Source organism: Petromyzon marinus, chromosome 15 (assembly GCF_048934315.1).
Source record: "Petromyzon marinus isolate PM22_M1 ecotype Great Lakes invasive population chromosome 15, UKy_Petmar_22M1.pri1.0, whole genome shotgun sequence".
In the NCBI taxonomy this organism is placed as follows: domain Eukaryota; kingdom Metazoa; phylum Chordata; class Hyperoartia; order Petromyzontiformes; family Petromyzontidae; genus Petromyzon; species Petromyzon marinus.
Genome location: NC_133681.1, coordinates 8,119,465 through 8,263,643, shown reverse-complemented (window position 1 = coordinate 8,263,643; position 144,179 = coordinate 8,119,465). Strand labels below are relative to the sequence as shown.

Below are 144,179 nucleotides of genomic sequence, written 5' to 3'. Positions count from 1 at the left end.
ACTAACCTACTCACGCACCCACTCACTCACCTACTCACTCACCTACTCACGCACCCACTCACTCACCTACTCACGCACCCACTCACTCACCCACTCACTCACCTATTCACGCACCCACTCACTCACTCACCCACTCACCGACTGAGCGGTCCATCAGCCTGTAATTCACTGTCGCTGCACGATGCTCGAGACTCTTTACAGACATTTAACCAGTTCAGTAGAAAATGTAAGACATAACTGTCTAATAGAGCTTTACAATGTGTGAATATTGCGCACCCATGATAACCCAGGTTATGAGATTTGAGCGTTTGTAAATGTACTTATCTCGTGCATACGTAACGAGTGGAGACCACTTGTTTTTTGCTGTAGTACTGCCTTCTCCCGGTGAGCCAGCGTATAGCACTTTGGCACCCACGTGAAGGATGTTTCACAACATTGGTGTAATCCATCAACCCTCGCCTCCCAAATGTTAATGACACAGGGTCGCCTTTTCGAGTAATGACTTTATAGAGCACTCTTTGGACTATGACCTGAGCATCGTGACAAGAGTCAAAGTGAAAATTTTCACGCCAAAAACCTTGCAAGTTAGCTTCACCCACACAGAAAATACAGAATCATCGACAGGCTGTGCAAACGTTGTATAATTGACAATGGCTCAGTGACTCGGAGGTCCAACGCTTGCGTCACACCACTGGGCTGGCAACAATTAGAACATGAATCAGCCACCCACGATTAAATCAAGTGCAACAAGGCCATGGTCTCAGCCCCATAACTAACAACTAACAATTACGGTGTAATCATTGGGTTTGCCTCCTCGTTTGGCTGCCGAGCACCGCTCTGAGTGATACAATTTATGAGCAGTGTATCGGGTTCTTGCAGTGATCGCTGCTGACATTGCATGATGGAGCATCCCCCGTCGTGAGATGTTGTATGTGCAAGGCCTCCTGGTGTAACTTTCAAATGCCTTCCCTGAAATGATACGAACTGAAGGAGTTATGTATATTTTTTTGGTTAAAAACGTGTATTTCAAGAATGTGACTGCATTAGCAGAGTTGAAAATGGCACGTTAAATGGTCAAGTACATTTGGAATTTTTACCATTATTATAGCGCAAAGGCTATCACAAAAGTTATGCTTTGTGAGCTTTTACGGAACATTTCCATTTTGAAACTACTGCAGAACTGGCTGACAGTGACAGATCACAAATGGCTGGTAATAACATTTAAACAAATATATAAACATACAATTACATCCGCTCGTAATAAATCTTTCTGAGTGGCATTGCGGTTAGAGCACTGGATTGCAAGGTTGACAGCGTAAATTCCAGTTGGGGGGTTTACTCATCTCACGCAACAAACATCCTTCTGGGTTCTCATTTTGGGATGTCATCCTTGGCCATCCTGCAGGTAAACATTCCTATACAGGATATCCCTCTATACGAATGTGTAATTTCGTTTGCTGGTTCAAGATCGTCAACAAAGATAATGGGCAACATACTGCTCAAGAATGTTTCAGCAGTGACATGCGTTGACTGCGATGTAGAGTTATGGTCCATGATATATTCTGGTGAAGTTTACCGTTTCTCAAGACCGTGTCTCAAGACTTGTTTTCATCGGATCCTGCAATGGGATATTTGGCCAGAAAAAAATACCCAACATATATGACTGGATCTCACTAAAATTCACAGAAAGGCCGTCCATAAATGACGTTACGCACCTGTGGGCGGGGGGGGTCAGACATTTGTGACGATGTGTGACGAGGGGGGGGGGGTTGAGAAATGTGACGTCCCATCAAAATGCGCAACTTTAAATAAATATAGACAACACGTTCTACTTAATTAAATATACTTTTAGATAAATGTTTTCTCCTACAACATCAGAGTGCAGCGGCGCATTAAATACGCACTACAATGACAATAGTTTAAAGCGATTTGAAGCATGTTTTTTTTTTGGGGGGGGGGGGGGAGTGCAGAGCTTTGTGACGTAATATTTGAGGTGGGGGGTCTGACTTTTTGTGACACCGTGTCAAAAATCGTCCAAAATCGCGTGACGTGATTTTTGGACGGCCTCAGAAATGTCACAAACCCCTGCCTACCACATAGTCCGCTGAATCGGGTGGGCATCTCTAAGTCGACGATGATCTCTGCAATCCACAAATCACCCTTGCAAATCGCAGGAACACAGGTTTTCACCACCACACTTTTGCAACAAAACTGTGAAGTAATACAATGAGGAGAGCGATTTTTGTTCTTATCTAGGAAACACGATCAGCAAAATTGTGGCCACATGGATGTGTATAAGGTGTTGTGACTTATAGCCTTCGTAGGAAACAATGACTTACCAATGTAGACGATGCTCATGCCATCCCTCTCTTGATGATGATGATGCACTGAAAGCAGGATATTTCATGTGGCTAATTTGAGTTAAATACATTCCTTGTGTGCAATATTACCGAGTTCACATTGACATGAGTAGCACTCATTGGGTGTGTCATTCTGTTAAGAGAGTGATGAGTTATTTGGATTTTTGTAGGCCACGAAAGTTCTTTCATTAATCCAACTTTACCGCATGGAGATGTGGACCGATGTGTAGGATAAGCAATCTCCCTGGGTGGCTCAGAGGTAAGATTAGCTGGAACTGGCTTAGATTCTAGGTTTGGCAGTTGCCAATGACTAAACTGAGTTCTCAAGTGTAGCACGTAGATGGTCTAACCCTGGCCAACAATGACTGCACACACAAAACACCACATTAAATTAAAACCACCACGTTAGTTTGGCTGAAAATAAAAAAAAAATATGTTTGACTGTCATGTGATGGACATGACTCACAGCGGCAGGGTGAATGAGAAAATGCTACGCCTCTACACTGTCGCTTGGATGTGACTTGAAGGAATCTCACGAGTGGCTCTGTGATCTCCTCTTCTGTCGTCTATTCTCTAACACTGAGGGTGATGCTGCATCGTCAGAGATCGGAATGGATACTTTCGTTTCATGACACTCCCACAATCGGGATACATTTTGTTTAGCTATGGTTAGCTTTGACTTACACCTAGAAGGTTGTGAATTTAAATAACAATTTGATCGTATGAATAAATGCAATTAAGAGGATTTACAATATAAATTTTACTTGCACAATCTCACCCAAACATCAATCAAGCGTCTCATTCAAGTTCATAAAAATGCATCCAGATCTTAAAAAAGCACAATTACCACGAATATACATGCTGCACGCACATAAGCGTTATATGTTAATAGACTTGCGTTCTTTTGTTTGAATGGCAAGAGATGCATTAAATTCTGGAAATGTGATTTACAGTAAATCTTGGGTTGCGGCTGAAGACCAGAGAGAGATCGTATTATCGTGGATTTTATTTTAAATGTGTTTTTTTTGCAAGTGGGTGGGAAAATTGTGTCAGAGCGGTTGGTGGTGGTGGCTCGTTGAGCTGCAGGATTCACGCACGGCGCCCCCTTGTGGCTCCGGCCTTCGCTGCGGCTGAGAAAGCCTTTTTTTGTTTTTCCAATGAAACGCAAAATTCTGCGTTGTGACCGTTTTGCAATGCAAATAGTGGAACATTCATTGTGCTGAGTGCCATATATCTTCTGTGATTTTCGCAAGTTCATGGCTAGTGGACTGATGTGCAATGTAGTGTGTGTGGCCACTGGAGCCATGCACTTGTCAATCTAGATTGTAAAAACTCATTCCTTCAGAAATGCTTCTTGCGTTTAGTTTGTCGTCCTTTCGCCGTACCTCCGATTAACACGGTTAGCTACGTACGGTGCGAAAGAAGTTCAACGTACATACATTATTGACGAATATATTGTGGGTGTTTTTGTTTGTTAACTGGGCATGTGCACCACTGCCAATGAAGTATCAGCACGAATATACTTTGTGCGACAGGCACCCTGTTGACTCAGCAGCAGAGGCAGGCTTGCTTGAATCAATGCAATTTGCAAGAATGACGGGAAACATTCCTGGTACATGTCAACTGGCTCAACGCGTCCTCCTTGCTGGGCGTGAGATAAAACTCGTCAACAAATGGTGACCTTGAGACGGTGGTGTAAATTCCACATTCTCATTGTGGAGGCCAGAAAATCTATGCAATTGCAACTGCTCACTTCTCATGAAGCGGTGCTAACTTCAGCCGCACTAACTTTACTGGTTCCGCAAACGAATGACAAGCCGAATTAAAACCGCCAACCGGGAATGTAATTTATACCCTTCTGATTGTGGGTCAAGCACTCATAAGTACAGCGCCTTCTGGCCGGATTTTACAGTGTCTATCCAGTGCCAGATTAAGCTCGTGCGGGGCGTGTAGCATATATTATAAAGGGGCCCTAAATTATAAAAAACGTAAACATTAAAACACGTTTTTTTACATGCATAGTAAAGTTATTTTATTTTTCTATTGGCTATACAGCCAGGTAATACGACAACTCGGTAACCTTTAACACCCAGTCGTTCATAAAAGTTGAAGGCAGTATAGTACTATGGTAATAGAGCAAGTTGCAGAATCACTGAACCGGAATTTATAACTTGACGAAAGCATTTAGCGCGGTGCCCTTGAAAATGCGCGGCCCGTAGCATATGCTTATTTTGCTACTAGGATAATCCGGCACTGTGTCTATCCATTCTGACTCAACGTGACAGGTTACCCTTATCGCTTTTCGTCTTGTCTCAATAGGGCTCCATCCATTCCACAAGGGAAAGTGGGACAAAACTGCGATTTAGACTGAACATCTGGCAAACACCGTAGAATCGTGAGAAAAAAATAAACTCGACGCGAATCGGCCCGTAATGTTTGAAGGTCTGGTTCCTGCACATGCGATTCTCTGCACCACCATAAGAGGGCCCGCTTGAGCCAGAGCACTCACGTTTACACGATTCGCTGCGGCAGGGTGGTGCGCAGTGGGTGATGCCTGTGCTTCATAGCAAAACAAATACCTGAGTTCGATTCCCGGATACGACGCATTTCTACATGGAATTAGTATGTGTCCCCCGCAATTCTGCATGGGCGTCATCCGGCTACCCTAGTGTTCTCCTATAGCTAAAAAAATACACACGCAATGTAACTGGTGCTGTATTGGCCAAACATCTCAATGCTGAAAATATACGTAGAAATTACTCAATTTAGATCACACAGCAGCAGCATCGCCTCCTCTTGCAAAAAAAAATGTCAGGAACCTCCTAACAAGGTGTTAATACTTTCCTATGGAAACATGCGATGAAATGTGATGCGAAGCTTGATGTAAAATATTCATTATGAAGACAGTGGCGAGATGTTAACTGCCTCACCTGGTGTACAGGAGGCCGTCACCTTGTGCCGTCAGGTCGAAAACGACCTCTGGCGACATCCACGACCAGACTCTACCATCCACACTCTCGCTGCCTCTCGTAGCTGGGTTAGGGTAAGGCCAGTGGTGGTCTTGATGTCGTCCGTCCACCTCCTCCGAGGCCGACCTCTGCCCCTGCAACTTTCTCCATTCCCAAGAAAGACCGATTCCTCTAGTCCAGAGGTGCTCACAACGTGTCCACAGTATGTCAATTTCTGCTTCAAGAATAAGGCCTCGATTGAAAGAGTGGGACCGATGTCTCTCAGGACGGACGTGTTTGATATTATGGCTGTCCATGGTATACGTAGCATTCTTCTCCAGCACCACATCTCAGATGCACTGATCCTTTTTCGCTCACTCGATCTCGGCATCCACTACTCACATCTACACAGGGCAACAGGGGTTACCAGAGCTTTGACAAGAATCTTGTTGGCGTTTATGGCAATTCCCTTGTGTCTCCATATCTTATTGAGCTGTGCCATGGCTGTTCAACCGAGAACTAGCCGCCTTCCTTCCGATCTCGGGGCAACACTCCCCGTCTTTATAAATCAAGGAGCCCATGAATACAAAGTTTTTCACAACTTCGATTGGTTCATTTTCCAGACTAAATGAGTTTAGTTGTTCTGTCGCCATCACATTAGTCTTTTGGAGATTGAGACAGAGTCCAGCCTTATCGCTAGGTTACTCTAATTCACACGAGGTCACTGCAGCATTATGGTAACCGATCCACGCTTCTCCCACTATAATAATTCCACAATGCCCATTGTTGACTCATTCCAATTTATACTCAAAATCTCTAAATCTCATGCAGTGGAATAACAAGCCTCTACATAGGAACCACAGGCCCTTGGCGGTGGCTTCTAGAGCAATGTGAACCACTTTACCACTGCTCCCCACACACAGACATAATAAGCAACAGCCCTCGCTTAATATGATTAATTCGCTTATTTACCCAGTCAAGCCTTTTCCAAATGTTTTCAGAAGGGTCCTGCCCAGTTTTCACAGTAGGGGGCGATGTTGCTATGTGTATACCTTTGATTAACACAATCCACTCGTCTTCGTGATGCATTCGTTGGTCAAACTATAATTTAAATAGGATGAGAGAGAACTGAACCACGAAGTGGATTATGGTAATGGTTTAATTGACCTCAAAACAACAATTATACCCACAATGCAATGTGCCAAAGACACGTTAAAGCTTTAGTTTGAATAAAAACGAGTTTATTGAGTAATATAGTTTTGGTTATTGAATGATTTATCTGTTGTACTCAATAGGTACTAATATGTAACTATGCATATGCAAAATCAAGGACTGTTCATCAAGAAACATCGTGTAGAAAATACATGCTACACCCATTACCCCCGGAATGCCTCACTTACCAACCACACAAACTTCTGCAAACCAGACGCGGTAGTTAACATCTCGCTATCCCGGCACCTCTTATTATTAGGCCCCATGGTGTAAATTGCAGTCTTCAAATATTATTATCGACTAAATCTATTTAGCTTCTCTATCTTATATATAAAGGTCACTTTTTGTCTGTCCGTCCGTCTGTCTGCGTGTGGCCGACACTTGCGAGTGATTTGGCTAGCCAACCGTACCCAGGTAGCACGCCATCAGCCCCGTGGTGAGCCAGCGCTATTCCGATTTCACGTCCGTCACCTTTAAAGTACTTTAATTAGCGATTTGGTGCAGTTTTTATTCATTATTTGCGCCTCCCAGCGCGCCAATGCACGCATCTGCGCATGTGTAGAGGTGTGACGGGAGGGGGGACACGCGGTTGTGGGGCAATGGTTACAACCACGTCCGCTACGGACCACCGTGGGGGGCTGTGGCGGATGCTGGGATCCCTCCCGAGCCCCACCCCGAGCCCCACCCCTGAGTGAGGGACGGTATAAAAGGTGGTATCCGGGGTGCTGGAGGGCAGTTCGACTCGAGCAAGATGAAGCACCAGTGAAGAAGGAAGGTCAACTAGCTAGACCCTGGAACTCCTTTGGCCCGCTGTCCTTTTGAGGGCCGGGCAAAGCAAGCCGGGGTGTGACCCCAGAGCCGCGAGGCCCGATGTCCTTCTGAGGGCCGGGCTCGTGTGGCTGGTGGTCGTGACCTACGCCGAAGCTGGGCTAGGTCAGATAGCCTCGGGAGATAGGGCCAAGTTGGAGGGAACCAGGGAGCTAACGTAAGGCTTGAGCCCGGGGACCGTTCCCTCTGTAGAGTACGGGTGGAGAGGCCGTTACCTCTTCAAGTATCAGATTCGTTACTGTGATCGAAGTGTTGATGATAAATACGTGTTGCCTCTACGAACAGTCTCCGACGCCATTAAGGCCACTACACATGCACACCTTCTAGCGATGCGCACGCATTCGGCGGCAGGGGGGGGGATTCTCATTCACGTAAAAAATGCAACAAAAAACACACAAGACTGAGGTACAAACTTCAAAGTGTGATTTCCCCTTCTTCCCCCCCACCACCCCAATATGTACAATTACTACTATAGGGTCGGTAGATACTAATATTATAGAGCTTATGTACTATTACTGTAGAGCGGGTGGGGGATGGTGGGGGGGGGGGGGGGGTAGCGGCCCAGCACCAGCCTGCCATGGTGCCACCTCGGCCGGCTGAGAAATCTAGGCGAGGTCGGGGGCTCTGCACGGGACTAGGCCTCGCCACTTTCGCTAAACTCACGTAGATAGAAAACTAATATTAAAAAAATAAGTTAGGAAACATTAAAATAATCATGTGTGTGTAGACAACTAATATTAAAAAAATTGAGGAAGTAAATATTAAAGTAATAATGTGTGTTTAAGTCCATGTGTGTGTGTGAGTATATAGTGAGGGAAAAAAAGTATTTGATCCCCTGCTAATTTTGTACGTTTGCACACTTACAAAGAAATGATCAGTTTATAATTTTAATGGTAGGTTTATTTGAACAGTGAGAGACAGAAAAACAACAAAAATCCAGAAGAACGCATGTCAAAAATTTTATAAATTGATTGGCATTTTAATGAGGGAAATAAGTATTTGGCCCCTCTGCAAAACATGACTTAGTACTTGGTGGCAAAACCCTTGTTGGCAATCACAGAGGTCAGATGTTTCTTGTAGTTGGCCACCAGGTTTGCACACATCTCAGGAGGGATTTTGTCCAACTCCTCTTTGCAGATCTTCTCCAAGTCATTAAGGTTTCGAGGCTGACGTTTGGCAACTCGAACCTTCAGCTCCCTCCACAGATTTTCTATGGGATTAAGGTCTGGAGACTGACTAGGCCACTCCAGGACCTTAATGTGCTTCTTCTTGAGCCACTCCTTTGTTGCCTTGGCCATATGTTTTGGGTCATTGTCATGCTGGAATATCCATCAACGACCCATTTTCAATGCCCTGGCTGAGGGAAGGAGGTTCACACCCAAGATTTGATGGTACATGTCCCCGTCCATCGTCCCTTTGATGCGGTGAAGTTGTCCTGTCCCCTTAGCAGAAAAACACCCCCAAAGCATAATGTTTCCACCTACATGTTTGAAGGTGGGGATGGTGTCCTTGGGGTCATAGGCAGCATTCCTCCTCCTCCAAACACGGCGAGTTGAGTTGATGCCAAAGAGCTCCATTTTGGTCTCATCTGACCACAACACTTTCACCCAGTTGTCCTCTGAATCATTCAGATGTTCATTGGCAAACTTCAGACGGGCATATATATGTGCTTTATTGAGCAGGGGGACCTTGCGGGCGCTGCAGGATTTCAGTCCTTCACGGCGTAGTGTGTTACCAATTGTTTTCTTGGTGACTATGGTCCCAGCTGCCTTGAGATCATTGAAAAGATCCTCCCGTGTAGTTCTGGGCTCACACACACACATCGACTTACACACACATCGATGTACACACATTCAGTGAGGGAAAAAAGTATTTGATCCCCTGCTGATTTTGTACATTTGCCCACTGACAAAGAAATTATCAGTCTATAATTTTAATGGTAGGTTTATTTGAACAGTGAGAGACAGAATAACAACAACAAAAATCCAGAAAAACGCATGTCAAAAATGGTATAAATTGATTTGCATTTTAATTAGGGAAACAAGTATTTGACCCCCTCTCAATCAGAAAGATTTCTGGCTCCCAGGTGTCTTTTATACAAGTAACGAGCTGAGATTAGGAGCAAACTCTTAAAGGGAGTGCTCCTAATCTCAGCTTGTTACCTGTATAAAAGACACCTGTCCACAGAAGCAATCAATCAGATTCCAAACTCTCCACCATGGCCAAGACCGAAGAGCCCTCCAAGGATGTCAGGGACAAGATTGTAGACCTACACAAGGCTGGAATGGGCTACAAGACCATTGCCAAGCAGCTTGGTGAGAAGGAGACAACAGTTGGTGCGATTATTCGCATATGGAAGAAACACAAAAGAACTGTCAATCACCCTCGGCCTGGGGCTCCATGCAAGATCTTACCTCGTGGAGTTGCAATGATCATGAAAACGGTGAGGAATCAGCCCAGAACTACACGGGAGGATCTTGTCAATGATCTCAAGGCAGCTGGGACCATAGTCACCAAGAAAACAATTGGTAACACACTACGCCATGAAGGACTGAAATCCTGCAGCGCCCGCAAGGTCCCCCTGCTCAATTAAGCACATATACATGCCCGTCTGAAGTTTGCCAACGATCATCTGAATGATTCAGAGGACAACTGGGTGAAAGTGTTTTGGTCAGATGAGACCAAAATGGAGATCTTTGGCATCAACTCAACTCGCCGTGTTTGGAGGAGGAGGAATGCTGCCTATGACCCCAAGAACACCATCCCCACCGTCAAATATGGAGGTGGAAACATTATGCTTTGGGGGTGTTTTTCTGCTAAGGGGACAGGACAACTTCACCGCATCAAGGGGACGATGGACGGGGCCATGTAGCGTCAAATCTTGGATGTGAACCTCCTTCCCTCACCCAGGCCATTGAAAATGGGTCGTGGATGGGTATTCCAGCATGACAATGACCCAAAACATACGGCCAAGGCAACAAAGGAGTGGCTCAAGAAGAAGCACATTAAGGTCGTGGAGTGACCTAGCCAGTCTCCAGACCTTAATCCCATTGAAATTCTGTGGAGTGAGCTGAAGGTTCGAGTTGCCAAACGTCCGCCTCGAAACCTTAATGACTTGGAGAAGATCTGCAAAGAGGAGTGGGACAAAATCCCTCCTGAGATGTGTGCAAACCTGGTGGCCAACTTCAAGAAACGTCTGACCTCTGTGATTGCTAACAAGGGTTTTGCCACCAAGTACTAAGTCATGTTTTGCAGAGGGGTCACATACTTATTTCCCTCATTAAAATGCAAATCAATTTATAACATTTTTGACATGCTTTTTTCTGGATTTTGTTGTTGTTATTCTGTCTCTCACTCTTCAAATAAACCTACCATTAAAATTATAGGCTGATCATTTCTTTGTCAGTGGGCAAACGTACAAAATCAGCAGGGGATCAAATACTTTTTTCCCTCGCTTTATGTGATTCTAGATTTGAAGCTTTCGTGACTGCAAGGATTCATATTTGTTTTTTTCGGTAAAGTCACGTAGGTAAAAAATAAATAAAATAAATAAAAACTACATTAAATCACGACGTTTCGGGCACAACACAAACGTCCTTCTTCCGTTGGGGACAATGTAGCGAAAGCACAAACACTTAAGAAGGACGTTTGTGTTGCGCCCGAAACGTCGTGATTTAATTTAGTTTTCATCTTTTTTTACCTACGTGACTTTACCGAAAAAACCAAAGAGTATGGGTATGTGATGTTATCTTTTTGGGCCCTGTGAGTCACAGGAGATTGTCACTCTGGTTGGACAAATTGGATTTCAAAAGCATAAACTTGCAAAGCAATCCAAAGTGCTATCCCATTGATGACGTATCTGGCTGTTGCAGTAATGGAATTAAAGTGCTCCTATTTGTTACCGTCTTAAGACTGTAATGGGGATATACTACACTTAAGGACCATTATATTATATGCCCTCTTCCCATTTTGTTAATGATTTAAATCAATCAATATTGTTATCTATTGGTGGATCTATGTTATACATCACCCAATTAAATGAGTTTTTATTGTTATATTATGCAAGTCCAAATAATTCCCTTCTTATAAATCATCGTGGTGGGCAGTGTCTGTCTCTGTGACCCTGAAACATTGCTGAAACATCAACCTCCTTATTCCAATTACAAGAGTCATTCTCTCCATGGAGGAACCAATGGTAACTTCCCACAACGTTGAACTAACTGTACTGATCTGAACCAACCCCATATTATGGATATAAATATTCAACTTTCTAAATGCGAGGCAAGCACTCCGATTGTAGTGCCACCCTGCCATAGAATTATATAAGTGGAAGTGGGGGAGGAGGAAATGATGTTATGGATATTTTGTGTTGCCAATCCATCTTTGCTTGTGGTAGATTTGATGAAGCAAAGTATTTTAACATTTTTCAATTCTGCTATGTTGACAAACGAATTGGGACTTGCACGTTTGCCAAAGATAGTGATGGATTTCAAAACAAGTACTGACAATTGACAGCACTCTTACACGGGAAAAATAACATTGTTTTTTTATATATACTGTATGCAGTTAAAATTTACGACTTCAGTATTAAACATCAGGAACTCTGTGGTGCATTCTGACCATTTAACTCTTGAATGTCACAGGCGCTACTTTATCGATGCCACATTCAAGGTTCGTGCGTAATATGAGAAAGAACAGGGGCAACTTTTAGCTTGCCCATGGAAGTGTCAAATTAAAAGCGCTTTGATTTAGGATTATGTTGCTTTGAGACTATGACATACAATTATTTTATGCATTCTATATGTCTGTGTGTGGGAGTGGGGGGCAGTGGCGCAGTGATTGGCACACATTACCATATGCTACTAGCAACCTAGGTTTGATTCCTAAATATGCATACCAGCAGTGGCACGTGGTAATGGCACCTGTCCTGGCGCTCTCCCAAGTCAACTTAGCCTTAAAATGAGTAGGCGGTGTGGTGAGGAAACAACAGTTGTGGTTGGACATTGTGTACCGTTCTGGATTTGATAGGTGCTTGCTAACAGGACTCGCCCCTGCAGCCTACAGGGAATGGGGGGCTCTTTGTCTTCAGTTGTATTTGTCTGACAAACGGTAGCTTCGGCGGTAAGCACACGCCACTGTGGGTCACGCTCAGGCCAGGACTGGCCATAGGGCAGCAGTCCATAGGACAAATTCCCGGTGGGCTGGTCCATTCCGAGGGCCGGTGGGCCAGTCTGTGTGGGGAAATTGCAAATGTGACCAGAGTAAAACAATATACAAAGCAGTACTGCTTTGAAATTGGGTCCATCTTTTTAAAACACCCTGTATATGTTGTTGTTATTAGAATATTTTATTACCGCTGTGTACGCTTGATTGCTTATTTACGCTCTTAGTTGGCATTAAGTCCCTACCATATTCGGCAGCCCCAAGGATTCTTCCTCGCCGGCCCCATTTGTTTTTTTAGACCAACCCAATGGGCCAATGAGATGGCACGGCAATTTGGGTCCAATGTGTTTCCAAATGCCTGGGCCGTTTTTGTCCAAGTCCGTCACCGATCATCCCTTGTGATGCACGCCATTGTACTCAGTAATTGGGTTCTGCAACTAACTTCACCCCCCCCCCCCCACGCCTAAGTTGACTCAGCCTTAAATTGGGATTGGAGGCAGTGGTATGATAAGCACAAACAACTGGCTAGATACAATCGAAGGGTGAATGCATAAAAACATGTTCATCACACCCTCGTGTGCCATAATAATAACTATGTAGGCACTCGCTAACAGCACTTGCCCTGACATTCATTGCATGCAGCTAAACGTGGCGGGGAGGGGGTACGGAAGGGGGATATTTGTCTTGTTTGTGTTGTAGCAATTGGCAATTATTGAAGGGCCCTCCCATTTGCAAAGCACGCTGCCCTGTTGGTAGAATCATCGAGGTTTGTTGTGCACGTGGTGTACAGGGTTGTGTGGGTTGTGTACTAGTTTCCTTAGCCGGTCCACAACTGATAAGACCCAAGCGGTATGATGAATGCATTTTGGATTTGCTGTTTCGGGTAATTCAAAAAATGTGACGTGCAGACATGTACAAAACAGCACTCGCTAATTACCATTGCTTGAAATGTCATTGCTAATTATTTCAATTGGATGCAGCGATTGACTGGCCCAGGTCATGGGAATGGGAAATGTCCACAAATAGCTCAACAGAAATGACTGCCACAGCCAGAGCTGTCCAGATAAATGCAGCATCTGGGTACTAAATGTTGGCTGGGTGCTCCCATCCCGTCTTATGTCAAACATAAATATGAGTCGGGGGGGGGGGTGCGGGGAGGTGGTAAGTTTGGGGACCTCCTACTCTCTAGTCAGGCTTGGCCAAAGCAATACTCGTTCAATTCATTGAAGCGATTTGATGTGGAACAATTGCAATTGTCGAACCGGAGTGATATGGTACGCCCATCCCTTTGCTCGCTTGCACTTCGCAAAACTTGCACGTGCAGCCCTTGCCCTTCATAATAGAATCCGTAAATATTTTGCTCATGCCAGTGGACCGCTATTCCACCCCCCCCCCCCCCCCCCGCGATTAGCATAACAGCTAAAGGAGGCTTTATCGACAGGAATGGATCAATGCGGTGGTGCTTGAGCTAAATCAATGGAAAGGAGACCCTGGGAATCGGCAGAGAGGGGACTGCATTGCGAAGATGGCAGTGCGCGCGGCGCGTGGGAAGGGCATTCTTCTCGGATAAGAGGGCCACCGTTACGTTACGGGAGGGAGGGAGGGGGGAGGAATTCAAGAGCCTAACATTCAAAGGCACGTTATCTCACATTTATGCCACGTAAATATAGCAAGCATTTGCATTGATAAGATTTCACCTGGTTTTGCGAGGGGGTGGTTTTTTTTATTCATCGCCACAGCCAAATGCCATTTGGAAGGGGGAAAAAAAGAATTGTCGTGAACTTTTCACATGTCAATCACCGGTTAGAAAGTAAAAAGAAAATACTTTAGTGTCAGCCTACGTTTTGTTTACTTTTTAAGCAACAATTTAAGCACACGTGACATCATTTGTGATGCGTTCAAAACTTTTTAAATGCAAAAAAATCGCAACAAATGCACGTGGTAAATACCATTTTGCAGCCAGATTAACACGATTTTTTGCTCGTACATACAAATACATCCCTCGTAGTGGTTTGTTTTATTACCGTACACTTAGTTTTTTTGTGCATAATATCTTTGGCGAGAATTGCCATGCCTTTATTTAAAGGTGTACACAACAAAACTATAGGGTGCTCCCCCCCCCCCCAGAGACTGTTCTAGGACTGCACGGAATTTCATCTGCACCAACTTCTCGCCTGGGCACGTTCAATACAAAATGGTACAATTGTTGGATCTGTCCGTATAACGATTGCACCAACGTGGTTGCTAATTTTACTCGGCCATGAAAGGATGATGGAATTATCCCGCCCCCCCCCCCCCCCTTCGACTGCGATTTCTTCCAATTGTGAGTCAAGCACTCTGTGACCGTGCCACGAATTACCAATGTAAATTAACTCATTTAATATATTACTTATAATGTACATCCATTTGTCAAACCCCACTGTTGGATGAAGGCCTCCCCATGCTGTGTTGGTCACTGGAGTTGTTTGATGATATTTGTACCGATGACAGACTGGACACCGAATGAGATGGCATTTTTTTCCTCCCATGAAGTATTTACTAAACATCAGAGCAGAACACGGCAAAACACTTCTCTCAACAACATCCCGCGAAATACAGAAGTGCGTGTGTGTGTGTCGCTGTTAGCACCGAAGTGCTGTTACTTGTGTGCCAAGTGTCCAAGTTTGTGTCTCACCCTGTAGACAAGACAATACCCCAACCGCTTGTTTGATCTCTTGTTCAACGCGAGCACGAACAATGACTTGGTATGTTGCGATCCGTCATCAGTCAGGTAGTTCCACCTCGTTGGAAATTGGACGATAGATGAATAACACTTCCCTAATTACAGGCAGGACCCGCTCAGCCACTCAATATGCGTTCCTGGAGAAGTGAGCGCTCATCGAATCAGCGCTAAATGGGGTCATTATACTATTGTATGTATGAGCAATATATGAGGGCTTCATTGGCGTATGGGTAAGTGCTAATAATAGTACAGATGGTAAACTCTTATTTCATGAATAAAAACTAATTTATTATAGCATCAGTATTATGCACTGCACTCACGAGTGCATTCTACTGTACTCCATGGCAGCGGCGGGAGACGAGGGGGGTCGAGGAGCTGCTGCTGCGCTCAAAGAAGAGTTTCCAGGATCTCCGTGATCTTCGTGATGATGCCCCTCTGTTTAAATTTCTGCAGTGATAGTTTCTCTTAGTTGGAGCCTGAGACTCTATCCTGGCCTCGTGAGTTCTCACCTGGCTAACATTTGAACAATTTTCTTTAGATATACTTCTTTTACGTAATCGTGACTACGAATCGCGGTCGATGGGATCTGGTTGGCTCAGCGTAGGTCGCTCACATTGTGGCCGAGCGAATGATGGATTCAGGTACGTTTCGGCGGCCAGCGCTGCCACGTATTCTCACTCAGAAGCGGCTTTAATGTCTGTTTTGTTTTTCTATTAATTTTGTTTGTAAAGAATTTCTCCAGGACAGACAGCGCTAAACCGAAGCGGCAGCATTCTACTGGGTCGCGCTAAACTCGGTCTGCCTGTATGTCCCTGAGTGTGAATATTTACATTAATTTAGGCTATTAAAACTTAGGTAAATAACCATGTCTGCTTTCAATAGACTTATAACTTTACCAGGGCCTTACCTGATAAAATAAAAAAAATAGTTTAGTTTTACAACGTTGTGCCTAAACATCTACATTATCCTAAAACAGTATTAAGGTACAACAAAATAGAGTCATTTACACTTTGTGCCTTGTTAAAATGAGAGGTCTCAGCCGTGCCGATGTCTCCTCCTCTGGCAATGTTGAATGTCTCTTTCTGAGCCTCTGCTTATATAGTTGACAATTATCTTAAACCCACCCCCGCCACAGCGACCCATTCATGGTGCTCGTGTCAACATCAAAGCCGTTAACACCCATACAACAATCCGATACAAAGCAGCCCAATTCCACCTGCGTACATTCAAAGCAACCAACATCAACACAAGCACGAACTATTCATTGTCCCCATAGGTGAGTGAGTGTTAGATAACCATATCATTACATCGTGTTAACATAGATCTCCATCTTGCCCTTCCTCAAATTAAACACTCATCGAACAAATTAAACACTCATTCATGATACATTATATTATCACACGACACAATCTAGTTTGATGCAGCAACTAAAAGCAAAAAGTGGGTTATGTTTCTTTCATCTAAAGCGGAGAGAAGCAGTCAGGTGCAGGTAGTCGACGACACTGGAAGCTGAGGGAAGGAAATTACAAACGATGGGGGGGAGGGTAGCAGGGAAGAATGAGGGACCTCCCAATACCTGGGGGCTTTGACAGAGAATAATGCGTGGAGCAGTGTTGAATTAGCCAGCACTTCATTCCATGTAGTCTATATTACTCTTCGGTTCTTTCAGTAAAGTCACGTAGGTATAAAATAAAATAAATTGTGATTTAATAAAATAAATTGTGATTTAATTTATTCTATTTTATACCCACGTGACTTTACCGAAATACCCAAAGAGTATGGATCCCTGCAGTCACGAAAACTTCAAATCTGGATTATTCTATGTCAGTAAAAAAATATTTCTGGCTGGATAACCTGCGTGGATATCTCTCTGGGCGCCGCGTGCCCAAGTGCGCGTGCGTGGTGTGACGTCACAATGGATATCTGCGCGATGACGTCACCGCATCCCACAACGTTGAAGCCGGGTCCGTAAGTCGCGCCGATGTCAAGCTTCCCCCCCACCCTCAACCCACGCGAATGTGAGGGAGGGCGAAGAGGAGGGAGGGAGATAGATGCGGAAGATGGAGGTGAGGGAGGGAGATAGTGGGAGGTGGGGGAGGGAGATAGACCGAGGGAGGTAGGTAGGGGAGGGAGATGGAGTAGAGGGAGGGAAATAGAGGAAGCAAATAGAGGAGGGAGGTGAAAGGGGGGGATACAGAGGAGAGGTGAGGGATATGCAGGAGGGTGGGAGATAGAGGATGGAGGAAGAGATGGAGAGGGGTGGGGAGAGAGTGAAAGGGCGTGAAAGGGAGGAGCCTTTCAAAACCATCACTTTACCCTACATTGCGGGGATCACAAAAAAGATCTCTAAAATCTTGAATAAACACAAGATCCAGGTCCGTTTCAACACATTACATAAAATCCGTGATCTGGTTCCGTCTGTAAAAGATGTGATTCCGGACATACAGTACCCTGGTGTCTACAAACTAAGTTGCCTCTGTGGTAGTAGTTACATTGGAGAAACCAAACGCCATGTCTCGGACCGCATTCGTGAACACAAAGCAGACCTTAAACACGGTAGGACTAACACCTCGGCCGTGGCAGATCATTGTTATAATTCAGTAGGCTCACATGACATTGACTTTTCCAAGACAGAGGTTCTTTGTAAGCCATCTGGCTACCATGAGAGATTCGTTCATGAGGCTATCCACATATACAAGCACAGAGACAATTTCAACCGAGAAGATGGATTCTGGCCCAGCAATCATTGGAAAGATTTGATAAACCATTTCAGGTCTTAATTGATTGTTCACGCTTACAGTGGCTTTCAGACAGCATACATTAATTTTTCGTCTCCCCCCTCCTCTTTTCAGAACATAGATGGACTCGTCCTTCTAAATAAACTGCCAAATCGCTGCGCGTGGCGCTGACGTTTTTTTATAAGTAAATAAGTACACCGTTTAAAAATAAATTAATGCAAACCGACACACCTGATGACGACCGTTTGTGTTATGGTCGAAACGTCGTGAGAATTTTTAATTGTTTTATATATATTTTATTATTTTATTGTTTCCCTTCAACGTGACTTTACCGAAAGAGCTAAGAATATGAATTACTGCAGTCACGAAAGCTTTACATCAAAATTTAATGCTACCCTGTTTTCCCCGACTTGGTTTCACATAAACATAAAACAAACACATAATACGTGTAAATATAATAAAGTAAAATATATTCAGACATGCAATTAAATAAAACAAGTAACACATAAAATATTTACTTGTGATGAATGATGGTGATGATTATCACCCCATCCCTCCTTTATTAACTTAGATTCTACATGATTCCCCCCCGCCCCTCCTTATTATCACACAACTAGCATACACATAATATACACGGGTAAATCAAATATTGGAATATAAATTTAAATTTAAAATGGTAACACGTGGAGTGAGAGACCGCATGAGTGTTGGGGAAAGAAGATAGCGACGAGAGATATTCATCTGGGTGGGAGAGAATACATTGTTGCTGATCTCATCTAGGACAAGGCAATCAAGTGACGATGTCAAAGTCCATAGCGAGACTTTGCCCAACTGCGTGAGTGAAACGGTGAGTGTGTGTGTCCGTGTGAGGGGAGCGGTGGCACAATGGTTAGCGCGCTGCGCTACGAACCCGGCGACCCGAGTTTGATGTCCGCTCACAGCCACCACCAGTGACGATTATCTGAACCCGTTCTGGGCCTCCGCTAGTTCGACTCAGCCTCAGATGAGGACCTGGTGTGATGTATAAACATCGCCACTGGGGAGACAAAGGCGGCCGGACATGTGCTGACCACCCACCCCCTCTTGCGTCGTGCCGGTCTTCATAAGTCCTCGTGAACAGCACTTGCTCCAACAGTGTACTACACCTGATGATGATTGCTTGTGTTGCAGTCGAAACGTCGTGAGAATTGTATTGTTTTATATTTGTATTATTTTATTGGTTCCCTTCTACGTGACTTTACCGAAAGAACCAAGAACAACAGTGAACTAAGGCTTTACGGAATCTTTGTCTTTGATCGTCGTGGCTCTGTGTCTATGCGTGTCCGTGTATGTACTTCCATCACAAACTTCCACTTATTGGCTTGTGCAGAATCTAACGGTGTAACGTTTAATTGTGGATTTTATTTTAAATAACCGATAAGCTTACTCTCAAGGTGTATCCTTTCAGTTTATATCCTCCTCCATATTATGGTTATTGAAAATAGTCAATGTGTGTAACTTCAGAATGCAAAGTTTAACTTAGTTTTGTGCGTTTCTGAAGCTAGTCAAGGTCAGAAAAAAATAGACTTATTTCTGAATATTGTCAATGCCGGGCTACCGTTATCTTCCCATTGCATCAGGCATGCATTGAATACAAACTCGGGTGTCTGCCCTGGCAGACTACGGATGTCAGGGTGAAGGCTAGAAAGTTGTCCACTTTCAGAGATGGAGCAATAAAATCTATTAATGTGCAGGGGCAAGGGGACTTGATGTATCGCAAGGCTGTGAGGGATGATAACAGCTTGGGTAGGGCGTCTTGCCCCAGTGGATAAATAATGGCTCATGATCACACGAGACCGAGGTGCTAAAAGCACAAATGGTAAGGCATCATTGCGTTGCACTGGTTGCCGACAGTGGTGCTGGCCATCCACCCCTTCGTGTGCCGTTTCGGCCTTCATAGTGCCCGCTAAAAGCACCTGCCCCAACGGTCTGTTAAGGATATACATACGGGCAATCAAGATCAAGATTCATCATGTGGGGAGCAGTAGTGTTAGCCGTTTGTGTGCTGTGCTACAAAACCGGCGACTCGAGTTCGATTTCTCCTCATGACCAACACCAGTGACCATCATCTGAACTGGTCCTGGGCGTCCTCTAGGTCGATTCAGCCTCAAATGAGTACCTGGTGCGGTGTCTAAATATCAGCAATGGACATAGGCGGCCGGGCATGGTGCTGGCCACCCACCTCACTGTGTGCCATGCCGGCCTTCATAGGCGCTACTCGATAATCGCACGTTCCCCCAACAGTCTGTTGAGGCTGCACGGGGGATCGTTATCCTGTCTTTGGACATGGGTAATGGTGGACTTAAGGCTGCTCCCGAATGCAAGCACGTTCTCATGGACCTGGGACCAATCTTGACCGACAAAATGTAGTTCTCGGGCCCCATGGAGTTTCAGAATTTCCCACGAATCTCTATTTGTTCCACGAACAGTGGTTCGCAACCTTCATGGTCCCGCGGACCGCTGCCAACATTCAAAACGTTTCCATGGATCGTAACGTTGCAGAGTGCTGTAAGGTTATCATCACTCGATTCCACTTGAAAAAAAAAGATGACTTTGCTTTCTGTCGACTAATTGAAATATTCGTGGGGTGGACAGTAAAGACAACGATGGTGTTTTGTGATAACGATCGTAGATTCTGCAATAGTTCTTGCTGACCAGGTTGGGAACGACTGCATTAAAGCACTCATTACATTTAAACCCCATGTGATATGATTTAATATGATTTTTTTTTAAAAGATACATTTCACCCTAAAAAAACGTTGAAGTAAAGGAAAACAAAATCAAAGCCGCTGTGTTGTTGTTCTTGTTGCTGTTTGTCTTGTATCGTGCGTTGTACTGCACTGTACTCACTCTTGAGGTTGATGCCCTCCGAGAAGAATAAAAGAGCAAGGAACGCAAGAAACGAAGCGAATAATAAACAACCGCTCGGTCGGACAGCTTCTCGGCCTTCTTCACTTCCTGGGGTGTATACTCGCTCTCGAGCTGGCTACATCTTCATGGCCACAGCGGAGCAAGCACTCCCTGCGTGGCCCGGGTGGGAGGAGATGCGTTGTAGCTCATCTAACCCACCCATCCCTTCGTGTGCGGTGCCAGCCTTCATATTTGCTCGCAAACAGCAATTTCCCTCAAAAGTCTGTTAACGCTATACGGGAGATCTTTCTATAAACACATGCAAAAAAAGCCATGCACGCATACAAAGGCCAAATGTATAGCCGTTTTGGGCTTGGAACATATGACATCAACCTGCCCACGGATAACTTATGCAGGAGGGACTTCATTTATCCACTTCACATCTCAGAATCCATTGAGTGGATCGCCAAATGAGACGTTCCATGATAAACTCTGATTTCAGTCATACGAAAGAAAATAGCCTATTTCAGACTGTAGTGAAAAGTGCGTGAGGGAGCACCTCTTCAGACAGCCATATTGCACAACAGGACGATGTGGCCAGCATCACGGCTTGCCACCTTTGTCTCCCCACTGCCGATGTTTACTTCGCTCGCAAGGTACTTATTTAAGGATGAGTCGATGTAAGGGAGGAGCAGGACTGGATCAGATATTCATCAACGATGTTGGCTGTGAGCAGGAGTCAAACTTGAGTGGGCCAGGTCTGCAGTGCAGTGCATTGACCACTGCGCGACTGCTTTCCACTGCGTTCTACTTACAGTACGCACACATAAAGAAACTAATACACCCTCTTACAAAGGCAAAGATTGCCCATATAGCCATACACACCCGTGGGGCGAATTCTGTTAGTGAGCACCTATTAAGGCTGCATGGTAAACGAGAGGGTGGTGTGGGAAGAACCACGCTCGGCCAAAACTCTCTCTTCCATTTCTGATGTTTACACATTCTACCAGGCATTTATTTAAGAACGAGTAGACCTAGAGGAGGTCTGAGATAAGTTCACATATCACCCGCTACTGATATTAGCCATAGCCGGGAATCATTCAGGTCGCTGGGTTCATTGCACAGCGTGGTAACCACTGTGCTACCACAATCCACACACACATACAACCAAATGCACAGTAACAGAAACCAATAAACCTTCATACATCTACAAACACACAGACACCCACAAAGATACAACTACACACACATACAGAGACATACAGAAACGTATACTCATATACTTACAGAAATAAATACACCAACTTATGCAGTCAGACACACGCCTCTACAGACATAAATACAAGGACTCAAACATATACAGTCAAACAAAATACACTTACATGCACAACAACCGCCGTCTATTACTAAGTGACCGGGAAGTTGCCACAACACTAAGTGCACTTTGAGACGAAACGTCTGAGACTCCCTGGCAGGAGGCCAAGAGACAGGCCCAGGTGTCACTGAGATTACTGGGAAATGCCCCATCTGCGCTCCCCATGGTGCCACCTGGGTGTGTTTGTGTCGCCTGAAATTCTGCTCCGTGATATAAGCATTGCTCATCTCCTTCCAACTATCCGGCAGCAGTGTTTTATTGTTATTGCGTTCTTCACAGAGAATAGGCCCGATACGACGACTGGTACCAGTCAATGGCAAGTTCACACACCTCGAGTTCCGCCTGCACCACATCAACCCATTTCCTCTACAACCCATGCTGTGCTCATTTAGATCGCTCTATCCGCCAAACAAACTGCTTGGGCATGCATTGACTGGACACGTGGCCTTAATTAACCAGCCAATGTAACTTTTCCTGACGAAGGATCACACTGTTGGAAGGATATTGGGATCTTTAGATGATCTACGAGCTTCTCACACAATCAAATCTAGATGTAGCCAGGACGAATCGTACATAAGCTAGCCTGAATGTTTTAAAATCAGGGCAGGTATTATCATACATGTGTCACATAAGCATGAAGAAGAAATTGTATGATCGTGGCTGAGAACTATTCTGACAACCAGAGCACCCAGAGAAAACCCGCGTGTGTGAGGGGGAAATACTTTATCCCATACAGTCAGGGTCAGGATCGAACCCACGAACTGCATAACAGGCGATGGAGTTAACATCTTTTCACCATGGCGCCCATTGGTGGAGTCCACATTTTTGCTGGGCCACCTTCTCCTGGGATGTCGAGCTATGTATGGCACCTCGATTTCCACGGGAAGGCAATTTTTGTGCAATCCACCAACCCTCACCTTCGCAGTGCTCGATTATATTTTACAGGCGTGCGCCGCCACCACTTTCATTGGCACCAAACATGAACGATTGCTGCCAAGTATTGGAAGACTGAGTATGCGTTATATTAATATAACACTTTTAGTGCCGGTCGCATTGACCCGGTTAGATGGCAGGGTGACTCAAGAGGCTCATAATGCCCTTGTCTAATATCTAAGGTAGAAGAGTTGAGATCCTGGCTTCAAATCTGGGCAGCCACTCAAGTTAAATTCCAGTATATAATGTAGTGAGTTGATGGTGTGGTAAGCTCATCAATGGTGGTACTAAAAGAGAAGCAATGGCGTATTTATATTCATGTGCATTGGGATGGCACGTGTCCCTATTGATAGCCCTGAATGAGTGGTGGAAATGCCATTGTTATTTGGTGAAGACCAGTCCTTAAATATGGCAGACATGGCAATGGTATTATCATTATAATCGATGACTAGGATTGCATTTCAATCTCCTGGAATGAGAAAATTGTCCGCTTGGTCTCACGGATTTGCAGTGTTCAGAAAAGTGATGCACGTCATCATGACAGCTTCGAGGGTCTTGAATTTATGACATTTTTACAATCAACATAAAACATATATGAGAATAAAAAATACTCCTATTTGTTCAAATAGGTGCTTATCTAAGTTATTTGTTGGAAAATAAATTGAAAATCTCAGGTCTCTGATAGCTGTCAGCAGAGCAGGATAAGTGACATATAAGTGCATGAATTATCAGAAATATTCAAATTAAACCATTAACATTTTGTATTTCAGCTGATATCACTATCTAATTGTACGAGTGGCTGACATTTTTAAATATTATCTGTCTGGCAATATTGGCACATTATCATAGCGTCATGCAACGAATACCAATTCAGTGTCATCAAACGGTGTATTAATAGGTAAACAGTAAATGCAACCCCAATTTCATTTTTATTAGCGCATACAATCGTGGAAATAGAATGGCAATCGATATTTAATCTGCAAGTTTAGTGAAGGAAAATAGCCTGAGTGGCTTCGGGGCAAATTCTCACTCTGAATCCAGATTCAGATGCGGTGATAACGGAACAGAATGAAAGAATCCACCTTGGTGTGAAAAGGTTCCCGCGTATATGGCCTCTTGGTTTCAACCTCAGCCACCAATGGACTGCACACACACATGCCGTGGTAAATTGGTGTTTGCACTCGTTCACTTGTTCTTGATGATACTCAGTTCAGAGACGTTGAAGTGTTAATGTAAAAAATACTAAAAAAATGCATTGTGTCTCAAGGCGAATGTTTTACAAGTATAGATTGTCTCTATTTCTTTATAAACGTAATTATAAATTAGTTTTCGATTTAAAGCTTTTGTGACTGCAATTATTCATCTTCTTTGGTTCTTTCGGTAAAGTCACGTAGAATGAGAATAAAATAATAAATTGATAAAATAAAATAACACAATAATATTCTCACGACGTTTCGGCCACAACACAAGCGGCCTTCATCAGGTGAAGGGACGAGACTGTCTGGTAGGACAGCGCTGGAGAGAGACAGTCTCGTCCCTTCACCTGATGAAGGCCGCTTGTGTTATGGCCGAAACGTCGTGAGAATATTATTGTGTTATTTTATTTTGATCAATTTATTATTTTATTCTCATTCTACGTGGTGACTTTACCGAAAGAACCAAAGAAGATGAATTAGTTGTTCATCAATTCAAGTTGATGCTGTTCTCCAGTTGGTCACATTACCTCAAACGTATGTTGATGGTCGTGTAACACAAGAGGACCACAATGCACCTCTTCAGGATAGTATGCTAGTTTTTTTTTGTGTTTGCATTGTGTACAATGTCCGTGTGATTTTTACACAGTGTTGCATCTTGTTTGAAACGTATACATAGGACTCATAAGCAAAGCGTCGTCACCAATGCTCATCAGAATAGTCAATTAATGTAATGGTGACCTCAGACAAGAGGACCATAATTGACCTCTTCGGGAACTGTTAATGGAGTATTGCATATGTGGTGTAATAGGACCGGATGCTGGACAGCAGCGGCAACTGTGGTGGACAGACAGTACACACGCCGGTGATCGTGTGCATGGGTGTGTTGGCAGAGCAAAGGAACTAGGGCAGAGGTCATGGAGGACCCCATCTGGAGGCCCCTGGAACCTGCTAGTAGGTTCGAGAAGGGTGGTATGGTCAGGGCGGGGCCAGGCCGTGCTGGTAGGATACAGTGAGGGAAAAAAGTATTTGATCCCCTGCTGATTTTGTACGTTTGCCCACTGACAAAGAAATTATCAGTCTATAATTTTAATGGTAGGCTTATTTGAACAGTGAGAAACTGAATAACAACAAGAAAATCCAGATTCCAAACTCTCCACCATGGCCAAGACCAAAGAGCTCTCCAAGGATGTCAGAGACAAGATTGTAGACCTACACAAGGCTGGACTGGGCTACAAGACCATTGCCAAGCAGCTTGGTGAGAAGGTGACAACAGTTGGTGTGATTATGCACAAATGGAAGAAACACAAAATAACTGTCAATCTCCCTCGGCCTGGGGCTCCATGCAACATCTCACCTCGTGGAGTTGCATTGATCATGAGAATGGTGAGGAATCAGCCCAGAACTACACGGGAGGATCTTGTCAATGATCTAAAGGCAGCTGGGACCATAGTCACCAAAAAAACAAGTGGTAACACACTACGCCGTGAAGGACTGAAATCCTGCAGTGCCCGCAAGGTCCCCTCTGCTCAAGAAAGCACATATACATGCCCGTCTGAAGTTTGGCAATTAACATCTGAATGATTCAGCGGACAGCTGGATGAAAGTGTTGTGGTCAGATGAGACCAAAATGGAGCTCTTTGGCATCAACTCAACTCGCCGTGTTTGGAGGAGGAGGAATGCTGCCTATGACCCCAAGAACACCATCCCCACCGTCAAACATGGAGGTGGAAACATTATGCTTTGGGGGTGTTTTTTCTGCTAAGGGGACAGGAGAACTTCACCACATCAAAGGGACAATGGACGGGGCCATGTACCGTCAAATCTTGGATAAGAACCTCCTTCCCTCAGCCAGGGCATTGAAAATGGGTCGTAGATGGGTATTCCAGCATGAAGATGACCCAAAACACACGGCCAAGGCAACAAAGGAGTGGCTCAAGAAGAAGCACATTAAGGTCCTGGAGTGGCCTAGCCAGTCTCCAGGCCTTAATCCCATAAAAAAAATCTGTGGAGGGAGCTGAAGGTTCGAGTTGCCAAACGTCAGCCTCGAAACCTTTATGACTTGGAGAAGATCTGCACAGAGGAGTGCGACAAAATTCCTCCTGAGATGTGTGCAAACCTGATGGCCAACTACAAGAAACGTCTGACCTCTGTGATGGCCAACAAGGGTTTTGCCACCAAATACTCATGTTTTGCAGAGGGGTGAAATACTTATTTCCCTCATTAAAATGCAAATCAATTTATAACATTTTTGACATGCGTTTTTCTGGATTTTTTTGTTGTTATTCTGTCTCTCACTGCTCAAATAAATTATAGACTGATCATTTCTTTGTCAGTGGGCAAACGTACAAAATCAGCAGGGGATCAAATACTTTTTTTTCTCTCACTGTAAAAGGAGCTGAGAGCGGGAGCTCAAGGCTGCCGGTTCTGGGATTAGACTCATCTCGTCGTTGCTGTTGTCTCGTCGCCGTCATGGCTGCCATTTTCGCTAGATATTGTACCGCAGGATAGTTGTTGGCTGTCTCATTCAGCGCTGTCAGTGTTAGACGGCTGGTGCTGTGTATAGGCTAGGCTAAGCGACTGTGGAGAGTGTGTGGACGAGACCATGAACGTTGTTAATAAAGAGGGTGCCTCGTAAAAACCTCGTCTCCGAATCACTGGCACTACACATGTAAAATGGCTGCGTGCTTTTTACACAGTTGTTGCGTCTTGTGTAAAACTTGTGGTTTTCCGGCCAGTACGATTATTCTGTTGATGGTTTCTTCTCACAATTTTCAGAATCGATGAAAGTTAGAAGTTTCACAGGTATTCGATGGCAATACCCAATACTTGTAGGCCCTGACCCTGTGTTTGATATTCCCACATCGATATGGCGGTTGGAGGTCATTGTCTCTAAATGATAATAAATGTTGAATCTCCAAAACATCTTTATTATTTTATCATCCTAAGCATGATCAATCCCAAACCAGGATTTGAACTCCAAATATGTCACTGTTAGTAAAGCCCTCTAAACATAGCCCTTTCTGGGCAACGTATCAAAGCAGGCAAGATGCCATGACAAAGCTGGGGAAAGTTAAAATACTCTGACATCCATCTCTTACCCCCTGCTCTGGAGAAAGGCAGAATTGTCTATGACAATAATAACGCATACCCAGGCAGTGTCTACACACTATACACCAATGCACTCTCTCAAATTTTCAATAGGTGTACTGTACAGTGCGACTGACCTACTGCATACATATGAAGTTTGGGAAATTAAATAAACATCATCATCATACCGTGCAGTAAATTAGCCAATATAAAGTCTAAATCGGAAAGCGTTCAAAGGCTCGTATTTACAAATCCATAAATGTAAAAAAAACATGTATCCAAGAGCATGAGTTTCCATGGCTGACCCTGCTATATAAATGCAAAGTGTCATCTCCATTCTCAAAATAGCATTGCGTGGCGTTCATTTACATTGGCAGCCCTGGGCCGTTGGTGGAAAATCCACACTCCCGTGATGGCAGCGATTTACGGCTGGAATGGCCGTAATTTCGTAAATGCTTCCGAATCAGCTTTTAAAAATGTAATCGACCTTTACCGTGAAGGTTTTCAGGAGGAATCTTTTTTTTTAACCTGAAGTGAATGCAGAATATTAACCCCAGAGGCATTCTGGGCTGTGTGGATTCTGAACCAGGCCCTGTATTCACAACTGGTTATGGTGCTGCATATGCGGTACATATTTTAAGTGGTGTAATGATCCATTGACTCATCGATATTGATTATTAAAGTTGACAATATACAGTAGATCATCGATTATCCAGGGGAAAGGGGCGCCGGATTTTCAAAAACGCCAGATAAGTCACTAATCATTATTTACAATAGCTTACTTTTGCACGTTATTGCATCTCGTTATGTTTACGTGTTGTATATATGACTTTTTTAGTGTTTTTCATTTTTTTTACAAATGTAAACTGGCATAAATAAACATACAAATAGACGATAATAAATGTCCTACTGTAAAAAGGATCTGTATTAACTGTACCTTACAACCACCATATCGAAGTCTCTGCATGGGGTGATCTACGAACTACATGCTCCTGTTTCAACAACATGTGTTTAACGATCACCGGACTAATGCATCCTTTGGAGCGGTTTGCCGGTTTCACCGGATCGGCCCAGGACCGCCGCATAATTAATCACGCGCCAGATAATCAATGATCAACTGTATATGAATATAATTGCGTGTGTAAAACTCAACGTTATTTGAGTTATGTATATTTAAATTAGTTCATAAGAACACTGGGCACTAGAGGCTGCTGCTACATTCACCACCACGTTAAACAGATTGTTGAAGGCCGGAATTGGAGCACGACCCCGAACTGTTATAGTGAATGCAATAACGAGCGCCGGAGAATCGTGAACCTCTAACTGTTTTATCTCTAAAGTCACGTAGAAGGGAAACAATAAAATAATAAAAATATAAACTAATTAAATATATATAAAACAATAACATTTTATTGCTTTATATTTTTATTATTTTATTGTTTCCCTTCTACGTGACTTTACCGAAAGAAACAAGAATATGAATCCCTGCAGTCACGATAGCTTTAAATCTAAATTTGTTTAATCTCTAGTTAATTTTTGCAAGGTTTCTCATGGAAAGGGTTCAATTTCTCAGCAATGACGTTTATTAAGAGTATTATGCTTATTGATAAACCTCACGGGAGTAGCACCACCAAATAGGCTTTCCCATTACATATGTTTAGGGTTGCTTTCTGGTTAAGTCTTACCCTCATTTTATATGTGTGGATTTCTCATAAACATTCGTGAGCATGTGCCTAACTCACCAAGTACACAATTGCAGACGGCAGCAACTTTGAGCTTGGCGAATGAAATGGTAAGAATACATTGTCAACATGCTAGACAACGACAAAAATCAATAGCTTGCACGTACAGTTAAAATGCATGAGCTCAAACCTGAACTAAGTTGCACTGACAAGCGGGAACATTCCAAAACTATCCGTTAAAAGTTGAATAAAGCTTATCTTCCCAATGACATAAGTAAAACACCACTGCGGTGTTCTGCTTTGTGATACATCCAATTCATGGACCCTGCTTCGGTAGACTGCCAATACCCCCACGGTCCAAAACATTCCCCAACAAACTTGTCAAACGTTATAAATGTGTACTTTATATTAGAACACGGTGGGGAGTGAAAAGAAACTTATTGAGTGAAACTCCAGGAGTTAATGCTGCAGCAGTTTTTACACGTAACGAAAATACGAGTGGACAGGAGCCCGCACTTGACGTTACGACACACAAATGGAAGGAAATAGGAGGGGATGACAAAAAAACCAGGTGGATAGATGCAGCAAATCAAGGATCCAGAGGAAAGAGAATTGAGTTTGAGTGAAGCAGTGACACTGGCTAAAGAAATAACCATGGTGGAAATCTGTTCGGCCCCATCGTCGCTAATGGGCTGATGGACGCGACCGAATGATGATGATGATTACGGTGGTGAGATGACCGCTTGTCATTGTGCAAATATATCAAGCAACTTTGTATCTACATGTTTTCTGGTACACTCGTAGACGCGTATTGTGGTGCTGCATTGAAATAGTCAAAAAACGGTATTTGTGTAAAAATGTATCAATCAGGAATCGTTGCACTCATCATCACTGTTGCATGTTGCTGCAAAGCTATATTAACAAGCAAAAATATAAACAAGGTTAAAATTACTTTAGCTCAACAGCCATTTTTACACAATCTTACAAAGTCAAAACATATACTTTAACATTTATGCAATGGTCTTCATTCAGAAGCCATTTACTTTGGGAGGTAGGTTTTTTTTTGCGAATGATCACGACTCGTTTTAAGTCCCCTTCTACAACACTGTCACTGAGTATATTTTCAAACGAGGAAAAGGGGAAACCCACGTTGCATGCATTTGTGTCGACCATTGTACAAATGGTATGGTTCTTTTCCCCTCCCACAGGCACTCTCAGTGAACTCAAAACGTGGGAGCTAATTGGTTCTATAATTATGAAATCCGGTCCTAAGATGATCATTCCCTATCCTAACGTGCGGATTTGCATCTGCCCTAATACTACGCATCTCTACGCCCGCCAAACAACACAATCCCTCCGCCTCCTACAGGCAGACCCAGCAAGAGCCCAGGAACTCCTGAGCTATTGGTCACAGTTGTCCAATAATAAGACTCCGCGAACATGGGACTGCAGTGCAAGGCAGCGTGAAAGCGGACAAGAAGTATTTCCAAGGCTCGGGGCCGACATTCATCACTTGCCACGCTCCTCGCGTCCAATGTTTTACAGCCACTTCCGAGGCAGCTGTCTCTGTCTGTATAGACGTTCGCATGTTTCATACATCCAAGGCCCCGACTTCATTATGTTTATGCAGCGAGCAGGCACACTTTGAAGATGAAACTCCCTCTGTGAAGATTTGTTTGATTACAGTCTTTTCTTTATTTACCAGATGTGTGATTTATTGACCAAGCATGGTTGATCATTTGTACAATGTTTAATAGAAGAAAACAAAACTGTGCACAATCTTCTATATATAAAAGTAAAAATTTGTCTGTGGGTTTTTGTGTGTTCGCGCGCTTGCGAACGATTCCGCTCTCCAACGGTGGGGTTCACGTAAAATAAAAATAGCCAGGTACCACCCTGAAAGCCCCGCCGTGAGCAAGCACTATCCCTTTTTCACATCCGTCAACTTTAAATGAGTTTAATTAGCGATTTAGTGCGATTTTTGTCCGCTTCCTTTTCATTTATTTGTATGACGCGTGCATCACCATAGCAACTCACGCGCCTTTGGTGGGGGGGGATGGCCCATGCCAAGTCGTAAGCCTTCGGTGGGAGTGAGGGGGACATTTTCTTTCGCGTTAAAAATGCTATTAAAAAATACACTAAACGCTGAGGTTGATTATTAACTGTGTGATGTCCCCCCCACGCCGATTCGTGCAGTTACTACTATACAGTCGTATAGGCCATAGATGTTACTGCAGAGCGGACGGGGAGATTGTGGCTGGGGGGGGGGGGGTCAGGGATAGCAGCCCAGCCTCAGCCGGCCAAGGTGCCACCTCGGCCGGCTGGACAATCTAGGCGAGGCCGGAGGCTCTGCACGGGACTAGGCCTCACCACGCCACTCTGTCAGTTGAGTACATTGTGCTATGGAGTCGATACATACTGCTATAGAGTCGGTATGCACTGCTGTAATCATAGCAGGTACCACCACAGTCAGTACGCACTGCTGTTAGATTTTGAAGAGTACTTTTGAAATATTTTTTTGGCCCGGGCAACACCGGTTATATAAGCTAGTGTTATATATTCATGTTTTGTTTATTTCACAGTGAGTAATAGGATGCCACTTGGTTTCTGATCGAGTCACTAGCCTCTGCCATAGGAAGGTGGAATTTCCACCCTTGGCATAGTGTCAGCAACAAAGATGAGTCCACTCAGGGATACTTTGGCAATCCCAAATGAATACTTTTTTTCATCGTGTGGGAGGAAATTGACATACCTGGATGAAGTCCATTCAAATATATCAGAAAGCTACTTGCGGTATGATCATCTCCCGGCCACTTTTGAGGTGAGCAGGTGTTTATTGCACGAAGTTCGATGCCTGTAGGATTCACCAACCTCACTTTCAAAGTGTTGGATTGCAGGGATGCTCCACCACTTAAGACATTAATGGCATTCTTTCTGTGTGTAGAGAGAGGCCGTGTAGTGGTTAGTGCGCTGTGCTACGAATCCGGTCATTTGAGTTTGATTGCTGCTCAAGACCAACACCAGTGACGATTACAGCAAAACCAGTGTTAGACCTCCCCTAGGTCGATTCAGCTTCAAATTAGTACCTGGTGTGATGTATAAACATTGCCACTGGGGAGACACCTACCCCCTCGTGTACCGTATTGGCCTTCATAGGTGCTTGCTAACAGCACTCTTGTCACAATAGTCTAGGCAGGCTATTTGGGGGATCTTGGTCTTTGTGATTCAGTGTACACATCTGTATGCCAAAGAGAGGATCAAGAGTCGATCAGAAATAAGCGTAAGTGTGGCCAAGGAAGATACAAATCACAATAAGTGCAGAATTCCCATTGCGTAATGGACTTTAAGGGTAGATTAAACAAAGCAGGTGCTTGTCATCAATTGAAAGCTGTCAGGCTTGCACGAGTTGCCTCAGTACCACTCCACACAGACCCTCCAATAAGAATTCATGGCCGCAGGACTCAAAGTGCAGTCAGTGTATGCTGTTTGACCTCAGGTATGATTTAGACCTGACATGTACCACGTGCATGAAATTCCACATTACTGTGGTGGTGACCCATAGCCATAAAATTAATATAACCATAATTAATATAATCGTGTTAATGTATCTAGTTACTGCTGCAGTAAAATGGAGAATGTTTTGTTTAAAACTGACGGATATAGTGAGGTTTACAGAGTCTTAATAGTCTTTGGTAGTGAGGTTTTATGGTCAGCAATGTCAGACGATGAATTCATTGGGGCACAATGAGTGATTAGCATTTGAGTATGTTTTAATGCATGCCAAGAGTTAATATGCAGATTTTCTGACTAAATTAGAATGAGTTTTATCATTGGACAAAATAAATTTCGCGGGTTTAATTTTGGCCCAATGTGACTCTTTAATGAAAAAGACACAGGATGGGTATGTGTACTCCCACATAGGTGATTGGGGATATGTGCATTGCTATGCTTTAAAATTGTATTACGTCCAATATTCAGACATATACCTGGGTCACCAAACCATACATACCCCACTCAGCATGATGATATTAATGCTGCTTAATCAATTATCGTAAACAAAATGTATTCACTTTCATGTACATACAGTAGGTGCACGGTGAATATAGCTGCATTCAGCTGCGTCTGCACCTTCTTTCATGTTTGGCTGCTTTGGAGGTGGTGTCAATGCCCACTGTTATTCACCGCACAGCATTTGTTTAGCAGGGTCACAAGAAATGGTCCATCACCTTCATTCGGGGCTTGGGAATCAGCCACATCTGCTTGGGAAATAATGGAGGTGTGCGCGATAAGGAGGGCGTCATTGTGCGCAGGATTTACAGGGCTATAGTGTCAATGAAGAGGAGCTGGGAAAAATGCACGCAATTATACAGAAGAGACTGCGTGATACGCCGTGCTATTTATTGGCGTAAAATAAAATAAAATGTTTCGCTCCGGATGACGCTGCAAAGTATTATCTGTATTTTGATTTAGCGTGCTGATCTTAAAGATGCATTGAAAAATTGTATACTCCGACTGATGCTTCTGTTGTTGTGGAGTAACTCATGCAGCCAGCTATGGCTCTAGGATTTGGTGTTACATGTTATTTATGTAATTTAGTGTAAAAATTCGGTCACAGTCCCTGTGATCACTGTTATGTTGCAATTATGGCTTTATTATTTTGGTGATTTTTAAAAGTTTTTTGGTTTGGACATGTTTGTTTTGTTGTATTACGGAGTTAAACTGATGGCCTTAATCTAAGTTTTCTTGTGGTTGTTGTTGTTTGACTTGCTCCCACTGGGATTTTTTGCACACAGCGTTGGTGTACGGTGCTTTTTTCAGGAATATTTTACTGTTTTTTTCATGGATTTTCTGTTTGCACAGTCACATATTCACTTGAAGATGTTTTTCTTGTTCGTGTTTTTTTTGTTTGTTGTGGTGTAGCTAGGGTGTACAACTCCTCTAGAGCAGTTTTGAGTGAAGATCTCATAGGTCGTGATTCAAGTTGCAGTTTATTGGCAATAGCATTCCAGACCCTGGAGGCATCAATAGCAAAGGCCCTTCCTCCGGTTTTTGTACGGCAATAGCGAATGTGAAGCTGGTAAATGAGCGAAGACCTGAGGTCAAATTTGTTCTTTGAAACAGAGAGGAGATCCAGCAGGTAGTCTGCGGATTTTTTTGTAAGTACATCGTGAATAAATAAGATCTGGTGCACAAGCCGTCGAACATTAAGAGATATTAAGTTTGACCCAATGTAGAGATCACAGTGGTGAGTCCTATATGGGCAGTTCAATGCAAATCTTAAGGCCGAGTGATAGATGGAATCAAGCTTCTTTAGTACAGTACTTGGGGCTGATTTATACACGATATCACAGTAATCAAGTAGAGGCAGTATGGTAGCTTTTATCAATTCCAAACGGAACATAGGGGGGAAGCAGTGCTTGTGTCGATACAGAAAACCAATTTATATTTTTTGTCTTTTTACCAATATAATCAATGTGATCTTCAAAATTCATATTTATTAGCACATATTTATTAACACCAACACATAACACAAATGGGTTACTGCCCCTTTACCAGATAACCTATGGTGGTGGACCACCAGGCTAACTACGCTAGTTAATGGGAGTAGCTACAACGGACAGGACCCTCCCTGGGGTCCTCGTCCACGTGTTGGTGACTTCTTCTTGGATGTAGATCGTAGATCTTCAGATGACGGCAGCAACGCTGAAACCCAGTCCCTGTGCGGACCCGGTTTATATTCTGCTGGGTCGTGGCTGGCCCCGCCCTTGGCTACGACCACCTTCGAGAAACCTCTTGTCGTTTCTCGACACTTCCCGTAGGATCTCACCCTGAAACGTGACCACCCGCAAGCCCTCGCCTGGGGCCCCTGTGTAGATCTTACTGGTCACGTGCCTTCCAGGATCAACCAGAGTGGTGCCATAGCCTAGGGTAACCTCATCCAATGGCTGACACTCTCATACTCCCTCCTGTAGGAGTCAGCACTGCACGCCACGCGTGGTACCACTGCGCTATCCCGGCGCTCACCGAGCCCCCTCTAGGACTGGTGCTACACCCACCTACGGGGTGTCTGCGATGACAATGCATCACACGCCGTGCCTCGCTAGAGCCGGCATTACACATTGATATACACGATGTCGCTATAGACGTGATGTTCGCAATGTGAGTACATCGCATGCCGTGCCCCTCTAGGGCCCGCACCACACAGTGACATCCGCGATGTCACTACATTAGGATAGTCACCGATCACTGCATATTACATTGTGATTCTCACTTAATTTGGAAAATAAATTCCATCTCCAAGAATAGAAAAAAATATTTAGTTTGGCTGCCATTCAATAAACATCTCCAGCACATGGGACATGGGAAAATACAACACACCGAGTGTGGTTAGAATAACACTTGGAACACATTTCAAATTTAGTTCTGTGATATCACCTTCTGTGGGCCATGTGGTTGGTGCACTGCTCTGCAATAGATCCACGTAGATATTCAATGCCAAACGAAAAGAAGCCGATGGCACAAATGTAAAAAGATTGGGCACAACAGTGATATATACATCTGACATTCTATGGACTGCACAATGTGTTTCTTGAATTCATGTTGGCCCTGGAGCTGAATGGAATTGTCAGGAAGTAATGAAACATACTGAGGCAGAAAGTATCTGTGGAATAATTGAATGTCGTCTTGCTGGGCGATATTGTGGTCTGAATAATTTGAGTGCTCAACCCACAATTGAAAGGTTACAAGTTCCCCCAATGGGAATCACCTCAGCCCATCGATGACCTCGGGTTGAGTTCGCAGTGGCTACCCTGTGCTTGGCTCATGAGAAAACAATACACATTTTTATAAATAAATAATGCAGTCAAACCATCGAAGATGGGATAATTGAAGAAATAGTCTCTCCAGTTATGGGGGATAATCTGGAATGCTGGATTTAAATAAGCTGTCATACGAGGGCACCGCCGTGGCGAGATGTTAACTCCCTCGCCTGGTATACAGGATGTCGTGGGTTCGATGCTGACACCGACACTGACGCCTGTTGTATATTTGGGGTCTGCGTGTTCTCCCTGTGGTCCGCCAGTTTTTCCCTCCACATTAAGATTCAGCTTGCCTTAATAGTATTTGGCTGATGCTATAAATCCCCAGGTGATGATAAGCCACTTCGTTGAGCTATCATTTGTGGCCAGGTCGCTTCTGAAAAAGAGATGTACAGCTCAGTGGGCCTTACGTAGTGAAATAAAAAAAAAATAGTTTAATTTTAGCTTTTTAAACAAATAATGCATGATTAAAGTTTCAAGACATGTAGGCATAATCAACACCTAACGCTTTCAATTACAACTTAACAGTTATGCGGTTTAATCGTGAAGCAGCGGGGGAGGCCGATTCCCAAACCAGAGACTCAGAGGTGACGCTTGGAACCCAAAACACGGAGGGTGATTGTCACAGGCTTGGAGAGGTAATTATGGAAAATATGTTAACTAAGGAACCATATGGTCAGAGACATGCCCAGGGTATGGCAAATCGGGGCAACCGCCCTGGGCCCCGCCTTTTGGGGGTGCCCGTGCTTAGACGTCACGGTGTCAGATGTAATACTTCCGTTTTAGTTTGAAGGCATGGGGGGGGGGGGGGGGGTCTCTCCATGTGTGCCTCCCGACATAATCTAATCGGATAGGTGAAAAAGTCTTTGCCGTTGCAGCACCAACGTTTTAGAACGATCTTATTTCCTCCCCTAACATAGTAAACATTCCTTCAAAAATACCCTGAAGCAAAAGATTAGTGCTGGATACAACCACATTTGCCAATGTCATTTAATAGTTGTAACTTTTATTCTTACCCGTGTATCGATAGTTCAATTTGAATGTGCTATTTTATTGAGGGACTGTGTGTTGTCTTGCTGTGGTCTGGGACTGTTGTTGTTGTTTTGCTGCCCTACCCAAGCTTGCATTTAGGGTTGGAAAATCGGCAGGAATTGATATACTTTTGCAAAATTGTCCTAACAGCCTTTACTTATTGGTATTTGTGTATTTTGTGTGACTTGCTTACCTTGCACTCCTGTCGTTTTTTGTATTGTTGTCACTTGCTGAATCGTCCCGACTGAACATTTGTGAAAAAAGAAGCCGTCATAGCTCATCAGCTTCCTCCAGGATAGATAAAGATTCTGATGAAGTGTGATTTGCCCCGCGTCTCGCACCCCACTATAGACGGCCCTGTAGTAGGCCACTGTAGTCTGCCATCCTTCAACAGAGAAAGAGCAAGCGACACGAACTCTCTCCCGAAGCCCTCTCGTGACGAGCGGACCTCGACATCGGCACTGAGCGCCTGAACATATTGGCATTGCGTAAGAATAGAATGTTAAATGCAAGTAAAAACGAGACGGAGAGAAAGCCCTGGCAAAAAAAAACACGAGGAACACCGGGGCATCAAAGAGGACAGGGTCAATGAATTCCACACAACAGATGTGATTGCATCGATATCGATTGCTCTTGCACATATGCACTTGCGATGTCGTTCTGAGCACAACTTATTTTGTGTGCTAAATAGTATGCAGATGTGTTATTGTCTCATTATTCGTGTAGTTGGTTACTTGTAACTGTCCGACGTATTCGAATCCGGCTTTGAAATGTTTCACGGACCTTCATTACTGGCCTCTGGGGCCGTCCATAAATGACGTCACGCACCTTAGGGGGGGGGGGGGGTCAGACATTTGTGACGATGTGTGACGAGCGGGGAGGGGGGGTTTGAGAAATGTGACGTCACATCAAAATAAGCAACTTTAAATAAATATAGAATTGTTACAACAACACTAATTGTTATAACAACACTCCTACAACATCAGAGTGCAGCGCCACATTAAATACGCACTACAATGACAATAGTTTAAAGCGATTTGAAGCATGTTTTATTTTCCAAATTGAAATATGGTTTTGGGGGGGGGGGGGGTTACAGTGCTTTGTGACGTCATATTTGAGGGGGGGGGGTCTGACTTTTTGTGTCGCCGTGTGACGAGGGGGGGGGGGTCAAAAATCGTCCAAAATCGCGTGACGTCATTTATGGACGGCTCCTCTGCCATAGAAATGCGGACTGAATTTCCACCATGGCCGAGTACCACCGCACACACAATCTATCTGGGAGACACCTTCACTTTCGACCAGAATGCGGCAATTATTTTGTTTCATTTGGAAACACTTTGTTAATACCGCAGACAAATTACAAGGTGGCTGTGTGAATCGAATGTAAGAAAGAAAAAAAACATACTACTCACGCGGATACCTCATTTCTGTGTTGTTGCAGATTTCAGGCATTTGCAGGTAGGTGTACTGCAGACACAGATGTACCACAGCCGTTACACTGGAGGATGAGGCCGGCATGCAAACCCACACCCATTGATCGTTTGCGACCTGCACAGCGGCATCATCACGCGGCTTTGCGTTTCGAGAATTCGTGATGCTTTCGTGCCCGGCTGCGAGACGTCATCCCCCGGGGAATTCCTGTCGACGTAATAAATTCGAATTTTTGCAGAGAGCAGCAGAGCCTCAACTTCTTTGATGCATTGCTGTCTGTTTAAAGGGAATTCGTGAAGTTGCATCGCCGTAGGGACATACGGCAACACACAGACAACTGTGCATGCACACGAAGGACTTCCGGAAATTAATATAAATTATCATCTCGCAAATGAGAGATAATTTTTGTTCGACCAAAAGTCTAAATTTAAGTGTTCCTGTGCTCGACCGAACTTTGGGCGATGATTAGAGGCAACGGAATGAAACAATTTTCAAGGGTCCCTGAGCCACTCGTAGATGTTTCACCATTCCAATGTTGAGGCCACTGTTGATATCCAACAAAGTGAGACAAATGTCTGCGACTGCAACAGTGGCATAGCTATCGAGTGTGCAGGCGTTGTGAATTGCATCTGGGGCCTGTAGACTACGGAGACCCAGGTGCCGGGGCTAGGAACTCATGTAAGTCGAGAGTGGTGGCATCGTCACGGTCTACAGTGGGGTGGCTGCGATTGGTCGGTGTGTGCTCGCAAACAGCTCTTCTATTTATATTTAAAGCAGCTCAAGCCTCTCGTAATTCATGCGACTTCTGTGTGGCCACTCCCACTCTGAATCCCTTCTCCCCGCCCCATGTGAGAACAGACGCTTCTCTGTGCAGCAGTGTCGAAGCCCTTGTGTAGCCTCTTCCTACAAACTCTCCTAACCCTTCGCTCCCATTTTTTTAATTCTCTTTCCTCATTTCCCGTTCTCTTCGCTCTTCCCGTTCATTTTTATTTTTATTTTTCCATACAGTTTCCAGGTGCAGCACCAAGACGCCTCGGCCTTCCTCGTTCGAGACGCGTGCGCGTTTAGTATGCCATCGATGCGCGGAGACGTGAACAGGAAGGTGGCAGCGATAGGACACAGCACTCCTCATTTCATTCTTTGTGGAGAGTAGGAGTTAGTGACGTCATGTCACGCTCGCCCTCTGGTACGATGACGTCACGGATGGTGACGTCATGCACATGGGGCGGTGACGTCATGTCCCCCTGGGGGATTTAAGCTGGAACCCGTCACGGGTTCAGGGTCGTCTGGAGGGTCAGGGAACGTGAAGGGTGAAAGTCGGGACCCAGGGTAGGGGGAAATTGGCACCAGGCTAGGGTAGCCTGCGGGTGTGCTAGGGACCCCCCAGTACCCTTCCCCTCGGGAAGCGATGGGACCCCGGGGTAGGGGGAAATTGGCACCAGGCTAGGGTAGCCTGCGGGTGTGCTAGGGACCCCCCAGTACCCTTCCCCTGAGGGAGCGATGGGACCCCGGGGTAGGGGGAAATTGGCACCAGGCTAGGGTAGCCTGTGGGTGTGCTAGGGACCCCCCAGTACCCTTCCCCTCGGGAAGCGATGGGACCCCGGGGTAGGGGGGAAATTGGCACCAGGCTAGGGTAGCCTGTGGGTGTGCTAGGGACCTCCCCAGTACCTTTCCCCTGGGGGAGCAATGGGACCCCGGGGTAGGGGGGAAATTGGCACCAGGCTAGGGTAGCCTGCGGGTGTGCTAGGGAATCCCCAGTACCTTTCCCCTGGGGTGTGGAGTGTAGGCAGTGAGTGTGCAGTACACGGAGTCGTGTGCAAAGAGAGGTCTTTAATAAAACAATTGGCGTGAGCCCTTAATAAACGTGGCGCAAGCCCTTACACGAAGATCTGCCTCTGAGTCATCAGTTACGCCTCAACACTTGCACCAGGGCCCATGCCAACAGCCAACGAGGATTTGAACTGGAAACCTTCCGACTGCGAGCTGAGTGCTCTAACCGTAGCACCACCTGGTCAGTCCTTGCCATGATTCCACTCATACATTCCAGTCACATCGAGTAAACAAACCACGCATCTCATGTGGATCCCCATGTGGATCCCCATAAGTCTAAAATGTACGCTTTGATAATGAAGTAGCTGAATAACCGCTTCATAATCGTAAGTAGCGTTTGGGAGCTGAATTATGGTAATCATTCCGCTAAGTGGCTGCACTTATTCCGGCACGCGAGGCTCAGGGATGCCGTGTCCTGGGCGAAGTGGAGGTGACTGTCTCGCGAGTATGCGGCCACATCTCCCCGCACGCGAGGGTCGCCGCTCTCTGAGCTAGATTGATCCCCGCTCTGAAGCAGACCGCCTTTGTTCTCGCTGTGGATGTGGCACGGTCACCATCAAGGCCACTCGCGGGGCCTTTGCTGAAGTCGGCAAAACTTCCGTTAATTTGTGCTGTCATGAAAATTGCACCCCTTGTGCATTAAAGCGCTCAGGCTGAAAACGCCGGATCGCTATATTCATTATGAAAGGCTGCCTTAAACTGAAATATATTAAGTATTCGTGCAACTGCTGATAATGAATTCGAATCAGAAATATGGTTATGAATGACATTTTGTAATTCCAAAAAAGGCGATGTCTCTGTTGCTCAAATATGCGTTGGTGCAGTGCACATACGCCAGGGAACTATCTACCAAACGGCGCATTGCCTTAAACGGAGCACAAGGGTCCTCTTTAAATACATTTCCTTAGCATCTTTCACCAATGCATCACGCGTTTGAGCATTAAACGTGTTCTCTTTGTTCAAATATTGAATCGATTCATCTAATAACACTGCCCATGCACCATCTCAGCAGTGATCATTTAATCATCTTCGTATCACTATAACTGTCCGTTATTAAACGTGTTAAATGCATTTTAATAGGTGCAAATGTGATCATTATCAGCATATGCGAGTGTGCTGTCAACAAAGATGAATGTTGCTGCTTGCTTGTTTTAAGACCGCGATGTAAATATATGTACATGCATAATTCGTTGTTAATCCTCTTCTAGATGAGGGCCTTTCCAAGATGTGCGGATCGTGGGGCTTATTTGACCATACTTCACCACGCTGGTCAATGCGAGTTAGTGAAGAGAGCATGGACGTGGGAACACAGAAGTGCAGTACAATTATTTATTTGTATCACCTGCCCTCTGATGTCTACCCCACAGTCCCGTAGCCTGTAACACCCGTCATGCATGGTGGTCACCCATCCACGCACTATCCACCTTCAACCTTGCCTAGCTGCCGATATCTGATGAGATAAGGTACATCCTAGATTATTTGTTCATGTTGCATGATAATTAAGCTGAAAAACGTTTCGCAAACATACCTTTCAAAAAAAATTCAAGGTGCCATTAAAGTACTGTGACATACTGCAATGTACTACAAAGAGACAGAGACACGCAATAAGACGATTGCCATTTCGCCTCAAAGATTTCTGTTTCAAGTGACACTAAGGAGTTTACATGGGCAGTGCTATGCCCGCGAAAATTGTTGATATTTACCACACAACCCCGGTTACCCAATTTAAGTCTGGTTGGTCTAGGACTTGGGCCAGTTTCAGATCATTCTTGCCAATGGAGCGTGCTGCACTTTTAAGGAATGAGACGCGAGTCTCTGCCATCGAAGGACAGTGTATTATTTATCATGATGACTCGTTTGTCGCTGCTCGCTCATGGTATTTACTAGAACTGTCCTTAAATATGGATGTTGTCCTTCTCTATGCATGATACCGACACGTGTATGTATTTGTGAAACAGTAGAAATCCATTACATGTCTAACCCGTGCAACCAAATTATTGATCATTTCTCAGATTTGGCATGTTACCTTTTGTGATTAATGATTCCCAAAAAAATCGGTTGCTTTCTTCCCAACCTACTCTTTTCGTCGAGTAATTCTTAAGAGGAAACAAAATGACCTGGTCAGCTTCTCTTCTTGATGAATGTTTCTTGTCATTAGTTTTTTTTGGCGAAAATGTGCGATGTTTTTCACAACCAAATGTTGGCAAATTGCTAACACGGTGTGTTTTGGTTGCTTAAATCGAGATTGTAATCTGGCTCAGGTTGGAAATAACATAACATTGCCCACAGTTACTCAGTAATGCAGCAAATTCAAATTGCATTCATATGCATAAAATGAGTCAGCAGTGGTTATCATAAATGTATCCTGGTTTCTGCCATGACAATGGGGAATTTCCACCACTAATTTTGGGCTGTCAACAAAGATGAGTGTTGCTGCTTGCTTGTTTTAAGAGCGCGATGTAAATATATGTACATGCATAATTCGTTGTCAATCCACTTCTAGATGAGGGCCTTTCCAAGCTATGCGGATCGTGGGCCTTATTTGATACTACTTCACCACGCTGGTCAATGCAAGTTGGTAAAGAGAGTATGGACGTGGGAACATAAAAATTCAGTACAATTATAGATTTTTATCACCTGCCCTCTGATGCTTACCCCACAGTCACGTAGCCTGTAACACCCGTCATGCATGGTGGTCACCCATCCAAGCACTATCCCCCTTAACCTTGCTTAGCTGCCGATATCTGACTAGATGAGGTGCATTCTAGATTATTTGTTCATGTTGCATGTTAATTAAGTTGAATACGTTTCGCAAACAAATTTGATGATGAATGAGATGGTTTTCGTAAAGGAACTATTTTACCTATAACCATGTAAATAGTGAGTCTCATACCGGTACTGCGTTTTCTCTATTGTATGTTAAACATTATGTACACACCCTCATGCATTAGTATACATAGCATGAACAGTATTTATCATGAGCCGCCCAAGTGTGTATGCCCCTCATTTGCGTAAACAATATCATGATAGACATCCAGTTGTGTCAAAAAATAACAAAACTCAAGACTTTGCTGTCATCATTCGCATTTATTTGAAAGCCAAAGTCAAAGTCCAGTGTCTTACACGGAAAACGTAAGTTGTTCAGTGGTGCATATGTATATGAGCAATTGTTATTGACTTACATTGCTTTTATAAGAGTGAAACTGTTTACATATCCATAACAGCCATGATCATGAGACAAAAAGTCATGACTTTGTCTCGATGGTAGCGTTCACCTTTTAAAATAAATAAATACAAATCACCTTGCATGGTGTCCCGGCTGCATGCATTGCACCAAGGCTTTAATGCCGCAGGTCGTTTTTAGTGCTGTGCTGGCGTTCTTGGTCCCCATGGGGAGCGTTATGTGATTAACTGTCCTCTGGCATGCTTGTTAAGCTTTTTCCAGCACAACACTGACATCATCGAAATCACCAATTTGTCCTGCACCCGTTCCATCAACGTCACTCAAAGTGACATTCAGTGCTGCTGACGATGGCCACGAAAGTTGATAAATTATTGCAATGTGCCCTCGGATGTAAATGATCTTGGACATTTGAATTGAAAATGCTATGGGCTCTCACTGCCATAATGATTACATTAATTGTACTTGTGTTAATTTATGTGATTGGGATGCGGCTGTGGTGTAATGGAGTTCACAATGAACTTCTGATAAGGAGGTCGCTGGTTCAACATTCTGGCGCGGCAGTTCAAACAATGGGAAAGTTTCTTAAATCCCCCACTATTTCTGTCCACGTAGCAGAATACATGGTGGAGTAGAATGTGGGTACTCTCACGACCTCCAACACTCGAAGACTTCAGGCCAGGAGGCCAAATATCCTCGAGGGATCTAGAGAGCCTCGTCACTGAATAGCTCCCTCTCGTGGAGACCCTTCAACCTGCAGTGATTACCCAATATTATTTCGAATCGAAGTTTCTCCCTCATCAAACGAGTATCGTATCAATACTCCTCGGTTATTTTTTTGTTGATTGCCCTGGCGAACGCTGTTAATTCCTTTTTCCTATAGCCAGGGCCAATCTCTCCAGAGGATGGCGACTGTTGACTTCCCGATTTACTGGTACTCATTTTACACATCCCCAGAGGGATGATGCGAATCAACCCTCATTTGGATTTGAACTTGCAAACCTGCAATTGCGATTGAGGCACTCTTCTGCAATGCTTCCAAGCCAGATGATAGGGAGAGAGAGTAAAAACTAGGTCGAGTTCTTTGTCAATCTGCTGCTGAATGAAGACTTTGCCCTTGGCATGTTGTTTATGGGGGTTGTTTGACCATACTTCGCCACGCTGATCAGTGCAGGTTGGTGTCGAGGAGTCCAGGAGCAGTTCACATGTAACTCACCAATAATGATAGCTGTGACTGGGAATACACTTCAGAGTGCAGTATGCTCACCGCTGTGATAATAATATTAATAATGCCATCGCTACAGCCCAGATTATTGCAGTAAATTGGTAAATGTCTTGAATTATAACTTGTAACTGCGATCAATATTGGATGCCCTGGAGAGATCACACTTTACTCATTCATCTGGAATTTCTACCAATGCTTCTTACAAAAAAAGAGATCCTCTGAGTCTTTACTTCTTTCAATAAAGTCACGTAGATATAAAATAAAATAAATACAAATTATACCTACGTGACTTTACCGAAGGAACCAAAGAGTATGGATCCCTGCAGTCACGAAAACGTCGAATCTAGCTTAGATCCTCTTAGCTCAAAGATTTTGTGACAGCCTCATGCATTACATGATGTGCCAAAATGAAAAAGTGTAACTTTTAGCGCACAAGTTTCAAATAAGCATGTAAATTACGTGGGGAAAAAAAATCGCTGAAGCATAATTAAAAGTTCAATAATCGTGCCTGTAATCTCCAGGCTTGTCACATGGATGCTAAAGGACAATTTACACCAATGAAACTGATTTTGAGTTACAGCACCACGCACGTCAGCAAGCAGGCGCGGAAAGGTAAATCGACATTCTTGGACATCCTTCCTGGGTTGTTAATGCATGATGGATATGCACCTTGCTGCTATAAACAAAAGCTGCAGCCAGACTGCAGCTTTCAGTCAATCCGAAGTGGCATTGTCAGTATGTACAGTGTATATGCACCTCTGATTGGTGCGGTTGGTTACGTGCTGTGTGGAGGAAGTTCAACGTGCATACACATACGTATAGAACATCTAGAAATGTATATGTAACTTCCTGCAACTACAAGCTATATTTCGACTCATGGAGTTGTGTGGAGCAGGTACAGGGCCACCGGTGACAATTCTACATTGCCTGTGGTGCAGACTGTTGCGTCGCAGCTTTGAGCTTGCTTGGAAGGGGCTGAGCCCCCCCCCTCCCCTGCTGAAGGCTCAGCGCCTCCCCCCTCCCTACCCTCCTAAATCGTTGCAGTCAGGTAGAAATAAATGTGGATACCAACACAAGTGGTAGTTTGTTTAAGTTTGGTGTTTTAAATTTGTTTAAAATTGATTGTGTTGTGCTTCCTCCCACTATACCCCCCCTCTCTGTGTTTTTGTATGCCCCCCTTTACTAAAACTAAACTATTTTTTTTGTTTAGCAGGTAACGCCTACTGAGCTACATAGCTTTTTTTCAGAAGCGACCTGGCCACAAATGATAGCTCAATGAAGTGGCTCATCGTGTGAAAATTTATAGCAGTCAAATGCTAAATGTGTAGGGAAAAACCAGACGACCCAGAGAAATATCCACGCAACCAGGGACAGAGAAACATGCAAACTCAAAATATACAGCAGGCGTCAGTTGGAATCGAACCCACGACCTCCTGTATACCATGCGAGATAGTTAACATCTTCCCACCGTGGCAGCATTTAAACAAGCTCATGCAAGAGTTGGGAGGCCATAAGTCAACCACTACTGCCACTACCAACTTGTATCGATCCTAGACTGATGACAGATGTAGTCGACATATATCCAGTACTCTACTGCATTTGTGAGTTTGTAGTTACACAATCTCACACATTGCGGTGTTATATTAGCACAGCATGCTCAAATCTAACCATCCTGGGTTTGATTCCTGGTCATGAACTCAACCGGTTTATTGAATATGGACCTATTGAGCCTCCCATAGGTGACACTGCCTAATAATGTTCATAAGCCAGCAGTATGTTTAACATTTGCACGGTGTCACCACACCACACCCTTGTGTGCTGTGCTGACAGTGCTCGTCCAAACAGTCTATTCAGCTTAAATTGTGACCACAAACATTAGCAACACATATGTATTGATTTAAAACTTTCGTGACTGCAGGGATTCATATTCTTGGTTCTTTCGGTAAAGTCACGTAACTTTACTGTCATCATGGATAAAATAGAATACAACAACAACAAAATTAAAGAATTACTTGACGATGGTAGTTATACAAAAATAAAAAAGGGATCCTACCAACAGCCTCGTCACACAAACCAACAAAATAATTTCTGATTCAACCGCATTAATTGATCAATCTAAACAGTTTTCGTTGAAAACTTCTGCTGCCAGGCCACCAAGATTATACGGCTTACCAAAAATACATAAAGTAGATACACCCCTTCGTCCCATCGTCTCTACTATCAACTCCCCCACCTACAAACTGGCTCGTTTTTTGTCTGAAATCCTGCGTCCTTTCACTGGAAAACCAACCTCTGCGGTAAAAAGTTCTACTCACCTGGTATCGACAATCAAGGGTATTTCCCTGTCCCCAGACGACCTGCTTGTCAGTTTTGGTGTAGTTTCCTTATTCACCAAGGTTCCTGTACCTGACACCATCGCAATCATTGAAGACTTGGTTCATCAAGGACTAAACACTGAGGTACCCCCCCTGGTGAGACACTGTTTAACCAATACATACTTCACTTGGAATGGAACTTTCTACAAACAAACTGAGGGCACCCCAATGGGCTCCCCACTATCTCTGGTTATAGCTAACATTTTCATGGAGAAATTTGATGCTGACGCCATCCAGACTGCTACTCTGCGCCCAACCTTATGGAAGAGGTACGTGGATGACACTTTTGTCATCTGGCCACATGGCCGGCCTGCTCTAGACCAATTCTTCGACCACATCAATTCCATACACCCAGCCATCAGATTTACCATGGAAGTCGAAAAAGATGGCAAGCTACCTTTTTTGGATGTCCTAATAAAAAAGAGACCTGATGGTTCAATGAGCCACTCTGTCTACAGGAAAGCTAGCCATACGGATGCTTATCTGAAACCAGATTCCCACCACCATCCATCACAGAAGAATTCTCTCATCAAGACTCTGTACCATAGAGCCCAATGCATATCCGACCAGGAACACATAGCCAGTGAACTCAAGCACGTACACCAAGCTCTTAAGGCTAATGGTTACTCCGACTATACAATCCGCAAAGCTATCACACAAACCATGAAGAAGGACAATCTTGAGGAGCCTTTCAAAACCATCACTTTACCCTACATTGCGGGGATCACAAAAAAGATCTCCAAAATCTTGAATAAACACAAGATCCAGGTCCGTTTCAACACATTACATAAAATCCGTGATCTGGTTCCGTCTGTAAAAGATGTGATTCCGGACATACAGTGCCCTGGTATCTACAAACTAAGTTGCCTCTGTGGTAGTAGTTACATTGGAGAAACCAAACGCCATGTCTCGGACCGCATTCGTGAACACAAAGCAGACCTTAAACACGGTAGGACCAACACCTCGGCCGTGGCAGATCATTGTTATAATTCAGTAGGCTTACATGACATTGACTTTTCCAAGACAGAGGTTCTTTGTAAGCCATCTGGCTACCATGAGAGATTCGTTCATGAGGCTATCCACATATACAAGCACAGAGACAATTTCAACCGAGAAGATGGATTCTGGCTTAGCAATCATTGGAAAGATTTGATAAACCATTTCAGGTCTTAATTGATTGTTCACGCTTACAGTGGCTTTCAGACAGCATACATTAATTGTTCGTCTCCCCCCTCCTCTTTTCAGAACATAGATGGACTAGTCCTTCTAAATAAACTGCCAAAACGCTGCGTGTGGCGCTGACGTTTTTATAAATAAATACACCATTTAAAAAATAAATAAAATCATGCAAACCGACATAACTGATGACGACCGTTTGTGTTATGGTCGAAACGTCGTGAGAATTTTTTATTGTTTTATATATATATTTTATTATTTTATTGTTTCCCTTCAACGTGACTTTACCGAAAGAGCTAAGAATATGAATTTACCGAAATAACCAAGAATATAAACATAAGCATGTTTGCATTCTTTTGGAAAACTTAATATAATTGAAAGCAACATACTCGTGTGCCTAAACACATATCCTCACAAATACATAAATTACAATGCATTTTATATCTACGGAGCGCATACTGCATGCATGTGCACTTTAGAAGTGTATTTATTTAGAGACGTTAAATCCATGATTACACAGCACCGCATTATGACCATAGTTCATGAGCATTTTTTTATTTTCTCCTCGGTAAATTAAGGGAAGTTTAAACGTAATTTTACCAATGGAGTTGGCGACGTGGGCAGTAGTTCAGGACCAGGTAAAATGACACCTTCCATATGCGAACACGTGGAAAAAATATAAAGGTTTATGAGGCAAATATCTGTTATGCATGGGCCCTTTAGTGCGAAAACTACATTAAAGCATCTCTTCTCTCCATGCATGGTGCGAATTTTTTTTAAAGCCACTCTTCATGATATGGCATGCAATTTCACTTTGTTGTAAATTTAATGTATACGCATTTTTCAGGCACATGGTACATTTCCAACAATAAAAATGTTGCTTGAAATGTATACAACGTACATGTAATTGATTCTAGTCTATAAACATAATTTTACAGAGTTTGGTCTTATTTTTTCATTCATAAACACGTGGGGGGTGGGGGGTGTGAAGGGAGTGAAGGGGGTAGTGGGAAGTCACTCATAGATGGTTAGATGATGAGCTGTGCATGTTGGTTGAGAGGAATCCCATGTGGTTGGTAAGGGGGGCATTCCGGGGGTATTGGGTACAGCAGGAATTTTATACAGTGTTGACCTGGAAGGGATGTTGCTTTGCCATCTTCCTTCAAGGGTGCCATTGTAGCGAGATGTTAACTCCATCACCTGGTGTGTAGGAGGTTGTGGGTTCGATCCCGCCCGGGACGCCTGTATATGTGTAGTTTGCGTGTCTCTCTCCCCATGGTCGCATGACATTCTCTTGGTCCTCTGGTTTTCCCCTCCACGTTTAGAAACGTGCGTTTAGAGAATTTGGCTGCTATACATTTCCACGTGATATACCACTTCGTTGAGCTATCATTTGCGGCCAGGTTGCTTCTGAAAAAAAGCTATGTAGCTCAGTGGGCCCTATCTGGAAAAAATAGTTTAGTTTATTGTGGAATTCCCTTCCTCGGCCCATTAGGGAATCTGAGTCTGTTGATATTTTTTTTTAAACTCACGTTGTTTGTACTCAGGCTCTATCCGGAACGTAAGCTTCATGTAAAGCGCTTTGAGGCCTTGCACAAACTAGTATTATTATGATTGACGTCGTACAAACCACTTGTGATAGTGCTGAGGGAGACAGCCTTTAGTCTCTGTGATCCTCGCCTTTTTAACAGCCTGCCTGGGGATCTGAAGGCATCAGAATCAGTCAATGTTTTAAAAAATAAATATTAAAGCATACCTTTTTATAATTACTTTTAATTAGGATGCCCTTATTGTGTATTTATGATGCTTTTATTATACTTTTAGTTTATTATAATGCTATGTATTTTTTATGTGTCATTCTTATTGTTGTTTACATTGTGTCAGTCGCTTTTATGTTGTCCTGTAAAGCGCTTTGTAGTGCATTATTTGCACGAATTGTGTTATATAAGTAAAGTTTGATTTGATTTGAGCATGACGCTATTGTGTAGTGAGAATACTATTGCAGTGGCTGCAGACGTTTTTTTTCCATGGGGTCATTCCCATGGCCATTCCACGACATTAATACTATTATTTTTTATTCCCTGCTGAATTTGACTAATACCAACATTGGCATACATACTCATTATAGACAAAATCCATGTCATATATTTATATATTAACACGACACAATGAAGCTAATCATCCTAAATACTTCTCCGTACACTATGAAATATGCTGGCAGAGGGCAAATTGAGAAAGTGGATTTTTCAAAGTCAACTTCAATTTTTTTGTTTACATCATCAATCCATAATGTGTGATGGGAACCCCATGAGAATGCATGCAGTGTGACATTGAATTCCACCTCGGGGAAGTGATGGTAAATGGCTCGGACACACAACGTGGTTTTCTTTGTTCATCCATGTGAATGTGAATGCTGCTAAACCCAGGAGGCATGCCACCATGTTGCCCCGCTCATGTAAGCAATGGGTTGGCTTTCATCTCTAATGGTGCTACTGAGCCAGTGGTGGAAATTCCACATTGCCATGGCAGAGAGCCAATGTATCTTTAGATTGCCGCCACCTCTGAGGTACAACACAACTGGGGCAAGTCACAGGGAAATATCACAATACCGGAGGTGGGGGAGAACAAGATGTAAATGCATTGCCTTGAGGGGCATATTATAACGCAATGGACAAAACTGGGACTTTGAATAACCCAAGAAGACTTATAGAATTCCCAGGACAGCAGCTACCTCAACAAGCTGACAATCCGAGGAAAACCACAAGATGACAACTGTCGACTTTGCGCACAATGTTTAATATGATTGTTCGTCCTCGTTTACCCAGGATATCCTTGCTGAGTTTCATGTCTCTTTTTCAGGAGAGTCCTGCCAAGTTTTCGCAGTGACTTCACCGAAAGACCCCAAGGAGTATATATAAATAAAGTTATAATAATAACAAATTCCAATAAGAAAGTAATAGGACTTTTCAAATCGCAAAAAATCGCAGCCTTTGCGATTTGCTAATCGTATTGTTTCAAATTGCGATTCCGATTTGAAATCGATTAATCGTTCAGCCCTACAACTTGGCCTACTCATGCGAATGACGTCACTTGGTTTTAAAAATCCACTCCGCGTATATTTATGGTTCATACAACCGCAGTATTAGTCAGGGCGACTGCTAATTCGATTCGTGAATCTCTTCCACGAGCTTTCGAACGCGCTACACGAGAGACGATAGGAAGACATTAACCCTTATTGGAATTTGAACTCGTAACACTCCACTTCAAATTCGAACACATGCCTGCAACGCACCACCTACACTGATAATTCTAAAGAGTAAAACTGAAAAGGGGAACTAGAGAAAAGAATGTAAAAAAGGATGTTTATTTTTTTAATCTAGGTATAGTTTGATATTTGTTTTCGTTGTGATTCAAGGAAAGTCAGAAACCAATTTTTTTTCATTCAAGAATAGATCATAGACGTTGAAACTACATGTTTGTGTATCAATCAGTCTGTCGCACAGACTATTACAGTCCCTTCGGGAACTTTATCAGCAAGATAGTCATTCGAGTAAGAGCAACTATAATTAAAACAATATCTGTGCACGCATACCACGTACTATGCTGCAATAAGGAATGCAGAGGGTGCAGGCCGTGAGCTGCTGCACAATGCACTCTCGCGTTGTGGACATCGTCTCATTGACCCTGAATGGGTCACAAACGGCGTGGCTACAATGTGAAGACAATCACAACGAATGAAGGGAAATTTCTCACTCGGACGCCTTCACAGCACGCCCCGAGACCTCCTCGAGGCACAAATGAGACCGTTGTTGCGGCGGTTTCGAATATGAACAATTCGAAATGTTACCTTCATTATGCAATTCACGTTGAAATAATCTTTACGCATATGAAAACACGGCAAAACTATTTGTAGAAAGTATGTTTCTGATAAAAAAAAATTATCATCTACAGAAGCTCGGTGGGGCGACGCCCCAACGCCCCTAGTGGACGAATCGCGCCTGCATGCATATTGTTGTTGTTTGACTTGCATCCCACTGGGATTTTTTGCACACAGCGTTGGTGTGCGGTGCTATTTCAGGAATATTTTGATGTTTTTTTCCTGGATTTTCTGTTTGCACATGCACACTTTAAGATGTTTTCTTGTTCATGTTTTAGTTTTTTTGTTGCGGTTGCACCCGATTCAAGAGCCGAATGGCTCACAGCGCTATACCAAATAAATGAAACTATGAAACTATGGAAAAAAAACTATTAAACTATGGTGGTCCATGTCTTGTGACCGCAATTTAATTAACTAAATCTGGATATATACTTTTAAGTAACGTGTATCTAAAACTGAAATAAATATACAAAGGAAAGCAATGCTAGGGGTCAAATAATTGGGGGTCACAAGACATCTGCACCACCATGCACATGCCCTCTCTCCCTACCCTCTGGCGGCCTCGCGATCTCCACCAGGCATCAAAGGGAGGGAGAGTGTGGTGATAAATTGGTAAATTAGACATCGTTTGATTTCCATGAAATGTAATGTAGCTGAGTCAGGCAAGTCTACTACATTGTATTAACTCGAAACTATACCTACTATAATCACCCAGCAATGTCTGTCCTTAACGCTCGTGACGTCACTCCACATCGACCAGCCCCCCTCATTAATAATCATTATAAGGTGACGTCCTCCAAATGGACACCCCCCTCATTAATAATTAGCAGGTGACGTCACTCCACATGGGGGGCGGGGCGAGGCGCCTCCTCCCCCCTCCTCAGCGTCAACTTACAACCCTCACTACAAAGGCAGAACCCTCACGTAACGCTATTGAGACATAGAAGTAAAAAGGACATCATGATGAACAATGGATTATAACCTTTAAATGAAATAGGTCTGTGTCACCGCGGCCTTACAAATTGCACACGAATTGATGCAATGAATATCACGTCACGGTCTGCTTTTCGCTTGCAAGTTTCACATTTACTGCAATGCCCCTGTTCTTGGACGGGTAAAAGGCTGCTTGTGAATAAGTAAATTATATCATTGCCATTACGGCCAATGGGATTTTTTTTGTTATGGTGGCCGCATATCGTAATGAATGTGTCTGGAATCGTCCTGGGCTCTTGATTCTGGGCAACGCTATTGATGCATGCTTTTAGCTCGTTTATGGTGACACGGGACACAGATACAGTATAAGAATAGGCGGTGTGCAGTACACTTCAAAAGTGTCCAGGAATTTATATAAGAGAGCCATGTTGGGGGGGTCGGGGTGTTAGATATTGGAAGTTGTTCAGTATGCATACATTTGCCTTGCAACACGTTCCCAATTAAATTAATTTGCTCCACGTCGCCTTTCCCAGTCTCCTGTGTTGCATGCCGGTTGGATTAATTGTAGATTGTAAAGTGGCTTCCACCAGGCCATCTCTCCTGGGCAGCTGGAGGACATAAGCGGTGGAGACATGCTCATGAAGCCCCTGCTATAATACTAATACCATTTCAGTTTGCCACTGAAAGCACCTAGCGGTGTGCCACCTGCCACTTTAAAACCCGAGAACAGTTTGTTTCCTCTGGAGCCTTTGTCAGCAAGCCGCCGACGACGAGAAGCACAACGCTCGAGTATTCGTGGCATTGCACAGCCCAAGGTTACAAAGGTGAGAGAGTGATTTGATTCATCAAAGCTATTTCCTTAATAATGGAGTGCCAATGTGTTCCTTGAGGTGTTTAATAATGGTTAACGTCACGTCATTCCACTTCTGTGAGCCAAAAGGTTGAGATTTCAACAGCCCTTAATAACAATTCACAGCCCTTTATCAATATACTCCTGGATGAAGGCTGTATCATTTGTGAGAGTTGGTTAACCATACTTCACCACGCCAGTCTTTGGAGATTGTTTTAGGCAGTGATATGTATACAGCTGTCTTCAAACCGGTTAATACCAGCTTTAAATATATGAGCCTTATGCAACAACGTGGGTGATATGATCTTAATTATTGCGGTCGGCTTCATGATAAAATAATAGGTACTTACGGATGACTGGGGCGTGCCCATGTAATAAAACCATTAACAACACAATTATCTCGCTCATGGCATAATTAGCAGGGGTTAAAATCGGTTCAGATATCATTCGCAAGTGAGCACTATATCTCAGTCTAACAGTGACATAAACACGCGAGTCAAAAATAAAACCACCTCGTTTTTTACAAGAACAAAAGAAGAGGAATGATAATTAATAGCGTCATGGGATTCGTGGCCTGGGCAACGCGTCTGGCCCCGAGCATCGTCAGGGAAACTCCATTGATGGCTGACAAAACTATTAAGAACTTTTACTTCTCCACACTGAAATGTGAGAATCTTGGACAATTAATGTGCTTTTTTTCCAACTCGTCCAATGATCAAATCGCTATCCAGAATTCAATTTTATGTTACTCATGAGAAGTGAAGCAAATCACCCAGGAATGGCACTGCATACAGATGCTATTTCCCATCAATGTGTGGGGTCCTTGATTTCACTTGTCTGTACCAGTGGTCAATGTATTACAGCCTGCGAAACATTACATATATATGTGTGCATGTATATGAAGAAAAAAAAGCTATTTGTTTTACGAAGTGAGTTTTTTTTTTACTTTGTAGACTATCACCTCTAACCTCTTATCCGAAGATTAACTGTCACCAGATTTGCTTTTTAATGCATCACTATAATTAATTGCGCTAAGTGATATATTTTAGAAGCTTTTAGCAAAAGATAAACTACACGTAAAATTGATTATTTTAAATATATACATTAATAATAGATGAAGATGTGTATTGTTATAAATGTATGTGTTAAAGCACAATATAAAGAGTGGTGTGTACGAACCAATAAATCATTGACTGGATTTTTTTTTATCTGATGATATCATTTCAATCGCCAGCAGCAAATAAAAATGTTAACTCTTTCAATCCCTTCACTGATGAGCGAGTAAATGCAAAGGCCGAAATTAAATGTTCGGCAGTCTGCTTTTCAATTTAATTACTTGAAAAATATTAAGCATGTAGGAAAAAAAAATGTAAATAAAGCGTGATCGCTCGGAAATTATTGCATGCAAAATGCAATGTCCGTTATGTATGCGCCATGGACACGCGATATGTCTCAACGTGTCGCTGTAAAACATCTCATGACACTTCTTTTGCAGAGTAGGCCCTTGTGATCTGCGATGAGCACATTTTTGGAATTGTTCACAACGGATACATTTGCATACATGCCCATCCTAAATGGTTTTTTTTTTCCACTGCCATAAAAGATAATCCAAGCCAACATCTCTCACACGTATTTTAAAGGCATTATTCATATTTTTAAAGCATATTTATATCTCCCTCTGCTCGGACAAAACTTATTTTCTTCTATCAGACTGGATGGAATTCCTGTGGGCATCATCAAGAAGCATGACCAGCAGTTTGATCATAATATCTGGACCTATATATGTATGTGTATTCAACTTCTTTCGCACCGTACGTAGTCAACCGTGCTAATACATGCCTCGAAATTTATTCGATTCAATAAAAACAATGCAATACAACATGAATAAATTGCCGACCTATTAGCATCTCATTAAATTTTGTTTACTAAATCATAGAGAACTGAATTGTGGTCAACATAGAGGCCATCCAACTACCAGAGCAATTTGGTTAAAAATAAATCAATTTCCTACATTAATAATATCATCAAGATTCTATACAAGACATTTCCAGTAGCATAATGCCTAGCTGTCGTCAACTACTGTGAGGCATTTGACTCAGTGGAGACCGGTGAAGCAATCCAAGCTCTCACAAACCAAGGCTTAAATATAATGAAGACATGGAAAGTGCGCAAACTACTTTGAATAGGGAAGAATTACAATGAGGTTGAATGAAGGGACACAATAGAGATCTGCTTTCCTATAACGCAGTGCGTTTTCATGAAGTGAATTGGATATAATGCGAGGAATGTACTAAAGGAACACGTTTTTTATAACGCGGATGCGAATTGGATTCAACACGATCGAGTGAACAGAACTGTGTCGCGCGAGTAGGAACAAGCGGTTGTACGGCTGCCTCGGTGTAGTATCGGGATGCTACTCACACGTCTCAGTCTTTGTTCAGCCTCCATACGCATCTTACATGTTATCGCGGACTGTACTTTACCCTATTTTATACGAGAGGCCGACCGAAATTCGGTTTCGGCTTCGGCGCCGAAAGTTGGCAAATGGCCTCTTTCGGAATACTTTTGGTTTCTGCCGAAACCAGAAATTCAGTTTCGGTCGGCCTCTATATTATACAGTATATTATTATTATTATTTTTGGTAGCGGGTAGTTTGTGATAAACTACCTCAGGGCGTGACGACCCTGCCTTACGCAAGTCTCAGGCACAGCTGGCCCAGCTGTCAGTACCTGGTAAGGGCCCCTCCCAGGGTTACACGGTTTTCTCACTGCCTTGTGAGCGTCTCGGGAGAGTCAATGGCTAAGGGAGTAAACCCCGACAGAAAATCAGGAGTGGGGCCCCTCAGGCGGTTTTGTGATGCACTGCGGCATATTCCCGGCAGCCCCTGCAGCCAAACTGGTACCAAACGTCGCGCTACGCACTCCTTTGGACATCACCAGCAAGGCCGAGGGGGGGATCCTGACGCATAAGCAACCCAGGATTTCCAGAATAACCTGCCAGGGCTTTGCGCCAACAAGAGGTGCAAAAATGGGGAGAGGACACTCCTCGGCCACCTAATCGTGGCCAAGAAACACGGATGGCAGCAGTCACGGGTTATAAGCTCATTTTAGATTGGCGTAAAAAATGGGCGCCACGGGTTGCCATCGTCGGTGGGAGGGGTCATTGCACCCCAATGGATAGCTACCGCCACCTGCCTCAAGCTGGGCAGCCCCCGGCCAATAAGGTGCTTTCCCGCCACGGCTCACCTGCTCCAATGGGTGCTTGGAGCTTATGGTTCATCACCAGACAAGTGGGCTGCAAAACCTGCACCAGACAAAAGCAAAACAAAACGAAACAAGGTTCCAGACCTTCATTTTGCAAGCTGGAATGTATGCACAATGTATTCTGGACTCTCTGAAGATCTATTGCAGATTGAGGACATCCGCAAGACTGCAGTTATCGACAGAGAGTTGGCGAGACTCCATGTCGGTATTGCAGTACTGCAGGAGACCCGGCTTGCTGGCAGTGGCTCACTACGAGAGAGCGACTACACTTTCTACTGGCAAGGAAAACAGCAGAACGAACCAAGGCAACACGGTGTTGGGTTCGCCGTCAAAAACACACTCCTTGGCATGATAGCACCACCGACTGCAGGCTCGAAGCGGATTCTGCTCATGAGATTGCTCACCGCTTCTGGCCATGTAAACATCCTGAGTGTCTACGCCCCAACACTCTACTCACCTCCGGAGATTCATGACCAGTTCTATGAAGAGCTTCACAATATTATTCGCAAAATCCTCAGTTCTGAGCACATGTTTCTGTTGGGAGACTTCAATGCAAGGGTTGGGGCTGACCACAACGCGTGGCCCGTATGCCTTGGCTATCATGGCATTGGAAATATGAATGCTAGTGGCCAAAGAATACTGGAGCTTTGTTCATACCACAATCTCAGTATCACAAACTCATTCTTTCTCACAAAACCATGCCGTAAAGTATCATGGAGACATCCAAGGTCTCTTGGATGAGCCCTCCTCAACTCGGTACTCATCACACGCAGCTACCACAGTGCAGTCTGTGACACCGATTACTCGCTGGTATCCAGCAAGGTCAGACTACGCCCCAGAAAGATACACGGACTCAAACAAAAGCCCTACCTACGCATCAACTCTGCCAAGACATCCCTCCCAGGGCTCACTCAATTATTCCAACACAGCCTTGAGCAGTTCCTACACGACACACCAGATGGAAGCGTGGAGACAAAGTGGGCATACATCAGAGACGCCATCTTCAATGCAACCATCAATACCTTCGGCAAGCAGACAAGGCGGAATACAGACTGGTTTGAGGAACACCTGGCTATATTGGAACCCATCCTCCAAGCCAAACGCATGGCGCTCCTGAAGTACAAGCAAGTCCCAAGTACAGAATCATGAAGGGCTCTGAAAGCTGCTCGCAGTGCAGCTCAAACGACTACCAGACGCTGCGCCAACAACTACCGGGTGAATCTCAGCAGTAGGATCCAACCCGCCTCTGACACTGGCAATATCCGTGCCATGTATGAAGGCATCAAGACAGCCTTTGGTCCAAACATCAGGAGGACTGCCCCCCTTAAATCCAGCACAGGGGCCATCATCACTGATAAACAAGAGCAAATGGCCAGGTGGGTAGAACACTACTCAGAGCTCTACTCACGAGACAACAGTGTGTCAGAAGCTGCCCTTGCTTCTGTAAAGCCCCCACTAGCCAGCGGCAAGTCACCGGGACAGGACGGCATCACACCTGAGGTACTGCAATGTGCAAAACCCGGTGTCCTCACAAAACTCTATGAACTTCTCTGCCAGTGCTGGGAAGAAGGAGCAGTGCCTCAAGACATGAGAGACTCCAACATCATCACCCTATATAAAAACAAGGGTGACCGTGGGGACTGCAATAATTACCACGGCATCTCCCTGCTGAGCATTGTGGGGAAAACCTTTGCCCGTGTGGCCTTCAGCAGGTTACAGATACTAGCTGAGAGGACGTATCCTGAGGCTCAGTGTGGCTTCAGAGCAGGAAGGTCTACAATTGACATACTTTTCTCCTTGCGTCAGCTACAGGAGAAATGTCGAGAACAGAGAATGCCCCTGTACTTGGCATTCATTGATCTTACAAAAGCCTTTGACCTCATCAGTAGGGGATGCCTCTTCAAACTCCTCAAAGTGATCGGCTGTCCACCGAAGCTGCTGGCAGTCATCTCCTCTTTCCATCACAACATGATAGGAACAATACAGCACAGCGGCACCACCTCAGAGGAATTTCCCATACTCAGCGATGTAAAGCAGGGGTGCGTGCTTGCCCCAACACTGTTTGGCATCTTTTTCTCACTTATGCTCACACATGCCTTTGGGACAGCAGAAGAGGGAGTCTTTCTTCACACAAGATCTGATGGCAAACTCTTCAACCTTGGCCGTCTCAGATCCAAAACCAAAGTCCGCAAAGTCCTCATTAGAGAACTCCTTTTTGCTGATGATGCTGCGCTGACAGCTCACACAGAACAAGGTTTGCAGACACTCATCGACCACCTTGCCAATGCCTGCAACAACTTTGGCCTGACAATCAGTCTAATAAAGACCAATGTCATGGGCCAGGATGTCAGAGACACCCCTTCCATAAACATTGGCAGCTACACCCTGGAAGTCGTTCAGGACTTCACCTACTTGGGTTCTACCATCACCTACAATTTGTCCCTTGTCACAGAGATTGACAAGCACATTGGGAAGGCGTCTACAGCTATGTTCAGGTTGACTAAAATAGTGTGGGAGAACAAATCCCTAACGCTCAACACCAAAGTAAAAGTGTATCGGGCCTGCGTCCTTAGCACCCTCCTCTATGGGTCTGAGTCCTGGGCAACATACACCCATCAAGAACATTGACTAAACGCATTCGACCTCCGATGTCTCAGGCGCATCCTCGATATCAGATGGCAAGATTACATTCCCACACCTCAGTTCTCAACTTGGCCAACATTCCCAGCATGTACTCTCTACTCAGTCATAGGCGCCTGAGATGGCTTGGACACGTGCGCCGCATGCAGGATGACAGAATACCCAAGGATGTCTTGTACAGCGAGCTGGCATCAGGCACACGGGTCACTGGTCGCCCAGTCCTGCGCTTCAAAGATGTCTGTAAACGGGACATGAAGAGCTGCAACATCAACCCAAATGACTGGGAGACAACTGCCGGCAACCGACTCAGCTGGCTGCAGGCTGTGAAAACAGGCCTCAGGAGAGGCGAGGAGAAAAGACACACTGCTTGGCAGACCAAGAGAGAGCGACGTAAAGAAAAAGCAACAAACACCTCTGGAGCTGCCACCGCATTCACTTGCAATTGCTGCGGCAAGGATTGTCACTCAAGGATTGGCCTACTAAGTCATTCTAGGCGCTGCAAAACCTACAGCTGACCTCGTAAGGCGCAAAAATAATTGTCTCTTGAGACACAAAGGCGTATATTTTAAAGCTTTCGTGACTGCAGTGATTCATATTCTTGGTTCTTTCGGTAAAGTTACGTTGAAGGGAAACAATAAAATAATAAAATATATTGTTTTAAAAATATATATTTTATTATTTTATTGTTTCCCTTCAACGTGACTTTACCAAAAGAACTAAGAATATAGTATATTATTTATTATAATGGGATGTTTCTAGAACGTGCTGTTCTTCAGGAACACAACTACTGCATCGGAAGAAGAGGAGTCGGACAATGAGCTACGCTCACAGCAAAGCTCTTCACAGTGATACGACACTATATTGGCAGAACTTATGGAGTGTATACATGAAGCCGTAAATAATCCAAATCAGGGACATGTTGACTGTTAAGGAAAGTAAGTGGGCTTGGGGCAGGGCACATCGTGAGAAGGGATGTGGCTGATGGATAAGACTGTCGATCAAGTGGCAGCCAAACAAGGGCACATGCCAACTGCCAATAGAAATAGCCAATGTACAGGAGTGCGGTGGATCGGAGTATATAATACCACGGGTAATGATGACGATGTGGATAGGAATTCATCCAGTGGTGGCAAAGAGCTCGCGGTCCGTTGAAGAGCTCCTTATGGGTAGGTAGCCTGCTGATGGTGTAAGCTGTGAAGAAGTGTGAACAAAGCCGACCTCCAGCAAACCCCTTCTCACGTGTCCTGGACTCTTCTACACAGAGAAGAATCGCTGTGCCTTGTATTTCCCTTACCTGTTCCGTGTTGCCACCAGTGGTGAATGCATTTGTCGCGAAATGCGTGGTGCTCGCACAACACCCATTCACTATAACGCGGTTCTTCCATTCGGAGCCACTTTTCGCACATCGTGGAACATGCTCCGTTATAACGCAGAACGTGTACCTCTATGATGTGGAACGGCACACCGTTATAACGCGAAATGGCGCACCGCTATAATGTGTAATGTGCACCACTATGTGTAATGCGCACCGCTATAATGTGTAATGCGCACCGCTATAACGTGTAATGCACACCACTATAATGTGTAATGTGTACCGCTATAATGTGTAATGTGCACCGCTGTAATGTGTAATGCGCACCACTATAATGTGTAATGTGCACCACTATAATGTGTAATGCACACCACTATAATGTGTAATGTGTACCGCTATAATGTGTAATGTGCACCGCTGTAATGTGTAATGCGCACCACTATAATGTGTAATGTGCACCACTATAATGTGTAATGTGCACCGCTATAATGTGTAATGCGCACCGCTATAATGTGTAATGTGCACCGCTATAATGTGTAATGTGCACCACTATAATGTGTACCACTATAATGTGTAATGTGCACCGCTATAATGTGTAATGTGCACCACTATAATGTGTAATGTGTACCACTATAATGTGTAATGCGCACCGCTATAATGTGTAATGCGTACCGCTATAATGTGTAATGTGCACCACTATAATGTGTAATGTGCACCGCTATAATGTGTAATGTGCACCACTATAATGTGTAATGTGCACCGCTATAATGTGTTATGTGCACCACTATAATGTGTAATGTGCACCACTATAATGTGTAATGTGCACCACTATAATGTGTAATGTGCACCGCTATAATGTGTAATGTGCACCACTATAATGTGTAATGCGCACCGCTATAATGTGTAATGCGTACCGCTATAATGTGTAATGTGCACCACTATAATGTGTTATGTGCACCACTATAATGTGTTATGTGCACCACTATAATGTGTTATGTGCACCACTATGATGTGTAATGTGCACCACTATAATGTGTAATGTGCACCGCTATAATGTGTAATGTGCACCACTATAATGTGTAATGCGCACCGCTATAATGTGTAATGCGTACCGCTATAATGTGTAATGTGCACCACTATAATGTGTAATGCGCACCGCTATAACACGAAATGCACACCACTATAATGTGTAATGCGTACCGCTATAATGTGTAATGCGCACTGCTATAATGTGTAATGCGCACCGCTATAACACGAAATGCACACCACTATAATGTGTAATGCGTACCGCTATAATGTGTAATGCGCACTGCTATAATGTGTAATGCGCACTGCTATAATGTGAAATGCGCACCGCTATAACACGAAATGCACACCGCTATAATGTGTTTTGCGCACCGCTATAACACGAAATGCACACCGCTATAATGTGTAATGTGCACCTCTATAATGTGTAATGTGCACCGCTATAATGTGTAATGTGCACCGCTATAATGTGTAATGTGCACCACTATAATGTGTAATGCGCACCACTATAATGTGTAATGTGCACCGCTATAATGTGTAATGTGCACCGCTATAATGTGTAATGTGCACCGCTATAATGTGTAATGTGCACCGCTATAACAGGAAATTCCGCACCGCTATAATGTGTAATGTGCACCGCTATAATGTGTAATGTGCACCGCTATAACAGGAAATTCCGCACCGCTATAATGTGTAATGCACACCGCTATAATGTGTAATGTGCACCGCTATAACAGGAAATTCCGCACCGCTATAATGTGTAATGCGCACCGCTATAACAGGAAATTCCGCACCGCTATAATGCGCACCGTTATAACACAGTGCGGCCGATTACTTATTTTCTTGGGCTGAGCAGAGTGATAAAGTACGTGGAATGATACAGTAACGCTTCGGCGTACCCTCAGATACCTGTCATCTTACTGTGTGTTGTGTGTACATCGTATCTCGACAAAGTTTATCGCTCCTCACTGTTGAGGAAACTATTCGCTTAACGCGTTTTTCGCTTTTTCAGGTAGGCATCTACGACCGTGTTAATACGAGGACGACCTTCTACCGACTTTTTGTCATTTAATTGCACCCTCCAATGTTGACAACTCACTAAATCGCCAAGAACAACAACAACAAACGACTGGCGCAGGGAAACAAAACGAATCTAAGTCGGCGAACTACCCTTCATTGACCGTATGGGGAGCATGCGGAGTGGAATGCAGGTGAACTGCTGCACTCAAGGGCCTTCCACTCCCCGTGAACACGACCGCATGCACCTCTCGCTGCCTCCACGCAAGGCAGTCCAAACTCACGCCGAGCCCCATCCATCCAAGCACGAGTACATTACACTGTGTAACACAATCTTATTGTTTTTTTTTGTTCCTGGGTAGTAAGTGTTATTTCCTAATTGCTTATGCCTTAAAAGTACAGAAAATGGCTACTATTCCCCATAAACTTTGCTTTTGTGACCAGGACATTGACATTTTGAAATTTACCTATTTTCAATAAAAAAACGGGCGAAGTTGTCTTTTCGTTCACATAAAGTCAGAAAAACACAACATATGAATAAAAATAAACATGGATTTATACTAAAGTAATACAAAAATGACTACAAAAGATTTAGACACCAAGGCGCACTACCACAGGTGGGACTGGCCACAGTGGACCGAGTTCTCTGTGGGGAGGAACAACGTCAAGTGGGAGTCACTGGTGGACCCCCCGAAGGTGCTGATGCCACCACTGCACATCAAATTGGGCCTCGTGAAACAATTTGTCAGAGCTGTAGATAAGGAGTCGGCAGCCTTCAAGTACCTTCAAGACTTCTTCCCTGAGTTGTCTGAGGCAAAGGTCAAAGCCGGTGTCTTCGTCGGACCACAGATAAAGAAGATCCTGGAGTGCAATGAATTCCCCAAGAAGCTCACTAGTAAGGAGAAAGCGGCTTGGAACAGCTTTGTCGCAGTGGTTCGTGGCTTCTTCAGCAATCACAAGGTCGAAAACTATGTGGCGCTGGTTGAGACTTTGTAGGATGTTTCTCAAAGTCCTTATCATTTGAGGCTCATCTTGATCACTTCAAGGAGAACATGGGAGCATACTCAGAGGAGCAAGGCGAGCGCTTCCACCAAGATATACTTGACTTTTAACGCCACTACCAAGGACAGTATAACGAGAGCATGATGGAAGACTACATTTGGGGGCTGATTCGTGAAAGTGATTTACCGTATAATCGTAAATCTCGAAAAACTACTCACTTATAAATCTTTTGTCGTAAATTTTGTATTACTTTAGTATAAACACGTGTTAATTTTGATTCATATTTTTTTTCTTTCTGACTTTATGTGAAGGAAAATACAAATTCGCCAGTTTTCTCATTGAAAATATGTAAATTTATAAATATCACTGTCCTGGTCACAAAAGCAAAGTTTGTGGGGAATAATAGCCATTTTCTATACTTTTTAGGCATAAGCAATTACGAAATAACAATTACTACCCAGGAACAAAAATTGTGTTATATCGTGTTATCAATAATTATTATCGATGTCCGAAGTAACCAGCTCACTTCTCCCCTCCCGACTCCCGCAATGGCAGTGGCCAATATAAGCACAAGAGGCTCTGTTTTGCACTAATTACTTCTGTAACGTAATAACCGACTAAATGTAATCCATGTCCAACGCTAAAGCACGGCTTGTATTTGTACGATTTGTGCGGCTTTCGAGTTAATTGGACGTTCTTATTGACTTTGTAGTTCATAAAAAAAAAACTAAGAACTGCTCTCGCCAAGGGGAATGTGCTCATCTCTGCTGCTGCTGAGTCAGTGGTGAAAATTCCACTTTGCCAGGACGAGTCTCTCCATAGGACAGCCACGGTTGAGTTTCCCATAAAGTGGTCCTGATTTTAACAATCCTGGGTTGGCTATGATATATGTTGACCCCCACCAGGGATTTGAATTCGCACCCTTCCTAGTAAGAGTCGAACACTTTTCCACCGTGCCACCCTGCCGATTAGTTTAACACTTAGGGCATTGCAAAATTTACGTTTCGTATTGTTTTTTGTTTTAAAGCCACTGACCAAATCACGTGGAATGCCCGAAAGAATATCTGGCCAGGTCTCAGAAGCTAAGCAGGTATTTGATAGTACAGGGTGCTTAGAAAAATTTTTTAACACTTATATAAGACTATCGTTTTTTTATTGAAAAACGGATAATAATACACTGTAACATAATGACAAATGTATGTTAATATCTTCAAAAAGTCAAAGAGTCTCCACTTGTACGCCATCATTGTCACCACATACCTGGAATCTTCTCCAGGTGGTCTCCAGAGCCCGGGGGCGCATTTCTTGTGGTATTGTTGCAAATTCTCAGAAGTGTACAAATAAAATTTAAGCACCCTGTATTTTGATGGTGGTCGTACTTGGATGGGAGACCCCCGTACAAGATTGGGTCATTATAGGCCCCAGGATTATGTGGTGGCAGCAGAGGGCAGTTCAGAAAAAAGAAAAAAACTATTTGTACTGTAAACTATTTTAATATTTTTATTTTACCAGGCAAGGCCCACTGAGCTATGTAGTTATTTTTCAGAAATGACCTGGCCACAAATTATAGCACAGCCAAGTGGTTTATTGTGTGGAAATATATTGTAGCCAAATGCTCTAAACACATGTTTCTAAATGTGGAACAGAAAACCAGAGGAGCCGGAGTAAAATGTACGCGACTCCAGGGAGAACATGCAAATTCCAAATATACAGGCATCAGGGTCGGGGTGGAATCCCACAAAATCCTGCATACCAGGTGAGGTATTTTACATCTCGCCACAATGTACCTGCTTCTCTACTCACACATATATGTTCCCCACCTTCACAAACCCAGACTGACTGGCATGATGAAGTATGATATAATATACTCCCACGACCCGTTTGATTGCGGATTTACAAATAGCAGTGCAGAGCATGTAAACATTATTTTTAGTGCATACATTCGCTGTTATTATCACCATCATCAATCGTGGTTATTATCAAGAATGGTGGTGCTATGAAGAATCTGATTCCGACCGTAGGAATGTTGAATTTCCACCACTGGCTTTGGCTCAAGCTCACAGAGATGAGAACTGCCCATTCATTTAGTATGAAGATATGTTGACTTTGTGATTAATACTTGGTAGAGGTTTGTTTTTGTTATTCAACACACTTATATAGAAGGCAAGTACTGACCCGTTTCCAAATTCCAGTCTGTTTCAAGGCAGCCCAATGCAAAAATTACGCCTACAACTTATACATCACAAATGTTTTTGCCATGAGTGGCAATCGTCCAAAACATTATTTTGTACATATTTCATTTCGAAGGTCGACCCATCATCGCGATGCAATAAGGGTGGAGGGTATTAGTACCACTCTATGGCACGTCAACCGTGGTCGTGATGTGAAAAGAGTGGGCTCTTACCGTGGGAATGTGGAACTTCAACCGCTGGCTCTGAGCCGTAAAAAGTACAAGGGCGCATTTAGAAATTCACGACATTGCAAGGCATTGTCACTGACCATGGCGGTCGGGTATTTTCCGTGCGTAGTTTTGGCAGCGTTTTCCTGTCGAGTTTGCGTAACTTCGAGATGAAATTGGATGTAGGGTGAGCAACGTCTGGACAGGTCAGAATCTCATGTGTCCTCATCAGAGGGCTCGTAGTAGCAGCAGCAGTAAATCACCAGCGTTGTTCCACCGTATTGGCAGTGTTTTTTACAGCGTAATCGACTGGCTGCAAAGCACCTCGTCCTGTGAGAGCCAGTTATTTTATTTCTTCCTTCTCATTTAACTCCATTTGATGACAGAATATATACGTTAAAGGGTCGACACTCCATTGCTTTTTAGTTTAAATCACTGTTTTATTTATCCAGACGAGAGGCCTTGTGACCAGAGTTTAGAGTATTTGGCTGCTATAAATTTCCACACAAGCCACTTCCTTGAGCTATAATTTGTGGCCAGGTCGCTTCTGAAAAAGAGCTATGTAGCTCAGTGGGCCTTACCTGGTAAAATATAGTTTAGTAGTTTGACTTGAAATAAATAAATGATGCTGATGATGAGACCCAGAAGGTCAAAACCTGTCTTCTTGAATCAAAATACATCTACTTTTTTCCCCCTATAATGTACACGTCTTGCTGTTCTTCGGACTTTGGCGATGCCATGCCATTAGGATTCTTCAAAAAATAAAAGTTGCATCCCCTGGCATTAATGAGTCAGTGGTGTCGTGGGTGGTGGCTGTCGTGAGACTGTGGAGCAGCTACTTAACCTCCAGTATTGATGGACTCGTTCACACCACTGGGAGCTCAAATGTGGACATTTTACTCATGTGGAATTCTGGGTTATGACACTAGCAATCAAAAGGCCACTTTACCGGTATATGTCCACACCTGAGTGTAATGTACAACACGGCATCAGGCACAGGTTCTCCGGTGGTCTACTAGTAATGAAGAAATAAAACGTCTTGTACCAGGGTTGATAATAAAAAATAAAATCCAAAAGCTATGAATGTGTAAAGAGCACTTTAACAATCCATATAAAACACCATTACACGACCCTAAATGTGTTTTGCAACGACACTCAAACAATAATTAATTTATGAGCAAAGGCACAAATACTAAATCATCAAAGCATGTGTTGAAATTGCCCATCGTGTTCTTTCACTCGCATGTACCACACGTGCAGCAAGAAGCGCATTGTGCGCAATCGCCGATGGCATATGGATCATCACAGTGTGCGGTCACTCCGCCTGCAATTCAACACCGAATCACGAACCGTACTGCATTACGCCACGGCCATAAGGCACAGCCAGAAAGCATTGCCCTGCCGAGTGGAAACATTAGGCCCAATTCATGGCACTTGCACTTAAAACTTGTTAAAATGTCTTCTTTATTGATATTTTAAAATCAACCTTGACGTGAAATTAATGAGAGACCCAGGGGAGTGAAATACCGTCCTGGAAGATGACTCCACTGCACAAAAGATCGGGATAATTTCCACCCATTGAATCTGCGAGCTCTTGCAATTACAACGGCGTTCGTCAAAATAAAAGATGCAGAGTTCCCCTTTCTGGCAATGGGAGCTTTCGGAAAGAAATTGCACCGCGCTGCAGCAGTCGGTATTGGAGCATCGTTGCGATCACGTTGCCAAGGGCAAGAGCCAGTAATCCAAGTGTTTATTACTCTCTTTGAGTGTTACTAAGCATGAACCGGGTTGATTGTGTTTTACAACATTTACAAATTTATCTAAATTTATTCAATATGACCAGGAGGATAATTGTATCGGCAGCTTTGGTCTACACAAGGACAGCATCGACCAAATCATTTAAATCGTTCATGCAAAGTCTAAAACCATAATACTGTATAAGAATGGTAAAGCTAAGGCTTGAATCAATTTAATATGTGAATCTGAAAAAGATAAAATCAAATTAGCCAGATTGTTTTACGATCAAAATGCCAAATACTACAGTATATGCAATTGTCCCAGCGCTTCTAACCCCTCCTGTAATCAACGAACAAACGTATTTTTTTAACTGTAACTTTGACATCAATGTCTAAATTGCACCAAGTATTGGAAAAGAAAATAGTGAACATGAGGTTTGCATTTTATTTTCAGAAAGCGTCTCTTATTAACATAGGCGCGCCCTTAACCGGATACACACAGCCAGTAAAGGGAAATGATTAAGACATGCTGATTAACTTCGTGTTACAGTACTGGAGTGGGGTATTACCAGAAGTGTATTGCCAAAGGCCCTCTCTATGCATGGCAAGGTTAGGCTGGAGTAAATGGTCCTTGTCTGCTTTCCTAAAACTTCACGGTTCAATCTTGCTCTCAAATCCACCCTCTCTCCCCCTATCCTACTTTTTATTTATTGCACAATGACCCAACCCCCCCCACCCCCGCTTCCACCCCCTCAGTCATAACCTTCGTATCAAATATTCAAGAGGCCAATGCAGTCACTGCCTGACCCTCCTGTTACTTGAATGCATATTCATCCAGATGCACGCGTCGCGAATCGATACTCATGCCCGTGCGTGCGGCGAGTCTGCGTGTCGCTGTGCGAGCTTCACTTGCATTGCCAAATGCATTCGGCCGGACCACGTGCAGCCGAGCATGCAGAGCGCACATTCCAGCCTCGCAAAGACAAAGATACCCCGTGTAGTCGACATAGGCCGTGGGAATAAGTGCTGCAAGCGAGCACCTATGAATGCCAGCCGCCTTTGTCTCACCATGCTGATGTTTACACACTGCCCCAAGTACTCATTTAAGGCTGAGTCGGCCTAGGAGAGGTCCAGAACTGGTTCAGATATTGACCACTAATGTTGGTCGTGGCCAGGCATCGAACACAGGCCGCCGGGTTTGTTGCCCGGCGCGCTAGCCGCGACACCACCGCCGTGCCCTCTTCATCGTCCAGATTCAGAATCGGGAATCAGAATCTTGATTTAGACTGGAGAAATCCGATGCGCCATGAAGCTCTTTTTCACAACCGGGGTGGGGCAGCGATCTTGGCCACGTGATGGAGGGCGGGGAGAGGCACGGGTTCAGCAGCAAGCAGCAGCAGCAGCAGCAGCAGCCTCCACGCTGAGAGCGAGCAGCATCAGGGGGCCGTCGGCCGCGTGACGGCCCCGTGCTGCTGCCTCGGCGGCGGCGCCGCCGCCGACGTGGCGGCGGCGGCGGCGGCGGCGCCGCAGTCGTCCTTGGCGGCGCTGCCGTTGCAGCCGCCCACGGGAGTGTCCGCGGGGAGCAGCCGCACGAGCGAGCGGACCTTCGCGGCGTAGAAGTCGCGCAGGTTGCGCGAGTGCAGCTCCTCGGCGTCCACGTCGCCGTCGTCCTCCGAGCCGTCGCAGGCGCCGACGCCCATCTCCATGGCCTTCTGGATGCGGTAGTACTTGGTGAACTTGTTGAAGATGATGGTGATGGGCAGCGCCACCACGATGATGCCGCACATGATGCACGCGGTGGCCATGAGCTTGCCCGGCACGGTGACGGGCACCGTGTCGCCGTAGCCCACCGTGGTCATGCTGATGGTGGCCCACCACCAGCACGTGGGGATGTCGCGAAGCTCCGAGCCTTCGTCGTCCTTCTCCACGGCGTACGTGAGCACCGAGAAGATGGAGATGCCCACGGAGAGGAAGAGTAGCAGGAGGCCCACCTCCTCGTAGCTGTGCTTGAGCGTGGTGCCTAGCGAACGCAAGCCGGTAGAGTGGCGCGCCAGCTTGAGGATCCTGAAGATTCGCGCCAGCCTCAGCACCTGCACCACCTGGCCGAGGTTGTGCAGCTCGCCGCCGCTCTCCAGCACCGAGTCCACCACCAGGGTGATGTAGAAGGGCAGGATGGACACGAGGTCGATAATGTTGAGCGGGTTCTGGGAGAAGCTCCTCACATTGGGCGTGACGAGGAAGCGCACCAGGAACTCGGAGGTGAACCACGCAATGCAGAAACACTCCACGGCCATGAGAGACGGGTCTTCGAGCTCCTTGCCGTTGGCGTCGAAGAGCTGGAACTCGGGTGTGCTGTTTATGCACATGGTGATGATGGAGATGACGACCGTGGCCAGTGAGGTGGCCGCGAAGACCTTCGAGGACAGTGAGAACCCGGGGTTCTCCAGCAGAAGCCACAGGCGCTTGCGATGCTGCCCGCACCGCTGGTGCTCGAATCGCTTGGCGTCTGCCTGCAGGAGGCACATGTCCTCGAAGCTGGATGCCTCCGAGCTCTCCTCGCTCTTCTCCTCCGAGTCCCTGCCCGCGTAGTCCTCCATGCGCTCGTGGTACCTGTAGCTGCAGCAGGAGTCGATGAAGAACTCGTGGATGCCCCAGTAGGCGATCTCCTGGCTGAAGGAGTGCGCGCACACCTCGGCCATCACGTGCAGCTTGCCCGTGCGGTAGAAGTTGAGGACGTAGCTGAACACGCCCGGGCTGCGGTCGAAGTAGAACTCGTCGCGGGCCGCGTCGTAGTCGTCGCACATCTCCAGGACGGCCTCCCACGAGTGGCGGCGGCGGCTCGCGAGGAGGGCGAGCCGCGTCTGCGGGAAGCGGAGCAGCACCGCGTGCCGCAGCGTCCGCTTCAACCCCCCGACGTTGACGTGGATGACGAGCCCCTCCTGGGGGCCGCCCTCCGTGGCGTGGAGCAGCTCCTCGTCCTCCTGGTCGCCCAGCTCGCCCAGCTCCCCCAGCTCAGGGGGGCTCGCGGAACTTTGTCCCGGTGGCATCACAGCCGCCCCGACGTTGCGCGTCTGTGGAAGGGGGCGCGGGACAGTCGTGCCGGTCAAGCAAAGCCCCGGGCTGCCGAACCAAACAAATGTCAGTGTGCAAGGGTCGTTAGTCGAGGATAATGCGTCCGTGGCGTTCTACCTGCGCCGATTTGCATTGCCGTAGAGCAGCTGTCGAAGAGAATGGCACAAGGTACAGCATTAGCTGCGTGGACGCCGCCTGGCATTTCCTCGCACGCAATCGCCACCGTGAGTCCGAGTGTGCCTTGACGGTGCTGTCTCCCTCTCTCTCTCGGCAAAGTTAGGTTTCACACAACTGAAACGTCAATGTTTTTTTGAGAGTAACAAAGCGGCACAGAAATTGTAACCCTTACCCTACAGAACAAAACATCGTACGCATGCTCGGTCCCGATTGGATTTCATGTTCATGTTTAGTTAATGCAGACCAACAGGTAAAATGATACCTAGGGATACGTGACGTGGCGCGGAGATAGCGTGAGCGTGGCATGAATTTCTTCATCAAACATTGGCGAACTTGCAAACCGGCAATGCAAGATTATAACTGAATTGAACAAATAATAACATACTCAGCAACAGCCAGCACACGGCACGCATGCGTGAAAATACAAATATAATCTGGGTGGGAAGTCCAGACCAGGAGAAAATGATCGGAGAGTCATGTAGCAACATACCGTTCGGCGTATCCTGGGCCTCCACCTTCGTGGGTGCACTGAACACGCACAGCAAGTATATCCACGTGAATATGCAGGATGAATGATAACACTCACATAGCTTAACAATAGCCGGGCAAGTGTGAGCTTTTGTGGCGTTTAAGACACTTTTCACAAGCGCTTCTTAAAACTTTACGACGCTTTATAATCGACGAAGTCAGTGAACACCTCTTCAGGCTGGCTAACAGAAGTAATGTTTCTCCCCAACGCCAATGCTGAACACAACGCAGCTGGTATTATTCTCTTTCCTACTGATGAGTCTACCGAGCGGATGGCCATACCAGGTCCAATACTAGCTGCCAGTGGTCTCAAAAGCGTCTCCACGCTCAAACGAGCAATGGTGCGGTGGGCATCCCCGTTGGAAGGACGGCCCCGGGCGAACGGTGGGAATTCCACATTACTATGACGGGACGGGTGCGGTCTGTCCAGAAAAAAATGGGCTGGAGGGTCCAAGCCCGCTCTCCCCCGCTTCTCTTTATTATATCCAAGTCAACTAATGTCAGCGGTACGTTCCTCTTGCATGTCAGAATCTGAATCTTTATGTATTAAAACTGGATGAATCTGATGAGCCATGAAGCTCTTTTTCACAGATGTCCAGTCGGGACGGGTGAGCGAGTTACGTGAACATACAATACAAGAAAGGGTATGTATGTTGAACTTAGTTCGCACCGTACGTAGCCAACCGTGCTAATCGAATGTGCCGGGAAAATTCAACAAACGAACCACAAAAAAGCTAATTTCGATTTAAAGCTTTCGTGACCGCAGGGATTCATATTCTTGGTTCTTTCGGTAAAGTCACGCAGAAGGGAAATAATAAAATAATAAAACAATAAAACAATAAAATTATCATGACGTTTCGATTGCAACACAAGCAATCATCATCGGGTGTGAAAACCCACAGCAAGAAAAAATTTGAACAAAAACGCCACTTTGTTCAAATTTTCTTGCTGTGGTTTTCACACCTGATGATGATTGTTTGTGTTGCAATCGAAACTTCGTGATAATTTTTTTTTAGTTTTATTTTTATTCTTTTATTATTTCCCTTCTACGTGACTTTACCGAAAGAACCAATAACACAAAAAAAGCAGTTCTAAAGAAATTAGCTTTCAATCTGGATTTAAAAGGGCATAGCTCCAATGGCTTCCTAACATTGGAACGAAGAGTATTGCAGACGGTCGCAGAAGCGCATCTGAAAGCGCGCGATGCGGTGACCGTCTTTGTTCGATGGTTTGCCAAAAGCTGCCGCGAGTATGACCGAAGTTCCCGTGATGGTTTATGCTCTTTGACGAGATCAGCAATGCAGTGTCGTTCATTTGTGACAAGCACTCTGTGTGTAATGAGTGAGACATCATAATGCATTCGGAGTAAGGCAGAGAAGAGTTCAGCAAGTTAATAAAAACATATATATACAGATATACAGTACAATGGAAGTTCAAATTGGACTCGTATATAAATGTTTGCAGCGAAACAACAAATGCAAGACCATTACCAAGGCCATATAAAGTCTTTCGCGTTACATTGCACTCGAAATTTTAGTTATCGATATTATGGGCAAGGTTTATAGTTCCAAATCGCCGCATCTGGCTTAGGGGGCTGAGCGCCACAGCAAGAATGCACGGCAGAGCAAACTCAATCTGCTAAGTGTTTAACATGTGTGTTCAACACGAAGGGGATGGGTGGCCAACACCACGCCCGGCCGCCTTTGTCTCCCCAGTGGTGATGTTTACACACCGCACAGTGCAGTCCTCCGAGGCTGAGTCGACCTAGGGGAGGCCCAGAACCGGTTCAGATAATCATCGCTGGTGTTGGCCGTGAACTCGGGTGGCCGGGTTCGTAGCGCAGCGCGATAACCGCTACACTACCGCTCCCCGCGTGACACACACACACACGGACTCACACACCCTTTCAAACAAGGTCACGCTACGACAAAGTCATTCAACGAGCGCCACGCGATTGTAGCGACTCGCAAAGGGACGGCGAGAGAAGGGTTACACGACAGCGCGGCGACAAACTCACCTCGCCGGCGCACTCGCAGCACCGCGCTGAGCCTTGCAAACTCGCCAAAGTGTCCCGAATGGAATGCGCGCCTGGAGCTGACCGAGCCGACTAAATGCGTGCTCGCCCGCGGCTCGCTATTTCCGCACGCCCCTTGCCGTGGGATGATCGGGTGAGGATGGCTGTCATGCACGTGGAAGGATGCTGTAGCTTTGTCGTATATCCCTCGTTGCTTGCTGGAGTCACCAAAGCCAGGGCACGGTGCAGAACTTACTTCATTCTTGCTATCTTCACCGTCATCATCATCGTAACTACCATCACGCTCTTCTCGTCTGCGCGGCAGCCTCCTCCTGCCCCGTGACGTCTCGAGCCCCGCTGCTTGGACTCTCCTCCTGCTCTCGATGCGCTGCCCGTGACATCGGACGGGGGGCGTGCGTGTGTGTGTGACTATGTGCGTATGTGTGCGCGCGTGTGTGTGTGACTATGTGCGTGTGTATGTAGTGTGCGTGCGTGTGTGTAACTATGTGCGTGTGTGCGCGCGCGTCTGTGTGTAACTATGTGCGTGTGTGCGCGCGCGTGTGTGTGTGACTATGTGCGTGTGTATGTAGTGTGTGCGTGTGTATGTAGTGTGCGCGTATGTGACTATGTGCGCGTGTATGTAGTGTGCGCGTATGTGACTGTGTACGTGCGTTTCTTGTGTGTCTATGTAGTTATGGTGTGTATGCTATGCGTGTGTATGTATTTGTAGATTTATGCCTGCGCAAGTGTATATACGTATGTGGGTGTATCTGTTTCGCGTGCCTTCATAGGTGTTTGCTAACAGCACCTTTTTTTCCCCCCCAATAAATAGTATGTTAAGACTATACGGGTGCTCTTTGTCTTTGTATCTGTTTATATCCAGGTCTTTTGTGTATCTATGCTTATGTGTCTACACCTGTGTGTATACGTATCTGTGTCATTGTCTGTCGATGCCTGTGTGTGTGTCTGTGCCTATCCGTGTCTATGCACGTGTCCGTATATGCATGCATTTGTCTTTGCCTCCGTGTGCCCGTGCGAACGCGCGTCTGTCTACACGTTGAGCGTCGGCGTCTGTGCGGCGAGCAAGGTCTGCACCACCGACTCTGGCTCTGCCCGCCAGTGCAGTGTAACGTGCGCCCTGCCGACGAACAGATATTTATGAATGAAGTTCACTTCATTCAAAGGGAAACGCATCTCTCGCTCTGAGACAAGCGCGTGGCCGCGTTTAACAATGAAGCACCGAGGCGGGGTTACGACGCCAGACAGCGTCTGGCGAAGCGCTTGCGATGGTAGCGGCGGCAGTAAAGTCCCCGTGACCGCTCTGTAATATACTTTTTTTTGTGGCGTTGTTATTCCGCTGCGTACTTATTGACGCTTCTACGACGAGCATAACCGACATTCATTCGCCGCCGTGCGTAAACAAAAATGAGACCGGATGCAGCCTGTTTTACCACCCAACATCATAAACTGACGAATACAGCAAAATCGACTGCTCCTGCTCTCTCTCTGTGTACAAGTCACCCAGAATGCACCATTGTAATTTGTTCCCAAGGAGCAGGCTATACCGGCAGTTGATAAAACCAAAAGTGCAAATACACGCATCATTTGCGCAATTAAATCATCTAGGCTTCTAAATAATAAACAAGCACGCAGTGGCATATGTGCAGCAGACCATTGAATTTGTTCCCAACCGTGGGGAGGTGGGATTGTTATTCTCTCTCTCTCCCGCCGTGGGAAAGTGGAATTTCCACCGCTGACCCAGGGCCACCAACGAGGATGGGCGACGCTCGTTACGAACCAAGAGGTCGCGCTCCAAGTGGGCGCGCGGCGTCTCCCATGACTCTTCGCTTGGCAGTCGGATTGTTCGCATGCGATCAACCCCCGTTCGTGGGAGAACGGCATTTGAAGGGGGCCACCTTGTGGCGATCAGTGTTGACTCTGAGCAGTGCCTGCTGATGGGTTATATTCGTTATTGAGTATGGCAATACGTCCAGGAGCTGCGTGCCGACCAAATGTCGAGATCTGCTCGCCACGGCGTGAGGCGGCTTCAGGACAGAGTTTGTGCAGTTGTTTCTGCTCCTCCTCCGTTGAAGCTGCACGGACTACAGTGTCTTTGGTTGCATGGCCATAATCGCACTGCTGTGGCTCGTCTGTAAATTTCCACTCATGGTGCGGTTAATATTTACACCTGGCGTGTTCTAGGAATGTTAAATCCAGGAGGTGAGATATTTGGATATCTAAGGTGTTTTTGTTTTTATTTGATGGATGGACGATCAAACACGCCATGTAGGTTATCATAACTATGCGGCAAAACCCATTGTTGCACTGCACCTCTATGCACCCGCGTCTATGCCTCCCGTCGTCACCAACCTTCACTGACCAGCGTGGTGAAGTATGGTAAAGTACGCAAGCGTACGCATTTGGGTTAACCCCCTCCCCCCTCCATGCGTACGTACTAAATGGACGGCCCCTAATACAGGAGCTCATTCTATAGACGCCGTTAGTAGCATCTTTGCAGTCACGCGTTTTGAGTGCTTGTAACGCCTGACTCTCCGGCTACGAGATATAATTCCCCTGGTAAACCTTCAAATGTATTTCGCTCGGTCAATATCCTTGGAAGTTGCGTAACCATGTGAAATCAGGATAAAGCGATGCTTGCAATCGCGTGCACTCTCCATCATATTTAATAACAGCGCCACGCCAAAGTGTGATACCAGAATCACGTCACGGCGGGCACAAGAGTTCATTTACAACTCAATCAGCTATCGGAAAGAAGCCACCTACCGTTGCCAGGGAATGGCCCAGGAAGAATACACTCCAGAAATGATTTTGGAGTCAAGTCAAGAGACGTCTTATGCAATGAATACCATTCGATAGTGTATAGAATATGAATAAACTCATTCCTCCGGCGAGTCAAGAGGTGGGCTCAGCCAAAATAGAAACGCTGAAGGTTTGCAGTTTTGAGCAATAACTGAGTGCCGTCAGCTTAGCCTTGACGCAATCGTGGGATACTGGCCAGGAGTCCATGCCGTGACTTCAGCAACGCTACTCCACAGTGCTCTCACGGTCATTATGCACCGCCCTGGGCAAATAATAAAGCGCACTTTAAGCCACATCAATATTTCAAAAGATGCTCTCATGATCATCAGCAGCGTGATCATTGCACTGCTGAATAAAGGCCTCGTCGCAGCCGTCTCCACCATACACGGTCCTGCGATGTGAGTTTTCACCCGGGATTTTGCACGCGAGATTATCCCATCGCTTCATCTCCGCGGTGGACGCGTTCCCTCCCCTGGCTGCCGACGTCCCCGTCATTATTCTCGATCACCGGCCGTTATCCCTTGTGTAGCGACATCTCCCGCACGAGGCCGAATTGAACCGAAACTAAACAATGTTTTTATTTTATTTTACCAGATAAGGCCCACTGCAGCGACCTGGCCATGAATGATGGCTCAACGAAGTGGCTAATCATGTGGACATTTATAGTAGCAAAACACTCTAAACACATGTTTCTAAACGTGGAGGGGAAAACCGGAGGACCCGGAAAAAAATCCACACGACCACAGGCATGCATTCTCCAAATATACAGGCATACAGGGTCGAGATCGAACTCACGACCTCTCGCCACCGTGGTGCCCACGATGTCTGTAATCTGCAAAATTTTCGAATCGATTCTGTCTCCTCTCTCTGCCTTTCAATGCAATTCCAAGCAGCCACTCGTTATACTATGTTGAGCACCCTTTGATTTGTTGTTGTTCAACGTCCTTAGTTTACTGCTCTGTGAGAATGTAAATGCCCGAGTCGCAGTGCCGGATTATCCTAGTAGCAAAAGTATGCTACGGGCCCCGCACTTTCAAGGGCCCTGCGCTAAATGCTTTCAAGCTATCAATTCCGGTTCAGTGATTCTGCACTTGCTTTATTACTATAGTACTATACTGCGTTCAACTTTCATGAACGACTGGGTGTTTAAGGTTAGCGATTCGTGGTATTATTTGGCTGTATAGAAATTGAGCAAAAACAATACAATTACTTTACTATGCAAGTTAAAAAAATTGTGTTTTAATATTTACGTTTTTTTTAATTTAGGGCCTCTTCATAACAACGTATGCTACAGGCCCGCAATAGCTTAATCCGGCACTGCGGGGAGGAATTACGCGACGCGCATATACATGAGCGAAATATCAAATCATATCATGAAAACAAGTTTTGCTGGCTGAAGGGAGGGAGGGAGGGCGGGCGGACAAGAGGGAGAGGGGGTCTCGTGCAAATGACGTGCGGGTTGCAGGTGTTAAACAACGTAAAGAGTAGCACGGCGTATACAATCACAATGCTGTCCGTCGTGTACTTGGTCGTAAAAACGCATTGTCTCTCCTCTGCTCGCATTGCTTCGTGCACCCGCGTCGATAACAATGGGCGAAGCTCGTCGCATCTTCGCAAATGCCCTGGGCTGGCGACTTTCCCTGGAGCGCTTGCGAATGAAGCGAGCTCCCTTCGTGGTGTCCCCACTATTCACGGAGACATTCATGAGACAAATATATACTCGTACTTACAATTAAACAATGACACATATCCCCCGTGCAAGCCTTTAACAGACTGTTTGGACAAGTGCAGTTAAACGAGCAACATTGAAGTCCGGCACGGCGGACGAGGCGCGTGGGTGGCCAGCACCACGCCCGACTGCCTTTGTCTCCCCAGCGCTGATGTTTACACACCGCGCCAGGTACTCGTGTAAGGCTGAGGTCGACCGAGACGAGGCCCAGAACCGTTTCAGAAAATCGTCACTTGGGTGTTGGCCGTGAGCGAGAATCTAACTTGGGTCGGTCCGGATCGCAGCACGGTGCGCTACACGGCGCGTTCACCGCCGCGCCACCGCTACCCACAATCAAGCACGCAAATCGGACGCGCGCACACCTGCGGCAGATCCACCACCAACAACAACAACAAAAACCACGGGCGCGCAATGAGAAGGAGCCACCTGGCGGGTGGCTAATAACTCACCTGCACAAAAGCGCGCGGTGAATTATGCAAGCGGGACACGTGTTGGCTAATTTGCCACCGAGAGCCACGCTCACTCCGGGGGTGTCGTTTCACCAGGCAGTAAATTGCGAGCGTGGTTAAGCCAAAGTTTCTCCCGCCACGGCAATTCGATCGGCGCTGGAATCAGTTCATAAACTATTAACAGCAGGGAACGCTTGAAAAAAAATATGACGGTGGTGTTTTACCACGGCAATGGCGAGGTCAAACGTGGAGCAATTATCGTTATAGTTAAGCATTATCATTTTTTATAGGAATAGGTTTTACCCTTTTAACTGGCACAAAAACTGACACCTTTATTCAAGGCATCATGTTTGCAATGACCACAACACAAGCAGTCAAAATGCAAACAAAAAAGACAACTCTGATAATAATATGCACTGTCCTTGAATTTGATTGGTCCACACCCGAGACAGCTTTTCTTAGAGCCTAGTCTCCATTGGTGTTGGACCAGAAGACGCCAAAAGGCGAACATGATGCCTTGAATAAAGGTGTCAGTTTTTGTGCCAGTTAAAAGGGTAAAACCTATTCCTATGTCTTGTTTCTGGCAAAGGAGGTCTCATAACATTATCATTTTCTGAGGGTCGGTAAAAAAGTCATGTGTCGTGGATAGATTGACCCATCACACGAATGTGGAATTGCCATTCGTGGCTCAGAGCCACAATAGTTTGCACACGCATGTTTCGATCACAACACTCGTCTTGAGTAAGGGAACACACGCTGGCCTGTTGAATTCATCTTCTGGATGAGAGTTCGGATTAGGGGGTGCCGATGCCGTTGGCGTTCGGGTTATATTGCATTGGGGCGGACACGAACCACCCCCGACGATTCGATTCATTGTTGCGAGTCCGAGCAACATTGCTGCTCGATGCAGTCCCTAACTTTTCGGACAAATTTTAATCGCCTATTTTGTATCGTTTCTCGTTTTCTCCGTCTCGTTTTCATGTGCACACTTTTGTACACTTCGTTAGCATACGTGCAAAAAAAATATACCTCGGCATTTTTGGGAGCAATTGCACACGTTGTAAATACTTGATTAATCGATTGAACAAAACATTATCACACTCATAGCGTGAACATGTAAAGTCATGTTGTCAATCCACTGCTGGCAGAGGGCCTCGCCACGCTTTGCGTGGTCGTGGGATTCGTTTGACTCTACTTCACCATACTCTTTGGTTCTTTCGGTAAAGTCACGTCGTTAGAAATAAAATAAAACAAACCACGACGTTTCGATCGCAACACAAGCGATCGCCATCAGGCAAAGGAGTCAGCCTCTAAAGGGAAACTGTTTATAAGGGTTTGGGGAAGCACGGGCGATGCACGAATGCCAATGCAGCAACAATGCCAATGAAGCAACAATGCCAATGAAGCAACAATGCCAATGCAGCAACAAAGCCAAACGGTGGGGATGCGGGGGGGGGGGAACTAACTCGGAAAAATAGACTAGTACCCGGCAGATATGATGGAACAACCATAAACAGTTATTTTATTTCTAACTACGTGACTTTACCGAAAGAACGAAAGAGTATGGATTCCTGCAATCACAAAAGCTTCAAATCAAGATTATACTTCACCACTCTGGTCAGGTCGAGTTGCTGAAGACAGTGATGTGTATGTGTATATATCGCCGTCTCCAAATCAACTGATAAGCCACTAAATGCGCCTAATGCTGCCAACCTGCGTGGTATAATCACAGTTAATGCATCAGCGGGCTTGATGATTCTGTCGAGAATTGGTGGATGACTGGGGCGTGAGCATTTAATCATCGTCTCATCAGCGGTACAATCAGTTCATCAGCAGTGCGAACAGCCGTTCCCCATTCCGCTTGAATAAAGTCACATGACCAAGGCAACCTTTTATCTTGGCTGGGTGGAGGCGGTTATCTCACTGTGTTTTAGCCGAGCCCCTTAGGTGGTTTTCCTTTGCTGAGGGTATGCGCAGATTTGTGAACAACTAAGGGGGGGATTTGTCGTGCGAAATACGATGTCTAATGCCAATGCGTTCTTCTGGTAAGTCGGTTCGATACAATCGTGCGCATCCTAATGCTGGAAGACGCGTTATTAACTGAAACGTAACCTTTGTGATCTATTTCTGTTGAATGCCGTGGTAAATAATACATAGGTACCGATGCAAGTCGTCTCCACGTTAATGTGTGCGTTCTAGTTGGTCCATAAGTCGTATGTGCCTTGCCAAGCAACGTTTGAAAGTAACTTTTGTTTTTAGAGTCGGCAACTTTTTTTTTTGTAATAGTTTCGGCTTTGAGTCTCAAGTAGTATTGGTGGGAGTGACGGCCGTGGTGCAATGTCCTTGTCTACCACTGCCAACGCAGTCCCTTGTGCAATGCTGTGCGTTATTACGCAACATGTTAAGTTGACGTGCAAAGCGATGGCTTGTGGTGTGCGTTTTTTTATGGTTCCATAAGGCATGTGTTGGACTCCGAAATCTACTTTCGCATCAAATCATCGCTCCATCGCTTACCGGAATATTTTCCGGGTTCACTGGTAGACTGGCGTGGGCATGACTGGGATTAGCCACGGGCATGGTGAGAGGTAATACTGCATCTGGTGGCGTGCCGGGTGCCGACCTTGTTTCCTGGTCTTTGATCAGACTAGAAGCGGTTTAAAAAAAATCCCTTTGTTCAATCCACTGCTGGAGGATGGCCTCCCGACGTTGAGACACTTCGACCTCCGATTATCAGTTTGACTACGTACGGTACGAAGCAAGTGCCAAGTGCATAACGTGAGCGTTATTTGTCCATACTTGACCATGCTGGTCACAGTTGCGGGTGTCTGACGGTGGTGTAAAACGACGAATTGATATTGTCTCTCGCTATTGTCCTGGTAAACTCGCTAGAATCACTTATCGATTGCTTGAAAATGAGCTGCCAAAGCTTGGAAACATCTCTAGGTGAGGCATTGTTTTACCGCACCACTTTTACGTAGTTGCACTGTGGCCTATCACCTGTAATAGTGCAATTGCAATTTGTATTCCAATCTCCCAAGTTTGTTTACAGCCAATGGCGTAATAAATCGGTGTGATGTGATCTTGCATAAGCGAATTGATGACAAATGTCAAACAACTATAATTGCAGGCATCGAATCCTACGTAGGTAATTCCAATATGAACATGCGTTATCTATTACACTTTTATTGAATGCAAGGCAACTCTTTAGCCAAATGTTCTACATGTGTGCTACGTAACTTTACATTTCTGGGATTTTGCGACCGGCTGTGACAAAGCACACCCTGACCACTGAGGCTCGTACTTAAGACGTCGATATCTTGCTGGCTCCTCTCAATTGGCACCATTTAGGCTGGTCCCTAAAGTTCCAGATTGAGCTGTATTTTGCTCTGGTACTGTGATTTCGAGGAAAGATTCACAATCTGGGCTTAAGTTGAAATTCTGGTCGGGGTTAAACTCGGCCCATTTTCTACGTGTTTGATAAAATGAGTACCACTTTATTGGGAAGCCAGACGTAAATGTCCCGTATACTGATCTCTTCCATAAAATGTTACTTTTCTGTGAGGCAACAAACATCGATCAACAGAACTGCCCAACGCTTTTTTAGTGTGGACTTTTTGTAGCGTAGAGTGCTACATGAACAATGATGCTGCTTAGACTTTGGTGTCAGAAAATGACACGTAAATGTTACTAGTTTACTTAATTTCGGTAAAATCTAAATGTTCCGAAGACTGATCATGCACATAGATTGAACGTTAAAGGGAAACGTTAATATGTATCGTTTATTACGTTTAAAATAACCCATTTAGCAAATGTATCTGTGGCCAAATATAGTTGAGGTTTAAGTGTAGAAGTATGACTACCTTTGTGTAGAAAACTGCTCAACGCTTGACAATCAACCGACTCTTCCTAGTGTACAACAAATACTGTAGCCTGGGTCTACATGCAAGTATTGCTTTGTCTGAATATGCGGATTTTGATCAATTATTTCCCCGAATGAGTATTAAAATTAGCCTTGCGTAACGGAAAAAAATATACGGGACACTACAACCTAATGTTCAATGTCTTCGTGCTCGATGCAATTTAAACTGTTATACTTTATTATTATTATTTTATTTATTGAAGGAGCAGCACGGTGATTGTGACCATCTTCCTCGCCTGGTATGCAGGAGGTCGGGGTTCGATCCCGAACCTGATGCCTGCTGCTGTATATTTGGAGTTTGCATGATCTTTCTCCCTGTGGTCGCATGCATTTTTTGTTCCTCATGGTCCTCCGGTTTTAGCCTCCATTTAGAAACGTGCGTTTTAGATTATTTAGATTATTTAGCTCTAAGTTTCCACAAGCCATTTCGTTGAGCTATAATTTGTAGCCACGTCGCTTCTGCAAAATAAGCTAATAGCTCGGTGAGCTTTATCTGGTAAAATAAACACGGTTTAGGTTTTTGTGTGTATATATATTTTACAACTTATTTGCGGAACGTCTCTATACTATGCACTTCTATTGTGATTTAGTATTTTGTAACATTTTGATCTCTTGCTGAACATCTGTGTGGGGGGGGGGGGGGGGGCGCTTAATAGCTCATCGGATTCCTCCAGTATAAATATATAATCTGATTCTTGACTGTAAGGGTCACGTGAGTAAATAATACATGACGAAGGCTGGGGGCACAGCCCTGGGGGGGGGGGGGGGGGGTGGTTGAGAGCGTGGGATTGGCCGTGGGATCGGAGAGGGTACGGGCGGGAAAGGAAAACAAGTAGGGGGACGATTCTAGTCAGCGCAAGGGACCTTAAATTAAACTTTTTATTTTACCAGGTTAAGACCCACTGAGCTACGTAGCCATTTTCTTTCAGAAGCGACCTGGCTGTCGCAAATGATGGCATCAACGGGAGTGGAATTGTCGACATTTATAGCAGCCAAATACGGAGGACCCGGAGAACTCAACGTGATTTACGGGGAGAAACACGCAAACTCCAAATATACAGCAGGCGTCAGGGTCGTGATCGAACACAGGACCTCCTGTATACCAAGCGAGGTAGTCAACATCTCGCCACCGTGGCACCCCATGATTGGTGAAAAGGAGGGGATTTACAGAAACCTTCTAGAAGGTTCAGGGAAAAGGTTGTATATACAATGGCTCTTCTACTTGTGAACGTGTTAGGTTCTAGAGGTTTTTTCGTAAGTCTTTGTTCGCAAGTTCAACTTTACTCTTGTCCATTATAAGCGTTTGTACGGCGTGGATACTAAATACGGGGAATGACTTCAAAAGTTGTAGGCATCTCCTGTAGATGCCACTGGTTCTTCACGTTCTGCAGATGTAGACGCTACCACCATCTATTGCGCGGTGTTTGAACTTACGACTCGGTCTGAACAGGCAACTGGACATCCGGACAAATTTGTTTGGATCTCTGAAAGTTCGTTAGTCGGATGTTTGTAAGCAGAGGATTCCCTGTAAAGGCAGTGAGTCATGTGCGAGCTTGGGGGCTCTGGGTAGGCAGCTTTCTATGAGTGGAGAGGGGGTTGGACAGTCCCCTGACCTGAAGTCTGCCTCCGTGTAGACTCCGTCACCTTGTATCAAGGGTGCGCACTGCGTAGGACAACCGCTTGAAATTAACTCTTATAAAATGTGCTCTGAGTGTGCAGTACGCGTTTCACGTGGTGTATTTGAGCATTTCAAGCGTTTAAGTTAATGTGTGTACGATGCGTTCATATGTAACCGCATGTACTGCTGTATTGGACACTTACCCGAAGCTTCTCTCCGTTTCAGGCTGACGCTGCTGACGCCGCTGCTGTTGCTGACAACTCGGTCCGCATTTGCTGAAGGGAACTCTTCTGGTAAAGAAAGAGCTTTTTATCAGATAAAATGATGCCTATTGTCGCCTGGCTTGCAGTTCAATTAATCTCGCCTAATTCTATGCCGTCACTCCAGCAAATGGTGGCCGTGATTCAACTCTCGCCGTGAGCCTCGGTTTTTATTGAAGTTTGCTCTGCTTTTCTTGACCTCTGCATCGCCCCACGAGTCCCTCTGCACGGATGCACTGCCTCCGCCGATTTAATTCCACCCTTAATGAAGACTTTTCTTAACACAACTCGCCTCGTGGTTTAAATTCGTGCTGTTTCCGTTGCTTTGTTATCGTTTCCAGCCGCACACTCGAACAGTTCTACTAGTTTTAAATATCAGCGTGGGAAGTCGAGCAGCGTCGCACTCATGGGGCAATAAATATTATTCCAATCATCGGGGATGTTCCACTTCAGGCCTTGGGTTCGGGAGATAAACGTCTCTTAATGCTCATTTGAAGATGTTGACATTTGCATGGCGTGGTTTCCACTGCAAGTAGAGTAGGCCACCTTCCTCGTAACCGCACACAGTTGTGACAAATACTTCGTAACATGGAGTAACTCGCCAATGTTTGATTATTATTATCCAATTCAAACCGGGAAATTAAAGAGCATTCTGCACGTGAAATGTGACCCTCGCCATGATTAAGCACGTGCCAATGGTATGAGTGCATGGGGGACAAAGGAACAATTTATTAAACACGTTTAGTAATGACATCTGTCGACTATAATGTTAGTTTCTACCAAATTTAGAGATTGCGTACTCGCCTATGATGTAAACCTTGAAACGGTGTCCTGTGCCAAGTTGGACATCTGTGAAAAAGAGCTTTAGAGCACATTGGATACGCTTGGAAAAAATAAATTTTGATTTCTGAAGGTAACATCCCTCCCATCTATATTTGATTGTTTTGACTAAATGAAAGAAAGTTTGGAGTGAAATTGTTTCCGATCAGCTTCTACCTCCGTTTTGCTGCCCCTGTTAATATATCTTCGTGGGCTGTGCCGCTATGCCTATACAGTGACATGCCCTGCATGCTTTGGCAATTCGTGGGGGTTTTTTATGCTGACGTGGGACTGAATTTATTTCGACCTCCTTTAGCTCTTTACGTTTGTCTGGAAGGCACTCGGCTGTCATACATCGTTGACCAAGATCGGCCCTTGGAAAACAATGCTTGTCCTTCTCAATGACTTTTACCCCGGTGAAAGTCTCGGTGGGAATGAACGCGCATCTGGTGTCACTTGAGGGCCCCGCTGCGCAACACTCACGGGAATGCTTTGTGGGTAATTGTGCGAGCGGTGCCGTGTGCCCGCAGGAATCATTGATTCTGCCTGTGATGGAAGCTTCGTACAAACATTCGTCAATGCCTCCTTCGTCAACGGCCATTACTGGAATGTCTCTGTGGAAGGTAATATTCGGGAGGGTGCCGTTTTACAACAGCGCTGATGTTTTGGAGGGGAAGACGTCCCAAGCAACAAAACAAAAAGCGCTCTCTCGTATTGTTCTTGGGTTGTGTGCCAGGCTGTCGGCGTTGGTGTCACAGTAGCGCTGTTGACTCCCTCGACTGGTATGCAGGAGGTCTTGGGTTCGATCCCGACCGTGATTCCACCTGTACTTGGCGTTCTACCTGTAGCCGGGTGATTTTCTTCTCCGGTCCTTCTGTTTTCACTCCATTTTTAAGAATCGGCATGCGTTTTAGATTATTTGGCAGCTGTACATTTCCACGTAATAAGCCACTTCGTTGAGCTATCGCTTGTGGCCAGATCAAGCTACATAACTCGGTGATCCTCACCTGGTAAAAATGTTGTTTTAATAATAATTCTAAAGCACGAGCAGTTTATAATCCTACTTCGCTATCTTGTGTAGATATCTCTGCCCAGCAGGTTCGGTTCTCAAGCACATAATATCTGCTTAGTCCTCCAACCCCATTTTAGAATGCTGGGCTACAGGCGTGCTTTGACCTCATGTGGTCATTGGCTCCTTGACGTAACCAAGCTGCTACTGCTGTCGGCATTGGTCCCATACGGTTATGATGATGCTACCGATTGTTGCCCCGCGTTTACCCCCCCCCCCCCTTTCCCACCCCCTGCCAGATCGGTCACAAGGCCTGCACCTCCTGACGCCGCGTTTTGCCACGCAGTGCGGCTACACATTCCACATGAGCTACAACGGCATGCTGACTCTGCGGGCCACCTTGATGAGCTGCCACGTGTACCAGCAGGTGCTCTGTTCGCCCACCCCCCGTACTCTCCATTCGTTGTCTGTAAATGCATACACGTGGTGCCAGGGTCCAGAGGGTGGTGGTGGTAAATGGATTCCCCAAGCTGATCACCTGGGGAGGGGGGGTTAAAGATAATCTGGTACCAGATGGTGAGCAGATGTGAGAGCTCTAAAGAAAGGCAGTGATGCCCATGATGACCTATTGACCCTGAAGCAGTATTACAAACTTTACCCATCAACCATGTATCGTGATGTCATTGAAAGGATATAAGTCTTTGTAAGGTTACATGCTCAGATTGTTTATGATGTGCTTTCTTCTCATTGTACCAATCGGTCATGTAGGGAATCTAATAAGCATTCTTAGGTAGTGTTGTCATTCAGGGTTAAAGATTTATATTCAGAATTTTGGGGATAATATCGATACATTTATCTGGTGGTAGTGGTGATGTGTTGTACTAAAAGCCCAGCTACCTGGGTTAAACTCTTAAGCAAGCATTACATCACTTTGTTTTTACATGTCTTGGAACTTCCTGGGTTTGTTGTAAAATACGACTAGCATAAGGAAGTTTGAGATATGGATCTGGTCACATGAATTCTATTGGGTGTTTTCGAAAAGCACTTGCCCCAAGTGTGTAATGGGTATATGTGGGTATATACATATACCCGGACATGTATACGATGTAAAACGTTTTCCACGTTAGAGCGTTGCCGTGTAAGCTAATGGTGGTGTTAGTATTCGCTTGACTATACGCTGACATTTAGCAATGGTGTACCTGTGACTATCATTCTGAGCAATGGTGCAGTATTCCTCTACATTGGCGGTCTGGAAATAAAATACTGACGTTAAATGGTGATTGATGTGAACGGACTTGGCAGTACACCGTTGCAGCATAACATACCGGTCCTCAAAGTCTAAAATCTATATTTGAACCGACATTCATCTTTTGACTGCTTCAAGATCACGAACTGATTTGATGCACTACCCACTGCATTTTCTGACCGAGGCTGTGAATCGGAGGAAAATAAATAATTGAAGGGAATTTTTATTTATTTTATTTTTATTCCGTGCACCAACGGTATAAGACAAATATGTTCATTGAACTATTTGACGAAACTGACGCTTTGACATATCATGGATAGTGTCTGATGTTATCGTCTTGGCAACCCTAATGTGGAGAGTCCAGCAGTGCGATAATAAAGGGTTTGTACATTACAAATATGACTTTAGAAAAAAAGTTGACCGTTAATATTTAATAAAAAACACATCTACAATTTTTTTTTATGTAACAAGAGACTTGTTACAATGGAAAAAAAGCAGACGGTTTCCTGGCCAAATGCGTGCTCATTACCATTCCCGTGCATTGTTTACCGGCAAATCGGCCGGTGGTCGGCTACTCAAGCCGCAGGTTCAATCGAATAATCCAAAATGTTTTTGATCGGTGCACGCGATTTGGCAAGTGCCCCCTCCTGCGGAGCAGCGTTTCAGTGTGCCCCCCCCCCCCCCCCACACTTCTCGATTGTCATGCAGGGCTCTGACCAAGTGCTGAAAATGGTGTGGATTTTTTATCCCAAGAATCCGCTTGAAAACATCTCTATTATTCCGTACACGACCAGATGCAGGACCAACTACATCTGGGCTCGGCGTGAAATCTTGTGCGCAGAAAACTTCAGGGAGGTGTGGCCCCACCTTTTTGTTTGCTGCATATCCACTCTGACCAACTCCCCCACACCCATTGTACTGTTGATTTTAGGGTGTAGCTACCTCCTATAGATTTTCATAAGTCTAACTTGTTAAAAAAAACCATAACGAATTTTTAATCTCACGTTCATTTACATGGCACCATTGGACCAACGTTGACCCAACGTGTCCCACGTTTACTGGGTGTCTGCCTTGACCAGTTAATCCCCCCCCCCACCCATTAATGTGACAATGTCGCGTGCCAGGTCTCCGCTGGCTACACAAAACAAGTAACTGTCGGAGGCAGGCGTAGCGCTACAATCACTCGTCCCATCAACCCTTAATGTGGCTGCACGATATCCGTAACAATCTTTTACATGCTCCTGTCGGTTGACAAGCCATCAATTGCAAATCACTGCCGACTTGGTAATTAACCGTTGGACGTTTTTGTATACCCATTTCAAATTAAACGTGTGGTGCAAACCAGTAATGTACGCTACTTTATTCTTAATTCTAAGCTTTTTCCCATTATTTAAAGCAGCTTTGGACTTTTTTGTGCAGCGTGAACCAAAGCTACCTAGGCCTCTGTTCCTGGCAAGTTGGATGTGACTTTGTGCTGGTACTGTCTGTAGTACAAGAATGATGTAAGTGACTCTTGATCTTGCTTTAATTCGTAAATGTAATATGTTGCTCTTTTTAGGTGTCGATCAGTAGGAGCTCTCCAAACATCCCAGACGTTGAAATACAGCAAGATGATTTTGATATTAGTATGGTGAGTGAATTTTAATGACTGGTCGTAGCGGATGCGTCTACTGTGCAGTGGGCATCTGTTGGTCCAAAGTTGCGTGTACTGGGTACTTATGGCGTGACGAATAAACTTGTAACGTCTGTCCAGATTACTTTGAATTGTGTATTGTATCATTTCTTATCAAAGTATCATTGCCTGTAATATGGGCAGTTTGCTAGCTTTGATTCAAGCAAACTTTACTGCTGATGCGATGTTGTATGTCGAAACTGGTCCAGAATGTGCATCTCTGCACTCAATGCTCTGAAATATAGCCCTCTAATAGGGCGTGTACAGCTAATGGGATGTGTATGAAATACTTTCATGGCGGAAAGTAATATATGCCATAGGTGTCTACTTTATTCTGTACAGAGTAGTTGGTCAGGAAATCAATTTTGTTGATTAGTGGTAGATTACTGAAATGCATCCATTGACTTTTCGGAGCTTGGTGGTTTTTACTGTGGCTGTGCAATGCCGGTAGCTCCGTATTCGCATGGCTGAGCTCTTTTGAATGTCGCCTCGTTAAGGTAGTGATCGGATATGTAATGCCACGAGATTCGATTTGATGTGGGCCATTGCTTTCACATTAATACCAGCACAACATAATTGTTGATGCCATGGTGGAGAATATAATTACCAAAAAAAATAAGCAGACCATATATCTCTGTTCTTCCATTTAAAATAATACGCGCTTTCAACCATGTCTTAAAGAAAAGGGGTCCTTGCCTATAATCTCCGGCAGTTTCACCAGCATTAGTCCAAGAAGGGCGGACGACTGAGACTGTGAAACGGGTCCAGCGTTTGCTTGTGTTGAACCCATGTTGCACTCCCAGAAGGCTTTGTCGTTGACGGAATGGGTAAAGTATTCGTTTATTTTTTAGACCGATGTACGAAGGAGAGCGCCTTGCCTTATTAACCTCTGAGCATTAACATTAAATTGGAGAATCTTCGTTGTGCCTTTTACAGTTGTGATGTAATTTAATAAATGTACTCAGTCAGGCAATGGAATACTTGCAAACTGCTTCCTAATGTGCGACATTTGCAACTCAAAGTGGTGTTGCTAAGTAATGGAATGTGATTACGTCATTTGGTGTTCTGTAATATAATGTATATACAGACAATTGCACGTTTGTAAAATGAGTATTTCAGTATCTTGGCAAAAAGATTGAATTGCCAACTGGGAGGAAGTTGCATATTTATGCTCTGAGATTGTTCCCGATCATGTAGAGTTGTACTGCTGGTCCTGGGGACTGCCCGTCACTCGTTCGAGCGTGGATATACTTTGTCTAAATTTACATTTTTAAAATAAAATGTATTAACTTGTGTTCCCGTTGACCCTGCTTTCAATGTTTTTTGCAGATGATGAATACTGCTCAGGTTTGGAAGATTTTCTTCAGGTTAAACAATGGAAGCCGATTTGAAGTCAACATCCAGCAAGCTTTTCAAATGGGATACGCGGTCAACAGCTCTGACTCAAGAGTGGTTTTTCGATCGCCATACTTTACGAATGAAAGCTCTTCTATGATGGTAATGCAAACTGACAGCCGAAAAATGTCAGATTCTACCGCTTTTTTAACAAAGTAACCTTTTGCATCTGTAAATGAACAGTGCACCTGATATATTCATTGAATGTAGCAGCTTGTTAACATCTAATTGAGAAAAAAAATGTGAATACGGAAGTGAAGTTGTACTTCAGTAAAGGTTCATCTTGAATGTTTTGTTGACAGATTGAAGGCACGATGGTTGATGTTATAAGACCATTTGTGTACTACGTGGATAGGTGGTCGGCCTTTCTCCTTGATATGACGACTGCCTGCCCTGTACGTAAGTGACCCGTGTTTTTGGTCCCTTTTAGGTGTGGTCGAGTGACTTTAATTTATTGTAACACCAACTGGTATTTGAATTGCGTACAGCGCTTGTTTTAGTTTTGTGTGCTGGATTTGTCGCTTATTGACTCGGAGAACCCTTTTTAAAACACAACTGAAGTCTCCAATGGTTCCTTAACTAGTTAAATATATCCGTTGCACCACGTGGCTACTGTGCAAGTTAATGGGTGCAGAGGAACCAGGATTGCCTATCCACGGTGTGCTCGGTGCTGGACGGTTCCCAGTGCCGTCGTGACAAGAGTGAAGGTCCATCCCTGAAATGTTAGTGTGATTGTGTCAATGCTGGCAAGAAGAGCTCTACTCGGAGGGAGCCACTTTTCAGAAAGTATTTTGCCCTATTCTTCCACCCTGGTCTGATCCCTCATGAAAGGGTGGAAAGTTCCCACCTTACCCCGCTGTACCCATTTGTTTATCGGTATTTATTTTCACTGAAGGAAGCCGATGACCTATGAAGCCGTTTCTTCAGAGGCCCAGTAGGGGCATAACGTTACAACAAGCAATATAAAAACAAGGTAGGAGTGCAAAGTCTAGCAAATGTAAGCAAATCACTAAACTTTGACAAAACGAAACTTTGTTTACTTGACCACAAAGCCCAATGAGCTCTTGGCTGCTCCAGAAGCGACCTGGCCACGAGTGATAGCTTGCTGAAGTGGCTTATTAGGTGTAACTTTATAGCAGCAAAACAATCTAAATGTACGTGACACATTTTTGATTAGTAAAAATAGATGGAGTTTTAACTTCCTTTAGTCATGCCACATTATCAAGTTGCTAATCTTAATAGTTTCTTTGAGTGATGCGAATTGGAGAACCGCATGTCTGAATGTTAGGCCCTGTGGCATGGTCTGTATGCAATGAGGCCGCCATCGCCACAACCAGCTGAAACGATTGCCCTGCCTTCCCCTGTCCTCTGCTGAAATTAAAATTTCAAATTGCTATAATTTACCGATATGTTGTTTAATCTCTAAAATAATCTGAGTCCGCTTTTAAAATGGAACCATGTGTAGGTTTACCGTTATCTCCTTGCTAAATCTGATCGCATTTAGGCAACTTGCAAATGTGGTGCTCCCCCAAACACCACATCTCCCCAGTTGAGTGAACAATTATCTCTGCAGGAGAGCCGGAGTGCACGGAACAAGACGTCGTGTGGACTCTGCCCAGGATCCTGCAACCGCTGGTGCTGCACTTGGCCGAGGTGGAGTACAAGGAGACGAGCGTGTGGGTCGACTTCAAGAAGGTCGACTCGACCACAATGGGCCAGAGGGGCTACGTCCTGACGCAAACGAACGCCACCACCTCGTTGTCGGTGCCGTGGGGGGCGGAAGGGGGCTTCAACAAGGTTCGTGGCAACAAACGGGCGCAGTAGACTGGGGCATAGTCTGCACTTGCTGGATGACCGAGGGGTGGGGTTGAAGTCGACCTTCCTGATCCAAATGAGAGCCGTGTACCATTCTTCCCTAATTAATGGGGAAAGTGTGAAACGAGCTTTGGTCTGCCCATGGATTTAAAAAAGCTTTGAATTCCTAAAAGAAAGCAATTTTAATGATTTGGAACGGTTTGATGGACTGCATCAACAACCCCTGACGAACTGAAATATGCAATAAGTAAAACCCTGAATCTTTAAAGCAGACCGATTTAAAGGGTGAATGCGACCTTTTTAAAAAGACCAAGGTCGTGATTGCAAAGAAGTTGATATTCAAAATTACACTACTTTTTCTAATTTTGTACAGAGGGCAATTTTTGCAGATGGTGGCAAAAAGTTACTTCTGTTCTTCATGCTCATGTGCACTTTAGGGGCTTTGGAACGCTCTTAAGGCACAATATTTAACTATTTTATCTGAAATATGTGCGAGCTGCCATCGGTCCCTTCAACTTGGCAATTTCTTGAACAATGAGACTCCTGAAACATCCTTATAGTCTTGCATGGATTAAACATTTCCCTTTAATTATTACTTTGAGTTGATGGAATGAAACTAGTTGGATATGTGTAACTTTGTTAATGTATTTTTGAGCAATGCCTTTTCTTTGCAGAGCTGTTGGGTTAATTGGCACTTCGGCATGGAATACATAATCAACCTGCAGATCCAGCATCTGTGGACTGATGACGTCTGGGACCTCACGAGAATTATGATTGCAACCAAGGGAAGCTGCCCTTGCCGAGAAATTCGACTGCAAGGTGCAGTATGCATCACACTTCCAGCCGTTCAGTTTCATGGCAGTGCTCTTATCCGTAGCGCCAAGTAACGCGTGAGATGCCAGCCGGTGATGATTAATTTTCAAATATTGTGACGTTAGCATCTTGTGGCAGAAAAACACGAACCTCTTGCCGTCGCCAGGATGTGACAGGAACATGGAACTGGTAGGTGTGACCAGTGTCGCATTTTTAAATCCTCGTGTGTGCAATACGTGCAGGGGTCATGGAATTATTTAACATGTACTGCAAATGATGCGAGTCTGGCTAATTATAAAAAAAGCATGTACAAATGAGATTTGGTGAAAATTTAGATGCAAAATCAAGGCTTTTGATTCTGAAGTTGAATCGTGATCCTAAATTTCCACATCTCCAATCTTTCCCTTCTCCCTCCACCCTGCCCTACCATCTCAGTTCCCCCCCCCTTCTCCCTCACTACTCCTGTCTCTTCTGCTCGCAACCTCGGTCATCAACGCCTCCGTCTCAAACCGCTGTCACCTATCCAATAAGTGCAAAATCTGCCCCCTCGTCTCACTCTGCTGCTAAAGTCCGGGTTCACTCGCTCATTTACACTCCCCTTGGTAATTGCAACAATACTTCCTAGCCTTCCTGCCTATGCCTCCACTCCTCTGCAACAGATACAAAATGCCTTGGCCTTGATAATTTGTAACTTATCCCGCAATGTCCACTTTTGCTCTACGTTCCCCAACTCCACTGCCTCTGTACAATCGCTGCCTGTTTTTTTATGTCCTGTAGACTAAATCCTTCCATGGTCTTGCCCCCCCACCTTCTTGACTCTCATTTTGTTCCATCCTCTACACTCCCAATCTCTCCTGTCACGCTTTCCTATAAACTGCAACTCCTGTAGCACAAAACAATCATCATGTTCACTATAGCAACCAGCTTCCATTCCTCCCTTTAAAACAACCCCTAGCCCATCTTGTTGCTACTCCCAGCCACGACCAGGCCTAACCAAACCATTTCACAACCCCTCGATCACTTCCACCCGTTCTCCTAATCGCCACCATAACTCACCACTTTAGATATAGCCCCACTTTATTTCAATCACCTTTGTACAATTTAAAGTTTTTGTAAAGTGCCTTGGAATAAGGCGCTAGATAAATGATTTAATGTCCACATTTCTGCATGATTCCAGTGCATGTGTGACGTTCAACATCCCACAGTAAAGGCCACCAGATATCTATGAGACCTTGTAGCCAGTATAAAAAGAATGAAAATAATACTACTTTACCCTCTGTGGCAATAAAGCAGGTGTTAAGATGTTCAAACACCAAATGGACACCTATTGCAAGGCATCAAGTGTGCATTAACTGCACTTGTTGCTAAACGTGCTCTAATATATGCATTGTCTTTGAAACGGATTGGCCTACACCAGAGAAGGACATTTTACCAGAGAATGCCAAAAAGGTGAACGGTACAAAGGCAATGCAAGTTTCAAAGTATTAATAGCTTTGGTTGAGCAGTTGTGGGACCTTTATAGCTCGGCTGTGCCCCCAGTGTCCCACACTTCACCAACATAAACTGAACCCCAGGTCATCGGCTTCACTTGGATATGTTAATTGTTCCCTGGGTGTGGTGACGTGCATCCAACATGCACAGATGCGAAGCTTGATACGTGAATAATGCATTTGGAAATGTTTAATTTAATGTAAAGTTTAGATGTTCGATGTTTGTTTGAAAATTTCAGCACTTTAACGTGTAGACATTCCACTTCTGGGACATTGACTAACGTCTTAACGCTATTGTACTCCGTCTTGGCACTTATGCGGACAACGTCTTCGAACACCGCTTTATTTACAACATCAACATGTCCTCCACACTCCACAGTATCCTGGTCACCACGGCTCACTCGCCGTGCTCCGCTCGTCTCGCTCACCACCTTTGTCTCCCGACTATCGCGTCACTTGATTCGCACTCAGCGACTCCCCGTTCAGCATCTCCGCACACAGCGTCTTCCCACACAGCGACTTCGCACACTCCGCACATAGCGTCTTCAACTCTGCTATCGCTACGCTCACTCCACTGCTAAATACTTCGTCTTGCTTCAGCTCCGCTATCGCTATGCTCACTCCACTGCTAACTACTTTGTCTTGCTTCACACTGTTCCAACTCCATTTCCCACTCTGTCTCCAAACTCTGTCTCTACTCTGTTTCCAACTCCACGTCTTCCTCTTCCAGCTTCCAACTCCCCCTCTCTCTGTTTCCCCCCAATTTATCCCCATTCTCATTATCGATAATTAATGGGCCCGCGTGCCTCCGCACGCTTCGCGTCCTCAAACACCTGTCCTTCTCCAGACACCTCGACGCCTCCTCGCCCTTGACAACAGCCACAGCCAATCACTGCCGTTGCTGATCCTCTAGCTTAATTGGCCCAACTGTTACCTCATCATCCCAGCCTTTGCACCTGGCTGTCCTAACACGACCCACACTGTTTACGCCTTCTCCACAGGCTGACCCAAGATAACCCACACTGTCCGTGTGATCATGCAATCGCGCAGTTTCCACAACACACCTTCATACTCCACTACACTTATAACGACGTTACAACTCGAGAATAACGGGTGTGAGTGCAAGTCCCAAATTGATGGGTTGACACTGCCCATTCATCCCTCCCCCAAGCTCAATAACATAACTGTTGTAGGAATTTTACAATACTTGTGCTGTGGCCTGACTTTCACCATTGCATGTTGGAAATTACACCACCTGGCTTGGCTATAAACAGGTGACGAGCACCACTGCGCTAATTTCAGCTCAAAGCTGCTTCGACTTTGACCTGAAATGCATGCAAGTAATGTCAGTTTACCATAAATTAGTATTTGCAGAATTCTCTTAAATGAGTAAATCCATTAGTCCGTACCCATTGAAACCTTGGCTGCATTGTGCCTAAGCAGTGGCACCGTGCATGACGGCTATGCTTCTCTGCTACGTAACTAATGTCCGTTTTTTGTCCACAGATGATGTGTGCACAGATTCTGGTTTTGCGATCACGATGGGGCTGTTTTTGAATGGAGTCTCCATCGTTAACTTGACGATTGGTGCAGAGACCTTCACGGTGTGCGACCAGGATGCAGGGGGATTATTGCTGCTCCAATCGGTGCAGGCTCCGTGTCGCAGCGCCGAGGCCTTGGACTATCAGCTTCACCAACAGCTTGTCCCGTGGAGTCCGGATGCATTCTATTTGGTGCTTGAAATCCCGTACAGTGCCAAGGTGGTGGAAAAACAGGTTGGTCCTGTTGAACGGTACGCATTTTCAGGGATGGGTCTAGTAATGTCACCACTGCAGTTGGCGTCTCCGTCGGTGCCACCGGAGCTGCCAGTAAAACTCTTCCCATGGGAAAGAGCCAGACATTCCCAAGTCTTGCTTGGGATATTTGGCCAATTCCAAATTATAATGTTTGTAGGAAACTGAACTATGCAGAAATCCCACCGTGCATGAACAGAAAAGCAACATTGCACATTAGCAACACATTTCTGTCGACCTGGGTGCGTCCAATGGCCAAGTGCCCAGTCGTCTTCCATGACTTGCCAATAACAATTTGTGCCAATTTTCTGTCTTGCCAGTGTTCTCTTGTGCCAACGTTTAAACCATTTTTTTGCACGTCACTTTTCAAACGCCAGAGTCTTTTTGTAATTGCTTTGCAAAGTCCACTTTAACCCTTAACAGTAATAAGTTATCGCCTCCACCTGGCATGTTTCTTAAATAGTTTGTTTTACTTGGTCCATCCATCATACCGTTTTTAGCGTCTGGTTGTGTTTGGAACACGTTTGAATTGTCACCGTATGCAATGCAAATGCCAACTGGTGTTAAACTTAACAGTTAAAACATGCCCCGTCTTCCCCAGTACCTGGTGGGCACCACCACGCATGTGTACATGCTTGCCGTGAAACTTGTGTTGTTGGATACGGAGGCGCAGTATTACATCACAACAGTCCAGCAATCGTGCACTAGAAATGATGTCGGTAAGTTTTAATTTCGTTTGGTACACGTTTTAAATTGACACTTCTAGATTAATAGCAGTTTCATATATGTATGGGTTGGACCCACGTGGTGCTCTGGTCAACTTTTTGTCAAGATCCCCCTCCAGCTGATGTGCAAAACAAATTAAGTTGTTACGTGCGTGCAAATGTTTAAGAAGCGCATTTTTGCGTGTGTATTTTCACAACCAATCTTGGCAACTAAGTGTGACGCTTCGTTCGTGGCTACGTCAAGCATCAGGATAAGATGCAGGAAATTGGAATATTAATCCAGGAAGTCTGACTTGTATGATGCCAATGCTAAGGGGACAGTTCTGGAATTGGTGTACAATTATTAAGCAAGTTCACTCGTAACACTTTTATGATAAAGATGTACTGTAGACTAATTTTGTAAATGGCCCCTCCATAGCAAATATTAAGTTTGACAAATGGTTAACGGTTGTCTGAAAAAAACACCCACTGCCAATGTCCCACTGGTTTCTGTTAAGGCAGTGTTAATGACTTAAAGTGGTGGTGCTAGGCATGAACAAAGAAAGCCATCCTTATATTTGGGCCCGGAGTGGCTAAAGGGGCGAGGGGCTTCCAATTCTTTTTTTATTGCAACTTATTGCCTCATCCGGATTGGCGAACATTACCATGTTATTATGGAGACTGTTGCAGAGTGATTTATGACTTCTCAACTGTGCCGCACTTGCTTTCAACCAGCATCCTCTGGTTTTTACTCCCCACATTTCAGAATCAACATGCTTTTTTAGTTGGGCTGCATTACATTTCCACGTTTTTAAGCCGCCACTTGGCTCTATCATTTGTGGCCAGGCTGCTTTTGAAAGAGCTATATAGCTCAGGTTGGCCTCTACCTGGTCAGAAACAATGGTTGATGGTTATAACCTTTAAATTGTGGCCTCTTCCAAACACCAATATCCCCCCCCCCCCTGGTCCCCTTGGCAGTTCTTCCGGTTGCATACGGGATGTGCACCACGAGCAGCCTCATCCTGGTGGTGCAGCCGGGGAGCCTGGACTCTTCCACGCTACTCTTTGTGGGAGACATATGGCTCTCGAACGATGCCATGGAGCAAATGGGATACACGTTTTCCCGCAATGCCACACACTTCTCCATCAGCATGCCACCCGATGCAAAGGGCCTGACAATTGAGGCACGCCCAACCCCTATTGCACACCAACGACTCATTCACATGTTTACTATTGGCTTGTGTGTGTGTTTTGTTTTGAAGGTGTCGGGGCTCCGTACATTGTGCTGCAGTCCTAATAACACAGGTTTGATTCCTGGCCATGGCTAACATGTGGCAATTGGCGTCTGAACCAATTCCAAAGCTTCTTAACTCGAAAATGTATGGTTTATCTCAATGAGCATGTGGTGTATAAACAACGGCATTGGATAGACAACGATTGCCTGGCACTGGCTCACACCACCCCTTGTGGCCATGCAGGCCTTAATAGGCCCTTGTTACGAGCACATGCTCCAACGTGCTAGATAAATGTGAGATGTATTTTTATAATAGCATTCTACTCTTGCTGCCTTCAAGTCTAACAGCGTGCAAACAGTGGTTGCATTTTAGATGATGCCAACCAAGTAACACTACATCGTAGAACTTGACTCATTAAAGTTGTAAGCTTGCATCCTGGTCACGGGGGTGACTTGTTCCACCCCCCCCCCAAGTTTATAGAAAATAAGTAACCACTTTGCCGACAGCGGTTTTCCCAAGAGGTTGAACTCTTGATCACTCGCCATTGCAGGTGGTGGTGGTGAGCGCTCGTGCCATGTTGGGGCGTTGTCTCCAGATGGCACAGTTGGTGGAGCATGCCATCAATGTGATAGATTTCAAGTTCAAATCCTGGCCAGGTATCAACTCTGTTCATCCTTCAGGGCTCACAAATTGCGTATCGGCAAAAGACAACTGAATTTTATTATTATTGGTTCTAATATCCTTTAATTTGGGCCTTGAATTCGGTTGTGTGCAATATACAAATGTCCCGTAATGCCATTTCTGAAGATGCAATTGAGATTAGCACTTATCTGAACCTTTTGACTCTTGCCCATTGTGTCATTAGGAGGTGACGGTGTCCTTTGTTAAATACAAGTTTCAATTGAGGCTTGTGGATGCGACTACAAATGAAACAAATTTCCAGCTCTCCGTTTCTTGCCAATTTCCAACCACTGATGTAGTAGGTAAGCTAATGTTGCCTTAAAACGGCCATTCAAAAGTTACATGCGAGGGTCTGTCTGTCTTTAATTTGAGAGAATGCGGAGTGGTCACACTTTTATCCCCGACTTTGTAAACTCTCAAGACCCAACAGGGCTATGGGTCCTAACGTGGTGGGTTACGCCCATGGAGTAACCATTATCCTTGCGAGAGACGATAGCAACTACATTGCTTTGTGGGAAGACCCAAAGTGGTACTGGGACGGCGTGCCCTGATTTGCGCCTCAACCAGCCTTGAGCGTTCAACAATACTTGTCCAACAGCACAATTTGGTGCATGTCAATGGTATTTTTTTTGAGGTACATGCCCTCAAAGCAATTTCTCCAATGGGCAACGTTTCCGGTGCTCCCTCCCCAGCCTGCTTTCCGAATGGCACGGTGGCCGTGGCTGCCCCCAAAGGCCATACGAAGCCAGAGGTGGACCTGTGGCGACTCGCCCTGAGGGAACGCTCTTGTGGCCCGGTGTATGTCAACACCACCAAGGCCTACTTTGTGTTCACAGTCTCGAGCTGTGGCACATCAAGAACGGTAACCCCCCCCCCCCCCCCCGCTCTATACACCTGTGGGAATGTGGACCACAGTTACTCACCCTAGCTGAAATGTACAATAACATTTAGAATTTAAACATGGTGGCAGCTCTGCAATTGTGCTTGCCCCACACCACTATTGGCGGAAGGGCCTCTCCTAGAGTATTTACAGGCTATTTGACCTACCACACCATACTGGCCAAGTGCCTTGGAAAAGGTGGGAATGGCGATGCCGCTACCCCCACCCATATGCAACCAGCCGATGTACTAACTGGTGCCGTGCTGAATGGAGGTGTGGGAATGTTGCCATTGAGAAACTAGACCCATTGTTTCGACTGCTGCACCTGCAGATACAAACTGGCGACATCTGCATTAAGTCCAGTATCTAAGATTATGGCAGCATCTTACATACACACCGTAATAACGGAGTTGATAAAATACTTGATTTGAACTTAATTTGAAGTTTTTGACTGCAGGAATTACTCTTTGGTTCTTTCGGTAAAGTCACGTAGAATTAAATTAAATGCGTAGATGTATATTAAATAATACGTAGATATTCATGAATCCAAAATGCATTGTAACTAGATTTGAAGCTTTAGTGACTGCAAGGATCCATACTCTTTGGTTCTATTCGGTAAAGTCACGTAGGTAAAAAAATAAAACAACAAAAATCACGACGTTTCGGCCACAACACAAACGGCCTTCATCAGGTGAAGGGACCAGACTGTCTCGAAGACTGTGCTGGAGTGAAACGGAGCCAAGCTCAGACCACGGCCTTTAAGCTGTGAGAGGGATTGAGGTGCCTTGACAAAGGAATTGGCGTAAACATTAGCATTTGATTGGCGGACTTATCATGATGAAAGGTGTATCACAGTGATCGGCACCGGCATTGCACCCGCCTGTGCTGCGAAAGTTTGGGGTACCACTACTTGAAAAAATATACTGTACCAATGAAAATTATTTTAATGTAAGGTTCGATTTAGAACATCTTTCCAATGGTTGCTTAATTTGAAACCATATTCTCGGTTGAAATTGTGTCCGTTTGTAGATCTGAATTGCCTCGTGAACAAATCTCTGCCGTGGCTGATCACTGTTACAACGCTGTGGGTGGTAACGATATAATTTTCTCCGATACCAAGGTTCATTGCAAACCCACAGGTTTTTATCAGATTTGTTCACGAGGCAATTCAGATCTACAAACACACACAATTTCAACCGAGAAGATGGTTTCAAATTAAGCAACCATTGGAAAGATGTTCTAAATCGAACAAAACATTAAACTAATTTTCATTGGTACAGTATTTTTTCAAGTAGTGGTACCCCAAACTTTCGCAGCACAGGCTGGTACAATGCCGGTGCCGATCACTGATACACCTTTCATCATGATAAGTCTGCCTATAAAATGCTATTTTTTTATGCCAATTCCTTTGTCGAGGCACCTTAATCCCTCTCACACAGCTTAAAGGTCGCAGTCTGAGCTTGGCTCTGTTTCACTCCAGCGCAGTCTTCGAGACAGTCTGGCCCCTTTACCTGATGAAGGCCGCTTGTGTTGTGGCCGAAACGTCGTGATTTTTGTTATTTTTTTTGCCTACGTGACTTTACCGAATAGAACCAAAGAGTGTGCATTGTAACGTTCAGTGTTGCAAATATGCCACGACTCTATAAACTGAAAGGTGTGCACACCTTCAACTGTTTGCTTATTTATCGGTAGAATTGAACACATCGTTGGCAATTGGATGCGTCTTGTTCACGCGTTTAGACGCAACTCTTTCTTCCTCGTTTCAGATTGAGGGGGCGTTCTTGGTTTACGAGAACGAGATCAGTCTGCAGAAAGAGCTGCTGCCCGAGGAGAGCCCAGTGATCACGAGGGACCCAGAGTACAGGTGGAGAATGCTGCTGCTGCTGCACACGCCTGGCCTGTACTATAGGGGTTGTGCGGTATTAGCTCTGGTTATAGTACACATCTCTTGTTTAGGGTGGTAGTATGAACTTCCTCGTTTGCACCGTGTTAATCAAGGTTAATTCCCAAAAAGTACCGCGTTAAGCGAAAAGTCACTTTGCTGATTCGCATTTGCGCACAAATCGGCCTGCATTTATCACATGGTGGGACAACTGATTTGAGTGCACGTCGCCACATACTGCATTGTCCCGCAATACTGTACGATACTTCTCAGCTACGCAATTCAAGAAATTGGTCGTCGACAGCTCGAACGGGCGTGCTCTGCGTTATAACGCACGTGTTGTGCGAAAATAACTGTATAGCAAAAATGCTTTTTAATCGAGGGCTTCGCTGTATTGGATTGCACTGCGTGCTGTTCAATCAAATGGCACGTGGCCACAAACCGACCACCGTGGTGGTTCTAACCGAGTGAAGCCGTTTGCCCCCCCCTTTTATAAACGTATGTTGCATATTAATTGTGATCTCCAACTGCCCAACCCAGGACCATGCTTGCTTTCATGTTTTTAAGCCAGCCGATGGCGAGTGTAGGGGGAAGTCCTAAGCTGAGCCGACTTGAAGGCGCACAAGTTTCCATTACATTAGCAAACTAATCGCAATATGGGTTCCAGAGTACTGAACGTGTATCTAGGAAGATGGCTGCTGCTTTTTCGGTGCAAGGGAATAAGAAGTTTATATCAGTATATGGGGTAAACAACTTTGAAGTGATGTAAATCAATTAATCGACCTGTGTTCCATGAACTTATCAACATTAAAAAATGTCAGGGCACTGCAGAAGCATCATTCACAACTGTCAATCCAGTGTCTGTGCTCAGGTGGGGGGGGGGGGGGGAGTTATTGGTCAACATTCCTTGATATCTTTCTCCAAAGACACTTCAGCAGTTTAAATGTATAGTCTTTATCCACTTTCTGGACACTGCTGCCCTAATGCAGTTGTGCTAACATTTACCCAGATAAATTTGGGGTGCAATGGTGGTAAGATATTGCATCCAGGAGATTGTGGGTCCATCCCGATCTTGCTGTATGCATGAACTTTGCATGGTCTATCAGGTCCCCTGGTTTTTACCTCTTAGACTCGACATGCATTTAGTATTTGCCTGCTCGTAATTTACAGGTGATGAGCCACTTTGATCTATCATTTGTGACCAGGTCGCTTTTGAAGCTCAGTAGGCCCAACCTAATAAAAAAAGAATGACAACATCCAATGGTTTGCGCTGAACGTGTCCAAATTTTGCACTGTCCCCCTGCAAAGGCTGAAGGTTATTTGCCGCTATCGCATCAACGACACGGTGGTGATCTCCAGCGTTGTGCAAGCCCGTAGGGGACCCACTGCTGACGAGCAACTGGTCCCCGTGCCCATCGTGATGAAAATAAGCAGAGGTAAATGAGCACGTTGTGCGGCACCTTGCAGTAGGAGCTGACACCTGTACCCCATCCAACCTTGTGCCTACATTGTAGTCTTGTTGCTACGGGGGTCACCTTTTATAATTATTAGTGCATTGAAACACCTAATAGATGCATTTGAATTGCTTTACTCGAGTTTCCTGTTTTCAAATCAAAGGTTGTGAAAAGACACGTGACATTAAATTCGATCAAATGGCCCCAAAGACTTAACACATGGAATACATTGCCAATTTACAATATTAACATTATCAGAATTTTAATACGAGTAATCTTAGATGTGACTCGGAACGGAGTGTTCACGGTGACCCTATGGTTGTGCAGTGCTCTGGGATTTATTGTGCAACCTCCAAATTGATTTAGTCAGATTACGTGGTAAAAGGCTTTCAGGTACTCAAACTGGACCCAAAGGCTTTCTGGTACTCAAAGTGGACCCATGTGGAATTAAACCTAAAACAAATTGAGCCTTTATGGCAATCCACTGCTGGGTGAGGCCTTCCCACGCAGTCTAAATATTAATACGGCTGTTTGCAGTGGACATCGTCTGAGTAACATAAACACAGATTTTAAAAACTTACCTTTGGGTCCATTCTGACTACCATGAACTGCCACCATTATGTAATGCATAATTTTTGGTGTGCGTACGAATTTAATTATACTCTGATACAAAAGCCGTGTCTGGTTTGAGGTACCTATTTGCCTTTTTAACCTCTTGCTGTCTTTACTAGCTGGTGGGCCCTTAATGCTGCAACTTGACATCAGGTTATACAAAGGTATGGTTAAAGTAACCCAAACATTATCAATGTCTGTCGCCAACATTAATAGCTTAATTGCCATTGTACCATCCATCTTTTATATTGCTGTTACTGCAAATCTGTAATTCTATCATTTGCACAGTGTACATAATGCTTTTGGGGGAATCCTGGCATGGTGGCTTAAAATGGTGGTTTGGGTTAAGTTAATTTGAAGCTTTCGTGACTACCGAAAGAACCAAAGAGTGGATTCCTGCAAAGTCACGTAGGTATAGAATAAATCACGACGTTTCGGGCGCTACACAAGCGTCCGTCATCAGATGGGAAAGAAACAAAAAAGTGAGTTAAGTTGTTGGCCGAGGAGCAATACAGGAAATGCCGTTGTTCAATACCGCTCCCTCATCTATGCCCCCCAATTTCACAGACCTGCACTGACCACTAGTGAAGTGTGGTCCCAATAAACCCTCATGGCATAGCATGGAAAGGCCCCTTTCAGCAGTAGATCGACGATGGGCCTGTATCTGTACACACGCAGAGACATTGAGATTTCTGGCCATTGGTATCTAAAATACGTTGGTGTATGCAGTGTATTTAAGATGGGCACGGGGAAGGTGTAGCCCAGCCGTTCATAGTTTGAGCAGCTCCCCACCCCATTTGTTTACTGTACAGGCCTTAAGACCCTGATAATGGCACCTGCCTCAGGATTGTAAGAGAAGGGTTCTGATCATGTAAGGGGAAGGATCGCTCACTTAATCATATGGATGTGACAATCCTGGCGAACCCTGCACCCCATTCTTTCTTGGCTGTGCATGACAAAAATGGTAAAGGCATCTGTAACCATACAATGTCAACATCGGGATTGGGAGGCCAAAGGTTGTCAGGTGTGGTGCTGACCATACCATTGACATATTGGCTATAACATACCTGCTCCAACGTCACTAGGTGGTTGCTAAAATGAAAACCCACTGGAAAGTGATCTTCTGCAGAGAATGGGGGGCCCTCTCCATAGGAATATGGAATTTCCACCACTAGCTCGGGGACCACCAGTGGAGATGAGTCCTACCCCCATCCCGTTTTTGAGCAAGGCGATGATGTGGTGACTGACCACCACTTGCATTAACATAGCTAAAAGGACATTTGTATATGTGAGGTCACTGCTGTAAACATACTTTGTGGTGCCATGGAGAGAACTAATTGAGCATAAATAATTTAAATTCACCCCGTGGCTTTCAGATGCTGACTACACGTCCTACTATCTGGATGAGGAGTACCCAGTGGTGTCGTATCTGCAAGAGCCTCTTTATTTTGAGGTGCGCCTCCTCGGCCTAGAGGACCAGAGCATCGAGATGTTTCTGGAGAACTGCTGGGCAACTAACCTGCCTACTGCAGACAGCCAACCTCGGTGGGACATCATCGTCAACAGGTACTGGGCCGCCTGAGAACTGCGGGCAACTGAGCTCTTGTAGATACTGTAGTGTTGTAAGGTGGCACGACTATTCCAATGTCACATTCTGCCGTTATTTAGAAGCTGGGCATTTTATTGCAATTAATTATCAATTGTGTATTTCCACCATTACTATATCAAATGTTCTATTTCAATCGCCAACAGTTGGGCCAGTCGCCACCAGGGTTGTTCTGGTCGTTCAGTCCAGATGTGAACTTGGATCGTGTACGTGCATGGACATGTGGGTCAGGTCATGGTGTTAGCCGGCTTGAGTGTTTTGGCAGGTGCATCTCCTTGGTGCAAACTCCTCTATGGCAGGAGGGGATTAATCCGAAAGACCCAGCGACTGTTGACTTTGTGGCAAAGTTGTTATGCACTTTATAAACTGCATGGGGATGAAGGATTGCGCACTTGACTAAATGCCACCTTGCCAGTGTTACTGTGAAATTTCCAAAATATGCACAAGCGGGTACCATAAATTGTACGCATCACTAAACGCTCCTGCCCATTACAGAATTCAGTGTTAACTGGCATTCAAAGGGCACTCATAAAGTTAATGGCATTCAGCTTGGTGCTCATTGGTTTTGCAGGATGATAAAACCATTGGTGGAGAGGCAATGGTATTTCCCCCAGACGAAATTACCCCTTGCCATAGGGAATATGTAATACCCACAACTGGAAAAAGGACCCTTTGAAAATAATGAACACCACCCAACGCTTAAGATAAAACGCGTGACTTTTGTATATCAACTTGGCCGTTCTGAATTGGATTTATTTTTTCTCACGTCCACCCACGGTCCCGCCACAAGCTGCGAGAACGCGAACGACAACTACCTGACCGTTTTCCATCCTGTACCCCACAACTCGAGTGTGCCCTTCCCCCAAAACGTGAAGCGGTTTGAGGTGAAGACCTTCGTTTTCGAAATGGATATTGGGAATGACTTCCAGGGCCAGGTATGAAATCATCATCATCATCATTCTTATGTGAATTTCATTTTGGAGGTAATATCCATCCCTCCCAGACCTTGATGCATATGACATTATTAGGCTTCGTACGTTTGTTCCTGAGCAACTTGGGAGTAACTGTGGATAATGTAGGTTTGTTGGCAGTATCGTAGCCTGGGATATTACATAGTTTGGCAGTTTCAGTATCGAGGCCAGAAAATGGGGGACTTGCACAATAAAGAGCTTGATTCACAACTAACAGAGCATTAATATATTAACAGAAGTTATTGTCTAACACGTTGCTGCTGTTATTCGCAACTGACTGCAACCAATGCTCCGTCCCCTCAGCTCTTTTTCCACTGCAGTGTGGTGGTTTGTGACGCTGTGAACTTTGACGACGTCTGTCAGATGGATTGCATACCCAACAGGAGAAGAGTGGGTAAGTCTACATTAGTTCTGGACCTAAAACGCAGCCTCCTAAGTGGAAATAGTTGGGTTGATCGCCGAGCTGTTCCAACACTATCATAGTGTAAAAAAAAAACAAGTAGGTTTTACCCTTTTTGGCAATGAGGTGTTAAGACGTTCAAACGGGAAACCTTTTTGAAAGGAAACAAGTCTGCATTAACCACGTACTTGAGACTAGGCCATAAATAAGTCTCTGTAGACCAATCGGTGTCAAAGACAATGCATATATTATCAGAACATGTTTTATTTGCATGTTCACCACAAGTACGTGTGGTTAATGTCGACTTGATTCCATGCAAAAAGTTTATTTGGTATTTGAACATCTTGACACCTGTTATTGCCAGAGTAAAACCTATTCATACATACTGACAAAGGTCCCATATTATCATTAGTTATGAAATATATAATAAGCACTGTAGCCACCTTGTGAATGTAACATTTCCATTGCTGGCTCTGTTGCCAATGAGTGGAGTTCCAATGTTCATTTAATGTTTGACTCGGCTTAGATTGCGATGTAAATGGGTAATAACAGTACCATAGGGTAACGATGGATGTTATTACTCATTGCATGAGAACACATTTTTCTTCCTGCCATGCCAGCTTCATACTACACTGCACTTTTGAAGTTAATCTGGATAATGCTTGACTAATTGTAACTGGTAAAATTAACGTATGCAATAAAATGTCATGTTATACCTTTTTGCCAAACCTTGGTTTGGAATTTAATACGAGTTGTATTATGTATCCAATAATATTCTGGCTCATCCTTGCCTGGTTTAGTCTTTGAGCTGTGACTTTGGTACATTGCTTGTAAAAAGCCGATCTCATTATTGGATGTTGATAATATAAATAAAGAACAGACATTGGTCTGGATTCTCACTCAAATGAGAAATTCGTGGTCATGCGCCACGGTGAATGTAAACTACCTTTCCTAGTATGCAAAGAGTCCGTGGGTTTGATCCCGACCCTGACTCCTATATATTTAGTTTGCATCATCTTCCCGTGGTCACGTGGATTTTTCTGGGTCGTCCGGGTTTTTCTTCCATTTAGAATCCACTCGTTTAGAATATTTGGCTGATGTACATTTCCACTTTAAGCCACTTCGTTGAGCTATCATTTATGGCCAGGTCCCTTTTGAAAAAGTGCTATACCATAGCTCGGGGTCAGCCTTACCTGGTAAAATAAATGTTTTATAGTGAAACCTGTGCAAGCACGTTTTTACAAAGGTAGACTAATTTTCAAGGGCCGCTATTCAAATTTACGGGGGGGTGGTGCTTCTCTCCATTGGTAGCCCTGAAGCCAGTGGTGGAAACTGTCTGCTAAAGGACAATCGCTGTTCATTTGCAATTGCAGTTCAGTATCTTCGGGGGTCGACTTGGTCAATCCCCTTTTTTTTATAAGGGGTCAATTGAATGACTACCACGTGGTACTGAATCAATGATACTGAAATTATATTCTCAGAAGGCTGGAGCAAATGGGATTTGTGTAAAATAGGATAAATGAGCCAACTGGTCCCTGCATTGGTAATGTGGAATCTCCATCACTGTCTTTTGGAGGCTGCTATGGAGATGACCACCGCCACGCATGGACATACAAATTGACTGACTTGTACTGCTGGCCCTTTTGGTGGTGATGAGCAATAGATATTTGTATTGAAAATTAATGTTGCTTGGTTGCATCCATTAGTTGGAAGGTGTAGCGTGGTACTCTAAAAATGCTTGACTGTAACTGCGGCCCTGGACCAGAAATCTTTGTCGTCCACGTGTCCCTTGGCAGCCCGCAGTGGCCCGTCCCGGGGCGTGGCCTACGGCAGGGTATCTTCGGGTGCCGTGAGCATTTTCCCTCCGCTGGGAGAGCCGGACATGCGCAGCGACAAACGCCGTGAGTTTTTTGTACCCTTTACTAAAAATGAACTCTGGCCCCGCCCCGCCCGCCTTCTTCAGACAGCCCTTGTCCCCCGATTTGATTTTTCTTTGGGGGTTGGTGGAGGGGGTTCTGCGGTGGCGATGTTAACTCCCTCGCATTGTATGCAGGTGATCCTTAATGCTCTCAACACTTCCCCATCCATGGGTGCCACAGTCATAATTTTAACTCCCTCGCCTGATGTGCGGAAGGTTGTGGTTTTGATTTGACCCTGCGACACCTGTTATATTTCGAGTTTCCATGTTCTTCTCGGTGGTCGCGTGAATATTTTTTCTGGGTCCTTCGGTTTTGTTTCTTTAACATTAAAGGCATGTTGACCCTAAAGAGCATTTGGCTGCTATACATTTCCACACGCTACCACTTCCTGAGCTATCGTTTGTGGCAAGGTAGGTCACCTATGAAAGAAAGATATATAGCTCAGTGGGCCTTACTCCTCGTTCATGTTTGTTGCGGTTGCACCCGATTCAAGAGCCCCAAGGCTCGCAGGGCTATACCTAATGAATGAAACTGAAACCCTTTGCCCACATTACACAATTCACCTTGCTACCCAGACTCGGTGCACGCACGACACCCACACGGTTAGACACGGGAACTCCCTGCCACGATGAAAAGTCTTCTCACACCTTCAACTGCAAGGAAAATGATCGCTGTAACACACTGCTACATGCACCACTGCAATTCACTGTAGATTTATCTAGTTAAACCTACACCCAGCTCGCCTCCAATCTCGTCCAATTTAACAAGTAGGGTTGAGCCTGGACAGTGCTTGGGATGGGAGGTGGTCACTATGAACATGGGGGTTTTGTTGTAGGCTATTGTGGTTGGAAGCAGAGGGAGAAGCAGCAAATTGCACTGTCGTACTTTTGTGGCCCCCCACATCTCTCTTACACCCTGCCTTCACCTCTATCGGTGCTGACCAGTGTGAAGTGTCGTCGTATAATGCCATGGGGGAGGTTCTCACTCTGCAGTGGACGGTCATCTACATTTTGGTATTAAAAGGGAGACCTTTGCTTTTTAAAATTCCTGGTTGCAATCCAAGTGTATCATCCATACAAGGAAATCGGCTGCTTGGCCAAATTCCCAGTGCTTTAATGCAAGCTTGGCTTTCGTCTTTCATGCTGGGTTCATGCATTCTATACAAATCACCTGTCAAGTCGATGAATGCACTTGGTGCATCTACTAATTGCTTGTTTGTGGATATTTTAGTATGCCTGTTTTAAATGAAAAAGCAAAGGTTCGATATTTCAGAATTAAATACATATTTATACTAGATTCTTAATTGACTTTGGGTTGCTTTAAACCTCAACCCCGTCGTACAGCAATTGTGCAAAGTCTCATTTTCATAATGGATTTGAACAAAGTAGTAAATGGCAATGCAATTAAATTATTCTTCGGATTAAATTTAATCTGAACATTTCGTTTCAATACCCGATAGTTATTGTATTGGCATGCAACCATTTGTGCCTCAATTGCCTCGAGTATAATTGGTATTCTTTGTTCCTGAATAGCACTGCATGTGTAGATGCTACAAAAGCGTGGGGGACTCCGTGGTGTGGTATGGAGACCGTACAATTCTGCTGTAATCATTGAGTCGAACTCGAGTCTGGCAGCACAAATGAGTAAAGTTTTGACATCCAGAGGCATTTGAAGGAACAATTTTTTCTCATAGTGGTGGTTGAACAGATTTGACAGGCCTTTTTGAAGCCAAAGGCATGTGGGATGGAAGCACAACAGATGAAGAATCTTGACTGCGTCGTATAATTGATCCGATATTACTCTGGTTGGCGAGCGTTTCGAGTTGAGGAATCTGATTGGAGTGGTAATGGATATTGTTAGTATAGTACTCACTAGGGGGGGGGGGGCGTGGTTTGCCGGTGTTTAAAAGCATTGGATGCTCCATAAGTGGGGCGGGCATGATTATCAGTCCTTTGAAACGGTTAAAATTATCCCTGCATAGTCCTATTATTGGAAGCCACGCTCTCCAATGCATTTCAAAATTCAATATAGCATGTGCGTGTCCTCCGAAGGGTAGTTCGCGGCAACGCATTTCAATAAACTGACCGTGCCCCCCCCCCACCACCTAACAGTCGCCCCATATTCCTGTGGGTGGCCTTGCAGGGCAGGCGAATGCCATGGAGGCCCGCACGGCAACGGGGAGGTGCCTGCTTCTCCTGTGCTGCTTCCTCGCCATCGCCGCGCTCGCGTCCGCCGCCGTCTGTGTGGCTCGACTGGCTCGCGTTCGGCACCGCTCGGTCTCGTTCTCTTGGTAAAAATTGTCGCTTCAACAGCGGTCGATGCGATCCTGTCTGTACTTCAGAGGAAACGGTGAAATAAATTGTTATCACCCTAAATTGCCTTGTCCTTTGCCTTGCATCACGAACGACGATTTTTTATAAAATTATCTAATGCCATTTTTTTATTTACCATGCACGAATGGTAATGCGTGTTTTTTAGAACATTCGAATCCACAGCCCAAAGGCATGCAAGTTTACCGTCTTGGCTCCAGATTAAGCTTGCTCGTGTAGTTGTGCTGCCACGCTGGAAATCAACGTTGGAAAGTTCATTGCCCTGATAAGGTTCTTTAATATTGTCTCTTTGTGAATGGGATGGCAAATATCAAGAACTTTCTTTGCATGTAAAAATGCTATTTTATAAGCTTGCACGTCTATCCTGGACCTGGATGGCTCAATTCTCCCCAATTAGGGGTCATTACTTATTCATTCTGCTCTCCAGCTGTCTTGATGCATTGATATATATCGTATCTGCTGACCGAGCAATTAGTTACAGTAATTAACATGCTGTCGTAGGTCAAACAAAGTTTAGGCATTAACCATCGATGGCAATTTGTGTTGGGCACCCAGACATCACTGTTTTGGCGTAGGTATATGCTGAAGATACTTAATAACGTGGCGGTCTATTAAATTCAGTATATAATTTTGAAAGATTTTTATTTTCTACTTTTTGGCAAGGTGTGTTTGTCGACCTAATGAACGGCCTGAAATCAACAGCACAGCTCCAATTGCAGAGACCCATTTTGTGAGGCCGTGATTTGGCCCCTTAATCTGTCCTGGACTCATCCATCCTTATGGCCAGGTCGATAACACATTCCTACGGAGGGAGCTGAAAGGAACGTTGGGTTGCTCGGTCAATGGCGAGGGTCAACGGCGGCGTGGTGTTTTCTGCAAATATGCCCGACTGTGAGAGCGGGCACAAGCCGGCCTGAGTAGGTTAAATGTTGAGTTTTATAAGGGCACCACGGAGTGACCAGCCCCTCCCTTGCCACCCAGCCCCTCCCCACCCAGCCCCTCCCTCTCCACCCAGCCACTCCCTCTCCACCCAGCCCCCTCCCATTTATGGATGCACGACGGACGGACACAATAATCCCCTGTGGGCTGGTGTAACCAGGAAGTTCCTACCAGAAATCATTTTAAAGCCTGTTTGGGTTGAGCTTTCCTAAGCTGTTACTAACGGATATGTTTTAAAGTACTTTTACAATACACAGCCGTTCAGGTGAAGCCATTATTGATGGTGTTGCCACAAGGTACCTGATGTAACAAATGAGAGCATGACAATTTATGAATGGAGCTGGTGAGGTGGGGAGACAAACATGGGCCCAGGCCCACTGGTGCAGTTTCCATGAAGTCCGGATGCTGCCTAAACGACTGGAAATGGAGGTAATGGTGAAGGGGGTGGGGCTCGTGCACACTGGCAGAGGACGAGCTGCCAATGGCAGCAGAGGCAGTGTCCAAGGTGAAGACGAAGCCAGAGATGGTGGGTGATGTGCAGGAAGTGTACCGTTCTCAACTATTTATTTATGGCATGAAGTTGACAGGGTGGTGAATTGTTCAGATAGCACTTTACACACGAGTCCCTTTAATGGGGGGGGGGGGGGAGGGAATGTTTAAAGTAGCAGGCGGCACACCCATTGGGTAGTGTGCACAATTATTTGTAACAAAGGTATAATCCACCATGGTTGCACGAACTGGGCAAGTTTTCAAAATATTCCATAGAAAAATTGCTGCCGCCTTTTGAGGACACATGGCTAGAGAATCTCCCGAGTACACACTTGCAGGGGTAACAATCTCGGCTTAATCGTGTAAGTAAATGTTATTGGAAGGTTGTTTTTAAAGCTGTAGTTAAAATTGTGGCAGTAAAAAATAAGTAAAAGCTGCTCTGAATTGCTGTAACAGCATTTGTATCGATTCAAATGCATATTACTCCAGAGGTTTTAATAGTGAGCTTTTAAGGAGAGGCTCAACAATGTCAAGTTTTAAAAAGTATGAAGACAAATTGTCAAATGCATTCCCTATTCTGTATTTCCATCCAAATATTTGTCCAACTGCCTATTGACCTTTCAGACTTATAAACCAGCACCATGTGTTTAGGCTTAATGTGGAAAGTTCACTTCTAGGGCTAGACACTTAATAAATGCTGGTTTACAATAGTCGCTGGCAGGTGCCCGCCACCACAAACTGTCGCTGAGGAAAAGGGGGGTAAAAAGACTGCTACTCTGGAATACCAATAGGCTGACCAAGATGTATTTATGGGTAAACGGTTATTTATTACCCAGGATTCCCCAGCAGATTCTAAGCTGGCTACAGATCGACTGCAAGCTGGCAACTGTACAATTACATATGTTTGCACATCGCAGTGTTTCATGTCGACCTGTAAAAATATTGGAACATTGCTTTCTGGAGTGAACGTTGCTTCAAAATGAGCAGTGCATTGCCAACAAACACGAAGTTCCTTTTTGATGTATTAGGAATGGTTTATGGTAATACATAAAGGCCCTACATCTGTATTTGCTGCGATTTGGCCAGACTGATTTACATCTGAAATTGGCACGAATGGTCTGGGAATGTCATCACCCAGCCATTTCTCTGAAACATGGGAGTGTGGGATGACACGGAGACTGAGCTGTATGAGTAGCCTGTGTTGAATGGGTTCCGATTGTCCCAGTTGGCACTTGTTTTCCACTGTGCCGTGCCATGTGATTTATCACCAATCAAAATATTTGGCTGGCTTCAGGGTTAATCTGATGCTTACAGAGGCTGTTAAAATGAGTACCAACCTTGTGGACAGTTAACAGTTGTATAGCATCGCAGATACCTTTTTAAGATGTGTAATTTACACTGAGATTAGCACAGGCCCAAATCTCAAGTATGAAATCTTTAAACGTATAAAATGCATGCAATGTTTGGTTTGTGGAAATATATTAGTGATGTTTCACAAAGGTAAAGACCATAGTGGTGTCCTTACTCGTCGAAATAAAACTGCCACTCGCCAAGTGGAAATGGAGCCATGTGGTGGGAATTTCACATTCTTTCAGGCTCATACAAGTAATACAAGCAACAGGTGATTTCGACAAGGATTGTCACCACAGGATCAGTCCTGCCATTCATTGGATGTCTAGTGACCACCACACTGCAGGGCTCAAACATCTGTTTTATATTACTGGCTCTGAAAAGTAAATGTCTTGTTGACAACCACTGCTTGCTCTTCAGAAGCTGTGCTCATTTTATCGGTACCAATGTTACGGACAGCCAAACCCTCCACTGATATTTAAACTTGTAACTTTAGGATTGTGGTCAGTTTCATTCCACTCGGTGCCTTTCTGGAATGAGTCCTGAACTAACTTACTAGCATGAACTGACCACAATCCATGCAAGGCGAGCCAAATGAGATTAGATGAATACAGGTGTTTCCAGAAGTCATTGGTTTAAGTATCAGACCCATTGCTTGAGAAATTCACCCTGCAATGAACACCTAAGCAGTGAATAAAGAATTAAAGCTTTCGTGACTGCATAAATTACTCATTGTTTTTTCGGTAAAGTCACGTATGCATAAACGTCGATTTATTTTAATATAATTTTATGGTTTTTCTTCATACGCGACTTTACCGAAAAAACCAATGAGTAACCTAAGCAGTGACCCAAATTATTTCCACTTACAGGTGGTGACAAGCAGGTCCACAGATGCATTGCTCAAGCATTCAGTAACACATTAAGCATGGCTTGTATGCCGGTTGTCTCCTGCATAAGCTTGCCCATGGGAAACCCCCACCCAAGCCTTGCCCATTCACATGTACTACATTTACAAAATGCTTTTGAGAGAACGCCAGGTACGGGACCCCAAACTGCCAAGCAAAATATCTTATTGATCGTGGGCAAATCATTCTGGCCAGGGACATGTTTGAAAGGAAACAAATACCTGCAGAGGCCTTCATGCATATCCACAGAAAGAAATGGTTTCAAACTAATGAATTATTGAATGCCCATATGCGTGCGCTCGTTGCTTTGAGAAGCCAGTTGACATTTAATATATTGCGCTCCAAGTAATGACAAATAGGAAACTTTAATCAAATAAGACGACCACGAAACTTTTAGCTTTGTTCCAGCACTTGCACACATTGTACATTTTCAGTCATGGGAAAAACTGAAATATTACAGAAGCATGCTATTATAGCAATGGCCTCTCAAGCCAGAGAGTTGGCAGTTGTGAAATGTGAAGTCATTGCAGGAAGAGCACAAGCAAATGTCAAAGAAAGTAGGGGGGTGCTGTTGCATTCCTTTTAAATTCCAGCCAATTAAACACCGATTCCAAGTGATATTCATATTAAAGCAGCTTAACATTCACATGTAATATGCATTTAATACTCCATTGTTGTAAACTCCTTGATTAAAAATTTAGATTTTTTTGCACAATTAAAATATCTGCTGCCCTTATTGGGAACACTCGCCCATTGCAAAGGAATTGACCACTCTCCTGCAATTAAGTGCAGCTGGTTTACAGTTAAATCTCAGATTATTTGATGAACAAACGTTTACAATTTCAATTTAAAGCTTTCGCGACTGCAGGGATTAACCTTCTTGGCTCTTTCGGTAAAGTCGCGTAGAATGGAAATAAAATAAAAACATAATAAAATAAAATTCTCACGACGTTTCGGCCACAACACAAGTAGCCTTCAGGTGAAGGAACATAACTGTTGGGACGACAGCGCTTCAATGAACACTGCTAAGCTTGGCAGCTGTCATCCCGACAGTTCTATTCCTTCACCTGAAGAAGGCTACTTGTGTTGTGGCCGAAACGTCGCGAGAATTTTATTTTGTTTTATTTTTATTATTTTATTTCCATTCTACGTGACTTTACTGAAAGAACCAATTAAATGTTTACAAATCAAACAGGCACAGTTCCATTCCACTGCTGTATAGAGGCAAAATACTTGACTGGAATAGATGAGGCTCAACCCATGTGCAATAAACGTTTCTAGGAACCAGGTTCATTCATTTATTTCATATGCACTAGTTCACCCAGAAAATCCTTAAGGTCTCAAGACTTTCATGAGGGTCCTGCCAAGTTTTTGCAGCAGGGGGCGATGTTCAATGAACCTCAATAGTAAAGATGCTGTAGTGAGCAGACTACCTGCCAAAGAGTGTTGGTGGCCCTAATCAGGTGCAAAACTCATTCATATGCAGTGGACCAGTCAATCCACAGGATAACCTCAATTCTACAATTTCTCAACTCATTGGTGGTAATGAGTCCAGTTGACCCAAATTGCGATTTGAACTCGCAGCCATAAGAGTTTTAATAGGGTGCTCAAATCTCTGCACCACTGGGCTGCCTGCATCTGTAACGCCATTTGGCAGAATTAATTGGGCCTGGTGGAGGTAAACTCTAAACGTCTATGCTCACCCGGACAAAACGGTACTGCAGGGAGTTCACGTTGCGTGTGAGCAGCAGAACTCCCTGAGGTTGCGAAGTGTGTGGTGGAGATGGTAGTGACGCAGCCTTGTCCTGCTGCTGTAGCTGCTGCTGTAGCTGCTGCTGTAGCAGTGTCCGCAGGAGCCCAGCGAGGCTCACAAACCCGAACCCTCGGCCGTGGCCAACAGCCATGGAGAAGTCACCCTGCGTCAGGAAGCCGAGCGTGGGGCGCGAGCACGCCGACGCCATGGAACCCACGGGCTCCGGGTACAGCCCTAGGATCCAGTCGGCCTTCTTGCTAACATCGGCAACATCGTCATCGACACCACCATCACCGCCACGATCCTCCCCTCCGCCCTCCGTGCCCCCACCAGAGAGGCGCCGCTTCCGCCGGCTCAGCCCCACCGCCCTGCGCTCCGCCCTCGTCAGCCGGAAAGCGTCGCGCCGCCTGGGCTCCAGGGGCCCCGTGAAGGCTGGGTTGCGGCGCAGGAGGTCCAGGTCGGCGGGGTCGGGCACGGCGACGGTGGCGTGAGGCTCCGGGGAGCCGCGCTGGAGCGGGTCGACACGCACCCAGAGCAGCGCACGCGGATGGCCGCGCGACATCGCCAGCGTCAGGGCTGTCGTCAGGGGCTGCTGCGCCAGGGCCGCCCCCGTGGCAGGAGGAAGGGAGCGGCACCAGTGGGCGAGCTGCGTCAGCACACTCGTGCTCCTGCATGACAAAAGTAATGCAAAGTACAACAAGTGATGCAAACGTCAAGGAAAAACCGTGGCATTCACGAAGATTGACAACTATCACTCCCGGCTAATTAAAAACATACCTGATCACATAGAATGGTTCGCTTGTGACTTCCGAAGGCAACTCCATCTTTTGCTCTTGTTCCACGCGATCTCTGCCATCGCCCGTCTCACATCCGGGCTCCACGCGCTCCGAGCTTGGCTCCCCATCCACCGACACGAGTTCTCCCGCCGTGATCTCCTCTCCTGCCGTGCCACCCCCCCTCACCTCTGCCCGCTGCTCTTTCCCAGAGACTTTGGAGGTTTCCCGAGTCTCTTCCGCTTCTCCTTCAGAAGCCTCCTCTGTGAGCTCAGACTTTGTCTGGCCCAGAAACGAGGCTCCATAATTTGGGTCGATAGAGGGAGACTCCATCTCCATGACAGATTCCGCCTCGGGTTTCTCCTCGTCCTCCACACTCGACTCCGTGCCCATGAGCTCCCACTCGTGCACCAGCAGTTCCCACGGGAAGTGGAAGGGCGTAGGCATTGCCAGCTTCACGTAGTTTGGCCTCTTGGCTGGTGGGTACCTGTGTGTGAGTGATGTCAAGTCAATAGGAGCTATGTAACGCAAAGTCTTTATCAAATTGCATTTTGCCGAGGAACGCAACCTTTGCGAAGCAAGAGTCTCAATTGCTTCTGTAAACAAGGCGACGGAGATGCTCTTGGCTTTGAATCATAAACTTGAGAAATTAATTCAGGCCGCCGATATAGCTCGCGTATGTATAATGAACTTCTTTCGCACCGTTCGTAACCAACCATGTGAATCGGGAGATGCGGGGGCAAGGACAACAAAGACAAGACTTCGGTGCCACATACATACACAAAGACGCATGTATGAAAGCCGTGACAACGAGCGATAACGAGCCGTGCAGTTGTGCGGCGGAGCGTCAAAATCAACAAGGCAAACACACAGAGGAAACGTAAAGTCGCGAGTCAACGAGGCTCGCGCAGCCGCCGACCGCCGGCGTGTTCCCACCGTTTGAACTTGGCGATCGCCGCCTCCTTGCTCTCGGCGTCGTGGCGCGAGCCGGCGGGGCAGTCCGGGAAATCACGGGGGAAGTGAGGCGCCCCCTGGTACTGCGAGTGCCGCTCCGCCTCGCGGAGGCCCCCGACCACAACGCCGCGGTACACCTGCCCCATCCCCCCCCCCGCCGCAGGCAGGGCCGCACCGGAGAAGCAACGCTGCCGTTAAAGCAGTCACGACAACATCAACAGCCGCCATTCGCCACCAAGTGGCGGTGACGTCACCGCGCCGCTTGTGCCAGGCTACGCGCACTTGAAGGCCACGTGAAGTGTCGAACGACCCCGCTGGCAGGTCACGGGACAGACCCAGGTGCCGTGGGTCGACTGACTGAGATGACTGGCAGATGCACCACCTGTGCCCCCTACTGTGCCAACGCAGACACACATTCATCAAAATAGGGGTGAAGAGCCTCTTGCTTAACGAGGGCCAATAAGGGCATTGAAATACTTTTGGTGGGCCACAACTTAACCCGCACACCTCAGTGTTATCTATTAACAAATTGAAAAATAACTTGTGCGTTGACAAAGTATAAAGAGGTCCTTCCAATAGAAGTGACTTGGGGCCAATAAAATTTGAAACATTTTTTTTGCCAGGTATATTCCCTTCTTGGAGTTGAGCAGTATGGCTGAAATGCTCACAGTGAAGGAAACGTATCATTTTTGGTCGACCGTTTCAAAAATGGGACTCGGGTTCTTGGTGTTTCACACGTGGTCACGGGCTGTGCGGAATGGCCATGGGTCAAACATCGGCACCATGTGCCACGCTTCCCCAGCGCCGCTTTAAAAAGCGCACAAGTGCAGCAAAGCAGCACGGCCAACCCGCTGGGCGCACTCACCAGCGGGATCCAGAAGGCCATGCCCCACGCCTTGGGCAGCACCAGGTCCCACGCCACCCCCCATCCCGCAAGCCCGGCCCCCGCCTGCCGGCCTGGATGCTGAAGCAGCAGCGCGGGAATGCTCGACTCTCTGGCGCCCAGGTTGAGACGAGTGCCCGGCACCAGGGCCTTGTGGCGCATGCGATTCAGCTCCTGAGCGGAGGTGGCACAACAGGGGCACGGCGACTTTACAACAGCAGCACTTTTGAGTTATTCATTGTTCACGTACTTTTTTTTTTTGGTCCTCGAAATTATAAGGATCCCGGTCACACTGGCTTAAGTGGTTCAACACGGGCATTAGACACTTGAGCTAACCACCCACATCTCCCCCGCCCCCGCCCCCCCCCCCCCCCCCCCCCCCATTGTTAGAGCATTGAATAACCAGGTGGTGGTTCGTAGTGAATTATCTAAAGTAGCGGTTCTCAACCTGTGGTACCCTGTACCCCAGGGGACATTCAAGACAATGCACGCAAAGGCGGCGCTCGCATGATGCATGGTCACGTGTCAGAAACATCTCTGCAGTCTTCCCCCTTCACTTCATGGTGACAGTCAGCGACTTTAAGTCTTAAAAGTGTAAATATTACGTGATAAATAATTAACTATTACGAAGTGCTAACCACACGTCTTAGGTGTTTGCTTTGTGTGCAACTGAAATGTCATTGTTCAACTGATTACTTCGATATAAAACCTGTGCGTAGGTAGGAGAACACGTGGGCAGGTGAAAGGTGCCGTCGTGGGAGATGTTGGCCGCCACTGCTCTTGCATGCGCTCAGGCTGCGGCATCTGCCTGCTCGAGCCGAGCGTGTGGCCATACCTGCTCTGGGATCTTAGTCTCCGTGACCTCATCGCGGACGGAGCGGTCCCAGATCCAGCTCTGCGCGTGTCCCTCCTGCAGGCTCCTCGCCAGCACGTTCGCTTCGTTGTTGCAAGCTGGCGAGGGGCGGGACATAAAACACCGTCGCGCACACGCGCGCACGCACACACACGCGCACACACACACACGCACAAACACCCCACTCCAGAGTCCTCGTCCCCTGTCTTCAAAGCTATGTATTGGTTGTTTTAAAGATGAGGACAGCCAACCAATCACAAGCCAGCACCACACACTAATTATTAACACTTTTGCATACATATATATTTGTTTTTATCACCAATTACATTCAGGTTATGCCCTAATAAGCCTCATGTAGTGACATGATATATTACCTACTCAGAACTCAAATATGAACACAGAAGTACTTCTGAAATCACTTTCGTAGACATTTTTTTCACACTAGATGCCTTGCCCTATTGTGGGCTGTCACGTGACTATAGAAAAATAAATAATTTATTCCTAAATCAATAATAGACTGAATCAAGCAAAAAAAAATACCTGCTATTTTTTTTTTCGTAGCCATTAGTGAGTGGGCAGATACAGCTCACTGCTTGGGAATTATTATGCTTCACTGAGACTGCTCTTCCACCAACGTGAAGACATTTTCAATGGGTTTTAAATGGTTCTGTGCATTATTTATTGGAAGTTTAACTCTCCGTGGCCTCTGCACGGCACAGTGCCCTCATATTTAAGCTCAGCACAACAGAGCCAGACTACAGCCAATAGCATCACAGTTCCCCACAATACCCATCTGTCAGTGCAGAGGATAGCCAGCCCTCTACATTATCCGCAGTGGTTATCAGTGGTTCATAAGACTTTGTGAACACTACACAATAATGAGCACCACTACATTGCTAGATGGCTTACAAATGGTTTCCTCTCCATACCATTCAATCTGGTGGTGTGCTGTATATGCAAGACCTTCTGCCACCATCACACCTTGGCCAATATATATCAACTCGTCTCATTAAAAGACGGAGCTAAAAATTAACATTACAAACACAGAAGAATGAACAGGAACAGCATCAGAATAGCACACGTTAAGGGCTGCAGCGAAGGAACAAGCACACGTGTGTGACAAGGGTGTGCGGGTATCGCGAGTGCAGGAGTTATTGGAGTGTGCTGAGCATTAAGAGGAACTTTCGCCTTTGCCGTGGACAAAGAGAGTGGCGCGTGCTTTGAGTAAGGAGTGTTGGTGTAGGGGGGTCTCGCCAGGACTTGAACCTGGAACATCCAGCATGGATCAGCTGAGGCTCCCACCGAGCACGAGACCACAGAGGGTGCTTTGTGCAATGTTTGTGAAGTTGTGCATCAGAGCTCCCCCCCCTCCACCAGCCATGCTGACAGCAGACAGAGAGTGCAACCGGAGAGGACGGGGAAAATAGAGCATCGAACAAGCAACGCTTCAAAACACAAAACATAGGCACAGCGAGTCTCGGGATTAACCTGTCGGGGAAAATGTTGGCCGACAGCAATCAATACTAAAAAAAATGTATCTCACAAGTAAGCTTTCCTGACCAATATTATCATTTGTAACTTGTTAATTTTGGGGTAGATCGTGAAGGTATAATGCCAATTAAGAGCACCTGACACCGTCAAACAAATCAAGTTGCCAAATTTACAATCCCTAATCACGAGAATAAATCTAATCACTACATGCCGAGTAACTCCGCTGAATACCTAGAAGCCAGGCATGCACATCCCGCGGTTCAGCAAACACTTCAGGATATCCCTACGCTCGGTTAAATTTTCTACAGATGATGACGGCATTGATATTGATGATGACGATCGGATGAGCCCACACTCAACCACCAGCCACAATGCACCACCTGCGGCGCCACCACTCGCAGGAGGGATGCTGGGGTCCACAGGTATCGTCCGCTTGTTGGGGAGATCGAGGCGTGGGTCGCCCACCGTCAGGCCCAGCACGCACCCTGGAGGCACGTCCGAGGCACTGCCCAACCCTGGGCGGGAGGGCGGCAGTGACAGAAGTCACTCGCAGCAGTCATGCACAAAACTAACATCCCAGGTACAGGTTTCCCTCGTTTTATATATGCAGGCTCGGTTCGTGAAATTTCGCGTAAATGCGGCTAAGCGATTTCTACCCAAAATGCACTCTGCGGGTTGAATTCACTCTCATGCGGCTGTGCGGTCAGAGGTGGGCCAACAACGTGCATGTACTGTATGCGCTACTCAGCGGGCTGCTGTCATTCGGTTTCGCTTTGTGCGCTCCTTTTTTAGAACGCATCTACTGCATAAAGCGAGGGAAACCTGAATAGCCTTAAACAGGCTGTTGGAGCGAGTGCTGTTGGCGAGCATCTATTAAGGCCAGTATGGTATACAAGGGAGTGGTGAGGCTTTCACTATAACCAGCTGCCTTGGTCTCACCAGTGCTGATTGTTTACAAATCACACCAGGTACTCGGATGAGGCCGAGTCAATCGAGTGGAGGCCCCGAGACTGGTTAAAACACTCGCCACTTATTAGTCACGAGTGGAAATCAAAGTCGGGTCACGCGGGTTCGTAGCACAGTGCGTTGACCACGACGCAGCAGCAGCAGCAGGGCACTATCCGGCGCAGCCAGGCGGAAATTCTGCAGTGGTGAAACCTGACTTCACACGGTGATGACTTGGCACTCCTGCTGTCACCAATGGGTAATGCAATGACTGCGGATTTTTTTCCCCCAAGACTAGGACCTCAGCGGGGAAACAAAGTCTGCCTTTCCCGTGTTCACCATTCGAATTGCAAGCCGAGCTTTGACACATTACATGCGTCTGTTGGTTTTAAGTAAAAATGTGTGTGGAATGAATCCTTAACTTGGCAATTACGAGTGTAAAAGCTATTGGAGTCTTGAGAGGTGTTGCCGTGTAAAGCACAGCATAAATATTAAGACCCGATGACCAGATCACGCAGAATGCTGCCAATCTCGTAAAATTTTGAAAGCTAAGCAGGCCAAAGCCTGTATGGTGCTTGGATGGGTGACCACTCAGCACAGCAGGTGTTATAGGCTGCGGGGCTACATCGTGGGCAGCAAAAAAGCATTGCAGCAAAATCCATTGTTGGACTGCACGTCTACTCTCCGATATCTATGCTGCCGGCCTTCACCACCCAGCAGTGCTCAGCGTGGTGAAGTATAACCAAATAACCCCCACGACATCCACAGCATAGGAAGGTCCCTCATCCAGTATTATATTAGCACATGACTATACGTGTATTAAGTAGTGAAGAGTTTACAACAGTCAAAAACCTCATCATGCCATCCCATTTGTAGTGTTTCATCAGGAATGAATACAGGGTTATTATAAACCGCCGTGTATGGTAACGGTGTAGCATGCTGCTGCAGTGTACCGGCTAGAAGCTGGAAGATTTGTCCCTGATTCTCATGCTGCAAGACGTGCGATGGCTCGCTGCACACTTTCAGCCACCATGAAGTCTTGCCCTGGCCTTCAGACTAAACAACAACACAAACAATGTGTCATGCCATAGCAACAAAGTGTGACATCCGTTTAGAAATGCATCCTTCTGAGTCTCTCTGATGCGGTAAACACAATTAGTGCTTTCAACCTTGAACTGGCCTTCATCTTCAATCCACACGTTCAAATGTATCCAACTTGGGAAAGTTAGATATCTTCAATCAAATTCAATTAGCATTTAATCCACTGGCCTACGAGCCTTCAAGGTATCTGTAAAAAAAATGGCTCCATAGCTCATTGGATTCTTCCAGTCTAAATAAAGTCTGGTTTACAAAAAAAAACAGTTAATTGGTTACAACTCCACCAAGTCTCATCAGCTAAGGGTTGGCCTACACATTCAATGACACCAAGTACGCTGATGTGAAACCATTTATCAACAATGTAGGGTTAATACCACACAGTGGGCAAATTATATAAAACATTTTAGCTTCATTGGAAAATTCTTCTCGCCCTTAATATTTGGGTGATGCAATCGTAAAGTAGCATTGGTCAAACAAGCCACACCACTAGGCCCAATAATGTTCAAGGCAAGGTTCTGCCCATATCAGTGTATGCAGTAATAATGTCCTATGGGCCATACCTTGCTGACAAGATTTAGGTCACCTTGTTTAAAATAACAATGTGGTAAATATTCATCTGAAAGGCCCATACGTCTGGCAGTGTACATTTTATATGTCATTTATTTGTGCAGGAAACCTCAAAAATGGTCAACAATTTTTCAGGAGAGTCTGCGTTGGGAAGCTTTAACGATTCCGTGACGGCGTGTTTTGCATGTGGAAGGCAACTGGAGCAGCTGCAGAATAACCGACAATGCACGAGAGAACATCTCCCGGCCACCTCGTCTTTCATCGCGTTTGTGAGTTTCACTAACCTGCAGGAAGCATCAATCTTTGCCTCCAATAGCACCGGACACGGGCGTGCGCCACTACAGCCGGCAATTCATTTGACCGAGCGGTGCAGCAGCGAAAGCATGAAACTCAAAATCGAAGAGGTTGAAAAATCTAATCCTGGACTGGGTCAACTCGGCCTCCGTCATCCTTGCAAGTTCAATAAACCAGTCGACAAGCTTGTGCTAGCCGTGGATACGTGAATTTTCACTACCGGATCATCAGGACCACTATCGGGTGTGAGAACCACTCCGCTGCTCGTGAGAGCGAACACTGACTTATTGAGGCCACATTCACATCTTGACAAAGTGTCCGTAACACAATGCCTTGGCGGTTTGCCTGTCGTTGGCAATGTAACCATCAGCACTCTTTCACCAAAAGTGAGACAAAAAGGAACATTTGTACGTGAATCATGCCTTTTATCTCATCTCGATGGCACTATAAGTCTGTTTAACGTCCCCACACCCTGGACATTTTATTTAAACGTGTATTCTTCCTTTAGGCATCGCTCATCACAATGACCGTGCAGTGTCAAGTCATACACGAGTAGTGTGATCCTGGGCAACACCAAACTGCACTGGGCTGCAATGTCGAAGAGCAGTCATTTAAGAGCGGATCTTGAAGTGGCTAGGTGGCGCAGAGATCAGAGCGTTGATCTGGGACCACTAAGATCTTGGGAACTAATCTTAGGAGCTGCCTTTAATGATTTTATGGTGTCAGCCTGCACACCAATGAATGCACAAAAAAACACCACATTCAATTTGGTTCTGCAGTTAATCTGGTCAAATGCCAGCTCTTAGAATAAAAAAAAAATATATTGGTTTTACTGTCCTGCGTTGACCATTACTCCCAGCGGCAGGGTGGATTGGAAGGTTCTGCCCCCTACCGTGTGGAACAGAAGTCACCTGAATGGACCTCTTTGGTATCCGCTTCAGTGGACCATTCTCCCGCACAAAAAATAAACTGCTGATAGAGATCCGAATGGATACCTCATCTCGTGCAGGACACGTGGATCTTACGTGGTGAACGTCTGCAGGCCGGAGAGCGTGTGTCAGTATAAATCCGGAGCGAGGACCGATCAGCTGAAACCTCACCATCTCCATTGTCAGGTCACTGCAAACCCACACAGGTGAATGCACGTATGAATTAAAATGTACCACAAGTGTTTGATTTCAGAACCGTGAATAAGTCACCCTTTCGAGGAACCAAGACAACAAACCGATCTTAACTGGCAGACATATACCCTACCCTGGCTGTCTGACAAGTATGCAGCTTCATTAAGGAGAAATAAACTTCACAGTAACAATGTGATGTAACATTACATAACACTATGATATTAAAATGAAACGTCTGTCGGGTTTACTACAGGGTCAATACAGCATTACGACTCAAACTCTGTACCTGCGTCAGAATCGAAGTGATTGCTGCCCCCTAAGAGCACCTCATTGCCAAGAATGTGGGGGCACAACTCATACATGGGGTCTCCTTATCCCCTAGTCATTTGACAAACCTGCTTCCAAGTCACGATGACATGTGTATCGCCACCTGCACCTGGATAAGCGCACAACGGCTTATATACTACACCTTCAGCGGACGTTCTTCCTAAGGCTCTTACAAAACAGATGGCTGTAACCTGTATAACATCACGCCACGTGGGATATTACCTGCGCCTTTTACTCGTCAGCCACTTAAACACGCACCACCAATGCCACACGCTTGCCACGGGGTGTACGCCACGTGTAATGGACCCCCCCCCCCCTCGCTGGTGGTAGCTTGTAGCTCCAGCTTGCGATCTAAGGAACTCCAAATTCAGGATTTACAGTTTCAATGTGGTCACGATGTAACCCGAATGTTGAAATGTTAGGCGATTATTATGAGTTCAACTTTACGGAATAAAAAATGCATGCAGTTGACCCACTTCAAGAGCTTACAACAAAGTGCTTTGCAACTCCTAACAGCAGGATTTTGAGTCAATAAATGAATCAATTACTACTTGGTTTTCATCATAGCAGACTTTCACCTCCCAGTGATGGGCTGGGATATGACAGTCGCTTCGTTACGATATATCCCCCATTGGAGCACATCAACTTTGTTCAGCTTCATGAAACCATTGGTCTGGCAAAAGCTCGGGGACGGACAACTACACGTTACCTTTAAGAATAATAATTTTTTTTCCACCCGCATATTGTACCTGAGAGTTGTAAATCCAAAGTAGCCCACAACTGAGAGGGCTATCTGTTATAACACTAAGCGGATGGCTAGAATCAAGGCAGCGTCTTGTGATTAAATCAGGGTCTCAAGCGTCGTGAATGAACTGTACCAACGCAATAACAATGCCTGCTCAATAAAAATAGGTTTTCATTTCGATTTAAAGCTTTCGTGACTGCAAGGATTCATCTTCTTTGGTTCTTTCGGTAAAGTCACGTAGAATGAGAATAAAATAATAAATTGATAAAATAAAATAACACAATAAAATTATCACGATGTTTCGGCCACAACACAAGCGGCCTTCATCAGGTGAAGGGACGAGACTGTCTGGAGGACAGCGCTGGAGCGAACACAGTGCTGTCCTCCAGACAGTCTCGTCCCTTGGAGGACAGCGCTGTGTTCGCTCCAGCGCTGTCCTCCAGATAGTCTCGTCCCTTCACCTGATGAAGGCCGCTTGTGTTGTGGCCGAAACGTCGTGAGAATTTTATTTTATCAATTTCTTATTTCATTCTCATTCTACGTGACTTTACCGAAAGAACCAAAGAAGAATAGGTTTTCACTTAATGCGGAATTTGCATACTATACCTCTTAGGATTAAACAAGGTAATTTAGCGATCTACGACATTCTACGCGACACAGAGCAGGTGCGTCGTCTAGCATTTTATGCGAGGCCTAATGAAGTGACTCGAGAAGAAGTTCCTGTAATGTCATCTTCTGGGGGCCATTCTGTCGTGACGTGACATTTGAGTTGAGAAAGACATATCTTGATCTCATCATATGACTGAAAATACAAGTGATACAATTGTTGATAAAAAAAAAAATGAAATGGAATGTTTTTAATGTCATGAGCGACGACTGCATGCAAGAGCCCTTGTTTGCCCTTCGTATGCATGTTGAACTTTCTTCATGACGTACAAAGCCAACCGTGCAAATCGAAGTTCGTAGGGGCGCAAAGGAGAAGGGAGGGGGGGACATCTCACGTGAGAACAGTCCCTGTGGAGACCGACGACCAGCTCCTGGGCTCATGTGGACCGCGGGTTCCGTCACCGTAAATGCGCTTCGCCGGAGGCGCTCCGGGCTGCTGCTGCTCACCGTCCTCCGCCCGCCGCTTCCGCGTCCCGCTCGCTTTGCCCCTTCTGGCACCGCGCGCAGCCTCCGGCAGCGCAGCTTTCATTTCGCTTTTACGGGCGGCGGAGGTCTCGCCGAGCTGCGCTCGCTGCGGTGCGGATGCCGCTTGTATGCCGGAGGCTTCAGCGGATGACCGAGTGCCCTCCGCTGGGCCGGTGACACCTGGAGTCTGTGTTGGAGGAGCCACTTTGAGGTCTGGTGGCTCCAACACTGGCTCTAAGCATTTGAAATTCTCCTTCAGCTCGGACAATACCTCCTGCAAAGAAAAAAAAAAATAGCTGTAAAGGTCAATAGGGAAATGTCTCCATGCACAAAGGAGTGTTGGTGGCCTTCAGAATGTGGTGGAAATTTCACATTCATACCTCGTGAGGGCCATTCTCGTCACTAAAAGACACACCTCAAAGTAGTACTAAATTTATTGACCCCCACAAGAATGATGAGTCAAGGTTGCTGCCACAGCCCCACTCAGCTTCAGTACGAGGGCAATTGCACGATTTCAAACATACGTTTCTCATACTTCACATGCATTTTTTTAGCATGTCAAACAATCATAACTCTAAATTACATGGGGAAAAAAATTCCATCGTTCTTGACAAGGAACAGGTGGTGAGACAATACCGCAGTGTCGGATGTCCCGAAACAAACCGAGTTGTTCATCCATGCTGGGATAGTGATGGTGCATTCAGTTTGTATGTGCCCAACCAACGACTTCATTCATTAATAAGTCAAACTTTTTCAATGAAACTTACTTTCAAAGAGACATCCCATATATATTGACAATTTTGTATTTTTGACTGCGACAGTGCCTAATTTGTGGTAAATGTCAAAAGTGCGTGTAACATTGTAAACACGTTTTAACAAAAAGTGCTTACATTTTTCATGGCAGGATGGACCCAGATCCATAGCTGCCGGTGCTCCGTATTCATCTCTCGTTCATCAGGCATTTGCAATGGCCGCCATAAAAAGGTGACAGGACCCAGCGGTTGGGTGGGAAAGCCATTTGCTCTGTACATCACCAAGGACCCCTGCCTTTGTCCACTGAGGTAATCCACCCCATCAAAAGAAGTGCCTGATAAAAAAATTTGAATGAACAAAATAAACCTACATCATTGGGCCAGATGATTGGTAGAACACAAAGCCACCCACAGACACTTCTAATTCATGTGGGTAAGATTTCACGACATAATGAAAGACAACATATACAGTGAGGGGAAAAAAGTATTTTGACGCATTTCAAATTTTTTATAAATTTATTTTCATTTTAATGAGGGAAATAAGTATTTGACCCCCTATCAATCAGAAAGATTTCTGGCTCCCATGTGTCTTTTATACAGGTAACGAGCTGAGATTAGGAGCACACTCTTAAAGGGAGTGCTCCTAATCTCAGCTTGTTACCTGTATAAAAGACACCTGTCCACAGAAGCAATCAATCAATCAGATTCCAAACTCTCCACCATGGCCAAGACCAAAGAGCTCTCCAAGGATGTCAGGGAGAATATTGTAGACCTACACAAGGCTGGAATGGGCTACAAGACCATTGCCAAGCGGCTTGGTGAGAAGGTGACAACAGTTCGTGCGATTATTCGCAAATGGAACACAAAATAACTGTCAATCTCCCTCGGCCTGGGGCTCCATGCAAGATCTCACCTCGTGGAGTTGCAATGATCATGAGAACTGTAAGGAATCAGCCCAGAACTACACGGGAGGATCTTGTTAATGATCTCAAGGCAGCTGGGACCATAGTCACCAAGAAAACAATTGGTAACACACGCCGTGAAGGACTGAAATCCTGCAGTGCCGCAAGATCCCCCTGCTCAAGAAAGCACATATACATGCCCGTCTGAAGTTTGCCAATGAACATCTGAATGATTCAGAGGACAACTGGGTGAAAGTGTTGTGGTCAGATGAGACCAAAATGAAGCTCTTTGGCATCAACTCAACTCGCCATGTTTGGAGGAGGAGGAATGCTGCTTATGACCCCAAGAACACCATCCCCACCGTCAAACATGGAGGTGGAAACCGCATCAAAGGGACGATGGGCGGGGCCATGTACCGTCAAATCTTGGGTGAGAACCTCCTTCCCTCAGCCAGGGCATTGAAAATGGGTCGTGGATGGGTATTCCAGCATGACAATGACCCAAAACACACGGCCAAGGCAACAAAGGAGTGGCTCAAGAAGAAGCACATTAAGGTCCTGGAGTGGCCTAGCCAGTCTCCAGATCTTAATCCCATAGAAAATCTGTTGAGGGAGCTGAAGGTTCGAGTTGCCAAACGTCAGCCTCGAAACCTTAATGACTTGAAGAGGAGTGGGACAAAATCCCTCCTGAGATGTGTGCAAACCTGGTGGCCAACTACAAGAAACGTCTGACCTTTGTGATTGCCAGCAAGGGTTTTGCCACCAAGTACTAAGTCATGTTTTGCAGAGGGGTCAAATACTTATTTCCCTCATTAAAATGCAAATCAATTTAAAAAAATGACATGCGTTTTTCTGGATTTTTTTGTTGTTATTCTGTCTCTCACTGTTCAAATAAACTTACCATTAAAATTATAGACTGATCATTTCTTTGTCAGTGGGCAAACGTACAAAATCAGCAGGGGATCAAATACTTTTTTCCCTCACTGTATAACAAGCGATACCTGAAACTATATCAGCTGTTCTATGAACACCAACCTTTACAATTTACTAGCAAATTACACATGCATCTAGTAAGTCAATGGGCATTGACAATGGCCGAGGGATAGCTTCTGCTCTCAGTACCTTGGCAGCATCCAACCACTCATATGATAACTATTCACATTTTTCAGCAATTGGGAAATGTTCACCATTCCAAAAGTTTGGTTTACCTGTCTCTGGGCTGCAAAGCGTGGATAAAACTCCCAGGAGCACCTCCTGCTTGCCCTTGAGCTCCAGACAGCAGTAGTAAGACACATCCTGTATGGGATACATCACAATCACTACAGTGGCTTCACAATGCTCTGCAGATTGAGATTAAAATACAGAGAGTCCTGACTTCCCATGAAGCGGTACCTATTTTATCAACCTGCAGAGATGTAACACACTGGAATGGCTCTGGATGAATTGAGCACTCTGGCCTCTGCGTCACCCACCCGGATAAAAACGTAACGGCGGAGAGAACGCGAGAGACGGAGACGGAGACGTCGGACCCCGAGGGCCGGGCGCGCGGCGAACCTGTAGGAGGCAGCGCTGGGCCATGGCGCGGTAGGCGCTGCGGTATGTCTTGGTGGTGGGCTGCAAGCCAAGCCGGTAGCCCCAGCGCTCGGCCACGCGGAAGCGCTTGGCGTGCCAGACGTGCGTCTCGAGCCAGACGTGGCGCCGCTGCCGCCGGTTGTAGTCGAGCAGCAGGCTGCCGTGGCGGCGCCGCGCCTTACGCGAGCGGCACTTGGGCACCACCTTCGCCTTGGCACTGGATTCATCCATCTGCGGCGTGGGGGGAGGCGCCGTAGCACGAGAGAGGTACGACGGTGCTCCCCGTCGATTTACGCAATCCGCGGGCGCCATTTGTGTGAAATGCCGATTACCAACGTTTGAGAAGAGTACATTTGATAATGAACAGCAACAGTGTCCAAGGGTTAAAGCATTAGATCGTTGCATATTACCTGCCGTGACAAACGAATTAGAAACGCCGACTGTGACAAAAAAAAAGAAATAAAAGCTAAAACTCATTTAATTTAATTGACTACAGTATTTTAAGTGACTTCCCAATGCTGTATAAATGGTTATATGGTATGCACAGCCAGTGGTGTAAGCGCCAGTGTGTTGGTCTACAGACGTATGCTATGCGTGCATATAGTAAATGCTTATTATGGTGTACGTGTTTGTGTGTTCGACATACGTGTACATATTTTGTGTGTGCGCGGTGTAGTTGGTTGTGCGAGCGCTCAATTGTTATATGTGTATGCATGGATACGCGTATATGGTAAAGAGCTGGTAGCGAGCGAGTGCTTGCGCGTTCCGTACACACAGGCAGGGCGCCGAGCACGTGTAGCTGTGCGTAGGGCGTACAGGCGGTGTGCGAGTGAACGTGGCGAGGGGGTCTCTCGCTGCGAGTCGTCGCACCTCCCTCTTGGCGGCGTCGCGAAGGCAGCGTGGTAGCCGCTTGACGTTGTGGCTCATGGCGCGGCGCCGCATGTGCGTGGGCAGCGTCTGGAAGACTCGTCGCACCGAGCTCTTCCTCTTCACCGCCTGCAGCATGGCCAGCATCTCCGCGGCGCGTGCCTGGGCCATCGACTCCGCTGCGCAGGTGGCCGCAAGGACAAAACGCTCACCGCTCCGTTGCGCCATTGGCTAATTGTGTGGGGGAGGCTAACGGATGCTGCGGTAATTTAACGGTTAGCACGCTGGACTTGCGATCCAGAGGTCGCCGGGAGATCGAATTGAACTTGTGCGGCAGTTGAAACAATGGGAAAGGGTCTTAAATGCCCCCTGTGTCCACCCACCAGTATAAATGCATAGTGCACAGTCAAGATGTCTGGCCAGGTGGAAGAGTAGGCCAAATACCCTCTTTTGGGGCTCTTTTGAGCTCCCTTCTGCCAGCAGTGGCGTGAGCAAGTAATTGCAGGGCTGATGGGGCAATTCAAGGCTTCGTATTTTGATATAGAATACAAGTGATGTTGGTGACACCGTGTTACTTTTCAACATTGTCTGTGCAGTGTAATACACTTGGTCCAATGTTATGAGGTTGTCTCAAACCACTCGTTTACCACAAGTGCGTAAGTTCATTCGGATATATTAAAATAAAGTACCTGTGAGAACATCGGGCAGCTGCTGAAGTCCCAGAGCCCAGCTTTTGTCAGTGTCCTGCCTCTGCGCTCCCTCAGGACCAGCATCAACGCTGTGCTCCTGCTCCTGACACCACGGTGTGAAAGGTGCCACTGCTGCTGGGAAGGAAATGCCACCTGCACAGCCCACGCAGACAAGTCACTTGACACACTGCGCAAATGCAGATGCTTCTTTAGCATTCGTAGCTAGTAATGCAAGAAACCACAATTACTATGTTTGGGATGCATTTGTTTAATTGTTACCGGCACTGCCCCTCCCCTGTGCGCTGGGTGGCGCATGGACAGTGAGAATGCGCACTGGGTGGCGATTGGCCAGCCAGCAAAACATGTTTTTCTTGTTTAGTATGATATGATGTAAATATACGTGTGTGTGTGTGTGTGTATATATAAGAGCTCCTCTTATCTGTGGCCCTATTACCCACGACGACAATTATCCGTACCAGCTCTAGAGTCTGTAAAAACTAATGCCCTATTTTTTTCATATCTGCGATTATATCATCCGTAATTTTACCAATAGCATAGAGCGAATTCGCTTCCTAATACTCGCATTTGTTCAACTAAGAGGATTTGTGCAATAAATTGCTCCTAATACCCGTGAGTTATCCACGATTATTTTTATTAAAGCGTGTGCTGTGATTAAAGCAAGTGCATGAGTGCCAATCGCAGACATTTGGAGTTTGATGATCTGCTTAAAAAGCAACAGTGAAAGGTTTAATTACAGCGACATGAGCAAATTTAACCATTATACCATTTGAACCACATGAAGCCGAATTAAGCAGTGCATTTTAAATCAATACCTGGGGTCAAACTACAGAATACACATATATACAAGTTCTCACTAAGAACAATTGTGCTATCATGACAAGAAAGAACTTAAATCATGTTCATAATATAGGTTTTTGGGCTAGATCACGGAAATACAAATGTGCCGTTAAACCTGCCACCACCCGACAGCGCCAATTAGTAAGGTTTGTCACATAAACAAAACATGCCAATTTGCTACTAGTTCAGCACACCGGCGTGTTGGAGTGTAAACCCACATCTACATTCGAGATAGACGTTTCCCCAGTAATTACAACCAGCATCACCAGACGAAAAGCCAGCGTTATACGTCTTAAAATGTTAAATTATGTTATACATAAATCATGTCATATACACGCACATTAATCCCAGTTGTTGGCATGAATACAACTCACCATTGTCATCTTTACGTTCATCAGCAGCACCCCCCTCCACTGCTGGAAAGACCACGTTCTTCGGCTGATGGCGCATGATGCGTTCCCTCTTCTTTGCTTGTCGCCGCCCACCTCCTCTCCCTTGAGCGCCTGCTCCGCGGGACCTCCCCTCCATGAATTCAAGAGTCCTCCAAGAACCGCAAGGAACACAACTCCTTCCTGTAAATCACACCGGAGGATATTTAATCACACGGGCGAAATGACGGAGGCGGTTTCTCTTCCCTGCTCGCTCGCCAAACCTAAGCCACTTATTTGAGCTGTCATTTGTGCCCAGGTCGCTTCTGAAAAGGGTTTATATATCTCAGTGGGCCTGATCTGGTAAAAATTTTTTAAAAAGTTTCGTTTTTCCGTGCTCGCAAAACGTGTCTTTTGAATTTGACGTGGGCGGCTACATTCGCTATTTAATGACATTTTACCGGATATACTTCGTGTCAAAATTGTGATCCTTTTAATACTTTGGTATGGTTGGGTGGTCTTCTTTGGTTCTTTCGGTAAAGTCACGTAGAATGAGAATAAAATAATAAATTGATAAAATAAAATAACACAATAAAATTATCATGACGTTTCGGCCACAACACAAGCGGCCTTCATCAGGTGAAGGGATGAGACTGTCTGGAGGACAGCGCTGAAGCGAACACAGCTAAGCTCAGACTGCGACCTTTAAGCTGTGTGAGAAGAAACAGAGCGCCTTGACAAAGGAATTAGCATATAATTGCGCATTGAAATAGCTGAGTGATTAGCTTGTGACTGGTCACAGAAATGGCTATGTTAAAGTAAAAAAAAACACATCCACAGAGGCACCCCTTGACAAAGGAATTAGCATAGAATTTCGCATTGAAATAGCTGAGTGATTAGCTTGTGACTGGTCACAGAAATGGCTATGTTAAAGTCAAAGCATACACATTCACAGAGGCACCTAGGACAAATCAAACAGGAGAATTTAGCATTGAAATAACTGAGGGATTAGCTTGTGACTGGTCATAGAAGTAGTTATGTTAAAGTCAAAGCCTACACATCTACAGAGGCACCTAGTACAAATCAAGCAGGAGAATTTAGCATTGAAATAACTGAGTGATTAGCTTGTGACTGGTCACAGAAATGGCTATGTTAAAGTCAAGGCCTACACATCTGAGCTATTAACAGTAACTGGGTATACACTACACTATATAATGAATACTATATAGTAAACCAATAAAAAAACTAAATTATAAATTACCTCAATGTTACCAATAAACTCTATATATTCTCCAATCAGCTAAGCTACCAACAATAAGCCGTTATATATCACAATGCTATATGGCGAAAAAATGGGTAGATTCTTACCCTCAACTTTAGCACCACGGAAAGCTACGAGCCCCGTTCAGACGGACGAGTTCATCCATGGTCGGAACAGAGGAGGGAGAGAGAGACAGCTGCGAGGCGCTGTTATACTCCATGTTGTAAACCATACCATTAACCGTGGTGTGAGAGGTATTAAGAGTCAATGCCAGCGAAAGAGCTGCGGTCTGAAGGTCATCGTAAAATACAATTAATTAAGAACGGAAATGGTTTAAAACATCTTTCCAATGGTTACTAAGCCAGAATCCATCTTCTCGGTTGAAATTGTCTCTGTGCTTGTATGTGAATGGCCTCATGAACGAATCTCTCATGGTAGCCGGTTGGTTTGCAAATAACCTCCGTCTTGGAGAAGTCAATGTCATGTGAGCCCACTGAATTATAACAGTGATCTACCACGGCAGAGGAGTTCGTTCTACCGTGTTTCAAGTCTGCTTTATGTTCGCGGATGCGGTCCGAGATATGTCATTTGGTTTCTCCAATGTAGCTACTACCACAGAGGCACTTTAGTTTGTAAACGCCCGGGTACTGTATGTCTGGAACAGCATCTTTTACAGATGGAACCAGATCACGGATTTTATGTACTGTGTTGAATCGGACCTGGATCTTGTGTTTATTCAGGATTTTGGAGATCTTTTTAGTGACCCCTGCAATGTAGGGTAAGGTGATGGTTTTGAGTGGCTCCACAAGAGGATCCTTCTTCATGACTGGAGTGATGGCTTTGCGGATTGTGTAGTCGGAGTAACCATTAGCCCTGAGAGCCTGGTGTACGTGCTTGAGTTCACTGGTAATGTGTTCCTGGTCGGAAATGCATTGGGCTCTATGGTATAGAGTCTTGATGAGGGAGTTCTTCTGGGATGGATGGTGGTGGGAATCCGGTTTCAAGTAAGCATCTGCATGGGTAGCTTTCCTGTAGACAGAGTGGCTCATTGAACCATCATGTCTCCTTTTAATTAAGACATCCAAAAACGATAGTTTGCCATCTTTTTCGACCTCCATGGTAAATCTGATGGCTGGGTGTATGGAATTGATGTGGTCGCAGAATTGGTCTAGAGCAAGTTGGCCATGTGGCCAGATGACAAAAGTGTCATTCACGTACCTCTTCCATAAGGTCGGGCGTAGAGTAGCAGTCTGGATGGCGTCAGTTTCAAATTTTTCCATGAATACGTTGGCTACAACCGGAGATAGGGGGGAGCCCATTGGGGTGCCCTCAGTTTGTTGTAGAAAGTTCCATTCCAGGTGAAGTATGTGTTGGTTAAGCAATGTCTCACCAGGGGGGGTACATCAGTATGCAGTCCTTGATGAACCAGGTCTTCAATGATAGCGATGGTGTCAGGTACCGGGACTTTGGTGAACAAGGACACCACATCAAAACTGACAAGCAGGTCGTCTGGCGACAAGGAAATGCCTTTGATTGTCGATACCAGGCGAGTAGAATTTAGTACCGCAGAGGTGGTTTTTCCAGTGAAAGGTCGCAGTATATCAGCAAGAAAACGTGCCAGTTTATAGGTGGGGGAGTTGATAGTAGAGACGATGGGACGAAGGGGTGTATCTTCTTTGTGTATCTTTGGAAGGCCATATAATCTTGGTGGTCTGGCAGCAGAGGGTTTCAACGAGAACTGTTTGGTCTGATCAATTAATGCTGTTGAATCAGAGATGATTTTGTTCGTTTTGGTAACCAGGCTGTTGGTGGGATCTCTTTTTATTCTTGTATAGCTGCCATCGTTGAGTAGTTCTTGAATTTTGTTGTTATATTCTGTTTTGTCCATGATGACAGTGGCATTGCCCTTGTCGGCTGAGAGGACGACAATATCATCTCTCTTTTTTAACTGAGATAATTCAAAGCGTTCATCTTTGCTGATGTTGCTAGGTGGCAACTTAGCGTAAAACCAAAGAAGATGAATCCTTGCAGTCACGAAAGCTTTAAATCGAAATGGTTGGGTGGGTTAATGTTTTATATGTTTATACCTGTAAATTGCATTTGTTGTATTTTAACCATTCTCGTCAATTCCCACTTGCAAAAGCAACTCGTTTTTCAATTGGCTCCAAAGCGTTTTGTTTTAAGTTAAAGTATTTTTAAGTTAAAGTATTTGTCACAATTTGAAAAATATGCGACTGCATTGCTCGTGGTTCTAAAGGGTAAATAAAAAAAATCGCATTCGTAATTGTTTTACAAAAAGCAAAGCAACCGATACAGACGACCCCGGCCTATGCTGTGGCACGTCAACTTCTGCTCCACTGCCAAATATACAACGGCAACTAATACACTTGAAGATACGATTCCACTGACAATTGGTGTACCACTACATCGGTACTCTATATGCTGCTGAACGAGCAACGACTGCTACTTAACCACTACACGATCGCCACATGACCATTGACTGCAATCACTAAACAAGCAACTACTTGATAATTGTTTTTTTTTACCCTTTTATCTGCCAACAAAACTGACACCTTTTTTTCAAGGTGTCATGTTTACATTGACCACAATACCTGCGGTCGGAACGCAAACAAAAAACAACTCTGATAATGTATGTGGCACTGTCCTTGAAATTGATTGGTCCACACCCGAGACAGCTTTCTTTAGAGCCTCGTCTCACATGGTGTTGGACCAGAAGACGCCAAAAGGCGCACAACTCAAAGACAATGCACCATCAGAGTATGAGAGCTCGGGTTAAGCATTTACACCATTGGAAACCTCATTTGCCAGTAACAAAATATGATAATTGTTTTTTTACCCTTTTAACTGGCAACAAAACTGACACCTTTTTTACAAGGAGTCATGTTTACATTGACCACAATACCTGCGGTCGGAACGCAAACAAAAAACAAGTGCATACATTATCAGAGTTGTTTTTTTGTTTGCGTTACGACCGCAGGTATTGTGGTCAATGTAAACATGACTCCTTGTAAAAAAGGTGTCAGTTTTGTTGCAGGTAAAAAAACAATTATCATATTTTGTTACTGGCAAATGAGGTTTCCAATGAAGCAACCACTTCTACACAAACTACAGCACTGAAATATTACAATGGCAACTGCAGTATTTCTACACCAGTAAAACAATCGCAAATCCTAAAGCATAACCTGGATAGAATGACATTCTCATATAAGCAACACGTGCTTATAAAGTATCATGTGGGGGAGGCTACGATATATAAAGCACGTCTGTGTTTATATTCAGCGTCTGAATATATGCTGAATCACCACCAAAGCAAATTACAGTACAGTACACTAGTAATTGCTCCTAGACACCTACAGTGCGACTATTATTAACTACAGTTATACTGCACCATCTACGACTAGAATGACACTCAGCTACGATTACCAACCATGCTCGCGTTAATAACACGAAAAGAACTCGACCTGACATAGCGCGGCCTGGTCAGAAGCCCTCATTCCAAACGCATGCGCTCGACTAGCAGAGTCGCGAGTTCAGCCACTCTCGCGAGCGGGTTCAAACAAACAGCACGAACCCGTGTTGAACGACGTAGCTTGTCTAACGTTTCAGCCAACCGCAATTTGTGATCGCACCTTAGACGAGGGGCGAGGCGATGGTGGCGCGCGGTGTCAGGATGCAGGGACCTCTCTCTTTCCACGTTCCCCAACGCGCACGGCGCGCCGGGCCGCAGTGCGCGCACGTGTTACAGAGGCCGGCGCGGTCAAACCGCAGCGGCAGACACCAGCAACGCGTTTCGTAAATGACTCGGATTTGAAACTCGAAGGGCGGGGTTATGCTTCCCCCCACCCACCCACCTCTTAACTCGTCTCTCCGGACTCGCTTCTCACCCCCATTGGCTGCACCCCCAGCCTCTGTTGACGCCTTTCAACGCTCATCGGAACACCTGACACGAACTCCCCTGCCACCGTGGCAGATACTCAACACACACCACTCACCATTCACCCTCCTGACCCTCACCAGACTTACCTGAACACCTCACCACTCGGTAGACATACTCACCACACACCTGACACCACTCACCATTCACCCTCCTGACCCTCACCAGACACACCTGAACACCTCACCACTCAGTAGACATACTCACCACACACCTTACATCACTCACCACTCACCCTCCGGACCCTCACCAGCCACATCTGAACACCTCACCACTTAGAAGACATACTCACCACACACCTGACATCACTCACCATTCACCCTCCTGACCCTCACCAGACACATCTAAACACCTCACCACTCAGTAGACATACTCACCACACACCTGACGCCACTCACCACTCACCCTCCTGACCCTCACCAGACACATCTGAACACCTCACCACTCAGTAGACATACTCACCACACACCAGACGCCACTCACCACTCACCCTCCTGACCCTCACCAGACACACCTGAACACCTCACCACTCGGTAGACATACTCACCACACACCTGACGCCACTCACCACTCATCCTCCTGACCCTCACCAGACACATCTAAACACCTCACCACTCAGTAGACATACTCACCACACACCTGACGCCACTCACCATTCATCCTCCTGACCCTCACCAGACACACCTGAACACCTCACCCACACCATTACATAATTGCATTTTGCACCACCTCACTGCACGACTAGACCACAACATTACACCCTGCACCGCACCATACGACTAATCGACATCCTACAGTACACCACTATAGTACACACTACACCACTTGTGTACATAAGAGGCCGTCAATTAATGACGTCACGCACCTGGGGGGGGGGGTCAGGCATTTGTGACGATGTGTGACGAAGGGGGGGGGGGGTGAGAAATGTGACGTCACATCAAAATGCGCAACTTTAAATAAATATGGACAACACGTTCTGCTTAATTAAATTGACTTTTTCATAAATATTTTCTCTTACAACATCAGAGTGCAGCGTCACATTAAATACGCACTACAATTACAATTGTTTAAAGCGATTTGAAGCTTTTTTTCTTTGGGGGGGGGGGGGCAGAGCTTTATGACGTCATAATTGAGGGGGTTTCTGTCTTTTTGTGACACCGTGTGACGATGGGGGGGGGGGGGTAAAAAATCTCATGACGTCATTTATGGGCGGCCCCTTACCACACCATTTCATTACACCACTTACCACGATACCACAGAACTCCATCACACCAATAAATGTAACTGTCACAATTTCTTCCTCATTCCTTCACTTACTCGTGTATAAATTTTGATTTAAAGCTTCGTGAGAATTTTATTGTTTTATATTTTTATTATTTTATTGTTTCCCTTCTACGTGACTTTACCGAAAGAACCAAGAATATTACTCGTGTATCTCTCATCAAGTCACTCATTCAACTCATTCATTCATCATGCCTCTCATTCATACTCCCCCAATCTCTCATTCCTCCCTCACTCAAACCTCTCAATCCTTCATTCAGTCATATATCCCTCATTTGCTCACTAATGTTCTCATGTAAACACGTTTTGTTCAGCAAATTATTGGATTTTACAAAGCACATGAGCGATTTAAGGTCTACTTGTTGAATTTCATAATGCAAATAAGATGAATTGTGAGATAAAAAAAGTTTGTGAGGTAAATTACTCTCATTCCTCGCTCATTCAATCACTTAATCCTCTCATTAATCTTGACTTATTGCTTTTCTATCTACGTGGCTTTACCGAAAGACCCATATAATACCTCTCATTAATGATATATCATTCTTACCTCAATAACTCACACCTCTCATTCTTACCTTATTCACGCAATTCTCTCATTCTCATTATTACCTTATTCAACCATTCACACCTCTCATTCCCATTCCTACCTCATTCAATCACTCATTCCTCTTATTCTTGCATCATTCAATCACTCATTCCTCTTATTCATTCTTATTCTTGCGTCATTCAATAACTCATTCCTCTTATTCATTCTTATTCTTGCGTCATTCAATCACTCATTCCTCTTATTCATTCTTATTCTTGCATCATTCAATCACTCATTCCTCTTATTCATTCTTATTCCTGCGTCATTCAATCACTCATTCCTCTTATTCATTCTTATTCTTGCGTCATTCAATCACTCATTCCTCTTATTTATTCTTATTCTTGCGCCATTCAATCACTCATTCCTCTTATTCATTCTTATTCTTGCGTCATTCAATCACTCATTCCTCTTATTCATTCTTATTCTTGCGTCATTCAATCACTCATTCCTCTTATTCATTCTTATTCTTGCGTCATTCAATAACTCATTCCTCTTATTCATTCTTATTCTTGCATCATTCAATCACTCATTCCTCTTATTCATTCTTATTCCTGCGTCATTCAATCACTCATTCCTCTTATTCATTCTTATTCTTGCGTCATTCAATCACTCATTCCTCTTATTTATTCTTATTCTTGCGCCATTTAATCACTCATTTCTCTTATTCATTCTTATTCTTGCGTCATTCAATCACTCATTCCCTCCAGTACTATTCCACTAGGTTCCCTGAATGTTCTCCTATGACTTCCTGGACCCCACCCGTTGCTACGGACACCGTCGCTAGGGACCCATGTTCCTATGGATACCGTTGCTCGGGACAGCTGTTGCTAAGGACGCCTGTTGTTGGAGACACCGGTGCTAGGAACACCTGTTGCTAAGGATGCATATTGCTAGGGATACAGTTGCTAGGAACAGCGTTTCTAGGGACGCCTGTTGCTGCAGGACGCCGTTTGCCAGGGATACCGTTGCTAGGAACACGTTGCTAAGGACACATGTTGCGAGAGACACCGTTGCTAGGGACATCTGTTGCTAGGGATGCATTTTGCTGGGGATACCGTTTCTAGGGACACCGTTGCTATGGACACCTGTTGCTAGGCTGACGGTTGGTCCACGTGGCCAGAAAACAAACGTTTGATTTCGTAGTGCACATTAATTCCTTAGTGTAGCGGGGGTTTTGTATTTTGTAGTCCACGTCGTGCAGTCACGAAAGCTTTAAGTCAAAATAGGCAACGTTTCAGAAAACTGCTCTTCTTCATAGCACATGGAGACCAGCAGAGGTGAAAATCCATAGAGACCGCATTCATGCCGGCAACAGGGCCTATTATATATTTGTTTAAGGCAATAGTATTGACGAATGTGTTGAGTGTTATTATTGTTGTGATGTTCATAATAAACGTTTTTGGGTTAGATCGCGTTATTTATAAATGTGTCGTAACCCTCCACATCCCGACACGGCCAATTAGTAAAAAAAATGATTCACTCTTCAACACACTGGTGGGCTAAAGTAGTGAACTATTTGTCTTTTGTCAACGTGACACTGTTTTTGCTGATTGGCCGTGTCGGGTGGTGGAGGGTTACGACACATTAATAAATAACGCGATCTAACCCAAAAACGTTTATGAATCATATTGGTCGCGAAAGCCTCCGTGTTAAATTGTTGTGATGTGTTCGCGTACATTTGGAAGTATGTAGCAGTTGGCATCGTGTGTCCCGTGTATTTATTACGATCCCAGTAACACCAGTTGCATTTTCTGTTTTCCCCACACCGATAGCAATTGGTTTGTGAGCCTAGCACGGGTTTGTACTTAGTGTGGTGCCTGTGTCGATTTGCGTCAATGCCATGAGTCCTAGACAGCTGGATGAGTGTTCTGGCCACACCAGCACCTGGTGTGGTATGACTTCGTTGGTGGGACCAATAATTATAGGTGACTGCTAACATGCGTAGTGTCCTCCTTCCTCGAGGCGTGTGTGTTTGTGGCGTGTTGCGTGCGGCGCATGCACTCGGAGATGAGGTAATTGCGGGGGGCACCGTCTCTCTTTATTATCTCTCGTTCACACCACCAACTCTGGCCTCGTCTCTCGCGTACAGCCCGGCCCAGACACGACCCTGTTCCCATTGCACATACGGCGTCGACCGAGACAGCCAACTACTGTTCAGCCGCACAATCGTCGGGCGAAGACGGTAGCAACGAGACGAGTCCACTCCCAGAACCGGCAGCCGAAAGTTCCTCGCTCTCCGCTGCTTATATTCCCCTCAGCGCGGCTTGGCTCTGCCCTAGCCGCGCCTCCCTTCTCGAACCCACCAGAGGGTTCCAGGAGCCTCCCTGTAGGGTCTAACTTGACCCTTGCCCCAGTTCCTCCGCCCTGCCGGCCACACACACCATGTCTATGCTCAATGGCGTGTGTGCTGTGTCCACCTGCAGTTGCTGCTGCTGTACAGCAGCCGGCGTTGTGTGTCACTACACACGTAATGTACATACACCAGCGGCGATTTTCTGCACCGCTCCTGGGCCTCCTCCCCTTGGTGTGAAATGTAAACATCGCCACCAGGGAGACAAAGGCGCGCGTGTGGGGTGCTGGCCACCCACCCCCTCCGTGTGCCGTTCCCACCTGCATGGGTGCTCGCTAACGGCACTTGCTCCAATAATCTATTGAACATATTCTTGGGTCTTTCGATAAAGTCACGTACGACGTTTCAATCGCAACACAAGCGGTCGTCTTCATGAAAAGGGGGGTTAGCTTCCAAGGCAAACTGTTTATAAGCTTTTGAAATGGGCGTAGCCCAAATTTCAGCAGCCAATGATAATGTAAGTGGTGGGGGGAATCTTTGTATCTTTGTATTTTGTACGCATTTTCGGACTAATGATGTAGGACAAGCGTCATAATGAAACAATGACACCCAG

The 144,179-nt window shown here is 45.2% G+C and overlaps 3 protein-coding genes across 7 annotated transcripts; 1 reads left to right on the top strand and 2 right to left on the bottom strand.

The window, feature by feature from the left end:
- Positions 1–65,685: 65,685 nt before the first annotated feature.
- On the bottom strand, positions 65,686–75,899 carry LOC116942640 (delayed-rectifier potassium channel regulatory subunit KCNS2-like). Of its 2 annotated transcripts, XM_032954797.2 has the most exons (4): positions 74,050–75,898; positions 71,995–72,032; positions 71,445–71,473; positions 65,686–71,326 (listed from the first exon to the last, which is right to left on the bottom strand). In XM_032954797.2, exon 4 carries the CDS (start codon positions 71,300–71,302, stop codon positions 69,692–69,694), a length of 1,611 nt encoding a protein of 536 aa, XP_032810688.2. In that variant the 5' UTR covers positions 71,303–71,326; positions 71,445–71,473; positions 71,995–72,032; positions 74,050–75,898; the 3' UTR covers positions 65,686–69,691. The 2 variants fall into 2 exon arrangements, with proteins under 2 accessions (XP_032810688.2, XP_032810689.2); XM_032954798.2 differs by lacking the exons at positions 71,445–71,473; positions 71,995–72,032 and having other exon boundaries at positions 74,050–75,899.
- Positions 75,900–80,934: 5,035 nt separating this feature from the next.
- Positions 80,935–111,612, top strand: LOC116942639 (uncharacterized). Of its 2 annotated transcripts, XM_032954793.2 has the most exons (23): positions 80,935–81,089; positions 84,807–84,874; positions 86,191–86,283; positions 86,969–87,096; positions 88,624–88,770; positions 89,474–89,545; positions 90,917–91,084; positions 91,285–91,381; positions 92,556–92,779; positions 93,472–93,616; positions 96,607–96,875; positions 97,495–97,612; positions 98,576–98,781; positions 99,698–99,815; positions 100,206–100,375; positions 102,160–102,257; positions 103,584–103,711; positions 104,461–104,505; positions 105,718–105,907; positions 106,738–106,882; positions 107,222–107,312; positions 109,115–109,219; positions 111,380–111,612. In XM_032954793.2, the coding sequence occupies exons 1-23, from the start codon at positions 81,064–81,066 to the stop codon at positions 111,529–111,531; spliced, it is 3,003 nt and encodes a 1,000-aa protein (XP_032810684.2). In that variant the 5' UTR covers positions 80,935–81,063; the 3' UTR covers positions 111,532–111,612. The 2 variants fall into 2 exon arrangements, with proteins under 2 accessions (XP_032810684.2, XP_075923387.1); XM_076067272.1 differs by lacking the exon at positions 104,461–104,505.
- Positions 111,613–115,552: 3,940 nt separating this feature from the next.
- On the bottom strand, positions 115,553–139,308 carry POP1 (POP1 ribonuclease P/MRP subunit). 3 transcript variants are annotated; one of them, XM_076067270.1, is made up of 16 exons: positions 139,047–139,308; positions 134,200–134,397; positions 132,968–133,120; positions 132,282–132,457; positions 131,394–131,642; positions 131,048–131,135; positions 129,076–129,272; positions 128,056–128,459; positions 125,857–125,980; positions 123,856–123,958; positions 122,338–122,472; positions 120,449–120,564; positions 119,596–119,787; positions 118,713–118,867; positions 117,781–118,263; positions 115,553–117,671 (listed from the first exon to the last, which is right to left on the bottom strand). In XM_076067270.1, exons 2-16 carry the CDS (start codon positions 134,351–134,353, stop codon positions 116,936–116,938), a joined length of 3,465 nt encoding a protein of 1,154 aa, XP_075923385.1. In that variant the 5' UTR covers positions 134,354–134,397; positions 139,047–139,308; the 3' UTR covers positions 115,553–116,935. The 3 variants fall into 3 exon arrangements, with proteins under 3 accessions (XP_075923385.1, XP_032810682.2, XP_075923386.1); XM_032954791.2 differs by having other exon boundaries at positions 139,105–139,308; XM_076067271.1 differs by having other exon boundaries at positions 125,887–125,980; positions 139,105–139,307.
- Between the last annotated feature and the right edge of the window lie 4,871 nt (positions 139,309–144,179).

Bases quoted from the DNA above. Each gene is read 5' to 3' on its own strand.
- LOC116942639 (XM_032954793.2), top strand. From the start codon at position 81,064: ATGTCTAATGCCAATGCGTTCTTCTG. The intron at 91,382-92,555 runs GTAAGTGACCCG...TTATCTCTGCAG, and splicing joins GACGACTGCCTGCCCTGTAC to GAGAGCCGGAGTGCACGGAA. The intron at 97,613-98,575 runs GTAAGTTTTAAT...TCCCCTTGGCAG, and splicing joins GTGCACTAGAAATGATGTCG to TTCTTCCGGTTGCATACGGG.
- LOC116942640 (XM_032954798.2), bottom strand. From the start codon at position 71,302: ATGCCACCGGGACAAAGTTCCGCGAGCCCCCCTGAGCTGGGGGAGCTG.
- POP1 (XM_076067270.1), bottom strand. From the start codon at position 134,353: ATGGAGGGGAGGTCCCGCGGAGCAGGCGCTCAAGGGAGAGGAGGTGGG. The intron at 131,643-132,281 runs GTGCGACGACTC...CCCACGCCGCAG, and splicing joins GCGACGCCGCCAAGAGGGAG to ATGGATGAATCCAGTGCCAA. The intron at 117,672-117,780 runs GTATGTTTTTAA...TTTGTCATGCAG, and splicing joins GAACCATTCTATGTGATCAG to GAGCACGAGTGTGCTGACGC.